This window comes from Ambystoma mexicanum, chromosome 4q, assembly GCF_040938575.1.
Source record: "Ambystoma mexicanum isolate Mex_15411 chromosome 4q, UKY_AmexF1_1, whole genome shotgun sequence".
In the NCBI taxonomy this organism is placed as follows: domain Eukaryota; kingdom Metazoa; phylum Chordata; class Amphibia; order Caudata; family Ambystomatidae; genus Ambystoma; species Ambystoma mexicanum.
Window position 1 is genome coordinate 43,676,604 of NC_090928.1, and position 144,179 is coordinate 43,820,782.

The following is a 144,179-nucleotide window of genomic DNA, read 5'->3' on the forward strand; positions in this document are numbered from 1 at the left end:
TATTTATATTCGCACCGGGATGCTCCAACCGCGCCTCTCTCATCCGGGGTGTCTCAAGCCTCTAGCGGGCTGCAGCTCGATGTCCACCGCATCCCTAGTGGTAGCCGTGTGGTTGCATGCCGGCATGCGGTGGGGGCACGGCAGTCAGTGTTTGTGAAGAAGGTGATGCGCGGCCGTGGGGCTGTTCGGGGGTAAGGTCCCCTAGTCCCACACAGAGTTATGATTGCTCATGTGAGCCGCTGCCTGCAGTTGGCGGACGGGTGTCCGCTCGCATGCCACGCACCTTACCCCATTCCGTATAGCAGGACCTCGATGCTGTCGGGTTCCCAGCCCTCCCAGCAGGCTCTCGACAGAGACCGGAGTGCCCGCGAGTGGCGTTGTTAGCCCGCGATGAAGTGCCAGTTGTCTGTGTGCTACGCCCACATACTGCGTTGCATTGGTGCTTCGGTAGTTGGCTCGCTCTGTCTTCTGCCTCCTGTTGTGTGTGCGAGCAAGTGAAGCACAGTGTATCTTCGGAACCGCACTTCGGATCAGCCTGATTTTCGGGTGTCGGGTCAGGGAAGGCTTCACACACATTCCATCTAATTATCTTGTTAAAAAGGAATGGGTTTCGTGTTATTTAACAATTTACGGCCTTTGACATCTCAGGAGCTCACGCGGCCAGCTGCATTCCGCCACGTGCGCAACAGCACCAATTCCATCATTGTATTCATGATTGCGGTGGCTTTTGCTTGGGAGACACAAAGCGAAAGCCACCACAATCATAAATACAACATAGTTGTATTTATAATTGCTGTGGTTTTCTTTTTAAGTTTCCCGGGCACCCCGAGCCGCAGGAGCCCAGGAAAATTAAAAAGAAAACCACGGAAATCATAAATACAACAACGTTGTAATTATAATTGCTGGTACTTTCGATTTGAGAGCCCGGGAGACTCAAAGCGAAAGCCACCACAATCTTAGATACAATGCGGTTGTATTTATAATTGCTGTGGTTTTGTTTTTAAGTTTCCCGGACTCCCTTGAGCCGGGAAAGCCCGGGAAACCTAAAAAGAAAACCACGGACATCATATATACAACAAAGTTGTATTTATAAATGCCGGTACTTTCGCTTTGAGTCTCCCGGGATCCCTCAGCTCTGGGGAGCCCGGGAGTCTCAAAGCGAAAGCCACTGCAATCATAAATACAACAACGTATTTATAATTGCCTTGATTTTCTATCTAAATAAAAAAAATGAAAAGGCACTTACCAGCAGCAGACAGGATCCAGACTGCTTTCTCTGCTCTCCGGCAATAATGAAGCAAAAGCCAGGTCTAATAAACAAAAGCTACCAGTAGGTGGCTTTTGCTTCATTATTGCCGCAAGGGCAGAGCTTAACTGAAGCACAGGAGGCTCATCCATTTCACAAAATGGATGCCTCCTAATGCTTGAAATGTTTGAGTTTGAGCCTCATTTGCTCAACATTTTACATAGGAACTTTGTTAAAAAATATTTTTTATATATATTTTTGATTAGGGCCCATCTTTTGAGCAATACAATTTTTGAGTGAACTTCTCCTTTAAATACAGCAGCTATGTTACATCAGCTTAGAAAGGAAACTGACAGTGGGGGCTACGGAGCACTGGTCCTCTTCAATCTGTCCATGGCGTTCGATACTGTGGATCATCAAATTATTCTGAGACCCGTGCAAACATGTGAACCTTTTCGGAGCACTAGTCCTCTTGAATCTGTCCATGGCATTCAATACTGTGGATCATCAGATTATTCTGAGAACCCTGCAAGCCTGTGGACTTGTTGATACTGTCCATAAATAGCTGGCTTCCTTCCTACAAGAACGTTCACAGTCACTTCAGCTCGTATGTTTCTCATCAGAGCCTCGAGTATGAACATGCATCATTGCCAGGGATCCTCATTATTGCTAAGTTTGTTTAACCTTAATATTCTAAGACACCTTGAGGTTTTTAGATAAGCCATTTTTTGTTTATTTAAATCACGCCGATGACAACCAAATCCTTTTGAAATTGATTGACAACAGAGAAATGCCATCTCTCAAGTTGAGGAAGTTCCTGGTGTACATGAAGCTGGATGGGTGTTAAGTCATTCAACATTAACCTGCAGAAAACCTACCTTAGATCCATGATGCTCTTCTTTTTGTCCTGTTACATTTCGCACATGCCTTCAGCTCCCTCAATTGTAAGAAATCTTGGTATCTTCATGGATTCTCATCACATACTCAAGCCAGAGGTCACGCAGTTTGTGAAATCATGTTTCTTCCCATTAAGGAATTTAAAACAGATACTGCCTTTCCTATCTTTCCCCCGCAAGGTAACAGCAATTAGTCCATAATGTCATTCATAGCCAAAATGCAACTATCCTTACACACAGTCTAGCTTGTTACCAGCCTAACAGATTGCTCAGACCCAACGCAAGTGACCGCGTCACTGTCACCAAGATTAGAAAAGCCGCAATGTAAAGGCCATAACTTTTGGCCTTTTTTAAAGGCACACAAATTAGCTCTTTGCCGGTCGAATTGTAAGGAGAGCCAGACAGTAGGCACTTTCCCTAGAAACCAAAGATATGGCCTTTTTAAAAAAAGTGACACAAAATGGAGCCACTCCTCCCGCACATGTCCCACTGCTTATCAGCCCCTAGCATGCCATTGTACCTTTTTGATGCTACTGCCATATACAACGCATTGTACATTTCTATAGGCCTTGTTACAAATTTGACAGTTCAGTAAAAAGTGGTGGGAAACTGGCTGTAATTCTATTACAAAACAAAAGAGTTGATGGCTGGAAGGTTAAGAATTAATATTACCCTCTGGTATTGCTCCAGCCTTGACCTATTTCTGCAATCACTCTTTTGCAACTAGAACTTTCCCCTCCCCCTTAAGCATTCTCTTGTGCACCCCCTTCTAAAGAAGCCCTTGACCTATCTTTCCTCTCCGGCTAACTATCGTCCGATCTCCATCACTCTTTTCCTGATCAAACTCTTGGAAAAGCTGGCCATCTCTCAGATTAATCTGCATACTGAATCTGTTGGTTGCCTCCATGACCACCAGTCTGGTTTCAGAGCCACCAGAAGCACAGAAACTGCTCTGCTGAACACCCGTGAAGACTTGTTCTCCAATCTTGACTCTAATCTTACTTCTGTCCTCATTCTCCTCGAGCTATCCTCTGCTTTTGACATGGTCCTTCCCCTCTCCCCCTACTTCTATCCTCTTCCCCCCCACACAACTCCCCATCTCTGCCTCCTCTTGCAATTTTGGCCTCCACTTTGACTCAAACCTCTCCTTCACATCCATATCTCTCTCACTGCCCGGGCCTGTCACTTCCATCTATATATTATCTGCAAAATTCACTCTTCCCTCACCTTCCATGCTACCAAACTCCTTATATCTTCCCTCATCTTTTCTCGCCTCTTCTACTGTTCATCCCTCCTCTTTGGTCTCTCCGTTTCACATCTTGCCCTCCTTAAATCCCTCTACCACTCTGCTATTTGTAGTCTGTTTTCCCTCTCCCCATATGACTCTATCTCCTCTTCCCTCTCCTCACTCGGCTGGCATTCCTTCCACTCCCAACTCAAATTCAACTTCCTCTGTCTCATCGTCAAATCCCTCTATGATCTTGCCCCTCCCTACCTATCCTGCCTCCTCTCATTCTATAACCCCTCCCGTTCCCTCCATTCTGCTGATCATTTCCTACTCATTGTCCCACCCCCTCCTTGTTCCCCTTCACCCTTCCGCTCCTTCCAGCTCCCTCCAGCTCCTTGCCCCACTCCACTGGAATTCTCACCCTATCCACTCCATCTCCTCTTACTCATCCTTCCGCTCCTCCTTAAAAGCCCACTTTTTCCAATCTGGCTCTTGACTCCTCGCTGCTACGCCCTCCCCTGCCTTTCCCCAATCTGTCTACGATATGATCTCGGCAATTGTTCCACTTATTGTTCCTGGTTTATTGAATCATGAGTTGCTTCTTATGTATTACTGTTGTTACATATAAAGCTACAAAATGGTCAACCATGCCATTCTGCTCAATCGTCTCTGTGACAACCTTGGTATTACTGATCAAGCCCTGTCCTGGTTGACCTCCTTTCTCACTGACCGACCCTCTGAAGTCCAACTGGGGTCTTTCCTCTCTTCTATCTAGCTCTCTTCTTGTGGTGTTCCCCAGGGGTCTAAACTCTCTCCCTGGCTCTTCAACCATTACCTGGCACCTCTTGTCCATCTCATCGCTACTTTCTGCTCCAATTTTCAATGTAATGCAGATGACACTCAGTTCTCTTTCAGGCTCCCCTCAGATACCTCTGCTTCTTCTCTCATACCAGACTGTCTGGCCGCAATTCAGGAATGGTGTGCCGCCAATGATCTCTGCCTTAATGCCAGTAAGACTGAGATCCTCCTCTTTGGGATGCCCGCTCCCTCCTTTCCTCTCTCTCTCTCTGGCTGCCCACTCTGGGCCCTCTTCCTGCTCCTTCCTGTGAGGCTAAGAACCTTGGTGTCATCTTTGACTCCACCCTCTCCTTCTCTAATTACATCTTTGACGTCACTAAGAAGTCAAACTATCAGCTGCACCTCCTCAGAGGTATTCTTCCTTTTCTCACTTTCCCACAGAAGCTCACTGTCTCCAGAGCTCTGGTCCTCTCTAGGCTGGACTATTGCAACAGCCTCTTTCTAAATCTTTCTGCCTCAACACTTCGACCTCTACAACCTATCCAGAATAGGACTGCGAGACTTGTCCTTGGCCTCAAGCCCAGGGATTGTATCTCTCCAGCTCTGAAATCTCTTCACTGGCTCCCGATGGCTGCAAGGATCAGCTTCAAGACCTTCTGCATCATCTACAAGGCTTTCTGGGGCCTGTAACCGCTCTACCTCCAACTTTCTCTTGGAAAACATCTTCATTCTTGAGCTCTCCGCTCATCCACCTCCAACTCTCTGAGGATCAGACGATTCTCCAAGCAGAGTGGTGGGGGCAGATCTATCTCCTCAGCTGGTGCCTCCCTTTGGAACAGCCTCCCTGTCTCTCTCAAACTTGAGCAGAACCACCTTCGGTTCCGAAAGCAACTCCAGACCTTCCTTTTCGCTTCCTCTTTCTCTCTTCCTCTCCCCTGCTGATGCACCTGACTTCTCTGCACACTGGTCACCCTCTGAACTCAGGGCCAGGCTCCTGAATGTCCAGTTGCCCTCACACTGCCTCCGGGTTCCCCAGCATTTAAGGGTCTATGGGCCTCATCATGAGTTGGGCAGTATCCTGACTGGGGTACCGTCCAACTTTATTTGTGCTAGCGCCCAGCCGTCTGGCAGTATTACCGCGGATCACGGGTTGGGTATAAAAGGTTACTACCCATTCCCCATTGGACCCAATGGGGAATTTGTGGTGCAATTATCATGTGGTAATACTGCCGGTCGGTAATTGCACAGAAATTGGGTATTTTCCTGGCTGTGAGCTGGGCGTAAACACGCCAAGCTTGAGATTGGGCAGAGTGGTAAATGCGGCGGTAACCCACTTGTGATGATTCCCTGTATCTGTGACCTACAGTCCCTTCTCTCTGCACTTATGAGCCACCCGCTGGCTGCACTTGTCAGTTAACTGCACTTCCGCCTTCCCCTCCCTCCTGGCACTTCTCCCCATACATCTTCTCTGCACTTGCATGATCTGAATGACAGAGGCCTAGTAAGATTGTTGTTTTGTCCTGGCTTTGTTTCCCCCCCTTGTATTTTTGCGCCTAGAAACACTTGTGTATAGGTGCGTTATCAATGCCACATCACATCATATCACATCATTGCTCTGGGCAACCCTCCAGACCATTGTTCTTCGCCTGCCAAGCCATTACAAAAGGGGAAAGACCATACGCAAATCAGGTTTGGTCCCACCCCAAAAGGGCCTTAACTGCTTGGTCACATCCCTTCTGCACGAGACCGCAAGCACCCACAGACATGTTTCGGCTCTAAACCTTCCAGCCATCACCTGTTTGTTTTGCTTTGTAATTCTACCACTTTACCACTTTTTTTCACCCCGAAATCTTAAGTTTTGTGTTAAAGTTGAGGCGATATCTGACTGGAGGTAACTTCTTCAGTTTACCAGCAGAAAGCAGGAGGAATTACAATGGGCATACTCACCACCCAGATAATTCCTCCAAATCCCCCACAGAGTGCCATGGACACCATTATACAGGACTAATACCTCAGTTACCTCACTCATAAAATAGCAGTAAATCAGCCAGACTGAGCAGTAGTAACAGTATCTGAGTTTGGCAGAATTTCAGTGGGAAATGCCATCAAACATAAAGGTTAAAGGACACCTTTGCAACGGTTCTAGTTGTCTCTACGGTATTTGCTGAGCTTTTGGATTTGGTCCTTCAAATAGATGCCGTAAGACCGAGAGGAAGGGAGAAAGGAAGAATCAATCCCATCCACTGCCGCATACTGACAGCCCAACCGTTCCACCTCCCGATTCGGAACCGATGCAGATTGGTGTGGTACGTGGACGCCTATCTACAGCAGAAAGAATAATCTGTGTATGTACTGCGGGTCAACAGAGCATCTATTGAGTACCTGCACAAAGAAACCACCCAGACCGTTCAGAAATGCCAGAGCCCGGCAATAGAAGTGGTCCCGTTGTCAGGTTTGAATTCAGACTCTCTTGTTTCCTTACGCGTTTGCCGGTATTGATACTGGTTTCCCGAGTCTTTGATACCATTAAAGTCCAATCTCCGGCGGAAATAGACTCAGGAGCAACTAATAACTATATGGATGTTCAATATGCCAAGTTATCCGGAATTCCCGTTGTAACCAAGGCAATACTGGAATCTGTCTACGCAATTGATGGCACTTCATTAGTTTCAGGCCTGGTCACTGAACAAACCATACCCAAGCATATGGTCACGGAAGAAGGACATACCGAAGAGGTGGTTTTTGACATTATCACCGCTCCCCAGTTCAAGGTTATATTTGGTCTGGTTTGGTGGTCATTGCATAACCCAGTCATTGACTGGGTTGCTCGACAACTGCAATTCCCTTCAGCCTATTGCAACGAGCACTGTTTTCAGTATCAGGAGGTTGCATGCAGTTCTTCATGTCTGGGATTCGTTGACATGGCTCCATCAGTTTGTTCTGTCTCCAATCAGCACTCTCTGGTGCCTTCCGAGTATTCCTCCTTTGCCGATTGTATTCGACTAGGGCATGGCCGAACAATTGCCACCACATAAGCCCTATGATTGTCCCACTGACCTCCTTCCAGGGTCTTATATCCCATCTGGTACGGTTTATTCCCTAAACAGTCAAGAGTACTAAAGAATTACATCGACAATGCATTACAGTTAGGGTTTATATGTCCATCACGATCACCAGCGGCCTCGCCTTGGTTTTCTGTGCCAAAAAAGGAAAGGGACTTGAGGGCCTGTATTGACTATAGAGCTCTAAATTCAATCACAGTAAAACATCAGTATCCTCTTCCGTTGATCTCTGTGCTTCTAGACCAGTTGGGTTCCTCTGAGAATTCCACCAAGTTAGACCTGCGGGGAGCATATAATCTCGTACGCATCAGAGAAGGCGATAAATTGAAGACTCCTTTCAAGATGCGGTATTGAGTTTTCGAATACTTGGTGATGCCATTCGGGCTATGTAATGCACCTGCGACTTTCCAGTTCTTCATGAACCACATCTTCAGTGACGTTTTGGACAAATATGTAATCATCTATTTGGATGATATTTTGATCTACTCCCCCTCATGCCAGGAACATGTACAACACGTCACTTCAGTGTTGCAGTGCTTGCATGAACATCACTTACATATAAAGGCTGAGAAATGTGTTTTTAACACATCAGAGGTTGAGTTCCTGGGTTATGACATTGCAAACCATGGAGTCCGGATGAACCACTCAAAATTAAAAGACATTCGAAAGTGACCAACGCCGAAGACGACTAAAGCTCTCCAGTCGTTTCTCAGTTTCGCACATTTCTACCGCTGTTTCATCTATTCCTTTTCAGCCATGGTTTCACTGCTCCCTGCTTTCACCAGTTCCAAGGTTCCCTTTGCCTGGAACGCTGCCGCGCAATCAGCTTTTGAATATCTCAAGAAGGCTTTCACTATGGCTCCTATCCTTCAACACCCGGACCCAGAGTTACCTTTTATTGTTGAAGCCGACGCCTCAAACATTGCAGTGGTGGCTATTCTTTCTCAAGAATGTCCTAATACTGGCGAGGTGCATCCGGTGGCTTTTTTCTCATGGAAACTGACGCCATACAAACAGAACGATACTGTCACTGAGAGAGAACTGTTAGCTGTCAAGGACCCTTTCACTGAATGGCGTCATCATCTCTTGGGGACAAAGCATCCAGTCACAGTGTTTTCCGATCACTGCAACCTGCAGGCTTTCAAAACTATGAAATGTTTGACAGCACAACAAGCCCAGTGGCACGCGTTCTTCAATCAGTTTGAATTCCACATGACTTACCGTCCTGCATGTCAAATATCTAAGTCTGTCGTGCTATCACATCTTAATAACGGTACGGCGCTGCTCCATTCTGATCAACTCCGGGTGCTCTCGGATCAGATGTTTTGTAGTTGTACAGCACAACCACCATTAAAGAAGCTCTTACAGAACTGGGTGGCTACGAAGCCAAGAGAGCTGCAAGAAATCAATCTAGATGTCCACAATGGAATTCCGTTTACTCAGGGAATGCCGTACCTTCCAACAGAAAAAACCCGCAATTAAGCACCACAGTGGGGTCATGATTCGTTGATCGCAGCCCATGCTGGCAGAAAGAAGATGCTAGAGTTGCTCCGTCGATGGTGCTGGTGGCCGACCATGCATCGCAATGTGGTGGACTATGTCTCATCATGCTCCATATGTACACAATGTAAGGCTGCGCCAGGTAAACCTATGGGTTTGTTTTTACGGCCACTGCCTGTACACCACAAACCGTGGCACATGGTCTCCATGGATTTCATTATTGAACTACCCATGGATCAGGGTTTCAACACCATTTGGGTTGTTGTGGACTATTTCTCTAAGGTAGCCCTGTGTGTCGCTTGCAACGGTATTCCATCGACTCCTGTGCTTGCTGATCTGTTCATACGGAATGTCTTCCACTTCTTTAGTCTGTCCTCCATCATTCTCTCTGACAGTTTACCTCTCACTTCTGGAAGGCGCTCTGTGCTGTTTTTCACATTGATGGTAGGTTTTCCACTTCATATCATCATCAGACTGATGGCCAGACTGAGAGCACTAACAGTATGTTAGAACAGTATCTCTGTCTTTGCTTACAGTAACAGTGCCAGTCATCATGGTTATCCGTGTTGCCTTCAGCAGAATTTGCTTACAATAACTTTGATTTCGTCCATTGGCACATCACCGTTTTTGCATTATATGGGCAGCATCCCAGGTCTGTTCCTTTTGATCCGGCTTTATCTCTGTCCACTCCTGCTGCCACTGTCTGCACTCGGGATATTGTTTCGGTGCACACAAATGTAGTGGCCAGCTCAAAAAAGGCGCAGGTCCGTGCTAAACGGTTTGCTGATGTACACAGGTCTCCTGCGCCTGTTTATCGTCTGGGCATGCAGGTGTGGTTGTCTACCAGTAACCTAAAAATCCCTGGCAAAAAGTCACTGATTCTGCGCTTTGTTGGCCCATACGCTGTTTCTGGTCTTGTCAATCCGGGGCCCGTTGTGGCTGAAACTTTCGGTCTGGTGGTGAGTTCACCCTGTTTTTCATGTCTTGTTCATTAAGGCCTGTCTTGATTCCACCTGTCTGCCTGTTTGTCCTCTGTCGGTCACAGTGCTAGGTTCCGATGAATACAAGATTAACGCTATTTTGGCCATGCGTTGGCACATGGGTGTTCCATACTACCTGGTCGATTGGAAGGGGCATGGTCCTGAAGATCGCACTTGGGAACCTGTTTCCAACATCCATGCTCCTCTTCTTCTTCATCGCTTCCATGCCTCCAGGGGGGTGTCGGGCCTTTAGAGGATGGTACTGTCATGCCTGTTGATCGGGTCTTTGCTGGTATGCAGCGTTTTGCTGGTTCCTGTAACGATCAAATAGCATTTGCGTTCAGAACAGCTGCTAGGTCGTTTTACACTAAATGGAGGTTGTCGGCACGGTTGCCATGGCGACGTTGTGTGGCTCTGGGACATCAATTGGCTAATGAGAGGTCCACCCCTTCCCGACGTCACGTGACACCAGATGTTGCTTCGCACGCCGGCTATGCCTCCAATCTGCCTCGTTCTATATAAACAAGGCTTGCAGAACAAACAGGTGCTTCTGACTGTTTCTCTGCTACTCAGAAGCTTCGTTCACATTCCCGCTTCCAGCACTTCGGGAATGTTTCCTACGACTCAGATATTCTTACGGACTTGCTTTGGCTCCGCCCATGGCTTTCTTTGCTATTTTGTTACGCTGTTCTCTTCCCGCTCACGCAGCTCCGAATTACAGCGTTTTCCAAGCCTCGCTTCACTAATTGGGGCTCTTCTGACATCAAGCAACTTCCTTTCATAAGTGCTCATTTACCATATGCGCAGGGCGCTAAGGAACGGTTTTCATTGTTTACACTGGCACGTCAGCCTCCCTACCCACACGGAGGTTCTCCCGTTCCTGGCTACTGACATTGCAGCAATGCAGGGCATTAGTTAGCCTTACTGTTCTTTTTCACCTGCACGCTGGCCTCACTTTTCTCTCAGAGGTTATCTTGAACTATTCACATCGCATCTTCATACACCATACTAAGGCTGCATATGTATGAGACCTATTAGATCTTTCACCTCCTACCACATAAACTACAGATTACGAGGATCCACTGTACCAGTCATCTCTACCTCATCCAGGTCTCATTCAATGGACTAAAAAGTGCACCAAACTATGGACGCTTTGCAGATCTATTCATCCAGTCCACCAACCCGGCTCTAGTGCGTCCCTTGTGCCGTACGGGTTATTCCCTCTACTAACATTCCTTCCCATTTTGCATCGTTTTCCCAATCATGTCTACCCTCTGGACAAATACACTGGAAGGCCAACTGACCTATTCTACGGTAAGAGAACACCGGGGGGGATTTCAAGTGCTATAGAGGGGATATGCAGGTGACCTTTTACTCACTTCTATTTCACTTGCATTCTTAGGGGAGTTCAGGAAGTCTTCCTCCAATTGATCCAAGGAAGGTCCTGAACCTCAATTATCCAGGTTAGTATAGAGGTCTCTCAGATAGTACATCTACATTTCTGAAGGCTGGGTACTAAACACTGTTCTCTTGTTACAGCCTGGTGTTTTCCTGCTTTGTGGATTTCCTCACCCTTCCAAGTGATTAATTCATCAAGCATTCAATTGTAAACGGCTAGTGAGGTGCATCACTAGGAAGGTCTCTTCCTCGACTAGTAAAGTACGTGTACCTGAGGACGATACTATCATAATTCGACCCAACTGGTATTCCTTTCATGCTGAGGGTCCATTCCGTGTCTCTGGTGAGTCCCTCCTTGTTTTGATTGTTATTATTCTGCAAGGATTGTGACTGAATTGTAACATGGTGTGCCAGTGTGCTCTGCTCTTCGGAGCAGGCTTTGGTGGATGTGGCACAGACAGGCTGCATATGCCTTAAAGGCAGCCCTTTAAATACATTTGGCTTCGACTTCTTGCTTGTGACTTTGTTTTCCACTGCAGGGCACTGCGGCCAATTGCAGTGTGGGTCTGGTGCCTTCTGGGGTTTGTGGCTGCTGCGTGATGATACTGGTAAAACCACGTCCATCGTGGTATTGACCTGCGGCTACTTTAGGTCGTGCAGGATCAAGGTAGCCAGTGGATCGTGTGCTGGTGTGCTCTAATTTTCGGAGCAGGCTTCTGTGGTTGAGGCACAGACAGGCTGCATAGGCCTTGATGCAGGCCTTTAAATGTGCCAGGCTTTGCTTTTCGTCTGGGGGCTTCGTTCTCCATTTCAGGGCACTGCAGCAAATCACAGTGCGTATCGGTTGCCATCCAGGGTAGGAGGATGCTGGACAATGATGCAGGCTATGCGGCAGCCATCTTGGCATAGAGCTGCTGCTCCTGCAGGTTGTGCAAGGTCAAAGTAGCCAGCGGATGTGTGCTGGCATGCTCTCGTCTTCGGAGCAGGCTTCGGTGAATGAGGAACAGACAGGCTGCATAGGCCTTGAATGCAGGCCTTTTAATGCGTCCGGCTTCGCCTCACGGCTCTGGGCTTCATTCTCCATTTCAGCCCACTGCGGCCAATCGCAGTGCGTATTGGTTGCCTTCCGGGGTGGGAGGCTGCTGGGCAATGATGCGGGCTATGCGGCAGCCATCTTGGCATGGAGCAGGGTCAAGGTAGCCAGTGGATGGTGTACTGGCGTTCTCTGCTCTTCGGAGTAGCCTTCTGTAGATGAGGCATAGACAGGCTCCAGAGACATTGAATGCAGGCTTTTAAATGCTGTTGGTTTCGCGTTCCTCCATAGTAATTAGGCACTTATATAGCCATAGAGGCTTTGTTCTCCATTTCAGGGCACTGCAGACAAATTCCAGTGCATATCAGTGCCCTACGCGGTGGGAGGCTGCTGGGTGATGATGGAGGCAATGCAGTGGCCATCTTGGCATAGAGCTTCTGCTTCAGTAGGTTTTGCAGGGACAAGGCAGTCAGCGGTAGTGTACTGTTGTGCTCTGCTTTTTGGAGCAGGCAACTGTGGATAAAGTACAGAGAGGGTCTACAGGCCTTGAAAGCAGGCCTTTAAATGTGTCCGGTTTCGCCTTCTTGTTCGTGGCTTCGTTTTCAATTTCAGGGCATTGCGGCCAATCGCAGTAAAGATCGGGGGCCTTACACGGTGAAAGGCTGCTGGTCAATGATGCGAGCAATGCAGTGGCCTTTTTGGCATGGTACTGCTGCTCCTCTTGGTTGTACAGGGTCAATGTAGCCAGGGGATAGTGTGCTGGCTTGCTCTACACTTGGGAGCAGGCTTTGGTGAATGAAGCACAGACAGGGTGTATAGATCTTGAATGCAGGCCTTTAAAATCGTCTGGTTTTGACTTCCGCTTGGGCTTCATTCTCCATTTCAGGGCACTGCAGCAAATCGCAGTGCGTATCGGTTGCCTTCCACGTTTGGAGGTTGCTGGGCAATGATGAGGGCTATTCAGCAGCGATCTTGGCATGGAGCTGCTGCTCCTGTAGGTTGTGCATGGTCAAGGTCACCAGCAGATGGTGTGCTCGCATTCTCTCCTCTTCAGACCAGGCTTCAGTGGATGAGGCATTGACAGGCTACATAGGCCTTGAAAACAGGCCTTTACATCAGTCCGCCTTTGCCTTCCAACTCATAGCTTTGTTCTCCATTGCAGGGCACTGCAGCCAATTGCAGTCCGATTGGATGCCTTCCTTGGTGGGTGGTTGCTGGGCGATGATGGGGGCAATACTGCGGCCAATTTGGCATGGAGCTGCTTCTCCTGTAGGTTGTACAGGGTCAAGGTAGCCAGCGGATTGTGTGCTGCTGTGCTCTGCTCTTTAGAGCAGACTTCTGTGGATGAGGCACAGACAAGCTGCATAGGCCTCGAATCGCAGTGCTGTTTGATTGCCTTCCGGGGTGGATGCCGGCTTGGCGATGATGCAGGTAATGCGGCTGCCATCTCGGCATGAAGCTGCTGCTCCTGTAGGTTGTGCAGGGTCAAGGTAGCCAGCGGATGGTGTGCTCGCATGCTCTGCTCTTCGGAGCAGGCTTCTGTGGACGAGGCGCAGACAGGCTACATAGGCCTTGAAAACAGGCCTTTACATCCGTCCGCCTTTGCCTTCCAACTCATAGCTTTGTTCTCCATTGCAGGGCACTGCAGCCAATTGCAGTCTGATTTGATGCCTTCCTTGGTGGGTGGTTGCTGGGCGATGATGGGGGCAATACTGCAGCCAATTTGGCATGGAGCTGCTTCTCCTGTAGGTTGTACAGGGTCAAGGTAGCCAGCAGATTGTGGGCTGCTGTGCTCTGCTCTTTAGAGCAGACTTCTGTGGATGAGGCACAGACAAGCTGCATAGGCCTCGAATCGCAGTGCTGTTCGATTGCCTTCTGGGGTGGATGCCGGCTTGGCGATGATGCAGGTAATGCGGCTGCCATCTCGGCATGAACCTGCTGCTCCTGTAGGTTGTGCAGGGTCAAGGTAGCCAGCGGATGGTGTGCTGGCATGCTCTGCTCTTCGGAGCAGGCTTCTGTGGATGAGGCGTAGACAGGCTGCATAAGCCTTGAATGCAGGCCTTTAAAAGCCACCCGGCTTCGCCTTCCAGCTCAGGGCTTCGTTCTCCATTTCAGGGTACTGCTGCCAATCGCATTGCATATCGGGTGCATTCTGGAGTGTGAGGCTGCTGGGTTGTGGTGCAGGCAAGGCAGCGGCAATCTTGGCAAAGAGCTGCTGCTTCTGTAGGTTGTGAAGGGTCAAGGCAGCCAGCAGATTGTGTGTTTGCATGATCTTTTATTTCGGAGCAGGCTTCTGTTGATAAAGCATAGACAGGCTGCACATGCCTTGAATGTAGGCCTTTAAATCCGCCCGGCTTCGCCTTCCGGTTCGGGGCTTTGTTTTCGATTTCAGAGCATTCCGGCCAATCGCAGTCCAACTTGGCACGGAGCTGCTTCGACTGTAGGTTGTGTAGGGTCAAGGTAGCCAGCAGATCGTGTGCTGGTGTGCTCTGCTCTTCGGAGCAGGCTGCTGCGGATGAGGCACAGACAGGCTGAATAGACCTTGAATGCATGCTTTTGAATGCGTCCGGCTTTGCCTTTCAGCTCAGGACTTCCTTCTCCATTTCAGGGCACTGCGGCCAATCGCAGTGCTGTTCAATTGCCTTCCGGGGTGGATGGCGGCTTGGCGATGATGCGGGTAATGCGGCTGCCATCTTCATTGCCCAGTAGGGGGCAATGCTGCGGCCAACTTGGCATGGAGTTGCTTCTCCTGTAAGTTGTGCAGGGTTAAGGTGGCCAGCGGATCGTGTGCTGGCATGCTCTGCTCTTTGGAGCAGACTTCTGTGGATGAGGCACACAGAAGTTGCATAGGCCTTGAATGCAAGCCTTCAAAAGCGGCTGGCTTCACCTTCCGGCTCTGGGCTTCATTCTCCATTTCAGGGGACTGCGGCCGATTGCAGTGCAGATCAGGTCCCTTCCGGTGTGGGTGAATGCTGGGCAATGATGCAGGCATTGCCGCAGCCATCTTGGCATGGAGCTGCTGCTCCTGTATTCTCTGCAGGGTCAAGGTAGCCAGCAGATGGTGTGCTGGCATGCTCTGTTTTTCAGAGTAGGCTTCTGTGGATGAGGCACAGACAGTCTGCATTGGCCTTGAATGCAGGCCTTTAAATGTGTGCAGCTTCGCCTTCCGACTAGGGGCTACGTTCTCCATTTCAGGCAATTGTAGCCAATCACAGTGCAGATCGGGTGCCTTCTGGGTGGAAAGAAGCTGGGTGATGATGCCGGAAAAACAACGGCCATCTTGGCATGGAGCTGCTGCTCCTGTAGATTTTTCAGGGCCAAGCTAGCCGGCGGATGGTGTGCTGGAATGCTCTACTCTTCAGAGCAGCCTTTTTTGGATGAGGCACAGACAGGCTACACAGGCCTTAAAATGCGGCCGCTTCACTTTACGGCTCAGTGCTTTGTTTTCCATTTTAGAGCATTGCTGCCAATTGCAGTGCAGATTGTGTGGCTACCAGGGTGGAAGGCTGCTGGTTGATGATGCAGGTAAGGCAGCTGCAATCTTCACATGGAGCTCCTGCTCCTGTATATTGTGCAGGGTCAAGGTAGCCAGCAGATGGTGTGCTGGCATGCTATGCTCTTCGGTGAAGGCTTCTGTGGATGAGGCACAGACAAACTGCATAGGCCTTGAATGAAGGCCTTCAAGCCCGGCTGGCTTTTCCTTCCGGAGTTTGGCTTTGTTTTCCATTTCAGGGCACTGCGGCCAATCACAGTGAGGAGCGGGTGATTTCTGGGGTGGAAGGCTGCTAGGCGATGATGCAAACAACGCTGTGGCCATCTTACATGGAGCTGTTGCTCCTGTATGTTCTGCAGGGCCAAGGTAACCAGTGGATGGTGTGCCGGCGTGTTCTGCTCTTCGGAGCAGGCTTCTGTGGATGAGGCACAGACAAACTGCATAGGCATGGAATGCAGGCCTTTAAATGTGTCCGGCTTTGCCTTCCAGCTCATGGCTTCGTTCTACATTGCAGGCCACTGAAGACAATTGCAAATAGGATCGGGTGCCTTCTGAGGTGGGTGGTTGCTGGGCGACGATGCAGTCAATGCGGCTGCCATCTTGGCATGGAGCTGCTGCTCATGTAGTTTGTGCAGGGTCAAGGTAGCCAGCGAATGGTGTTCTGGAGTGCTCTGCTCTTTGGATCAGGCTTCTGTGGATGACGCACATACAAGCTGCATGGGCCTTGAATGAAGGTCTTTAAATATAGCAGGCTTTTCCTTCCGGCTCGGGCTTTGTTCTCCCTTTCAGGGCAATGCGATCAATCGCAGTGCAGATCGGGTGCCTTCTGGGGTGGAAGGCTGCTGGGGGATGATGTGTGCAATGCAGCAGCATCTTGGCATGGAGCTGCTGCTCTTGTAGGTAGTGCAATGTCAAGGTATCCAGCGGATGTTGTGCTGGCATGTTCTGCTCCTCGTAGCTAACATGGATGAGGCACAGACAGGCTGTATGGGCCTTGAATGCACACCTTTAAATGCGACTGGCGTTGCCTTCCAGGTCCAGGCTTCGTTCTCCATTTCAGGGCGGATGCCTTCCTAGGTGGGAGGCTGCTGGGCGATGATGCGGTCAAAGCAGTGGCCATCTGTAGGTTGTGCAGGGTCAAGGTAGCCAGCAGATGCTGTGCTGGAGTGATATGATATGATATGACATGCTGTCAAATGTCCCAGCTACAAGTAAGTGGCCAGCAGGTATGTCAGGAACTAAATCCAATGGGAAACTCCTGGGGCCTCTGAGAACAACCAACTCCTTTCTGTGTCCTGCCTGTGCCCTGTCCTAGAATTCTTGGGCACCTTGTATTTGCACAGCCCAAGGCTTTAGCTCTGCTCCTGTTCCTCTTTTAGGAGAACGACTCAGGACCTTCGCCCTGCACCTACTCCTCTGTCTGCCTCAACAGACTCATCAGAGTAGGACAGTCCCTTTTTCTCAGGACTACATACAAGTCGCACATCAACCTTAGTCGAAGACTGGTCGTCTGTGCTCAGTCCTTCCGAGAACCCTGCCTGGTGATGATTAATTATTGTCCCACTACTAGCACAGGAACCTAAGTGTGCTAGCTATGCCCTGGCAAACATTTTTCCCTCTGCGTCCAGCAATGAAATGGGCCTATAATTCAAGGGGTTATCTCAAGAGTGTTTTTTATAAATTGGGACCACCCTCTGCTCTTCTCCAGGACTCTGGTACCACATTAATGCTCAGGATTACATTAAACAACCTGGTTAGGTATGGGACCCAAACTGCAATCTCATTGCTATAGAAGTCTCTGGGTACCCTATTTGGCCCAGGTGCTTTACCCTGCTTCTGGCACAAAAATGATTTCCCCACCGCCTCACATGTTAACGTAAGTAGAGGGAAATTCGTGGCAGCTCTGCCCATGGTGCGCACCTCACCAGGGCTAGTCATACCAAAAGCGCCCCCCTTCGCCCCATTGAGACTGCTGTAGTGTTCAACCCAAGCTTGCTCTGTGATGCAGGCTTGCAGCATGTTAGGTCCTTTGCCCTTCCCTGCTCCCATTAAGCTCCAAAACCCCTTTGAGTCCCCTTCATCTATGGCCTACAGCAGCTCTCTCCAGATGTCTCGTGCCAATCCCTCTTTTTCCCTTGTCGAAACCCTGTGGTAATCTGCTCTGGCCAACCTTAACCTGTCGCCAGATGCTCGTTGTCTTGCATCATTTATCAATCCGCCCTTAGCCAGCCTGCAATCGTTGTCATACCAGAGGTTTAAAACCCTTGCGGATTTGTGTGCTACTTTAAAAGTTTTAGAAAGGGGCAACCCCACCTTCGCAATCAAGTTCTCGTGTGTTGTCTCTATGGCAACCCCATCTAGGGGGTGAGCTGAGGCAAGTTCATCCAAAAAACAGAACAATATCTTGATAGACCAACGGCAAAGTTACTTCGAGGTCAAGCTTACACCACCTGATATTACGCCTGACATGGTCTAGGTTCTCACCTGTGACGGCCGTGCCCATGCCTCTGGCCTCTCTCTCGTCTACTTTTGCCCAGACAGCCTCACTCACCTCCAAAAGCAAGGGATGACGGTTGCTCTCGACCCTATTATGAATGCAAAAGGAATTTATGTAGCCCCAGGCCTCAATGTTCACCAAGATGTAGTCAATGTTACTATTGGTCAAGTTGTTATCGAATGATGAGACAGCTGGGACATCCCCCAAGAATCGGGCATTACAAGCCCATAGTTTAGCCGACATGAAGGCAATAGCAACCTCTTCTGCAAGCCTATGTTGCCTAGGTGGAAAGCTTGCGTTAAGGGTCCCCAGCCCCCAACAATTATCCTCCTCCAGGGTATCGACCATGCTACGCAGGGGCACATACTGGAGATTGAGGTCCCCTGCCACCAGGGTCTTCACAAGCCCCCGCACTGACAGTCTCCATGCTAGGGTGGTTTCAGCTATCATCCTTACGAGCTCTGCACCTTTTCCTGGAATGATCGTGTTGTACACATTCAGCAACAGGATCTCAGAATTATCCCTAAACTTGATGTGTAACTCCAGAAGATCTGGTGAACTAGTATCTATCTGCTCAACGGATTTAGTCAGGGCAATATTTACCCATATCAACAGGCCCCCACTTGGACGGCCCTTCTCACCCTTGCGTGTCGTAATGGCAAAGGTGGCATAACCTCGAATATTAGGTGGCACCAGAGCCCATGTTTCTTGTAAGCAAATCACCCCAAATTCTTGGACGAAAGAAAGCCTGTCGTTATCAAGCATATGTTTACTGACCCCAGTAATGTTCCATGACGAGACCCGCACCCTGGGCCCTAGCTGGGTTAGACTTACACCGTGGTGGTAATTTAGCATGTCCGCCCCCCGGCTCTGCTGCTGATCCATCTCCTCGTGGGGGCCATACCTTGACTCCCACTAAGCTGGATCAAACTCTTTTTAATCTCCGTTGGGTAATCATGTGCATTCATGGACCCCCCTCACACGCCGCTTACCACCCAAGGATATGCTGCAAGTTCTTACTTGATTGTGAGCTTGCTGACCCAAATTATCCTCTTTGCCCCATCAAACAATGTACCCCCGGGACCCCGATCGCCCTGCCCCCCCTGTTTCCCCCAGCCTTAGGAACCTCCCAGGCAGGCGGGAGCATCTTTATACCAATTTCCAATTTACTTGGAGGCAGCGACGTTTGCTCCATTTCCAGTACCCCCTGAACCAAGAAGGGATCTTTAAGCTGCACTTTTATTGAATCATTCCCATGGGGGCCAATTAGCCTCTTGCAGGAAACAATGTTGCTGCAAATCACAGAAAGACACTCTCTCTTGGCTCTCAACCAATGTCTAACTTTCTTAATGAGACCCTCCTCCCACTCAAATTTACTATCATGGGACTTGGGCACATTCATTAGATAGAAAATATCTATCCTATGTGTACTGTCATATTTAGTCCCCGGGGAAAGATTTTTCTCACTGGCGTTGCAACCAGAGGGCTGCTTCCAGCCCCCCTATTGGAGTCTAACAGGGGACAATTTTTTAACCACACATTCTCTGGGCGACTAATCCCTTGGGTGCCACCTGGCCTAATTGGAAAAACATTTCTACCGCCTGGGGGCCCTGGGGCCGGTGTCGCTGCACCACCCGCTGCCAACATGGGGGCCAGACCCTCAACAATCTTAGCTAACCTACTCAAATAATTTCTTAGATCGTCATTCTCCTTCCGCACTAAGGCTATAATTTCCATAGCACAACTGCAGCCATCACACCTCTCAGCCTTTCCTGTGGAGACTCCAATGCCGTGGAGGGGTGACATCAGTAGTAGACAGGGTACTGAGTATCTTATATTTATTACTGATAGTAATGCCAGGAGCGTAGGTAATGATGTGTTCAGTCACTATCAAAAGTGGTATTACTCCTCATCCTCCCAATCCACTACTATCACCCTCCTTGAGTTTTACTCCTAAAGAATGTAGGTTAACCTCCACTGGTACATTATATATGGCATCCCTTGATTACCCGCTTGTTGATTGGGAATTTGGTAACCTGGGAGTATCTTACCCACATCCAAAAGTGTTGCCAGACTTACCTTACAGGAGCCCAGGCTTTCCTTAGCCTGTACTTTCATCTCAGCAATTCTGAGGTAACGATTAGGAACTATTCTATCTCTATTAATCCTGGGGGCCCCCTCCTTACCAACTACCTCAATGGTGTCATCACCAGCCAACACACTACAATTAGAGGTCATCCTTTTAGCCCAGTGCCCCTCCCAACCACCTACAGGCCCTCCCCTGGTTGGGTCGACATATTTTAAGAACCTGGCTGTCTCCTCAATCATTGCATTGGCTTCCTCAATGTGTTTCACACATTTTGTGGTGTGCTTTCTGGCAGAACCGTTATGTAGGGGACTCAACGCCTTTCTTTATCTGCCAGTGGTATTAATAGGTATAAAATAGTCGCTACAAGTACGTTCCATATTTACTTCTTCCAAATGTCCCTCTATTTATTAACTCCTGCAGACAGCGATCCCTGCCATGGAGTGTAACTTCACCCAAGGCAGAAAAAAGGTTTTTACCTTTCATCTCTCTCAGCGTTGATAAAAATGGAACCTTTTCCATTTTATTATGTATCATCAGGATCTTAACCCAAGCTCTAAGTGCATCATCGCTATCTGAAGAGAGGGAGGGAAACCCAGCACTGATCACCATTGTTTTTCTTCCAAACCATTAAGCCAATTCCTGTTATTTATTTCCACTAGTTCCATGCCATATGCTATACTGGGTAGACTTTAGTTCTATAGAAGTCTATGCGAGTCAGCAGTGTTTGGCTAATAAACTTTTCATTTGAGTCATAAAAACCTTAATTTTTTTAGGAAATATTCTTTTTTTTAAAATCTCTTCATTGAGCTTTTAACAACCAAACAACATAAACAGCCCCTCCTCCTCCTAGTGTCTCCCAAACTACTTCCTGCCCCGGACCAGCCCAATCCTTGACAAGTGTCCAGAAGGTGCCCTCCCCGAGTCCATGCCTACCCATTGTCTATCAGGTCGTGCCACTTAAGTGACCAGTGGTCGTGTTCATTATGTCTCTTCCCCTCATTGGTACACTAATGCGTCCTGTATTCTGGGGAGGATTGCAAGCCATCTAGCAGTATGCTCTATGCAAGTCCTTTGCCCTCTTTCCCCTCTTTCTTCCCCAGATCTGCACTATCCGATGAACTGCGGCTACTGATCGCTGCACGTCGGCCAGCTACTGTGCCAGCACTGGGCCCTTTGGACTTTTTCATGCAATTGCCAGCCTACTTTTGCCAGCAGCAGCAAGAAAGCAACCATCTTTTTCCTCTGATTCCCCTGACTATCCCCAGGTACCACCACCAGTAGGGGGCCTTGAATGAAGGCCTTTAAATCCGGCTGGCTTCGCATTCTGGAGTGTGGCTTCGTTTTCCATTTCAGGGCACTGTGGCCAATCACAATGAGGAGCGGGTGCTTTCTGGGGTGGAAGGCTGCTAGGCGATTATGCAGACGATGCTGTGGCCATCTTGGCATGGAGCTGTTGCTCCTGTATGTTCTGCAGGGCTATGGAAGCCAGCGGATGATGTGCTGGAGTGCTCTGCTCTTTGGAGCAGGCTTCTGTGGATGAGGCACATACAAGCTGCATAGGGCTTGAATGAAGGTCTTTTAATGCAGCAGGCTTTTCCTTCCGGCTCAGAGCTTCGTTCTCTATTTCAGGGCACTGCGGTCAATCGAAGTGCAGATCGGGTGCCTTCTGGGGTGGAAGACTGCTAGGGGATGATGAGGGCAATGCAGCAGCATCTTGGTATGGAGCTGCTGCTCTTGTAGGCAGTGTAGTGTCGAGGTATCCAGCGGATGTTGTGCTGGCGTGTTCTGCTCCATGTAGCAGGTTTCTATGGATGAGGCACACACAGGTTGTATGGGCCTTGAATGCACACCTTTAAATGCGACTGGCTTCGCCTTCCAGCTCCAGGCTTCGTTCTCCATTTCACCCTTCCTGGATGGGAGGCAGCTGGGCGATGATGCGGTCAAAGCAGCGGCAATCTGTAGGTTCTGCAGGCTCGAGGTAGCCAGCAGATGCTGTGCTGGAATGATATGATATGATATGACATGCTGTCAAATGTCCCATCTACAAGTAAGTGGCCAGCAGGTATGTCAGGAACTAAATCTAATGGGATACTCCTGGGGCCTCAGAGAACAACCAACTCCTTTCTGTGTCCTGTCTGTGCCCTGTCCTAGAATTCCTGGGCACCTTGTATTTGCACAGCCCAAGGTTTAGCTCTGCTCCTGTTTCTCTTTTAGGAGCGACTCAGGACCTTCGCCCTGCACCTGCTCCTCTGTCTGCCTCAACAGACTCATCAGAGTAGGACAGTCCCTTTTTCCAGGCAAATCTTCCAGTTCTGGTAAGCCTTTCAGGTCTGAAACGTCCCTTCCCTTTTCTCTTCTATGCCCGTAGGCAACCATGAGATCACTGAATGCTATGCTAAAGCCATGGTCACTTATGTGGCTGCTGAGTCCTCTCTCTCAAGAGTGGGAGTCTCAGGGGGCTTCAGGCCAAGGAGGGCAACTACTGGTAAGTGTTTCCTCCTGTGCTGCTCTCAGCGCTAGCACTCTAATGACTGCCTCAACTATGTCTAGGTCAAGGAGGTCATTTTCCAACAAACACCCTATGGAATGGAGTCCTTGACTACAACACAGTGCAGGGAGGTGTTACCCCTACAATTAAGCTCCAACATTGCCGGGGTACATCAAGCCAGACCATTAAACCCTCTTACCAGTTGGTTTGTTCCTGAGATGTACTGCCCTTCCTTCATCAATTGTCGCCTGACAACTGTGATGCGCGCAGCAGTATCATGGAAAGTGGAAGGCTTTTCCCCATTGATGGACAAACTGCCAAGAAATATCTGAGTATTTGCGGGAACCTGAGCCACCTCAAAGGGTCCAGTACTGTTCCCACTCAGAATGAGGGAATTTCTGGCCAATCCCTGACCTAGTGGAACTTCATCTGCTAAGATGGTCACATTAACTATGGCCCCCTCTTCCAGAAGCCCAGCAGTTACTATTGCCCGCTTAGGTCTCCCCTTACAAGCTGGATATCACTTTCTACGTGTCATCTACCCACACAGAAAACAAACTCATGATGTTGAGGGTGTGGGCGTCTCGGTGATAGAGGGGCCCTCCCTCTTCCTACTGTGGGAGCTAGCCAGCCATAGGACATGGATTTCCCTTCATGTTTTCAGTGGCCTTTCTTTGAAGAAGGTTAGAACCTCTGGCCTTTCCCCCGTTCTGTTTGTTATCATTCCCCTTGTCATCTGACTTGGATGTATTAACCTTAGACTTTTTCTGGACTCCAGTAGTCACATACTTGTCAACAGCCTTTGTAAACTCCCTAGGGTCTTTGATATTCTTGTCCACTAAATGCTGGTGTATCTCCATATCACATTTGTCAAGGCCACTGCAGCCTTTGCAAGCCCCCTAGGGTCTGTGATATTCCTGTCCACTAAATGATGCTGTAACTCCATCTCACATTTTTCAAGGCTACTCTCACATGCAATCAAGATAAACATGCCCTTAAATGTGTCAACTTTGTTACTTGTAACCAATTTGGCCAGATATTTTAGAGATTGATGTGCAAACTCCTTAAAGGTTTGACCTCTTTTCTTTGTTAGCTCTCTAAATCTCCTATGGCACTGCTCGGGTCTTGCAGAACTTCCTGAGGATGGCAGTCTTCATTTTCTTATAAAAGGGCCTCTCTTCAAGAGCCATTCAATAATTACACAGTCCCAGTTGTGGCGCTGCCCGATGACGGGCATGCACGCAATGGCGTGGCGTTGCACGTCGCCGCGTGCAACATAAATAAACGGGGTGTTTCCCGGCCGCGCAGAGCGACCGGGAAGCCCGAGCAGTAAGGACGTGTGTGAGGTGTCGTCCTTGCTAGTTGGGGACTGCGGGACCACATGGGGGCATGGACGAACCCTCAACAGTGGCGACGAGTGGGGGAAACGATGCCCGGACCCGGCGGTGACTATTAAGATAATTTTTCGTGTGTGAGGTGTCGTCCTTGCTAGTTGGGGGCTACGGGACCGCATGGGGGCATGGACGAACCCTCAACACCAGTAATCAGAAGGGCTGCACCCCACAACTCTTCTTGCACATAGTGCATGCGGATGGTGAGCTCCAGTCCCTCAAACCAATCAATGATGCCCTTCCCTATCTCTTAAGTAGGGATTAAGTCCTTCTGGGTGTGGGTTCCACTACAAGTGGTACTTCCTGCCCCCTTTGGTTCTCCATTTCCATTTTGCGCAGCAGCTCAAAATCTATCTATTTTTGTCTCTCATCCCTCTGTTTCTGTTCCTCTAAGGCCATCTTCCTTTCCTATAGAAGGAACTTCCTTTCCTCTAAGTCTCCTCCAGGGTTGCTCCCTAGGACCTAACAGAAGCCTGAGACCTTTCAGCAGCATGGGATCTGACTGAGGCCTGGCACCATTGGGACCTCTGAGAGAATACAATACCTGCTCTCTGGGCGGAATTGTGGGAGGCGTTATCACTGCTGCCCTCCCTGTTCACATCCACACCCACCCCCACCCCACCACCCCCAAGAAATGGGATCTGGCGCTCGAAGCTCAGACCTACAACTGGCCTCTGGGGAATCTTCCAGCCCCCTTGCGTCTTCAAAAGCTTGGAGGCCTTTTAGCAGTTTCTTAACCATATTTCCATGAGAGAAAGAGACCCCCTCTCTTGACACAACTCTGCAGCTTGCTTACTGACAACGACCCTGCAGAGCTCATGTCATGTTCCTTGTGCAATTAAAGAAATGCCTTGTCAGTAAATATAAAATTAAGTGTACACTCTTATTTTGGCTGACTAGGCTGTAGGCACGGACTGTTCCAAATGCCAACCACAGCCACCAGTGTGACAAATTGACTTCTGCCCTGCATCAGTACAAGGATGAGCAGAGGCTAAAGCGCCTACTCAGCCCTAACATTTCTACAAACCAAGAGCCAACACAATCATACATATAAAACAGGCACAGTTATGAGATATACCTCCTTTGCCTTTTGGGGTAAAGTGGGCCATGGGAAGGCTATACTCTCAAGAGGGGTGTGAATATGGTTCAGTAGCAACCCAAACAGCGAAGTCGAACAGTCCAAAATAAAAGAATATCAAATCAAGGTTCATAAAACTATATATATAAAACCCACCTCGGAGGAAATTACACAGAATAAGCAAAGATAGTAGGATGAGGCATTCTGAGTAATGAGTCGGGGTATAAGGTAAATAATAACCACAGTGTTCTTTAAAAGGATATGTTCTTGGGTGCAAAGGGGATAAAAGTGACTTAACCAGTCTCTAGGACCTACAAATGACCATGAGAAGCAGTTAGCAGTCAATAGTACCTGTTTGAGGTTTTTGGTGGTCCAGCAACGCTGAATCAGACTTCTTGGCTCTGTGAGAATGATTCAAAGATCGAGAGAGTGCAAAAAGCAGCAGCCAAGGGTCCTGGTGGCTTGACTGTGTCAAACAGTTCTTGAAAACAGCTCAAGCAGTTCATCAACATAAACACTAGGATCCGGCTGTCTTGGCTTGCAGGGTGCTATGACTCGAACCCATGGGGCTCAGGGACAGGATGAGTCCTTTTCTTGTGCTCCCAAACTTGGCAGAGACTGGTAAACAACTGCAGGGGTCTTTCAACATCCTGGGGCCTGCTGTGGCTGGCAAAGCGGAAGGTCTTGCCCCAACAGCAGGTCACCCCTCAGGTTGCTGTGGGTTCCACTTCAGGGACTCAGGGACAAGATGGGTCCTTGTTCTCTGACTCCCAAACATGGGGAGGCTGCCACACAACTGGAAGGGTCCTTCAACACGGTGAGAACCTGAGTACCACTGTGGCTGGCAGAGAAACAGGTTTTGTTCCAGCAGCAGATTCACCCCCAGTGGTCCCTGGGGTTCGTTAGGGGACAAAGCTTGCCTCTGCATGAGAAAACACCTGCCTTCACCTCACAACTGTGAGCCTTTGGAAAGCACTGATCTCCCAACAGGGTCTATCCAAATCTTCTTCAATGGTTGAAGTCCAAAAGGTCATTCAAAGAAGTGGTGTGAGACCCTTTGCTTTAAAGCTAAAGGTCCACAGGTGATTGGACTAAAGCTAGCCTCCTTTCAGGTCCCTATCTCTGCCCTTGAAACAAGTGGGCATTGCTCTTCTGACATAATACCCAAAGTGCTTTGCGCTAGAGGAAGTGGGCGGGGTGGGAGCAGGAAGAAGAGGTATAGGCAGAGAGAAACGAGATAGTGGAATCCTCTCTCACCTGTACAAAGCTCTTCCTGTCTACACTAATCCTGCCCCTTCCCTTCTCAATAGCATCAAATGCCTCACTGGTATAGAGGCACCCTGGAGTGAGGCTACTCCTTTTGAATGGGTGAGCTCCTTTGTTTGCCTGTGCCCAGGTCAGCTTCCTGTTGAGTGGCTGTCTCTAGGGGAGGGTGTCACCTAGCCTCACAAAGATATCGATTCAGGTTCCTGTCCTGCCAATGCACCTGTCAGGATGGCACCTGTGAGCTCTGAACCTGCTCTGTGCCACCGGTAGAGAAGGTGCTGCAGATAAGGATAATAAAGCAGCCGGGCCCGGGTACATTATGCTTTAGGCTTGGAGCTTATGATTGGGGAATCTGAACAGCAGATTACCCATTCAGAGATGGAATTACCTGCATAATTGTATAAATAAAAGTTTAAATTGTGATTTGGTTTCAAAGTTAACCTCACCAAAAAGTAACTAATTGAATAATTCTTTCATTAAATGCTTTAGAACTTGATAATCAAAACAAATATCATTGAAAAAACCTAATAATAACACAACATACAGAGAGGCCACACTCCTGAACATAAAAACGAATTAATAACTTCCTTAAATTTCCCTTTGATTACTACATTTCCACTATTGGTCCAGTAGTTAAAAATTCCTAGGGCATTGATGTAGCGTTAGCACTCTTACCCAATGTAGAGGGCTATTGTACTAATTGTGGCGGACAACTAAAGTGATCAAGGTGCATTCAAGCTCGAGTTATACAATGTAGAGTGGCAAATTTCCATCAAGGCCGACTGTGGGTTCTTCCCCTAGAAAAGGGGATGTTTTTTTCAGGGAAGAAGCCAAAGCTTACGACAGCCCTGATCCCACTTCTCCAATGGATTGGACTGTTCACTAAGTATAGTGGAAAACTAAAGTGGCCACTCTGCATTCACTAAAACCCTAACAGCTCAGGTAAGCAAATAAATTAACAAGTGCTCATTGAGGCCTAACTGAGTGCTCTTCCCGCAGGAGTAGACATGTTTCCTATAGAAAAGAAACTAAAGCTATCGACAGGAAAAGCTGCCTACCATTCATTAGCCTCAGTCAAAAGCATTACAAATAACTCTATTTCCAGAGTAAATAAATCTCTCAAAGTGAAAAAGCTGTCTCTGTGCTAATGACAGACAATCGAGAATTAGATGTTGTAAACTTTCAGTGCAACTCTTTTTGCATATTCTACAGGTATCAAGTTCATGAGGGATCTTTAACTTGAGTAGGTGCCTATGCTTATTGTTACTGCAATGCTCATCTAGTGTCCACATTGCCCTCCACCTACTGCAACTTGAGTAGGTGCCTATGCTTATTGTTACTGCAATGCTCATCTAGTGTCCACATTGCCCTCCACCTACTGCAACTTGAGTAGGTGCCTATGCTTATTGTTACTGCAATGCTCATCTAGTGTCCACATTGTCCTCCACTTACTGCAACTTGAGTAGGTGCCTATGCTTATTGTTACTGCAATGCTCATCTAGTGTCCACATTGCCCTCCACTTACTGCAACTTGAGTAGGTGCCTATGTTTACTTTCACCACATACTTTAACTGACTGTACAAACTACCTCTCAACTTGCTAAACCTCGTTGCCACCCACTGCCACTACCACCTAGAGCCAAGCCACCCATGATGGCCACACTTAGAGGTGCCACACTAACCATGGCTACACTCCTCCTGCTGCTCCATAATATCTCACCGCAGAACTGTACCAACACAACCCTGCCACTCTACCCAGACTCACTATCTCTAGTGGACTGGATAAACAGATTCGCCCGACCACCTACACCTTCACACCCTGTCCTACACCCCTCAGAAACACAAGACTAGGTTCTCGGCTTCTTCTACCCACTACCACCTTCCTGGATGCAGCCCCACTGACTATGATTAGAAACGCAAGACTTAGCCACCGCACTAATCTTGACGTAAAACTCGCCAGAATGCTCACCAACCAGTCTAAGAACCCTGCGCAGCCTACTGCACACAGTCACCCCTCACCTAGCCATAATCCTATAATACCTCACACTCCTCCACACACAAAAGTCAACGTTCTATCCACCTCCATCAAGGGTGCTCTTATCAATGCACGCTCACTGGTAGCCCACGCCACTGATGTCGCCGACATTATCTCCGCCAACCACCTCGACTTTATCGCTATCACTGAGATGTGGCTCCACCTAACAGCTGGCCCCACATTAGCTCTAGCCATCCCGGATAACTACAACATTATCCGAGCTGACAGAAAAAACGGAATAAGAGGAGGGATATCAATTATTGCTAAATCCATCCTAAACATCAGAGAAGTAACTAACATAACCCTATCCTCAGCCGAACTCCTATCCATCAAACTCCCATTATCTAACACCCACACCATCCACATTATATACGGACCTCCAGGTCCCCTAAAAGTCTCCAAAGAGGTCAAAACACTAGGTGTGTTCCTCGACTCCACCTTGTCACTAAAAAAAAGAAATAAACACCACCATTTCAACCACCACCTACACCAATAAATTGATCAATGCCTGCAGGCCTTTTCTCTCCCCCTCCTGCCTCACCCTATCCAGAGCGTTGGTATTATCTAAATTAGACTACTGTAACATACTCTACCTAGGCACTACCACAAAAAACCTGAACAGGCTCCAGATCCTTCAAAATAATGCATTAAGATGTGCCCTTAACCTTGCGCACAAGGCTCACATATCTACGGATAGCAAAGAAGGCCATTGGCTCCCTATCCGAGACAGAATTAAGCTAAGAACACTTGTCATCACTCATAAGTGCCTGTCACTCACTGCCCCACAACACCTTTCTGACAAATTCTTCTGACACTGCTCCAATAGACCCACCAGAACTCCCTACCTGCACCAACTAAAGGTTCCCAACTACAACCTAAAAACAGCAGGAGGATCCAGCTTCCCATATCTCGCAGCGCAATGATGGAACGCTCTCCCTCTTGCAATTAGATCGGAAGCTTCTTTCTCGCCATTCAGAGCCATGGTGAAATCATGGCTATCAGCCTAATCACCTAGTCTTTCTCCTACATGTACTGCCAGCCGCATCTCTCCACCATGTAGAAATGTTTGCCCTTTCTAAATCCTAAACAGGACCACCCTGTAACTCGGTCCTCACTCTCCACTGTAATTATTTTGTACCATGTATTCTGTACATTCTGTATTCTGTATGTAACTGTTCAGATTCTGGATTAATGTATGTACCCTGCCTTTATTGTTTTATTAATGTGTTCATGTAACGATATGTAACTCTGCTGTACACATGATTATGCGTGCAGCTACCTGAGGGTTCGGACGCGCTTTATAAATAAACAATCTAAACTAAACTAAACTTAAACGGGGACCTATCACTTCTAGAGTATGTAAGGTGTTGAATCTGAATCTTAAGCGCCTCGACTTAAGAGAAGGGTTATGGGGATTTCTGGGTGTATACTATTGGTGATCTTAAAACAGAGAGGCAGTTTACGTATTCTTTATAATGACTCAGCTTGGTTAAACTCTCCCTATTTTCTATATTGTCCCACTCCTTGAATTTCTTTTTTACTGTGTCTGGATTTCTGCCCATGAGTGTGGGTTGTATGTGTACTTCTCCCAAATATCCCTCACTGCTATTTATAAACTCCTGCAAACAGAGATCCCCGCCATGGAGTGTAACTTCACCCTGGACAGAAAAAAGGTTTTACCGTTTATCTCTCTCAGCTTTTATTGAAAATTAAACCTTTTCCATTTTATTATCAGTTCATAAGCTATATTTCGACAAACAAGTCATAATAGCGCACATACCTTCGCTTATCATAGAATACATAAAATGACATGAAACACATAATACAACATATTAAGAAAAAATGAAGGCACAAATGTCAACATTGATTAATATCACAGATCTTGTTGTTTATTCATGTGTATTCTCCAGACCCTATTCAGATATTGGCATGTGGTACGCACTGCCGAAATATCAGCTGCATTTAGGCAAATTGCCATCGCCCCTTACGTGCATCTACCCCCACGCCCCCGAAAGAGTGGTTTTAGAAAACGCCTCCTCAGGGGCAATGTCGCAGGACACAACATAGTCAAAAGCTTCAAACCCTCTGTGCCATTCCTGCATAGGATACAAGTAGGTGAAGCATCGTGTCCCATCTATGCATCATCTCTGCTGCAGGCAGGATCCCAATTGGAAATTTCACATGCAGAGACCTTTCAAGCTTGCTGCTGATACGATCCAAATAAGGCCCAACCCCCGCCCCCCCTCCGTATTCATTGCAAGAGAGCGTGCTTGGGCCCCGAAAGATGTAGCTTTAACCAAAATATCCCACCATGTCATAGCTAATGTAGCGGCTTTAACTCGGGTTTTACAATGTGTAGTAATGGCATGCGGGTCACTCCAATAGCCACCAAGACCCAAATCCATCAAGCTTCTCTTTACATGGACTACCCACTTCAAATACTTACCCCCTTGCTGGGATAACACACCCTGCAGTGCTTCTCTGTATTTAAGTGAATTTTTTGTTGGACCGCAGCTGGACCCAGTGGATAACTGGGAGCAATTGACAAACAGACTCTAGTCCCTGCATGCCCGCCTCGAGATGCACTGGCAGGTTCGGGGAGCGGATAGGCAATCCCAGTAACTTCTTCAAATACTTGTTTTCAGCGACTGCAGGGTGTGTATATTCATCTGCCCCCACAACTCTACTTTGTACATCGCAGCTTGCCGTGCCTAAGCCATACATGCTTTAACAGAAACATGCACTGCCCCATTTCCATGCTCTGCAGTGAACCTAACGAGTGCCCCACTATACCGCGCCAAGGTTAACCTGCCCTTCTCGAGAGGCATTGCCCAGCCCCAGGTTGCCATTACTCTTATTCCTAGATAGTCATATGTGGTGACCTGTTCTATCACCCCTTCGACCAGGCCCAAATTCAGTCCATTTTGCTTCCTCCTGTCATTAGTGTTGAAAATCATGCTTTTGTCTTCATGACATTCAGTGCCAAGCCATTCCTTTTACAAAATGCAGTGAATATGTCCAGCTGTTTGCGGACACCCGTGCGTGGCAAAGATAACAAAACCGCGTCATCAGCAAACAGCAGGGCCAGTATCTTGTCCTCTGCTAATGTCGGTGCATCCGTCTGAACTGCCAATAGTTCATCTATCACACCATTAATAAACAAACAGAAGAGCTTGGGAGCCAAAACACATCCCTGATGGACACCCTTAATTATTCCGATACTATCAGAGGTTCTCCCATCAGTGCGCCATCTAACCACTGCAGTATTACCCGTATATAGGCTCTGTATTGCAGTCAGAAAGGGACCCAGGATACCCTGCTCCCTCAATACCTCCCAGAAACGCTACATAGGCACAGTGTCAAAGGCAGTGCGCAGATCCACAAAGACTGCATACACACTAACTTTTCTCAGGACTGCATACATGTTGCACACCAACCTTAGTCGAAGACTTTGGTCGACTGTGCTCAATTCTTCCGAGAACCCTGCCTGGCGATGATTAATTATTGTCTCACTACAAGCACAGGAACCTAAGTGTGCTAGCAATGCCCTGGCAAACATTTTTCCCCCTGCATCCAGCAATGAAATGGGCCTATAATTCAAGGGGTCATCTCTAGAGCGTTTTTTATAAATTGGGACCGCCCTCTGCTCTTCTCCAGGACTCTGGTACCACATTAACGTTCAAGATTACATTAAACGACCTGGTTAGGTATGGGACCCAAACTGCAATCTCATTGTTATAGAAGTCTATAGGTACCCTATTTGGCCCAGGTGCTTTACCCTGCTTCTGGCACAAAAATGCTTTCCTCACCTCCTCACATGTTAACGTAAGTAGAGGGAAATTCGTGACAGCTCTGCCCATGGTGTGCACCTCACCAGGGCTAGTCATACCAAAAGCGTCCCCCTTCGCCCCATAGAGACTGCTGTAATGTTCAACCCAAGCTTGCTCTGTGATGCAGGTTTGCAGCATGTTAGGTCCTTTGCCCTTCCCCGCTCCCATTAAGCTCCAAAACCCCTTTGAGTCCCCTTCATCTATGGCCTACAGCAGCTCTCTCCAGATGTTCTCGTGCCAATCCCTCTTTTTTCCTTGTCAAAACCCTGTGGCAATCTGCTCTGGCCAACCTTAACCTGTCGCCAGATGCTCGTTGTCTTGCATCATTTATCAATCTGCCCTTAGCCAGCCTGCAATCGTTGTCATACCAGGGGTTTAAAACCCTTGCGGATTTGAGTGCTACTTGAAAAGTTTTAGAAAAGGGCAACCCCACCTTCACAATCTTCTTCAAGATCTCGTGTGTTGTCACTATGGCAACCCCATCTAGGGGGTCAGCTGAGGCAAGTTCATCCAAAAACAGAACAATATCTTGATAGACCATCGGCAAAGTTACTTCGAGGTCAAGCTTACACCACCTGATATTCCGCCTGACATGGTCTAGGTTCTCACCTGTGACGGCTGTGCCCACGCCTCTGGCCTCTCTCTCGTCTACTTTTGCCCAGACAGCCTCACTCACCTCCAAAAGCAAGGGATGACGGTTGCTTTCAACCCCATTATGAATGCAAAGGGAATGTATGTAGCCCCAGGCCTCAATGTTCACCAAAATGTAGTCAATGGTACTATTGGTCAAGTTGTTATCGAATGATGGGACAGCTGGGACATCCCCCAAGAATCGGCCATTACAAGCCCATAGTTTAGCCGACATGAAGGTAATAGCAACCTCTTCTGCAAGCCTATGTTGCCTAGTTGGAAAGCTTGTGGTAAGGGTCCCCAGCCCTGAACAAATATCTGAAATGATTCCTGCCCCTCATGTCCCCAGCCCTCCAAGATGTCAGGTTGGAGCCAGGCCACGATCACCTAAATGGCCCTCAAGGGCCTCTCCATCCCTCCAAAGACCCACTTGGAGTCAGATTTGCCGCTTGTGGCACCAGACTCACTCACTCCCATAGGATAACATTGGAGATTGGACTTGTAGTGGATTGATGGGGACAAGATGGATGCCCCCACATATTTCGGTTCCCAGAACTGCATGTGCAGTCTAGTCTTTTGGGTGTGGTTCAGCCCAGAGATATCTGGGATACCCAGAGACTATTTAAGCCACGCCCAGGCTGAGAAACATGCTTTGTGTTTTCTGCTCCTGCAGAGTGACACTCAACGTGTTTGGATCGGTCTCCAGTAGGCCTGCATCTTTCTTCTGCGCTCAGCTCCTGCAAGAACAAGAACATCATTAGGAACAGCCTTACATTGCGGCGCTTATGCCCATCATTCATCGCTCCTTCTGTTCTGCGGGCATCTTCGCCGGTGTCATTCCCATCCCGGCACGCCGCTTCCTAAGGAAAAGGGAAAAGAACAGAAAAAAGGCATTAGTAAGCATTCAGCAAATCTTCGCTTATTTTTAAAGACTGTATGAGCTTCAAACGCTTACTTGAATCCCAGCCGCTCTGGGGGAACTCTGTCTCCGGAACTTCTCATCCATCTGCAAGAGGGAAAAGACACTCCAGGTTAGCGTGGAAACATCTAGAGGTGCGGCATACTGCGCTTACTCAACGCATTTCTTCTTCATAACTGGCGTCCACGCTGAAAACGTTGCGGCACCTAAAAGAGACAGAAAAAGAACTCTGTTCAATACACATATGAAAGGGTCACATCGCGCATCGCGCTCTCACTCACCTTCAGCGCTACTCATCTCACCAGCATGTCGCCATCCCCGGACGCCGGCCATCATCTAAGGAAGAAAAGGACGAAGTTAGAGAACTGTTCAAAAGACTCATTATACTTACCTGTCGGACTCTTGCCAGTGAAGTAACTAGGCAGCAACAAGCCTGCATCAATCAACGCGGGCCTGCGCTGAAAGCAGGACGGAGAGCACACTTTCCAAGAAAAGAAGGCCCAGTCTCCAGTCGAGTAGACTCCCGGGAAGGGTTTGAGGTCGTAAGAGGTCAGAACCGGCTGAGTAACGTCCCCGTGGATACCAGGTGAGCGTTACAGAAGACAAAGCCTCACATCAAAATCCACCTGGGCGTCATGGAAATGTCAGAAACCGACCAGTTAGCCCACATGTTGGGGCAGCTATGTTCCGAAGTACATGCAGCCAGGCAGAAGACCAATACCCTGAGGAGAGAGCTGATAGTAGCCAAAGAACGCACTGATGATTTAAGCCGGCAACTTCTCCAGTCACAAGCAGGGCATGCACCATTGCCGGGAAGCGTGCCCTCGATGCCAGCACCATCAGCCAATCCCATTCAGATAACCCTTCCTGGGGCAGTTCTCTTGGCCCCGCCCGAACGATTTACGGGGGATCCCAAGAGGTTTGCAACGTTCATGAACCAGTGCCGCCTGCACTTCCTTTGTAGACAAGGGGCCTTTCCGAATGACCAATCACGGGTCACTTTTGTGCTATCCTACCTGAGTGGTAGAGCAGCGGAATGGTCTGTACCCTTTGTGGCCCAAGACGATCCTATGCTGCATGACTTCAGGGGCTTTCAGCAGGAGATGGAAAAGCTCTTCGCCCGTCGTACTCATGGCAGGCATTAGACAACGAACGTCTGTCCCTACGCCAAGGGAATCAAGACCTATTAACATACATAGCCACGTTCAATAGACTCGTAGTTGAAGCAGAATGGCCAGTGGAGAAGAGAACCACGTTATTTCATCAGGTGTTGCGGGGGGAGCTCAAGGATGTTCCCGCACAAGTAGTGAACCCCCCGAAAGACTGCTCAGAATTCATTGACTTTGTTGTTCAACTGGATCATAGGTTGCAGGACCGAAGAGCAGATCGAACCAGACCGGACCCTCGCCCAATGTATGTGCGTTCAAAGGACAATATTGCCCGCACAACGGAAGGTTCAGGAGAACCAATGCAAATCGGGGGGGGGTCAGATCCCCCTTGACTAAAGCGGAAAGGGATAAAAGGAGACAGCAGCAGTTATGTCTGTACTGTGGAAGGTCAGGTCATTTCCTTAAAGAGTGCCCTGTGAAGCCACCAAGGAGGACGGTAGGGGCCACGGACAAGGAAGATACCATCAAGGAATCTGGAAACTCCCCAGCCCGGCAAGTGTAGGGGTCCACTTGTCGAGCCAAGAAAGTGAACTACAGACCTCCCATTTTGCACTATCTGTGGTCTTGATCAATCACCAACAACCATCTTGGATGCACGCAGTAAGAGCGTACATTGACAGTGGAGCCATTGGGAATTACATCGACCAGGATCTTGCAGCAAAGATGGGGCTTCCGTCACGCCCTAAATCAACCACCGACACTGTTACCACCGTCGACGGCACGGAAATAGCTTCTGGTCCAGTATCCCAATGCACTGCAGCTTTAACCCTTCTGTCCAGGATGGACACCAAGAATCTATGGTTTTCGACCTCATTAAGGCACCACAGTTCCGGTTGATTTTGGGAATGCCATGGTTGGTAGCTCACAATCCTCAAATCGATTGGCGAGCAAAAGAATTGGCCTTTTCTGAGACTTGCGCCCACACATGTTATCGCCAAGAGAAACAACCAAAAGACACCAGAACCTCCACGCTTGCGACTGTGGCAATCGGCACCCTACCAAGTGAATACCAGGACTTTCAAGATGTCTTTCAGAAAGAACAGGCTAATACCCTGCCACCGCATAGACCATACGATTGCCAAATCAACCTGATACCCGCTGAAAAATCCCTTGTGGGCGAATTTACGCACTCACGGAACCAGAAAACCAGCACCTGAAGGCCTATCTTGACCAATACCTGGCCAACGGGTTCATCCGTTCTTGAAGTCTCCAGCAGCCAGTTCTTTATTCTTCGTACTGAAAAAGGAGGGGGACTTGAGAACGTACATTGACTATTGTGCACTGAACCAGATTACCGTAAAAAAAACTCTACCCCCTGCCACTGATCCCTGAATTGCTTGATCAAGTCAAAGATACCCAAATCTACACAAAACTGGACCTGAGGGGGGCATATCACCTTGTTCGCGTAAAACAGGGGGACGAATGGAAAACTGGTTTTCGCACCAAATACGGCTTGTACGAATATCAAGTAATGCCCTTTGGCCTTTGCAACGCACCTGCAGCATTTCAATACTTCATGAACGATGTCCTACGGGAATTGATTGATGTCTGTGCTCTAGTGTACATCAACGATATTCTAGTATATTCCGCATCAAAGCAGGACCACGTTAAACACGTCCGATCCGTATTGGAGAAACTCGATCATCACCAGCTCTACGCCAAGCTCGAAAAGTGCTCATTCCACGTCTCCGAGGTGGAATTCCTGGGCTTTATTCTCAGCCAGAATGGAATCCGAATGGATGTACACAAGGTAGATGCTATCCTGAACTGGCAATCCCCAAATTCATTCAAGGGGGTTCAAAGTATGCTGGATTTTGCAAACGTCTACCGCCAGTTCATCCCAGGATTTCCGCAAATCATGCATCCCATCACGTCATTGCTAAGGAAAAGCAACAAAAATTTCCAGTGGACAACAGAAGCCGAGGAAGCTTTCCAGGAACTCAAAGCAAGATTCACATCTGCCCCAATCTTACGCCACCCTCGCCCTGATCTCCCATACCTAGTGGAAACGGACGCCTCAACCATGGCTATGGGAGTCGTCCTCTCACAAAACGACCCCCGAAACGGGCCAGTTATACCCTGTTGCCTTCTGGTCGCGTAAATTCACACCCCCTGAACTCAATTACACTATCACAGACAAAGAACTCCTGGCCATTAAGTCAGCCTTTAAGGCATGGGGCACTACCTCTTGGGCGCCAGACACACAATCATCGTAATAACTGACCACCGGAACCTCCAGTACCTAAAAACGGCAAAGGCCCAATCCTCACGACAACTACGTTGGGCTCTTTTTATTGCTGAATATGACTACGTGATTACATTTCGACCAGGGGTGAAAAACGGGAAGGCCGATGCCCTTTCCCGTATGGGGGTGGAAGAGCAAGGGTATCAGACCCGTGACCCAATAACAATCATCCCGAGTGACAAGCTCCTAGGAATCACAGCAACCATAACACAGAAAGAATTACATGAAGAAATCAAAAACTGATGAGTCCGGAGCAATTACAAGCGTGGAGTGCACAAAGAGAACATTACATGATAATACATCAGTTGCCCTACTTCAGGAATCGTTTATTCTTACCAAACCAAGAACTACGAGAACAAGTCATGTCCGGTTATCATGATTCCTTGATCGAGGGCCACCCCGGAATCGCTAAAACCCTAGCCAAGGTAAAACAAAATTATTGGTGGCCCACGTGGCGTAAAGACATTATCCAATTCATCCTATCTTGTGGAGTGTGTGCTCAAACAAGTCATCCAAGCAAAAACCGGCTGGGCTATTACAACCATTGGAAATCCCACCAGCACCCTGGCACACGTTGTCCCTCGATTTTATTACTGACTTACCACCCAGTCAAGGGTTTAACACTATTCTGGTGGTCGTGGACCTATTTTCAAAAATGGCACATTTCTTTCCTCTTAAGGGGCTCCCAAATGCTTCCTCTCTGGCAAAAGTATTTCTTGAAGGCATTGTACGGCTCCATGGGTTTCCTTCAGTTTTAGTCTCAGACCGAGGTACTCAATTTGTATCTAACTTCTGGAGAAAATGCTGCTTTATGGCCCAGATCGACATCCGGCTATCGACCAGTCACCATCCCCAAACGGATGGTCAAACTGAGAGGACAAATCAGACGCTCGAGCAGTATCTGTGTTGCATGTTACACCATTCTGAAGGAAGTTGGTTCGACCTATATAGCTGAATATGTTTACAATAATTCCCTACACACCAGCACTGGGCAGACACCCTTTTATACCATGTATGGCAGGCACCCACGTACTTCTGAGTTGGACGTTCCTACAACCCTGGAAATGCCAGCAGTGAAAACCTTGCACACAACCATTTCTCAAACCTTTAAAAGGGCAGCTGAACACCTACTTCAAGCTAAAAATCGCCAAAATAAGTTTGCTGATCAACACCGAGCAAAGGCCCCCAACTACCAAGTGGGAGACAAAGTCTGGCTGTCGTCTAAACACATGTCCATTAAAGGAACCCAAACTTTCCGTCCAAGATACCTGGGTCCATTCACAGTCATCTCCGTGATAAATCCTGTGGCGGTCAGACTAGCTTTGCCGTCAAACATGCAGATTCATCCTGTGTTCCACGTGTCTCTCCTTAAACCTGTTCAACCTGGGACCTGGGTAGCAACGCCACCGCAGCCAGGAGCAGTCGCCGGGGAGCCAGAATTCGAAGTCAAGGACATCCTGGATTCAAAGTACGTCAGATCCAAATTATACTACTTAGTAGACTGGAAGGGGTATGGTCCACAAGACAGGACATGGGAGCCTTGTGAGTACATCCATGCACCTCGCTTGCTTAGACGATTTCATCAAAACCATCCAAACAAACCAGGACCAGACAGAAGAGCCACCTTGAGAGGGGCCTTGGGGGGAGTGCTGTCATGATTCCTGCCCCTCATGTCCCCAGCCCTCCAAGATGTCGGGCTGGAGTCAGATCACGATCACCTACATGGCCCTCAAGGGCCTCTCCATCCCTCCAAAGACCCACTTGGAGTCAGACTTGGCGCTTGTGGCACCAGACTCACTCACTCCCATAGGATAACATTGGGGATTGGACTTGTAGTGCATTGATGGGGACAAGATGGATGCCCCCACATATTTCCGTTCCCAGAACTGCATGTGCAGGCTAGTCTTTTGGGTGTGGTTCAACCCAGAGATACCTGGGATACCCAGAGACTATTTAAGCCACGCCCAGGCTGAGAAACATGCTTTGTGTTTTCTGCACCTGCAGCGTGACACTCACCGTGTTCGGATCAGTCTCCAGTAAGCCTGCATCTTTCTTCAGCGCTCAGCTCCTGCAAGAACAAGAACACCGTTAGGAACAGCCTTACCTTGCGGCGCTTCTGCCCATCATTCATCGCTCCTTCTGTTCTGTGGGCATCTTCGGCGGTGTCATTCCCATCCCGGCACACCGCTTCCTAAGGAAAAGGGAAAAGAACAGAAAAAAGGCATTAGTAAGCATTCAGCAAATCTTCGCTTATTTTTAAAGACTGTACAAGCTTCAAACGCTTACCTGACTACCAGCCGCTCTGGGGGAACTCTGTCTCCGGAACTTCTCATCAATCTGCAAGAGGGAAAAGACACTCCAGGTGAGCGTGGAAACATCTAGAGGCGCGGCATACCGCGCTTACTCACCGCATTTCTTCTTCATAACCGGCATCCACGCTGAAAACGTTGCGGCACCTAAAAGACACAGAAAAAGAACTCAGTTCAATACAAATACGAAAGGGTCACATTGCGCATCGCGCTCTCACTCACCTTCAGTGCTACTCATCTCAGCTGCACGTCGCCATCCGGACGCCAGCCATCATCTAAGGAAGGAAAGGAACGAAGTTAGAGAACTGTTCAAAAGACTCATTATACTTACCTGTCGTACTCTTGCCAGTGAAGTAACTAGGCAGCAACGAGCCCGCATCAGTCAACGCCCCCCTGTGCTGAAAGCAGGACGGAGGGCACACTTTCCAAGAAAATAAGGCCCAGTCTCCAGTCTAGTAGACTCCAGGGAAAGGTTTGAGGTTGTAAGAGGTCAGAACAGGCTGAGTGACATCCCTGTGGATACCAGGTGAGCGTTACACTATCCTCCTCCAGGGTATCGACCATGCTACGCAGGGACACATACTGGAGATTGAGGTCCCCCGCCACCAGGGTCTTCACAAGCCCCTGCACTGACAGTCTCCATGCTAGGGTGGTTTCAGCTTTCGTCCTTACGAGCTCTGAACCTTTTCCTGGAATGATTGTGTTGTTCACATTCAGCAACAGGATCTCAGAATTATCCCTAAGCTTGATATGTAACTCCAGAAGATCTGGTGAACCAGTATCTATCTGCTCAACAGATTTAGTCAGGGCAATATTTACCCATATCAACAGGCCCCCACTTGGACAGCCATTCTCACCCTTGCGTGTCGGAATGGCAAAGGTGGCATAACCTTGAATATTAGGTGGCACCAGAGCCCATGTTTCTTTTAAGCAAATCACCCCAAATTCTTGGACGAAAGAAAGCCTGTCGTTATCAAGCGTATGTTTACTGACCCCAGTAATGTTCCTTGACAAGACCCGCACCCTGGGCCCTAGCTGGGTTAGACTTACACCTTGGTGGTAATTTAGCATGTCCGCCCCCGGCTCTGCTGCTGATCGCAATCCAAAGAGGCATAACTCTGTCCCTGCCCACGGTGCCCGATCCATCACCTCCTGGGGGCCATACCTTGACTCCCACTAAACTGGATCAAGCTCTTTTGAATCTCAGTTGGGTAATCATGTGCATTCATGAGCCCCACTCACACGCCGCTTACCACCCAAGGATATGCTGCAAGTTCTTACTTGATTGACCCAAATTATCCTCTTTTGCCCTTTCAAACAATGTACCCCCGGGACCCCGATCACCCCCCCGTGTTTCCCCCAGTGTTAGGAACCTCCCTGGCAGGCAGAAGCATCTTTATTCCAATTTACAATTTACAAGGAGGCAGAGACCTTTGCTCCAATTCCAGTACCCCCCGAACCAAGAGGGGATCTTTAAGCTGCACTTTTATTGAATCACTCCCATGGGGGCCAATTAGCCTCTCGCAGGAAACAATGTTGCTGCGAATCACAGAAAGACACTCTCTCTTGGCTCTCAACCAATGTCTAACTTTGTTAATGAGACCCTCCTCCCACTCAAATTTACTATCATGGGACTTGGGCACATTCATTAGATAGAAAATATCCATCCTATGTGTACTGTCATATTTAGTCCCCGGGGAAAAGATTTTTCTTGCTGGTGTTGCAACCAGTGGGCTGCTTCCGGCCCCCCTATTGAAGTCTAACAGGGGACCATTTTTTAGCCACACATTCTCTGGGCGACTAATCCCTTGGGTGCTACCTGGCCTAATAGGAAAAACATTTCTACCGCCTGGGGGCCCTGGGGCCGGTGCCGCTGCACCACCCGCTGCCAACATGGGGGCTGGGACCTGCAGCACCAGACCCTCAACAATCTTAGATAACCTAATCAAATAATTTCTTAGATCGTCATTCTCCTTCCGGACTAAGGCTGTAATTTCCATAGCACACCTGCAGCCATCACACCACTCAGCCTTTCCTGTGGAGACTCTAATGCCGTAAGGTGCGGAGGGGTGACATCAGTAGTAGACAGGGTACTGAGTATCTTATATTTATTACTGATAGTAACGCTAGGAGCGTAGGTAATGATGTGCTCAGTCACTACCAAAAGTTATATTACTCCTCACCCTCCCAATCCACTACTATCACCCTCCTTGGGTTTTACTCCTAAAGAATGTAGGTTAACCTCCACTGGTACATTATATATGGCATCCCTTGATTACCCGCTTGTTGATTGGGAATTTGGTAACCTGGGAGTATTTTACCCACATCCAAAAGTGTTGCCAGACTTACCTTACAGGAGCCCAGGCTTTCCTTAGCCAGTACTTGCATCTCAGCAATTCTGAGCTTACGATTAGGAACTACTCTATTAATCCTGGGGCCACCTCCTTACCAACTACCTCAATGGTGTCATCACCAGCCAACACACTACAATTAGAGGTAATCTTTTTAGCCCAGGGGCCCTCCCAGCCACCTACAGGCCCTCCCCTGGTTGGGTCGACATATTTTAAGAACCTGGCTATCTCCTCAATCATTGCATTGGCTTCCTCAATTTGTTTCACACATTTTGTGGTGTGCTTTCTGGCAGAACCGTTATGTAGGGGACTCAACGCCTTTCTTTATCTGCCAGTGGGTATTAATAGGTATAAAATAGTCGCTACAAGTACGTTCCATATTTACTTCTTCCAAATGTCCCTCTATTTATTAACTCCTGCAGACAGCGATCCCTGCCATGGAGTGTAACATCACCCAAGGCAGAAAAAAGGTTTTTACCTTTCATCTCTCTCAGCGTTGATTAAAATGGAACCTTTTCCATTTTATTATGTATCATCAGGATCTTAACCCAAGCTCTAAGCGCATCATCGCTATCTGAAGAGAGGGAGGGAAACCCAGCACTGATCGCCAATGTTTTTCTTCCAAACCATTGAGCCAATTCCTGTTATTTATTTCCACTAGTTCCATGCCACATGCTATACTGGGTAGACTTTAGTTCTATAGAAGTCTATGCGAGTCAGCAGTGTTTGGCTAATAAACTTTTCATTTGAGTCATGAAAACCTTCATTTTTTTAGGAAAGTTTTTTTTTATTTTAAATCTCTTTTTGAGCTTTTAACAAACAAACAACATAAACAGCCACTGCCCGCCCTCCTCCTAGCGTCTCCCAAACTACTTCCTGCCCCGGACCAGCCCAATCCTTGACAAGTGTCCAGAAGGTCCCCTCCCCCAGCCCATGCCTGCCCATTGTCTATCAGGTCGTGCCACTTAAGTAACCAGTGGTCGTGTTCATTATGTCTCTTCGCCTCATTGGTACACTAATGCGTCCTGTATTGTAAGGGAGGTAGATCATTTGGGGAGGTTTGCAAGCCATCTAGGAGTATGCTCCATGCAAGTCCTTTGCCCTCTTTCCCCTCTTTCTTCCCCAGATCTTGCACTATTCGATGAACTGCGGCTACCGATAGCTGCACGTCGGACAGCCGCTGTGCCAGCACTGGGCCCTTTTGACTTTTCCATGCAATTGCCAGCCTACGTTTGCCAGCAGCAGCAAGAAAGCAACCATCTTTTTCTACTGATTCCCCTGACTACCCCCAGATACCACCCCCAGAACGGGGCCTTGAATGAAGGCCTTTAAGTCCGGCTGGCTTCGCGTTCCGGAGTGTGGCTTCGTTTTCCATTTCAGGGCACGGCGGCCAATCACAATGAGGAGCGGGTGCTTTCTGGGGTGGAAGGCTGCTAGGCGATTATGCAGACGATGCTGTGGCCATCTTGGCATGGAGCTGTTGCTCCTGTATGTTCTGCAGGGCCATGGAAGCCAGCGGGTGATGTGCTGGAGTGCTCTGCTCTTTGGAGTAGGCTTCTGTGGATGGGGCACATACAAGCTGCATAGGCCTTGAATGAAGGTCTTTAAATGCAGCAGGCTTTTCCTTCCAGCTCAGGGCTTTGTTCTCTATTTCAAGGCACTGCGGTCAATCGCAGTACAGATCGGGTACCTTCTGGGGTGGAAGACTGCTGGGGGATGATGTGGGCAATGCAGCAGAATCTTGGCATGGAGCTGCTGCTCTTGTAGGTAGTGCAGTGTCAAGGTATCCAGCGGATGTTGTGCTGGCGTGTTCTGCTCCTCGTAGCAGGTTTCTATGGATGAGGCACAGACAGGCTGTATGGGCCTTGAATGCACACTTTTAAATGCGACTGGCTTCGCCTTCCAGCTCCAGGCTTCGTTCTCCATTTCAGGGCGGATGACTTCCTGGGTGAGAGGCAGCTGGGCGATGATGCGGTCAAAGCAGCGGCCATCTGTAGGTTGTGCAGGGTCAAGGTAGCCAGCAGATGGTGTGCTGGAGTGATATGATATGATATGACATGCTGTCAAATGTCCCAGCTACAAGTAAGTGGCCAGCAGGTATGTCAGGAACTAAATCCAATGGGAAACTCCTGGGGCCTCGGAAAACAACCAACTCCTTTCTGTGTCTTGTCTGTGCCCTGTCCCAGAATTCTTGGGCACCTTGTATTTGGACAGCCCAAGGCTTCAGCTCTGCTCCTGTTTCTCTTTTAGGAGCGACTCAGGACCTTTGCCCTGCACCTGCTGCTCTGTCTGCCTCAACATACTCATCAGAGTAGGACAGTCCTTTTTTCCTGGTCGACCTGATCCGGGACTCCAGCTGAAGGCATATCTTCCAGTTCTGGTAAGCCTTTCAGGTCTGAAAGGTCCCTTCCCTTTTCTCTTCTATGCCCGTAGGCAACCATGAGATCACTGAATGCTATGCTAAATGCATGGTCACTTACGTGGCTGCTGAGTCCTCTCTCGCAAGAGTGGGAACTTCAGGGGACTTCAGGCCAGGGAGGACAGCTACTGGTGTTTCCTCTTGTGCTGCTCTCAGGGCTAGCGCTCTAGTGACTGTCTCAACTATGTCAAGGTCAAGGAGGTAATTTTCCAACAAACCTATGGAATGGAGTCCTTGACTACAACACAGTGCAGGGAGGTGTTACCCCTACAATTAAGCTCCAACATTGCCGGGCTACATCAAGTCAGACCATTAAACCCTTTTACCAGTTGGTTTGTTCCTGAGATGTACTGCCCTTCCTTCATCAATTGTCGCCTGACAACTGTGATGCGCACAGCAGTATCATGGAAAGTGGGAGGCTTTTCCCCATTGATGGATAAACTGCCCAGAAATATCTGAGTATTTGCGGAAACTTGAGCCACCTCAAAGGGCCCAGTACTGTTCCAACTCAGAATGAAGGAATGTCTGGCCAATCCCTGACCTAGTGGAACTTCATCTGCTAAACTGCTCACATTAACTATGGCCTCCTCTTCCAGAAGCTCAGCAGTTACTATTGCCCGCTTAGGTCTCCCCTCACAAGCTGCATCTCACTTTCTACGTGTCATCTACCCACACGGAAAACAAACTCATGGTGTTGAGGGTGTGGGCGTCTTGGTGATAGAGGGGCCCTCCCTCTTCCTTTCTGTGGGAGCTAGCCAGCATTAGGACTTGGATTTCCCTTCATGTTTTCGGTGGCCTTTCTTTGAAGAAGGTCAGAACCTCTGGCCTTTCCCCCGTTCTGTTTGTTATCATTCCCCTTGTCATCTGACTTGGATGTATTAACCTGAGACTTTTTCTGGACTCCAGTAGTCAAATACTTGTCAACAGCCTTTGTAAACTCCCTAGGGTCTTTGATATTATTGTCCGCTAAATGCTGGTGTAACTCCATCTTGCATTTTTCAAGGCTACTCTCACATGCAATCAAGATAAACATGCCCTTAAATGTGTCAACTTTGTTACCTGTAACCCATCTGGCCAGATATTTTAGAGATTGATGTGCGAACTCCTTAAAGGTTTGAACTCCTTTCTTTGTTATCTCTCTAAATCTCCTATGGTACTGCTCAGGGTCTTGCAGAACTTCCTGAGGATAGCAGTCTTCATTTTCTTATAAATGGGCCTCTCTTCAGGAGCCATTCAATAATTACACAGTCCCAGTAATAAGCACCCCACAACTCTTCTTGCATATAGTGCATGCGGATGGTGAGCTCCAGTCCCTCAAACCAATCAATGATGCTCTTCCCTATCTCTTAAGTAGGGATTAAATCCTTCTGGGTGTGGGTTCCACTACAAGAGGTACTTCCTGCCCCCTTTGGTTCTCAATTTCCATTTTGCGCAGCAGCTCAAAATCTATCTATTTTTGTCTCTCATCCCTCTGTTTCTGTTCCTCTACGGCCATCTTCCTTTCCTATAGAAGGAACTTCCTTCCCTCTAAGTCTCCTCCAGGGTTGCTCACTAGGACCTAACAGAAGCGTGGGACCTTTCAGAAGCATGGGATCTGACAGAGGCCTGGCACCATTGGGACCTCTGAGAGAATACAATACCTGCTCTCTGGCGGAATTGTGGGAGGCGTCATCACTGTTGCCCTCCCTGTTCACATCCACACCCACCCCCACCACCCCCAAGAAATTGGATCTGACACTCGAAGCTCAGACCTACAACTGGCCTCTGGGGAATCTTCCAGCCCCCTTGCCTCCTCAAAAGCTTGGAGGCTTTTTAGCAGTTTCTTAACCATATTTCCATGAGAGAGAGACCCCCTCTCTTGACACAACTCTTTCCTTGTGCAATTAAAAAATGCCTTGTCGGTAAATATACAATTAAATGTACACTCTTATTTTGGCTGACTAGGCTGTAGGCACGGACTGTTCCAAATGCCAACCACAGCCACCAGTGTGACAAATTGACTTCTGCCCTGCATTAGTACAAGGATGAGCAGAGGCTAAAGCGCCTACTCAGCCCGAACATTTCTACAAACCAAGAGCCAACACAATCATACATATAAAACAGGCACAGTTAAGAGATATAACTCCTTTGCCTTTTGTGGTAAAGTGGGCCATGGGAAGGCTATACTCTAAAGAAGGGTGTGAATGTGGTTCAGTAGCAACCCAAACAGCGAAGTTGAACAGTCCAAAATAAAATAATGTTAAATCAAGGTTCATAAAACTATATATATATACTTTAATTCATCAACCCATGTTCAATAAGAACTATCTGGAAAAACACTATATAAAAGCCACCTCAGAGGAAATTACACAGAATAAGCAAAGATGGCAAGATGAGGCACTCTGAGTAATGAGTCGGGGTATAAGGTAACTAATAACCACAGCATTCTTTAAAAGGATATGTTCTTGGGTGCAAAGGGGATACAAGTGACTTAACCAGTCTCTAGGACCTACAAGTGACCATGGGAAGCAGTTAGCAGTCAATAGTACCTGTTTGAGGTTTTTGGTGGTCCGGCAACGCTGAATCAGACTTCTAGGTTCTGTGAGACCGATTCAAAGATCGGGAGAGTGCAAAAAGCAGCAGCTAAGGGTCCTGGTGGCTTGACTGTGTTGAACAGTTCTTGAAAACTGCTCAAGCAGTTCATCAACATAAACACTAGGATCCCGGCTGTCTTGGCTTGCAGGGTGCTATGACTCAAACCCCTGGGGCTCAGGGACAGGATGAGTCTTTTTCTTGTGCTCCCAAACATGGCAGAGGCTGGTAAACTACTGCAGGGGTCTTCCAACATCCTGGGTCTTGCTGTGGGTAGCAGAGTGGAAGGTCTTGCCACAGCAGCAGGTCACCCCTCAGGCTGCTCTGGGTTCCACTTCAGGGACTCAGGGACAAGATGGGTCCTTGTTCTCGGACTCCCAAACAATGGGGAGGCTGCCACACAACTGGAAGGGTCCTTCAACACGGTGAGGACCTGAGTACCACTGTGGCTGGCAGAGAAACAGGTCTTGTTCCAGCAGAAGATTCACCCCCAGTGGTCCCTGGGGTTCGTTAGGGGACAAAGCTTGCCTCTGGATCAGAAAACACCTGCCTTCACCTCACAACTGTGGGCCTTTTGAAAGCACTGCTCTCCCAACAGGGTCTATCCAAATTCTCTTCAATGGTTGAAGTACAAAAGGTCATTCAAAGAAGTGATGTGAGACACTTTGCTTTAAAGCTAAAGGTCCACAGGTGATTGGACTAAAGCTAGCCTCCTTTGAGGTCCCTGTAACGCTCACCTGGTATCCACGGGGACGTCACTCAGCCTATTCTGACCTCTTACGACCTCAAACCCTTCCCTGGAGTCTACTCGACTGGAGACTGGGCCTGAAACACAGGATTGGTAAAGTTTAACTCCCTATTTTCTCTGTGTGCTTTAACACCTTTCTTCCCCGGGGTCCAACCCTTCCCTTTGATCCACAGCTCACCTTGTTTTCTTGGAAAGTGTGCTCACCGTCCTGCTTTCAGCGCAGGGGCGCGTTGATTGATGCAGGCTCGTTGCTGCCTAGTTACTTCACTGGCAAGAGTCCGACAGGTAAGTATAATGAGTCTTTTGAACAGTTCTCCAACTTCATTCCTTTCCTTGCTTAGATGATGACCAGCGTCCGGGGATGGCGAAGTGCTGCTGAGATGAGTTGCGCTGAAGGTGAGTGAGAGCGCGATGCGCGATGCAACCCTTTTGTATTTGTATTGAACTGAGTTCTTTTTCTGTGTCTTTTAGGTGCCGCAACGTTTTCAGCGTGGATGCCGGTTATGAAGAAGAAATGCGGTGAGTAAGCGCGGTATGCAGCGCCTTTAGATGCTTCCACGCTAACCTGGAGTGTCTTTTCCCTCTTGCAGATGGATGAGAAGTTCCGGAGCCAGAGTTCCCCCAGACCGGCTGGGATTCAGGTAAGCGTTTGAAGCTCGTACAGTCCTTAAAAATAAGCGAAGATTTGCTGAATGCTTACTAATGCCTTTTTTCTGTTCTTTTCCCTTTTCCTTAGGAAGCGGCGTGCTGGGATCGGAATGACACCGTCGAAGATGCCCGCAGAATAGAAGAAGCGATGAATGATGGGTAGAAGCGCCGCAAGGTAAGGCTTTTCCTAACGGTGTTTTGTTCTTGCAGGAGCTGAGCGCAGAAGAAAGATGCAGGCCTACTGGAGACTGATCCGAACATGGTGAGTGTCACGCTGTAGGTGCAGAAAACACAAAGCATGTTTCTCAGCCTGGGCGTGGCTTAAATAGTCTATGGGTATCCCAGGTGTCTCTGGCCTGAACCACACCCAAAAGACTAGACTGCACATTCAGTTCTGGGAACCGAAATATGTGGGGGCATCTATCTTGTCCCCATCAATGCACTACAAGTCTGATCCCCAATGTTATCCTATGGGAGTGAGTGAGTCTGGTGCCACAAGCGCCAAGTCTGACTCCAAGTGGGTCTTTGGAGGGATGAGATGCCCTTGAGGGCCATGTAGGTGATCCTGGCCTGGCTCCAGCCCGACATCTTGGGGGGCTGGAGACATGAGGGGCAGGAATCATGACAGCACTCCCCCCAAGGCCCTTCTCAAGGTGGCTCTTCTGTCTGGTCCTTGTTTGTTTGGATGGTTTTGATGAAATCGTCTAAGAAAGCGAGGTGCATGGATGTACTCACAAGGCTCCCATGTCCTGTCTTGTGGACCATACTCGTTCCAGTCTACTAAGTAGTACAATTTGGATCTGACGTACTTTGAATCCAGGATGTCCTTGACTTCGAATTCTGGCTCCCCGGCGACTACTACTGGCTGCGGTGGCGTTGCTACCCGGGTCCCAGGTTGAACAGGTTTAAGGAGAGGCACGTGGAACACAGGATGAATCTGCATGTTTGACGGCAAAGCTAGTCTGACCACCACAGGATTTATCACGGAGGTGACGGTGAATGGACCCAGGTTTCTTGGACGCAAAGTTCGGGTTCCTTTAATGGACACTTGTTTAGACGCCAGCCAGACTTTGCCTCCCACTTGGTAGTTGGGGGCCTTAGCTCGGTGTTGATCAGCAAACTTCTTTTGGCGATTCTTAGCTTGAAGTAGGTGTTCAGCTGCCCTTTTAAAGGTTTGAGAAATGGTTGTGTGCAAGGTTTTGCCTGCTGGCATTTCCAGGGTTGTAGGAACGTCCAACTCAGAAGTACGTGGGTGCCTGCCATACATGGTATAAAAGGGTGTCTTCCCAGTGCTGGTGTGTAAGGAATTATTATAAGCATATTCAGCTATCCATAATAGGTCAAACCAGCTTCCTTCAGCTTGGTGTAACATACAATGCAGATACTGCTCGAGAGTCTGATTTGTCCTCTCAATTTCACCATCCGTTTGGGGATGGTGACTGGTGGATAGCCGGATGTCGATCTGGGCCATAGAGCAGTACTTTCTCCAGAAGTTAGATAAGAATTGAGTACCTCGGTCTGAGACTAAAACTGAAGGAAACCCATGGAGCCGTACGATGCCTTCAAGAAATACCTTTGCCAGAGTAGAAGCATTTGGGAGCCCCTTAAGAGGAAAGAAATGTGCCATTTTTGAAAATAGGTCCACGACCACCAGAATAGTGTTAAACCCTTGACTGGGTGGTAAGTCAGTAATAAAATCGAGGGACAACGTGTGCCAGGGTGCTGGTGGGATTTCCAATGGTTGTAATAGCCCAGCCGGTTTTTGCTTGGATGACTTGTTTGAGCACACACTCCACAAGATAGGATGAATTGGATAATGTCTTCACGCCACGTGGGCCACCAATAATTTCGTTTTACCTTGGCTAGGGTTTTAGCGATTCCGCGGTGGCCCTCGATCAAGGAATCATGATAACCAGACATGACTTGTTCTCGTAGTTCTTGGTTTGGTAGGAATAAACAATTCCTGAAGTAGGGCAACTGATCTTTTATCATGTAATGTTCTCCTTGTGCACTCCACTCTTGTAATTGCTCCGGACTCATCAGGTTTTGGATTTCTTCATGTAATTCTTTGTGAGTTATGGTTGCTGTGATTCCTCGGAGCTTGTCACTCGGGATGATTGCTATTGGGTCAGGGGTTTGATACCCTTGCTCTTGCACCCCCATACGGGAAAGGGCATCGGCATTCCCGTTTTTCACCCCTGGTCGAAATGTAATCACGTAGTCATATTCAGCAAAAAAAAGAGCCCAAAGTAGTTGTCGTGAGGATTGGGCCTTTGCCGTTTTAGGTACTGGAGGTTCTGGTGGTCAGTTATTACGGTGATTGTGTGTCTGGCGCCAAAGAAGTAGTGCTGCCATGCCTTAAAGGCTGACTTAATGGCTAGGAGTTATTTGTCTGTGATAGCGAAAATGAGTTCACGGGGTGTGTATTTACGCGACCAGAAGGCAACAGGGTGTGACTGGCCCGTTTCGGGGTCCTTTTGTGAGAGGACGGCTCCCATAGCCATGCTTGAGGCGTCTGTTTCCACCAGGTATGGGAGATCAGGGCGAGGGTAGCGTAAGATTGGGGCAGATGTGAATCTTGCTTTGAGTTCCTGGAAAGCTTCCTCAGCTTCTGTTGTCCACTGGAACTTTGTGTTGCTTTTCCTTAGCAATGAGGTGATGGGATGCACGATTTGCGAAAATCCTGGGATGATCCAGCGGTAGAAGTTTGCAAAACCCAGCATACTTTGAACCCCCTTGAATGAATTTGGGGATGGCCAGTTCAGGATAGCATCTACCTTGTGTACATCCATTCGGATTCCATTCGGGCTGAGAATAAAGGCCAGGAATTCCACCTCGGAGACGTGGAATGGGAACTTTTCGAGCTTGGCGTAGAGCTGGTGTTGACAGAGTTTCTCCAATACGGATCGGAAGTTTTTAACGTGGTCCTGCTTTGATGCGGAATATACTAGAATATCGTCGATGTACACAAGAGCACAGACATCAATCAATTCCTGTAGGACATTGTTCATGAAGTATTGAAATGCTGCAGGCACGTTGCAAAGGCCAAAGGGCATTACTTGATATTCGTACAAGCCGTATTTGGTGCGAAAAGCGGTTTTCCATTTGTCCCCCTATTTTACACGAACAAGGTGATATGCCCCCCTCAGGTCTAGTTTTGTGTAGATTTGGGCATCTTTCACTTGATCAAGCAATTCAGGGATCAGTGGCAGGGGGTAGCGTTTTTTTACGGTAATCTGGTTCAGTGCATGATAGTTGATGCACGTTCTCAAGTCCCCCTCCTTTTTCAGTATGAAGAATACAGGACTGGCTGCTGGAGACTTCGAGGGACGGATGAACCCGTTGGCCAGGTATTGGTCAAGATAGGCCTTCAGGTGCTGGTTTTCTGGTTCCGTGAGTGTGTAAATTCACCCACAAGGTATCAGGTCGATTTGGCAATTGTATGGTCTATGCGGTGGCAGGGTATTAGCCTGTTCTTTCTGAAAGACATCTTGAAAGTCCAGGTATTGGTATTCACTTGGTAGGGTGCCGATTGCCACAGTCGCAAGCGTGGAGGTTCTGGTGACTATTGGTTGTTTCTCTTGGCGATAACATGTGTGGGCGCAAGTCTCGGGAAAGGCCAATTCTTTTGCTCGCCAATCGATTTGAGGATTGTGAGCTACCAACCATGGCATTCCCAAAATCAACCGGAACTGTGGTGCCTTAATGAGGTCGAAAACGATAGATTCTTGGTGTGCATCCTGGCACAGAAGGGTTAAAGCTGCAGTGCATTGGGATATTGGACCAGAATCTATTTCCGTGCCGTCGATAAGTGGTAACAGTGTCGGTGGTTGATTTAGGGCGTAACGGAAGCCCCATCTTTGCCGCAAGATCCTGATCGATGTAATTCCCAACGGATCAACTGTCAATGTACGCTCTTACTGCGTGCATGTCATGATCTCTGCTTCCAAAAGGCCAGGACTTACCCAACTCCCTTGGAAGCAGACCCATAACCCAGGTTCCGAGTGCCAGCAAGTCCCAATTGGGACCTTTTGGACCCTGTCCTGGCGCCAGTGGCGCCAGGCTCATAAATATGCCCAGTCCCAGCGCTGCAAGCGCCGGGCTCATAATGCTTGGGCGGATTTACCTGCAGCAGACCATGCTGCTTACTTACCTGCCAGTTGAACCCCTGATCCTCTTCTGTTTGGGACTACTTTTCCTGTTGGGTGGGGCAGGAGCCACTCCCTAGGTTCAGAACACTGGAACTCTTCTGGAAAGCAGGAACTCTTTTCTTACCTAGGCGTGGCTGTGGAAGGAGACACCTAAGCACTACAGGAGGCTATTTAAACCACACCCGATGGATGAATCTTGCTTTGCTTTATTCTGCATCCTCTGCAGCAGAACGCTCATCGTGTCTTCTGCATCTGATCCTGGGCCTAAAGGAAAAAGGCTTACCATCCTGAATCCAGTCTTCAGCAACATCTATAAAGACAAGAAAGAACAGGTTAGCACTACGGTCTTCAGTGACAGCGCATCTCTTACCTGGTCCATCGGCTGTCATCAACGCCTCGCGCAGCATTCCTGCATCTGAAAGACAAAGGCTTACCTACTCTTCACGCGCTCCGGAGGTCATCGCACTGCATTCCGGCATCTGAAAGACAAAAGCTTACCAACTCTTCGCACGGTCCGGAGGCCTTCGGCGCTGCATCCCGCATCTGTAAGACAAAAGAAGGTGCGTTTAAAGACATTGGGTAACGTTAAATACGCACGTGCCATTACTCCATCCACGCCGAACTCAGTGGGCATTCCGGCATCCTTCAGCAGCTCCGAACTGGTACCTGCAAAATAAAAGGACAGTTAGTGCGCATCGTGAAGCAAGCAACAAGCGCTTACTTACGCGCTTCCAGGCGCTTCTATTCCGCATACGGGTCCATCCTCAACTCACTTCAGCCAGTCAACCGCCATCGCCGGAACCCTGCAAAATAAGAGACAGCATTACAAAAGACTTTTAAAGACATTTGAAATACTCGGAACTCACCGTTGGTGAAGTAAACGACGGACAGCAGTCCTCTGAAGTCAAGAGGCCTGCGCTACCTATCCAGTGAAGAAACTGGTTACAGCACCCTGCCCCGAGGCAGATGGAGAGCTCGGCGTTCACTTACCTAAGGTGAGAGCGTTAACCTTTGGGGTTCTACAGGAGAGGAGAAAAGGAAAGAGATAGGGACACCCCAATAACCCCAGTTCATTAATCCCATATTTTCTATCTGCAGACATCTTACTCTTCGAGTCAGGCATACAGTGCACAGAGGTCCAGCCCAAAGAGACAACCGGGTGCTACACATCACTTTTGAAGATACGGTAGTCGCCCAGTCAAGACCGGCGCCTCTGCGAGAATCAGGTGAGCGTTACAGTGCATCCGAGATGGTTGTTGGTGATTGATCAAGACCACAGATAGTGCAAAATGGGAGGTCTGAAGTTCACTTTCTTCGCTTGACAAGTGGACCCCTACACTTGCCGGGCTGGGGAGTTTTCCGATTCCTTGATGGTATCTTCCTTGTCCGTGGACCCTACCATCCTCCTCGATGGCTTCACAGGGCACTCTTTAAGGAAATGACCTGACCGTCCACAGTACAGACATAACTGCTGCTGTCTCCTTTTATCCCTTTCCGCTTTAGTTAAGGGGGATCTGACCCCCCCGATTTGCATTAGTTCTCCTGAACCTTCCGTTGTGCGGGCAATATTGTCCTTTGAACGCACATACATAGGGCGAAGGTCCGGTCTGGTTCGATCTGCTCTTCGGTCCTGCAACCTATGATCCAGTTGAACAACAAGGTCAATGAATTCTGAGCAGTCTTTCGGGGGGTTCACTACTTGTGCGAGAACATCCTTGAGCTCCCCCCGCAGCTCCTGATGAAATAACGTGGTTCTCTTCTCCACTGGCCATTCTGCTTCAACTACGAGTCTATTGAACATGCCTATGTATGTTACTAGGTCTTGATTCCCTTGGCGTAGGGACAGAAGTTCGTTGTCTAATGCCTGCCCATGAGTACGACGGGCGAACGCTTTTCCATCTCCTGCTGAAAGCCCCTGAAGTCATGCAGCAAAGGATCATCTTGGGCCACAAAGGGTACAGACCAGTCCGCGGCGCTACCACTCAGGTAGGATAGCACAAAAGCGACCCGTGATTGGTCATTCGGAAAGGCCCCTGGTCTACAAAGGAAGTGCAGGCGGCACTGGTTCATGAATGTTGCAAACCTCTTGGGATCGCCTGTAAATTGTTCGGGCGGGGCCAAGGGAACTGCCCCAGGAAGGGTTATCTGAACGGGATTGGCTGTTGGTGCTGGCATCGAGGGCACGCTTCCCGGCAATGGTGCATGCCCTGCTTGTGACTGGAGAAGTTGCCGGCTTAAATCATCAGTGCGTTCTTTGGCAACTATGAGCTCTCTCCTCAGGGTGTTGGTCTCCTGCCTGGCTGCATGTACTTCGGAACGTAGCTGCCCCAACGTGTGGGCTAACTGGTCGGTTTCTGACGTTTCCATGACGCCCATGTGGATTTTGATGTGAGGCTTTGTGTTCTTTAATGCTCACCTGGTATCCACGGGGACGTCACTCAGCCTGTTCTGACCTCTTACGACCTCGAACCCTTCCCTGGAGTCTACTCGACTGGAGACTGGGCCTGAAACACAGGATTGGTAGAGTTTAACTCCCTATTGTCTCTGTGTGCTTGAACCCCTTCTTCCCCGGGATCCAACCCTTCCCTTTGATCCACAGCTCACCTTGTTTTCTCGGAAAGTGTGCTCTCCATCCTGCTTTCAGCACAGGGGCGCGTTGATTGATGTGGGCTTGTTGCTGCCTAGTTACTTCACTGGCAAGAGTCCGACAGGTAAGTATAATGAGTCTCCTTTCCTTCCTTAGATGATGGCCGGCGTCCGGGAATGGCGAAGTGCTGCTGAGATGAGTAGCGCTGCTGGTGAGTGAGAGCGCGATGCGCGATGCGACCATTTCGTATTTGTATTGAACTGAGTTCTTTTTCTGTGTCTTTTAGGTGCCGCAACGTTTTCAGCGTGGATGCCGGTTATGAAGAAGAAATGCGGTGAGTAAGCGCGGTATGCGGCGCCTCTAGATGTTTCCATGCTAACCTGGCATGTCTTTTCCCTCTTGCAGATGGAAGAGACGTTCCGGAGACAGAGTTCCCCCAGAGCGGCTGGGATTCAGGTAAGCGTTTGAAGCTCGTACAGTCTTTAAAAATAAGCGAAGATTTGCTGAATGCTTAACAATGCATTTTTTCTGTTCTTTTCCCTTTTCCTTAGGAAGCGACGTGCCCGGATCGGAATGACACAGCCGAAGATGCCCGCAGAATAGAAGAAGCGATGAATGATGGGCAGAAGCGCTGCAAGGTAAGGCTGTTCCTAACAGTGTTCTTGTTCTTGCAGGAGCTGAGCGCAGAAGAAAGATGCAGGCCTTCTGGAGACCGATCCGAACACGGTCAGAAAACACAAAGCATGTTTCTCAGCCTGGGCGTGGCTTAAATAGTCTCTGGGTATCCCAGGTGTCTCTGGGCTGAACCACACCCAAAAGACTAGACTGCACATGTAGTTCTGGGAACCGAAATATGTGGGGGCATTCATCTTGTCCCCATCAATGCACTACAAGTCAAATCCCCAATGTTATCCTATGGGAGTGAGTGAGTCTGGTGCCACAAGCGCCAAATCTGACTCCAAGTGGGTCTTTGGAGGGATGGAGAGGCCCTTGAGGGCCATGTAGGTGATCGTGGCCTGGCTCCAGCCCGACATCTTGGAGGGCTGGGGACATGAGGGGCTGGAATCATGACAGCTCTCCCCCCCCAAGGCCCCTCTCAAGGTGGCTCTTCTGTCTGGTCCTGGTTTGTTTGGATGGTTTTGATGAAATCGTCTAAGAAAGCGAGGTGCATGGATGTACTCAAAAGGCTCCCATGTCCTGTCTTGTGGACCATACCCCTTCCAGTCTACTAAGTAGTACAATTTGGATCTGACATACTTTGAATCCAGGATGTCCTTGACTTCGAATTCTGGCTCCCCGGCGACTACTACTGGCTTCGGTGGCGTTGCTACCCGGGTCCCAGGTTGAACAGGTTTAAGGAGAGACATGTGGAACACAGGATGAATCTGCATGTTTGACGGCAAAGCTAGTCTGACCACCAAAGGATTTATCACAGAGGTGACGGTGAATGGACCCAGGTTTCTTGGACGGAAAGTTCGGGCTCCTTTAATGGACACGTGTTTAGACGCCAGCCAGACTTTGTCTCCCACTTGGTAGTTGGGGGGCCTTTGCTCGGTGTTGATCAGCAAACTTCTTTTGGCGATTCTTAGCTTGAAGTGGGTGTTCAGCTGCCCTTTTAAAGGTTTGAGAAATGGTTGTGTGCAAGGTTTTGACTGCTGGCATTTCCAGGGTTGTAGGAACGTCCAACTCAGAAGTACGTGGGTGCCTGCCATACATGGTATAAAAGGGTGTCTCCCCAGTGCTGGTGTGTAAGGAATTATTATAAGCATATTCAGCTATCCATAATAAGTCGAACCAGCTTCCTTCAGCTTGGTGTAACATGCAATGCAGATACTGCTCGAGAGTCTGATTTGTCCTCTCAATTTGACCATCCGTTTGGGGATGGTGACTGGTGGATAGCCGGATGTCGATCTGGGCCATAGAGCAGCACTTTCTGCAGAGGTTACATACGAATTGAGTACCTCGGTCTGAGACTAAAACTAAAGGAAACCATGGAGCCGTACGATGCCTTCAAGAAATACCTTTGCCAGAGTGGAGGCATTTGGGAGCCCCTTCAGAGGAATGAAATGTGCCATTTTTGAAAATAGGTCCACAACCACAAGAATAGTGTTAAACCCTAGACTGGGTGGTAAGTCAATAATAAAATCGAGGGACAACGTGTGCCAGGGTGCTGGTGGGATTTCCAATGGTTGTAATAGCCCAGCCGGTTTCTACTTGGATTACTTGTTTTGAGCACACCCTCCACAAGATAGGATGAATTGGATAATGTCTTTACACCACGTGGGCCATCAATAATTTGTTTTACCTTGGCTAGGGTTTTAGTGATTCCGGGGTGGCCCTCGATCAAGGAATCATGATAACCAGACATGACTTGTTCTTGTAGTTCTTGGTTTGGTAAGAATAAACGATTCCTGAAGTAGGACAACTGATCTTTTATCATGTAATGTTCTCCTTGTGCACTCCACTCTTGTAATTGCTCCAGACTTATCAGGTTTTGGATTTCTTCATGTAATTCTTTCTGAGTTATGGTTGCTGTGATTCCTAGGAGCTTGTCACTCGGGATGATTGCTATTGGGTCAGGGGTTTGATACCCTTGCTCTTGCACCCCCATACGGGAAAGGGCATCGGCCTTCCCGTTTTTCACCCCTGGTCAAAATGTAATCACGTAGTCATATTCAGCAAAAAAAAAGAACCCTAAGTAGTTGTCGTGAGGATTGGGTCTTTGCCGTTTTTAGGTACTGGAGGTTCCGGTGGTCAGTTATTACGGTGATTGTGTGTCTGCCGCCCAAGAGGTAGTGCCGCCATGCCTTAAAGGCTGACTTAATGGCTAGGAGTTCTTTGTCTGTGATAGTGTAATTGAGTTCAGGGGGTGTGAATTTACGCGACCAGAAGGCAACAGGGTGCGCCTAACCCGTTTCTGGGTCCTTTTGTGAGAGGACGGCTCCCAGAGCCATGCTTGAGTCGTCCGTTTCCACCAGGTATGGGAGATCAGGGCGAGGGTAGCGTAAGATTGGGGCAGATGTGAATCTTGCTTTGAGTTCCTGGAAAGCTTCCTCAGCTTCTGTTGTCCACTGGAACTTTTTGTTGCTTTTCCTTAGCAATGACGTGATGGGATGCACGATTTGCGAAAATTCTGGGATGAACCGGCGGTAGAAGTTTGCAAAACCCAGCATACTTTGAACCCCCTTGAATGAATTTGGGGATGGCCAGTTCAGGATAGCATCTACCTTGTGTACATCCATTCGATTTCCATTCGGGCTGAGAATAAAGGCCAGGAATTCCACCTCGGAGACGTGGAATGAGCACTTTTCAAGCTTGGCGTAGAGCTGGTGTTGACAGAGTTTCTCCAATACGGATCCGGCGTGTTTAACGTGGTCCTGCTTTGATGCGGAATATACTAGAATATCATAGATGTACACTAGAGCACAGACATCAATCAATTCCCGTAGGACATCGTTCATGAAGTATTGAAATGCTGCAGGCGCGTTGTAAAGGCCAAAGGGCATTACTTGATATTCGTACAAGCCGTATTTGGTGCGAAAAGCGGTTTTCCATTTGTCCCCCTGTTTTACGCAAACAAGGTGATATGCCCCCCTCAGGTCTAGTTTTGTGTAGATTTGGGCATCTTTCACTTGATCAAGCAATTCAGGGATCAGTGGCAGGGGGTAGCGGTTTTTTACGGTAATCTGGTTCAGTGCGTGATAGTCGATGCACGTTCTCAAGTACCCCTCCTTTTTCGGTATGAAGAATAGAGGACTGGCTGCTGGAGACTTCGAGGGACGGATGAACCCGTTGGCCAGGTATTGGTCAAGATAGGCCTTCAGGTGCTGGTTTTCTGGTTCCGTGAGTGTGTAAATTCGCCCACAAGGGATTTGTGCGCCGGCTATCAGGTCGATTTGGCAATCGTATGGTCTATGCGGTGGCAGGGTATTAGCCTGTTCTTTCTGAAAGACATCTTGAAAGTCCTGGTATTCACTTGGTAGGGTGCCGATTGCCACAGTCGCAAGCGTGGAGGTTCTGGTGTCTATTGGTTGTTTCTCTTGGCGATAACATGTGTGGGCGCAAGTCTCGGGAAAGGCCAATTCTTTTGCTCGCCAATCGATTCGAGGATTGTGAGCTACCAACCATGGCATTCCCAAAATTAACCGGAACTGTGGTGCCTTAATGAGGTTGAAAACGATAGATTCTTGGTGTCCATCCCGGCACAGAAGGGTTAAAGATGCAGTGCATCGGGATATTGGACCAGAATCTATTTCTGTGTCGTCGACAGCTGTAACATTGTTGGTGGTTGATTTAGGGCGTAACGTAAGCCCCATCTTTGCTGCAAGATCCTGATTAATGTAATTCCCAACAGCTCCACTGTCAATGTACGCTCTTACTGCGTGCATCCGAGATGGTTGTTGGTGATTGATCAAGACCACAGATAGTGCAAAATGGGAGGTCTGTAGTTCACTTTCTTCGCTCGACAAGTGGACCCCTACACTTGCTGGGCTGGGGAGTTTTCCAATTCCTTGATGGTATCTTCCTTGTCCGTGGACCCTACCGTCCTCCTCGGTGGCTTCACAGGGCACTCTTTAAGGAAATGACCTGACCGTCCACAGTACAGACATAACTGCTGCTGTCTCCTTTTATCCCTTTCCGCTTCAGTCAAGGGGGATCTGACCCCCCTGATTTGCATTAGTTCTCCTGAACCTTCCGTTGTGCGGGCAATATTGTCCTTTGAATGCACATACATAGGGCGAGGGTCTGGTCTGGTTCGATCTGCTATTCGGTCCTGCATCTATGATCCAGTTGAACAACAAGGTCAATGAATTCTGAGCAGTCTTTTCGGGGGTTCACTACTTGTGCGAGAAAATCCTTGAGCTCCCCCCGCAGCTCCCGATGAAATAACGTGGTTCTCTTCTCCACTGGCCATTCTGCTTCAAATACGAGTCTATTGAACATGGCTATATATGTTAATAGGTCTTGATTTCCTTGGCGTAGGGACAGAAGTTCGTTGTCTAATGCCTGCCCAGGAGTACGACGGGCGAACAGCTTTTCCATCTCCTGCTGAAAGCCCCTGAAGTCATGCAGCAAAGGATCGTCTTGGGCCACAAAGGGTATAGACCAGTCCGCGGCGCTACCACTCAGGTAGGATAGCACAAAAGCGACCCGTGATTGGAGTTTCGGAACGGCCCCTGGTCTACAAAGGAAGTGCAGGCGGCACTGGTTCATGAATGTTGCAAACCTCTTGGGATCCCCTGTAAATTGTTCGGGCGGGGCCAAGGTAACTGCCCCAGGAAGGGTTATCTGACGGGATTGGCTGATGGTGCTGGCATTGAGGGCACGCTTCCCGGCAATGGTGCATGCCCTGCTTGAGACTGGAGAAGTTGCCGGCTTAAATCATCAGTGCGTTCTTTGGCTACTATCAGCTCTCTCCTCAGGGTGTTGGTCTCCTGCCTGGCTGCACGTACTTCGGAACGTAGCTGCCCCAACATGTGGGCTAACTGGTCGGTTTCTGACGTTTCCATGACGCCCAGGTGGATTTTGATGGATTGGTAGAGTTTAACTCCCTATAGTCTCTGTGTGCTTGAAGCCCTTCTTCCCCGGGGTCCAACCCTTCCCTTTGATCCACAGCTCACCTTGTTTTCTTGGAAAGTGTGCTCTCCATACTGCTTTCAGCACAGGGGCGCGTTGATTGATGTGGGCTCGTTGCTGCCTAGTTACGTCACTGGCAAGAGTCCGACAGGTAAGTATAATGAGTCTTTTGAACAGTTCTCCAACTTCGTTCCTTTCCTTCCTTAGATGATGGCCGGCGTCTGGGGATGGCGACGTGCTGCTGAGATGAGTAGCGCTGAAGGTGAGTGAGAGCGCGATGCGCGATGCGACCATTTCGTATTTGTATTGAACTAAGTTCTTTTTCTGTGTCTTTTAGGTGCCGCGACATTTTCAGCGTGGATTCTGGTTATGAAGAAGAAATGCGGTGAGTAAGCGCGGTATGCGGCGCCTCTAGATGTTTCCACGCTAACCTAGGGTGTCTTTTCCTTCTTGCAGATGGAAGAGAAGTTCCAGAGACAGAGTTCCCCCAGACCGGCAGGGATTCAGGTAAGCGTTTGAAGCTCGTACAGTCTTTAAAAATAAGCGAAGATTTGCTGAATGCTTACTAATGCCTTTTTTCTGTTCTTTTCCCTTTTCCTTAGGAAGCGACGTGCCCGGATGGGAATGACACAGCTGAAGATGCCCGCAGAATAGAAGAAGCAATGAATGATGGGCAGAAGTGCTGCAAGGTAAGGCTGTTCCTAACAGTGTTCTTGTTCTTGTAGGAGCTGAGCGCAGAAGAAAGATGCAGGCCTACTGGAGACTGATCCGAACATGGTGAGTGTCACACTGCAGGTGCAGAAAACACAAAGCATGTTTCTCAGCCTGGGCGTGGCTTAAATAGTCTCTGGGTATCCCAGGTGTCTCTGGCCTGAACCACACCCAAAAGACTAGACTGCACATGCAGTTCTGGGAACCGAAATATGTGGGGGCATCCATCTTGTCCCCATCAATGCACTACAAGTCCAATCCCCAATGTTATCCTATGGGAGTGAGTGAGTCTGGTGCCACAAGCGCCAAATCTGACTCCAAGTGGGTCTTTGGAGGGATGGAGAGGCCCTTGAGGGCCATGTAGGTGATTGTGGCCTGGCTCCAGCCCGACATCTTGGAGGGCTGGGGACATGAGGGGCTGGAATCATGACAGCCCCAATATCTGCCCTTGAAACAAGTGGGCATTGCTCTTCTGACATAACACCCAAAGTGCTTTGCGCTAGAGGAAGTGGGCGGGGGGGAGCAGGAAGAAGAGGTATAGGCAGAGAGAAACGAGATAGTGGAATCCTCTCTCACCTGTACAGAGCTCTTCCTGTCTACACTAATGCCGCTGCTTCCCTTCTCAATAGTATCAAATACCTCACTGGTATAGAGGCACCCTGGAGTGAGGCTACTCCTTTTGAATGGGTGAGCTCCTTTGTTTGCCTGTGCCCAGGTCAGCTTCCTGTTGAGTGGCTGTCTCTAGGGGAGTGTGTCACCTAGCCTCACAAAGATATCAAAGAGGATGCATGCCAATTCAGGTTCCTGTCCTGCCAATGCAGCTGTCATTAGGGCACCTGTGAGCTCTGAACCTGCTCTGTGCCACTGGTAGAGAAGGTGCTGCAGATAAGGATAATAAAGCAGCAGGGCCCGGGTACGTTATGCTTTAGGCTTGGAGCTTATGATTGGGGAATCTGAACTATCAGATTACCCGTTCAGAGATGGAATTACCTGCATAATTGTATAAATAAAAGTTTAAATTGTGATTTGGTTTCAAAGTTAATCTGACAAAAAAGTAACTAATTGAATATTTAATACATTAAATGCTTTAGAATTTGATAATCAAAACAAATATCATCAAAAAAACCTAATAATAACACAACATACAGGGAAGCCACACTCATGAACATAAAAATGAATCAATAACTTCCTTAAATTTCCCTTCTATTACTAAATTTCCACTATTGGTCCAGTAGTTAAAAATTCCTAGGGCATTGATGTACCGTTAGCACTTTTACCCAATGTAGAGGGCTATTGTACTAATTGTGGCGGAGAACTAAAGTGATCAAGGTGAATTCAAGCTCGAGTTATACAATGTAGAGTGGCAAATTTCCATCAGGGCCAACTGTGGGTTCTTCCCCTAGAAAAGGGGATGTTTGTTTCAGGGAAGAAGCCAAAGCTTACGACAGCCCTGATCCCACTTCTCCAATGGATTGGACTGTTCACTAAGTATAGTGGAAAACTAAAGTGGCCACTCTGCATTCAACTAAAGTTTCTGGGGGGTCATATAGACTCTGTGCACAAAGTTGAACTTAATCAATTTAAAGCACGCATTCCTGGATACCTTAGTGATTTGCGTGCATATTTTCTCCCAGTCGGATTCCTCAAAAGTCATCTCCATGTTCGGTTACCATTTGTCTTTGATTTTGAGCTCTGAGGAGGGGCTGCTGTCCTGCAACGCTGTATACAGCCTAGATATTGTGTGCCTGTCATTACCAATTGGGAGGGTGGCATGTAGAATGTGGATAGTCGGAGGCTCCTCGGGTATTGCGCCCCATGTACTTGCGAGCGCGCTGGCTAGCCTGGCATAGTTTAGAAACGGCCACTTGGGCATCTGAAACTTCCCTGCCCAAGCATCGAATGGCAGTAATGTCCCCTCCTCGAAGAGATCGCCAAGCACCTGGCATCCTTCTTGTGTACTTTTGGCATCTCCTGTTTCCTGTATTATCCCTGCTACCCTGTCAACAGCCCTCAAGGGCATCTCAGGGGTATAGCCTTCTCCCAACCATAGCCAAATGCATGCTCTTTTCCATGCCTACCTCACCACCTTGCTCAGGCAGGATCCCGTAAGAATGTCATTGTATTTTCCCTTGTTCCCTCCGTTGCCTTGAAGCGCTTTGAAACACATTGTGTATAGGCGCTATATAAATAAACTATCACATCATGTCATATCCTTCAGGTTCCTTTGTTTTCTGCCATAGCAGCTCCATCCCTGTATGGTGCCTCTTTGGTTCCCCCATCAGCTGCCGGTCCAGCCTCCCCTCTCCTGCTTCCCATCTAGTAGAATTTTGCAGTTGGGATGCCAAGAAATATAGCTCAAAGTCTGGGAGGGCCAGCCCCCATTTCCGAAGTTTTCTGCATAATGTGGTCAGTGACAGCTTGTGCCATTTTCCGCCACACAATAGGTTCGCCATTTTATTGTCTAATAGCTTGAAGAATGGAACCCTGGCCATGTAAGGGATATTGTGAACAAAATAAGTTCCCAATTAGGGAACTCCCGTCCCCTGCACACTGTCTGGGGCTCTATAGCCAAATTTTTAAAGGTTGAGTAATACAATTTTCTTTATATTTGCTAAGAAGAATATTTAGACATTCAATTCATGAAATAGGTTTAGATGTAGCATAGTCTGGTCATTAGATAAAGTAATGATGATGACATTTTTGTTTTGTGAACAAACACAATTTATAACTTGATTGTTTGATTGGTACAGGATTTATTATTTCAAAACAAGTTGCCCAACGCGTTTCGAGAATTAGTTCTCTTCTTCAGGCGCTGTATTATGCAATTCAAATTTTCAATCTAGTAGAAAAACAAATTAGATAATATTATCAATTAGACAAGGATAGTAAACTCAAAGTCACTAAACATTTTTTTGCTGCTTATCACATAGGATTTTCATTTCTCTTATAAAACATATAGGTTTTGACCAACAAAGTCATCAAAATTGGAAGAAAAAGAACCATCAGATTACAGAGTCATACAATCTTTTTTTTTTTAAAATGTGTTTATTTATAGCAAGGCAGTATAGGTTACAAACAGTATCGGGTGGCAGTATAGCATTGCAAAGAAAAGATTCTGGCTTTGTGTCCCTTTCCCCCATCATTCCGGTTTTCCCGGGCCAGAGATTCAGTCTATCACCCCCGCCTGGTGTGTACTCTCCAGGTCCCCCAGGGCCCAACGGGCGTTGATTGGCTTGAATGTCATTGCAGGAAATCGCTGATCATAGTCCAGCACTGGAGCCCATACATTCTGGAAGCGGTGCAGAGTCCCCGCTCTCGCAGCGGTGACCTTTTCCGCTATTAAAATGTCCCACAATTTTCCCCACCAGTGGGCCAGGCAAGGGCCGTCTTGCGACTTCCAGAAACGGGCCAGAACTGTCTTGCCCGCCAAGAGGCATTGTGTGAGGAGCTTAGCCCTGTTGCCGGAGCGGGGGTAGATTCCGGGGACCGGGATCCCCAGTAGGACTGTCTCAGGGTCCAGTGGGAGGGCGGAGCCGGTGACTTGCTCGATGACTGAGAGACACCTGGTCCAGAATTGCTGGATCTTGGGGCATGTCCACCACATGTGGAAGTAAGAGCCTGGTTGACTGCAGCCTCTCCAGCAGGCGGGGTCCATTTGCGGATTCATGTGGTGGAGTCTGAGAGGGGGGTAATACCAGCGCAAGGTAAGTTTATATGCACATTCTTTGTTGGTGACGCAGGTGGAGGAGGAGTGGGTGCGGGACCATATGTCTACCCAGGTTTGGTCATCGAACGGATGGCCTAGGTCCGCCTCCCACTGAGCCATAGATCGAGTTTTTGCCGCCAGAAAGTCCCCCGAGAAGCATCTATATATGGCTGAAGTTCTTCCTCTAGCCGGCAGATCCGCGAGGGTTAGCTCCAGTGGAGTCGGGGGGCGGGTTGCCGCCTGGAGGGTCTGGGGGTGTGAACACCAGTGGCGGAGCTGGCAGTATGTGAACCTGTCCCTCTCTTGAAGCCGAAAAGTTTCCTTGCACTGTTCGAAGGTCCGGGGTCCGTTTTCGGAGTACATCTGCCCCAGGGTTTCAAGGCCCCCGTCTATCCAATTCTGGAAGTTGCGGGGGAGAGATCCCGGGGAGAAGTCGGGATTGTGAAAGATCGGTGAAAGGGGGCCTCGGCCCCTCGGGATTCCCTTCTGCTTTAGAGCCCAGTCCCAGGAGCTTAGGGTCTGCTTTGTTGTCAGTAGGATGTCCTTCCAGCGCGCCCTGAGAGGGGGTTGGATGTGAGGGAGGAACCGGAGGGGGAGCGGGAGCTGGGCTTGCTCCAGTTCCACCCATCTGGGGCGGGCTGTGCTCGACTGCCAGGCGTGTAGGTGTGACAGTTGCGCCGCTGCCCTATAGGCCTGCAGGTCCGGGACCCCCAGGCCTCCCAGCCTGGCGTTACCAATCAGGGTCTTGTGGGGGATCCTGGCCTTTTTGCCTTTCCATATGAATTTCGATATCTTCCTCTGTAGGTCGTGGAGGGTCTGGGTCGGGAAGGGCACCGATAGGGATGAGCAGGCATAGAGAAACCTAGGGAGCAAGTTCATTTTGACAGCTGTGATCCGGCCCATTAGTGAGATCTCCTGCGTGGTCCAACGCTTCAGGTCTCCCTCCAGCTCCTTGATCAGTTTGGGAAAGTTCGCTTGATAGGTCTCCTTTGGGTTTGCTGGGATGAAAACTCCTAGATAGGGGATCGAGTGGTCCCGCCATTCAATCGGGCACAGACCCGTTAACGCCTCCTTTTCCTCTGGGCGGAGGCCGAGTCCTAGGGCCACTGATTTGGCGAAGTTGACAGTAAAGCCGGTGACCTCCCCCAATTCCTTTATTTCGGCCAGGGCGTGTTTCGCTGAGGTACTGGCTTCCGTGTGTGTCAATAGTACATCGTCCGCGTAAAGAGCGATTTTGTGGTGGGACGGGCCCACCTGAAGTCCCTTAATGGATTCATTCCGCCTGATCTTCTGGGCGAAGGGCTCCATTGTGAGGGCGAAGAGTAGGGGTGACAGCGGGCAGCCCTGCCTTGTCCCACAAGACAGAGGTATCGGGGCTGAGTGGGCGCCATTGATCCTGAGGATAGTTTTAGGCTGCTTGTAGTTCGCCAGGATCATGGCTCGGGCTGTGGGGCCGAACCCAAATGCTTCCAGGGTGCATTCCAAGTAGGACCAATCGACTCTGTCAAAAGCTTTGGTTGCGTCCAGGGCCATTAAGGCAAGGCCCTGGGAGTCGCGGTGGGCGATGTTCACTAGGTTCAGGGTCCGCCGAATGTTGTCCCCTGCTGCTCGGTGAAGGATGAAGCCTGTTTGGTCAGGGTGGATTATTTCCGGGAGGATAAGTGCCAGGCGGTTAGCCAAAATCTTCGAGTACAAGTTGGCGTCGATGTTCAATAAAGCGATGGGTCTGTATGACGCCGGATCTCTCGGGTCTTTCCCCGGCTTAGGAAGGAGGACCGTCACCGACTCTTGCATTGTGGGGGTTACAGATCCCGAGACCTGGAAGGAGTTGAAAAGGGCCACCATGTGGGGGATAAGCTGGAGCTTAAATATCTTATAGAACCTCGGGGAGAATCCATCTGGGCCCGGGGCCCGCGATTTGAGGGCCTTGATGGCTCCGTCAACTTCTTCATCTGTTATTGGGGCTTCCAACTGCTCTCGTGTGGAGTCCGGGAGACGCGTTAGGGCTGCGTTCCGCAGGTATGCCTCCTGCTTCGACCGATCTCGGGGGGTGCTGTCATGACCTGGGTTAAGTGGTCCGAGGCTAGTTGTAGTTTCGTCTGTTCGGAGTGATGTATCACCCCCTGTGGGTCCCGGAGCCCTATGATCGTGTTGGTCCGTCTTGTTTTAGCCAGCTTGGCCACCAGCAATTTGTTGGCCTTGTTACTTTTAGCATAGTAGAATTGTTTGGTCTTCGCCAAAAGTTGCGCAGTGTGTTCTGCATAGTCGGCCTCCAGTTTCTTCCTGGCCGAGCGAAGCGCTCTCTGTATTTTAGGAGACCAGCCCCTCTTTTTCTGGGCTTCCTCAGCTGCTCGCAAGTCCTCTTCCAGGGATAGCCGGACTTGTTTCCGGTTTCGATGGTAAGCTACGCCTTGAGCTATCAAGGATCCCCTAACTACAGCTTTCATTGTATCCCAGTTATTGGCTAGGGAGGTGTCTGCGGCTGGGTTCTCCTCAAAGAAGTTCTTGATGGTGGTGGTTATATTGTCTCTGATTGACATATCATTGAGGATTGGGTCATAGAGCGCCCATCTGCGTGCCGCCTTGGCGTGGGTGTTCTGAATGCTTAGTTCCATTATTATCGGAGCATGGTCCGATAAAATTCGCTGGCCTATCGACACCTCATTAGCGAGGGCGAGTGTTTGGGGGGAAGATAGAAGGAGGTCGATTCTGGAATAAGTTCTGTGAACGCCTGAGAAGAAAGAGTAGTCTTTCTCGGTGGGGTGAAGCACCCGCCATGTGTCCACCACCTCCAGGGTTCTGAAGAGCCGCAGCAGACTGAGGGCCTGACCGAACTCGCCAAGGGCAGGGGGGTTGGATTTGTCCTTAGTGGGGTCTGGAACCCCATTGAAGTCCCCTCCGATTATTGTCTGACCTTCCGCAAAACTTAAGAGGGAGGAGCCCAGGGAATCATAGAAAGTTGCCTGTCCCGAGTTGGGTGCATATGCCGATACCAAGGTATAGAGGTCCCCCAGCAGGAGGCACTTGATGGCCACGAAGCGGCCCTCCGGGCACATCATGGAGTCCAAAATCTGGGGGCGCAGGTCCTTCCGAAACAAAATTGCTGTGCCCCCCCTTTTGGAGTTCCCTGAGGCGGAGAACTGGCGTGGATACATGCTAGAACGGAGCCGGCCAAAGTCTGCCGGGAGGAGATGAGTCTCTTGAAGGAACACCACACCGGCCTCCTCATCTTGTAGCTTCTGGAGAATCGATTTGCGCTTGGGGGGAGAGTTGAGTCCGTTAACATTCCAGGAAAGGCATCTCAGCGTCTGGTGTTCCGGGATCGGGGAGCCAGAGATCCCTTGCTTGGGGTATGGAGGGGGGACTCCAGGTTGTCCATTAGCTGCCATCGTGAAGAGGGTGTAGAAGTGATCTGTACCGCACTTGCAATTTTAACAGGGGCCCCCAACGGGAGGCCAACTTTTTAACTAGAGGGGTGGGAAACATTGTGGGTGTAACCCCACCCCAGGCCAACAGGGCCAATTGTGACTGGCAAAGTAACATTTGCATCCAAGGACTCTAAAATGAAACGGACCTTGGAGGGGGGCATAGGCCGTGAAGGAAGCCCGCCGCGCCGGGCGAACGTAGGACTGTGTTGGGCCGGAGTTAATGTTTCTGAATTTAGCTGAAAGAGCGTTGGGCGTCCGGGACGCCGGAGGAGCGGAGGACATCTATGGCCGCTCGGGTTATCTTCTCCTGTTTCGGGAGGCCTTGGACCATGGAGGACGCCCGGGTTGGGGAGGGAGGGCCGACGTAGGGCTCCCCGAGGCTTCCAAGTCTGGGGCGATAGTTCCCTCCGGGGCGGAGGATGTCTGCATGATTTTAGCGGCATCATCCAAATGGGATATTCTCCGGAGGGAGCCATTATAAGAAAATTGCAGCGCTGTGGGGAAGAGCCATCTGTATTTGACTTTCCGCTCTTGGAGGAAGAGGGTTAAAGGTCGGAGAGCCCTTCTCTTCTGAAGGGTTGAGAGGGAGAGGTCCTGATAAATTTGAAGAGGGTGACCTTGAAAGGAGAGATCATCTCCGGACCGACTGATAGCAGAGATAGCTTCTTTTGTGGAGAAATAGTGAACTCTTGTTATGACATCCGGGGGCTAGTCGGAATCTACTCCCCGACGCGGACGCAGTCTGTGAGTCCGATCCAGCAGCAGTTGGGATTTATCTAGTTGTGGGAGGAGGATTTGGAAGAGGTCTCCTATGTAGCCTGCAAGATTTTGGTCGGGGACTGAGGACGGAACTCCCCGGATTCGGAGGTTATTCCGACGAGCTCTGTTTTCCAGGTCCTCTTGTTTGTATTCGAGGATCTCGCACCTGTCTTGGAGGGCTCTCACTGTTTGCTGAATATCTCCCATGGCAGCTGTTTGGTCTTGGGAGCGGTCCTCGATCTCACTCAGTCTTTGCTCCACCTCGGTCACCCTGTGGTCCGTTTGTTCCAATTTGGAGGTGAGTTCCGACATGCAGGACCGAAACTCGGCTTTAATGTCTGCCATAAACGCCAGTAGATCACCTCTGGTAGCTGGGGTGTCACCCCCTTCCTGGGAGATCATTGGGGTGGGAGTAACTGAGTCCGTTTTTTTTCCCCTGTCGGGAGCGGTGAGCATGGTAGCAATGTCCACGTTTTTAATAGCTTTCGACTGTCTCGACATGTTGGCGAATCGTGGGTGGGGAGATGGATTGGAAGGCCCACCCTGTGGATGAGCGTCAAGGCTTCTGACTGAGGAAAGGGAATGCTGATTCCAAGCTAGGCCGGTGCACAGTGGCTTGAGATAAAGGGGTGAGCTCTCCAAATCTTGGTGGTAGGCAAATGTGTGGGGCGTAGGTCCCAGTGGGCAGGTGGACTGATGTGCGCCCACTTAAGGACTAGACCAGAGAGAGCAGAGCGGGTGATGCAATGGGCCGGGGCGCCCCAGGAGACACGCCGTCGGGTCGCTTCTGAGGCCAAAGGGGGCCAGGGGGCCAGGGGTAGCCCGGGATGGAAATGCGGGCAGCGCTGATCAGGCTCTTCTCCGAGCTCGTAGCTGTGGGTCACTCACCGTGGCCCGGCCTGGGCCGCTCCTCCTCCCTGGACCCAGGCTTGGATTCCCTGGTGGGGATGGTAGTGGGAGGGGACCTCCAGGTCACGGGCCTGAGCGGCGGCCCCAGATGATGATATGGGCCGGGGCGCCCCAGGAGTGCGGCGTATGGTGTCCGGAGCTCCGAGTCCTGGGCAGCGAGGGGCGGAGGCAGGAGCCCGCCGGAGGGCAAAGGAGGGGGGGGTAGTGATGGCGCGGCCCCCACCCCAGGCGCCGCGGCAGGTCCGGAGGGCTTCTCCCGTGTGGCCCGGGTCCTCACCCCCAGCAGCCCTCACCTGATGGGCACCATCCGCGCCGTCCCTCGTCAGGCGGTCGCGTGCAGGTCCAGATCGGCAGTGCGGGAAGCGGGGGCCCCCCGCGGGCGGCGCAGCGGCGCCAGGGTTGCCCCGGGGAGACCACCGAAGGAGAAGTCCGGGGGTCTGGTGTCGCTCCGCCCGGGCGCTCAAAGAGCTGAGCCGCGTCTGGATGCGGCCTCAGGAAGCCCTCCCCGCCCTCCCGGGCCGAGAGACGAGCACGGCCGCCATCTTGGGAAGTCGTCGCTAAGGAAGGCCCGGGGGGCCGGAGCGGATATCTTCGTCCCCGTCGGGCGCCACGGGCCCAGCTTCAGCCTGCATGGGCCCCAGGTCCTCCGACGTCCTTGGGATCAGCTGGGCTCCGGTACCGAGGTGTGAAGCCGCATTAGGGGCCCAGAAGCGGCGGGCTTCGCACGGCGGGCCTCAGGGGAGCAGCCACATCGCTGGCGCTCCAAGCCACGCCCCCCCAGAGTCATACAATCTTACAGTAGGGTCAATAAATGTAAATGCATCACTGAAGTAGAGTGAATGACAAAAACAACACAAGGTTCTTCATCAGTGGTGAACAGATTCAAGGTAAGTCTGATTATTTGTTATCCAGGCCAAATGCCTTAAAAACACCTTTTTGCAGAGTCACTCTTAGTAGTCTAACTCCCTACGTGTAAATCTTCCCAATAAGGGTACAATGAAGTGTAAGGGATATTCACAAAGAAATAAAGCAGTCTGGGGAGCATCAACATCTTGCAGATCGCTATCTTGTCCTTTAGGGACAGAGGCAGTCTGTTCCAGAACGCAATCCTGTCATCTATCCCTGTGAGTGCCCTCCCGACATTATATTGCAAGGTGTCTGCCGTGATGTGGTGTATTTGGATCGCTAAGTACTGGAAGGATTTGTTCTCCCAACACAAGACAACCTCCGGAATATCCTGCAACACCGGACCCCTCAGTGAGCCTAGAAGGAATACCAGCGACTTCTCCACATTTCACCTGAAATCCTGTGAATACCTGCATGTGTTGTAGTACCTCCATAATGTAAGGAATATGGTCCCTGGGGCTATGTACATTGAACTCGACATCATCAGCATATAAGGAGATGATATGTTGTTGGCCTCCACCCTGATCCCTGCATCCCAAGATTGTATCCAGAAGATCCTTGTCATAGGCTCTAGTGCTAGTTCAAACAAAATGGGTAACAGCGAGCAGCCCTGCCACGTTCCCCTCCCCAGTTGTCAGCTGTGTGAGGTCACTTTGCCCATTTTTACCAGTGCCAGAGGTTCCCGATACAACAGCCGGATCCACTTTAACATATTTGGCCCAAGCCCGTTTCTCCCCAAGACTCAGAAAAAACGCTCTCAGTTGACAGCCTTGACCGCACCCAAAGAGACCATTGCCAATTCCTCTCCCGACCCTTGGTCCTTTTCTATAATGTATTGGAGCCTCCTAAGGTTTATCGTTGTGCTCCTAGCCCATACAAATCCGCATTGATCTCGATGGATCAGATGGGAGACCTCCTTGAAGAGCCCGGTCGCCAGCACCTTGCCCAGTATTTTGGTGTCTATGTTGATCAGGGAAATGGGCGAATACGACCCGCTGTTGCACGGGTCCTTACCAGGCTTAAGTAGCACTGCAATGATCGCTTCATGCATGGTTGCTGTGAGTCTCCCCTCCTGATAGGCCTTTCAATAGAGTTGTCTGAGTCAGGGGACTAGTAGGTCCACATATGTCTTATAAAATGTGTCCAGGGAGGCCATCGCCCCCAGGCGTCTTCCCATTCCCCAGCGATTCTGTTGCACCTCTAATCTCTTCTTCTGTTAGGGGGTCCTCCAGTTTAAACACTGCTTCCTCGCTCAATCTAGAGACGGAGGCCTGGTCCAACACCTCCTCCATGTCCAGGGCAAGTGCCGGTTGCCTGCTCTGTTACTACTGTTCGTAGAATCTTTTGAAAACTGCCTTAATGTCCTCCTGCTTAGTAGCCAGGACCCCATTCCCAGCCTCCACCAGTGTGATCAAACTCTGTGGTTTGTCCCGCCTGAGGAGCAAGGCCAGGATCCGCCCTGCCTTGTCCCCCACCCCATGGATCGACATCAGGTGGTAAACATAATCATGTTTGCCCAGGCGCTCTAGCGCCTGCTGTCTGTGCACCCTTCCCCAGAGGAATTCCGCCCCACATGACGCCCCCTTCCCCATATCTCCCTGAAGAGACCTGATTCGGGCCTCCAAACCTTTATGGGTAGCCAGCAGTGTCGAGCAGACCCCATGGGTGGCGGTTATGCATTTGCCCCTCATTGTCACCTTAAACTCCTCCCATACAACCCCATAGTCGCTGACCGAGCCTTCATTGATCTAAAAGTAATCCCCTATGGCTCGCTGAAGCACTTCTGCATACCCCACATCAGCTAGTGCCTCGGCTCGCAGACACCAGGTGGGAAATGCCCCTGTCCTCCTTGCCCAAACCACTGTGACCCTTAGGAGGGCATGGCCCAATATCGTTCTCCCCATGTATTCAACTTCCCAAAACTGTGCATACTGCTCCTTCCCTACGAAGAAATAATCTGCCCGAGAGTATGTGCCATGCAGATGACAATAGTAGGAGTAACCCCTCTTGTCACCCCTCTTCTCGCGCCAGTGGTCAACCATGTCTAGGTCTGACAACATGCATCCCAGGGATTTGGAGGCCAATGGCTTAGTGCATTCTTTGGGGTCTGACCTATGCAACTGAGGTCTGAGTAAACAGTTAAGGTCTCCCCCACTGCCATACCTGCTCCCTGTGTCTGTGTCCTCTATCATACCTACTGCTCTGGGGAAGTAGGTGTCATTATCGGTGTTAGGAGCGTATGAGTTCGTCAGACACATTTCTTGCACGTCTAGCAGACCCAGTAAAATGAGAGTCCTGCCCTCCTCATCCCACTGGGCATTAGTTACTTGAAAGGGAACTCCTACCGCTATCTAGGTCAACATTCTTCTACAGGTCTTGTTCCAGCAGAAGATTCACCCCCAGTGGTCCCTGGGGTTCGTTAGGGGACAAAGCTTGTCTCTGCATCAGAAAACACCTGCCTTCACCTCACAACTGTGGGCCTTTTGAAAGCACTGCTCTCCCAACAGGGTCTATCCAAATCCTCTTCAATGGTTGAGGTACAAAAGATCATTCAAAGAAGTGGTGTGAGACACTTTGCTTTAAAGCTAAAGGTCCACAGGTGGTTGGACTAAAGCTAGCCTCCTTTGAGGTCCCTGTAACACTCACCTGGTATCCACGGGGACGTCACTCACCCTGTTCTCACCTCTTACGACCTCAAACCCTTCCCTGGAGTCTACCCGACTGGAGACTGGGCCTGAAACACAGGATTGGTAAAGTTTAACTCCCTATTTTCTCTGTGTGCTTTAACCCCTTCTTCCCCGGGGTCCAACCCTTCCCTTTGATCCACAGCTCACCTTGTTTTCTTGGAAAGTGTGCTCTCCATCCTGCTTTCAGCGCAGGGGCGCGTTGATTGATGCGGGCTCGTTGCTGCCTAGTTACTTCACTGGCAAGAGTCCGACAGGTAAGTATAATGAGTCTTTTGAACAGTTCTCCAACTTCATTCCTTTCCTTCCTTAGATGATGGGCGGCGTCCGGGGATGGCGACGTGCTGCTGAGATGAGTAGCGCTGAAGGTGAGTGAGAGCGCGATGCGCGGTGCAACCCTTTTGTATTTGTATTGAACTGAGTTCTTTTTCTGTGTCTTTTAGGTGCCGCAAAGTTTTCAGCGTGGATGCCGGTTATGAAGAAGAAATGTGGTGAGTAAGCGCGGTATGTGGCGCCTCTAGATGTTTCCACGCTAACCTCGAGTGTCTTTTCCCTCTTGCAGATGGATGAGAAGGTCCGGAGACAGAGTTCCCCCAGACCGGCTGGGATTCAGGTAAGCGTTTGAAGCTCGTACAGTCTTTAAAAATAAGCAAAGATTTGCTGAATGCTTACTAATGCCTTTTTTCTGTTCTTTCCCCTTTTTCTTAGGAAGCGGCGTGCCGGGATGGGAATGACACTGCCGAAGATGCCCGCAGAATAGAAGAAGCGATGAATGATGGGTAGAAGCGCTGCAAGGTAAGGCTGTTCCTAACGGTGTTCTTGTTCTTGCAGGAGCTGAGCGCAGAAGAAAGATGCAGGCCTACTGGAGACTGATCCGAACATGGTGAGTGTCACGCTGCAAGTGCAGAAAACACAAAGCATGTTTCTCAGCCTGGGCGTGGCTTAAAAAGTCTCTGGGTATCCCAGGTGTCTCTGGCCTGAACCACACCCAAAAGACTAGACTGCACATGCAGTTCTGGGAACAGAAATATGTGGGGGCATCCATCTTGTCCCCATCAATGCATTACAAGTCCAATCCCCAATGTTATCCTATGGGAGTGAGTGAGTCTGGTGCCACAAGCGCCAAGTCTGACTCCAAGTGGGTCTTTGGAGGGATGGAGAGGCCCTTGAGGGCCATGTAGGTGATTGTGGCCTGGCTCCAGCCCGAAATCTTGGAGGGATGGGGACATGAGGGGCAGGAATCATGACAGCCCCAATATCTGCCCTTGAAAAAAGTGGGCATTGCTCTTCTGACATAACACCCAAAGTGCTTTGCGCTAGAGGAAGTGGACGGGGGGGAGCAGGAAGACGAGATATAGGCAGAGAGAAACGAGATAGTGGAATCCTCTCTCACCTGTACAGAGCTCTTTCTGTCTACACTAATGCCGCTGCTTCCCTTCTCAATAGTATCAAATACCTCATTGGTATAGAGGCACCCTGGAGTGAGGCTACTCCTTTTGAATGGGTGAGTCCTTTGTTTGCCTGTGCCCAGGTCAGCTTCCTGTTGAGTGGCTGTCTCTAGGGGAGGGTGTCACCTAGCCTCACAAAGATATCAAAGAGGATGCATGCCAATTCAGGTTCCTGTCCTGCCAATGCAGCTGTCAGGAGGGCACCTGTGAGCTCTGAACCTGCTCTGTGCCACTGGTAGAGAAGGTGCTGCAGATAAGGATAATAAAGCAGCAGGGCCCGGGTACGTTATGCTTTAGGCTTGGAGCTTATGATTGGGGAATCTGAACAATCAGATTACCCGTTCAGAGATGGAATTACCTGCATAATTGTATAAATAAAAGTTTAAATTGTGATTTGGTTTCAAAGTTAATCTGACAAAAAAGTAACTAATTGAATATTTAATACATTAAATGCTTTAGAATTTGATACTCAAAACAAATATCATCAAAAAAACCTAATAATAACACAACATACAGGGAAGCCACACTCATGAACATAAAAATGAATCAATAACTTCCTTAAATTTCCCTTCTATTACTAAATTTCCATTATTGGTCCAGTAGTTAAAAATTCCTAGGGCATTGATGTACCGTTAGCACTTTTACCCAATGTAGAGGGCTATTGTACTAATTGTGGCGGAGAACTAAAGTGATCAAGGTGAATTCAAGCTCGAGTTATACAATGTAGAGTGGCAAATTTCCATCAGGGCCAACTGTGGGTTCTTCCCCTAGAAAAGGGGATGTTTGTTTCAGGGAAGAAGCCAAAGCTTACGACAGCCCTGATCCCACTTCTCCAATGGATTTGACTGTTCACTAAGTATAGTGAAAAACTAAAGTGGCCACTCTGCATTCAACTAAAGTTTCTGGGGGGTCATATAGACTCTGTGCACAAAGTTGAACTTAATCAATTTAAAGCACGCATTCCTGGATACCTTAGTGATTTGCGTGCATATTTTCTCCCAGTCGGATTCCTCAAAAGTCATCTCCATGTTCGGTTACCATTTGTCTTTGATTTTGAGCTCTGAGGAGGGGCTGCTGTCCTGCAACGCTGTATACAGCCTAGATATTGTGTGCCTGTCATTACCAATTGGGAGGGTGGCATGTAGAATGTGGATAGTCGGAGGATCCTCGGGTATTGCGCCCCATGTACTTGCGAGCGCGCTGGCTAGCCTGGCATAGTTTAGAAACGGCCACTTGGGCATCTGAAACTTCCCTGCCCAAGCATCGAATGGCAGTAATGTCCCCTCCTCGAAGAGGTCGCCAAGCACCTGGCATCCTTCTTGTGTACATTTGGCATCTCCTGTTTCCTGTATTATCCCTGCTACCCTGTCAACAGCCCTCAAGGGCATCTCAGGGGTATAGCCTTCTCCCAACCGTAGCCAAATGCATGCTCTTTTCCATGCCTACCTCACCACCTTGCTCAGGCAGGATCCCGTAAGAATGTCATTGTATTTTCCCTTGTTCCCTCTGTTGCCTTGAAGCGCTTTGAAACACATTGTGTATAGGCGCTATATAAATAAACTATCATATCATGTCATATCCTTCAGGTTCCTTTGTTTTCTGCCATAGCAGCTCCATCCCTGTATGGTGCCTCTTTGGTTCCCCCATCAGCTGCCGGTCCAGCCTCCCCTCTCCTGCTTCCCATCTAGTAGAATTTTGCAGTTGGGATGCCAAGAAATATAGCTCAAAGTCTGGGAGGGCCAGCCCCCATTTCCGAAGTTTTCTGCATAATGTGGTCAGTGACAGCTTGTGCCATTTTCCACCACACAATAGGTTCGCCATTTTATTGTCTAATAGCTTGAAGAATGGAACCCTGGCCATGTAAGGGATATTGTGAACAAAATAGGTTCCCAATTAGGGAACTCCCGTCCCCTGCACACTGTCTGGGGCTCTATAGCCAAATTATTAAAGGTTGAGTAATACAATTTTCTTTATATTTGCTAAGAACAATATTTAGACATTCAATTCATGAAATAGGTTTAGACGTAGCATAGTCTGGTCATTAGATAAAGTAATGATGATGACATTTTTGTTTTGTGAACAAACACAATTTATAACTTGATTGTTTGATTGGTACAGGATTTATTATTTCAAAACAAGTTGCCCAACGCGTTTCGAGAATTAGTTCTCTTCTTCAGGCGCTGTATTATGCAATTCAAATTTTCAATCTAGTAGAAAAACAAATTAGATAATATTATCAATTAGACAAGGATAGTAAACTCAAAGTCACTAAACATTTTTTTGCTGCTTATCACATAGGATTTTCATTTCTCTTATAAAACATATAGGTTTTGACCAACAAAGTCATCAAAAGTGGAATAAAAAGAACCATCAGATTACAGAGTCATACAATCTTACAGTAGGGTCAATAAATGTAAATGCATCACTGAAGTAGAGTGAATGACAAAAACAACACAAGATTCTTCATCAGTGGTGAACAGATTCAAGGTAAGTCTGATTATTTGTTATCCAGGCCAAATGCCTTAAAAACACCTTTTTGCAGAGTCACTCTTTGTAGTCTAACTCCCTACGTGTAAATCTTCCCAATAAGGGTACAATGAAGTGTAAGGGATATTCACAAAGAAATAAAGCAGTCTGGGGAGCATCAACATCTTGCAGATCGCTATCTTGTCCTTTAGGGACAGAGGCAGTCTGTTCCAGAACGCAATCCTGTCATCTATCCCTGTGAGTGCCCTCCCGACATTATATTGCAAGGTGTCTGCCGTGATGTGGTGTATTTGGATCGCTAAGTACTGGAAGGATTTGTTCTCCCAACACAAGACAACCTCCGGAAGATCCTGCAACACCTGACCCCTCAGTGAGCCTAGAAGGAATACCAGCGACTTCTCCACATTTCACCTGAAATCCTGTGAATACCTGCATGTGTTGTAGTACCTCCATAATGTAAGGAATATGGTCCCTGGGGCTATGTACATTGAACTCGAGATCATCAGCATATAAGGAGATGATATGTTGTTGGCCTCCACCCTGATCCCTGCATCCCAAGATTGTATCCAGAAGATCCTTGTCATAGGCTCTAGTGCTAGTTCAAACAAAATGGGTGACAGCGGGCAGCCCTGCCACGTTCCCCTCCCCAGTTGTCAGCTGTGTGAGGTCACTTTGCCCATTTTTACCAGTGCCAGAGGTTCCCGATACAACAGCCGGATCCACTTTAACATATTTGGCCCAAGCCCGTTTCTCCCCAAGACTCAGAAAAAACGCTCTCAGTTGACAGCCTTGACCGCATCCAAAGAGACCATTGCCAATTCCTCTGCAAACCCTTGGTCCTTTTCTATAATGTATTGGAGCCTCCTAAGGTTTATCGTTGTGCTCCTAGCCCATACAAATCCGCATTGATCTCGATGGATCAGATGAGAGACCTCCTTGAGGAGCCCGGTCGCCAGCACCTTGCCCAGTATTTTGGTGTCTATGTTGATCAGGGAAATGGACCAATATGACCCGCTGTTGCACGGGTCCTTACCAGACTTAAGTAGCACTGCAATGATAGCTTCACGCATGGTTGCTGTGAGTCTCCCCTCCTGATAGGCCTTACAATAGAGTTGTCTGAGTTAGAGGACTAGTAGATCTACATATGTCTTATAAAATGTGTCCAGGGAGGCCATCGCCCCCAGGCATCTTCCCATTCCCCAGCGATTCTATTGCACCTCTAATCTCTTCTTCTGTTAGGGGGTCCTCCAGTTTAAACTCTGCTTCCTCGCTCAATCTAGAGACGGGGGCCTGGTCCAACACCTCCTCCATGTCCAGGGCACGTGCCGGTTGCCTGCTATGTTACAACTGTTCGTAGAATCTTTTGAAAACTGCCTTAATTTCCTCCTGCGTAGTGGCCAGGACCACATTCCCGGCCTCCACCAGTGTGATCAAACTCTGTGGTTGTTCCCGCCTGTGGAGCAAGGACAGGATCCGCCCTGCCTTGTCCCCCACCCCATGGATCGACATCAGGTGGTAAACATAATCATGTTTGCCCAGGCGCTCTAGCGCCTGCTGTCTGTGCACCCTTCCCCAGAGGAGCTCCGCCCCACATGACGCCCCCTTCCCCATATCTCCCTGAAGAGACCTGATTCGGGCCTCCAAACCTTTACGGGTAGCCATCAGTGTCGAGCAGACCCCATGGGTGGCGGTTATGCATTTGCCCCTCACTGTCACCTTAAACTCCTTACATACAACCCCATAGTCATTGACCGAGCCTTCATTGATCTAAAAGTAATCCCCTATGGCTCGCTGAAGCACCTCTGCATACCCCACATCAGTTAGTGCCTCGGCACGCAGACACCAGGTGGCAAATGCCCCTGTCCTCCTTGCCCAAACCAATGTGACCCTTAGGAGGGCATGGCCCGATATCGTTCTCTCCATGTATTTAACTTCCCAAAACTGTGCATACTGCTCCTTCCCTACGAAGAAATAATCTGCCCGAGAGTATGTGCCATGCAGATGACAATAGTAGGAGTAACCCCTCTTGTCACCCCTCTTCTCGCGCCAGTGGTCAACCATGTCTAGGTCTGACAACATGCATCCCAGGGATTTGGAGGCCAATGGCATATTGCATTCTTTGGGGTCTGACCTATGCAACTGAGGTCTGAGAACACAGTTAAGGTCTCTCCCACCCCCAAACCTGCTCCCTGTGTCTGTGTCCTCTATCATACCTACTGCTCTGGGGAAGTAGGTGTCATTATCGGTCGAGCGTATGAGTTCGTCAGACACATTTCTCGCACATCTAGCAGACCCAGTAAAATGAGAGTCCTGCCCTCCTCATCCCACTGGGCATTAGTTACTTGAAAGGGAACTCCTACCGCTATCTAAGTCAACATTCCTCTAAAGTACGAGGAGTAGGTCGTGCCATGCTCTACGCCCCCCAAACTTGCCTTCACCTTCTCGAGATCTCCCCTATTGAGGTGTGCTTCTCTGAGGGCTGCGATTTGCACCCCCACCTCTTCAGAAGCCCCATTACCTCCCTACGCTTGGTTGGCCTCCCCAGTCCCCTCACATTCCAAGCGATAATAGTCAGTGCTCCCATGATTTTGGTTGTGAATCCCCCTCCTGCGCTCTCTCAGCTCGTGCTGCTGCCCTGTGTGCCATGTGGCTTCAAGTCTGGGCTGGACCCCCTAGAGCCCCCCTATTTCCCCATAGCCACCCCCCTCCCCACATGACCAAGATCAGAACCATCAACAAAAAAAACAGATAACTTGTAAACCTTCCTAGAATACCTGCAATACAGGTACTCCACATAGGTCCGCCTCCACATCAAGGGGGAGCCGAACTCCGCACTTGTGATCGGGGCGTGCGGGCCGTACCATCTCGCAACACCGGACAGGTCGCTAGTGGGCCTCTGGGTTGATATAGTCATATCAACTAGCTTCCAAGTGCCCCCCGCCCAAGTCCACTTTGTAGCGCCTCCATAGTCTTCTTAGCTGTAATTCCATAGGATCAAGAGTCTGGATGGATTCCGCCACCTGCGGGGCAGAGCCGCTCAATGGTCCGGCCGGGTCCTCTGCAAGTTGCTTAGCTGCCCCGTCCACCGGAGGGATACATCCTCTGCCACTGTGACTCTACTCTCTGCCACACAATTGGCCGGGTTGTGCCTCTCTCCTCTCTCCAGTGGTCACGTGCTTGCTTGCCTGCCAGGGCACCTGCCTTCCTGGGCACAAGCTTGTAGTCCAGCTGCCTTCAGCCTCCCACGCCTCTTCCGGGGTATTGCAGAATCAATGACGGTCCCATTTAATAACTTTCAGTCTTGCGGGATACAGCAGCATGTAGCGAATTTCATTTTCTCTGAGGACTCACTTTATCACCTCGAAGCTCTGCCGCTGTTGCTGGACCCATCACGTGTCGTCCGGAAATACCATTATTGATGTATTGGAGAATCTGATTATGCCCCCAGTCTTGGCCAACTGTAGGAGGACATTGTGATCCCGATAATTGAATATCCTGGCTACAACCAATATATGTCTGGCTCCTGGTGCTGATTTTTGTGCGGGGACCCTGTGAGCTTGCTCTACCATGAACCACTTTGATAGGCCCTTTTTTCACCTAAATGTTCCGGCAGACACCTTTCCAGAAATATCTCCATGGAGTCACCTTCTGCGTTTTCGGGGAAGTTCACTATCAGCATATTATTCCTTATTGAGCGGCCTTCAGTGTCTTACGCCCGTGCGTCCAGGACCATGGGTGTCTGCAGTAGAGCGGCCACTTGCTTCTTGAGGGTCTGTACCTGTGTCTCTGTTGCTGTGATCCTCAACTCAGTTACCTTTTGCCTCTCCGTTGACTTTTGCATGTCTGCCCTAATGAGGTTCAGCTCCTCCCCTATGGTTCCGATCTTGAATTCCAGGGCCGTCCTAGAGCTCTGTACCACCTGCAGGACTTTAGCAATTCTCTCCTCTAAATTAGGTGTCTGCGCATTGTGCTGCTGGGCAGAAGTCGAGTCTCCCGGCGGCTGCGGCTGTGGGATCGTAGCTGTATATTTGTCCATCTTGGGTTGCCTGCTTTTTCCTTCCATCATGGCCTGTCCCCCTGCCTGACCGACTTGAAGCAAGCCAGTCTTGTGTTCAGGCCACTGTCACTCTGCCTGGACAGTCCCCCTCACAGCCCAACCAGTAGGAGGGAGGGGGCAACCGTCTGATGCCTGACAGGAGCTGGTTACGACAGCTCGAGAGGAATCTTTTGCCTTGGAGTTTCAGTAGTCTCTTGTTCTTCGGGGTCAGCTGTGTTTGCAGGCACCTGTATGATGAGACCCTCCTACCCTGGTCCACCCACTGGTTCACTACTACCAGCCCAGGATGGGCCGTGCCAAGCCCTCAGGGGCATTATTGCATTCAGTTGTTTGAATACGCCACAAGGGTTTTCTTGTTCTTCTCACTGTGGGGTCATCATCCTCGCTGCCCCACACCCCACCATGCACAGGGCCTCAATGTTGGCCCCCTTCATCTGACAAGTCCCAGGGTTGTATTGTGAATAGAATGGAGGATGGGCCGCACTCCCGCTCCCAGCTTCCTACCTTGTGATCCCCAGTCCATGTGGGCCACTGCAACACCTGGGTGTTGGTTAGATGCTGATGACTCTGTCCAGCAGCTCTGCAGCTCTTCACTGTTGTGAGTGCTGCGCTGTAAATGGTAGAAGACAGTGCTGCCGGGCACCGCTGGCAGCCCGTTTGTGGAGCCGCACCACTGGACACTGGAGCGGGTCAGCTGGATGGACGGGGGCCCTGCTCCCATCCCCTGGGTAACTGCGGGATGCTTGTTCCTAAGCAGCCAGGTCAGTGCTCTTCTATGCTTCCCCGTGGGAGTCGCCGCACAGTTGCAGGGTTCCCCGTTCCCTAGCCTGCAAGGGAACCCTGCCTCCTCCTCTTCTTGGGCACTTGGCGTCTCAGCTTTCACCACCCTCGAGGCCGCCTTACTGGGTAATCCTCCCTGGCACAAAGGGATCACTATGCTGTACCAGCCTTGCTGGGTGCCCGCCAATACAAGCAGACGCTGGTCTCAAAAGGCCCACAGCTCTGCTGTATGGTCATCGCTTGTGCCGCCGTCTCTGCAACTGGGCAGCTACGGGGTGTCTGCGTGAGTCAGGACAGCACTGTTCACCGTCTAGAGCCAGGGTGCCCTGCACCTGACCCGACTCCAGCAGTGATACTGTCAACGCTGTGCGGTGGCCATCTTGGGACTCCAGCGGCATTCTGCTTGCCTTTTCAGTTTCTGCAGGGTTCTATGGAAAATCCCTCTTTCTGCCAGAGATTCGATGCAGCACCCGATGCGGCACTCTTTGCCCTGCTCGGAGCTGGCTTTTGAACCGACGGATGCCTTTGCAACCAGGATAAATTGTAGGATGAAGGGGCAGCGGCAGAAGCTTTGCTGATCCTGCTCTACATCAGTCACCCGCCAGCCACACCCCTGTGGAAAGTTTCTCTTTAATAAAACCCATCTGCTTGTTTGAGATTACCAGCCCCAGATATCTGAGTTGGATTACCTCCTCGATTTTATAGTTATTTACATACTACTTGACATTTTTAAACTTCAAATCCCTCTTAAAAGGGATAATCGTTGATTTTCTAGGTTAGTTAGTTAGTTAGTTAATTATGCACTCCATAGAACCCAGAGGCTTAAGGGCGCAACAAACACAACAATTCACAACTGACCCAGCAAGCAAGAATCCTACATGGGAGAAAAAAGAAAAAAGCGGAGGCCAAATCTTCTTATTTAAATAACATCTTAATATTCTTCCTGAAAATTGCCACAGAATTAATATCTCTGAGGTCCGGAGGAATGGCATTCCATATCTTAGGTGCCGCCATAAAGAAGGCACTTTTCATAACCTGAGTGAGATTGCACATTGAACTTTTTAGCTGGTTGTTGTTATTAGATCTCAATGCCCTAACATTAGATTTAGGAGTCAGAGCCTCTGCTAGGTATGAATGGTCAGTGCCCTTGACACATCTGTGTGTTATGACAAGCAGCCTAAACTGAATCCTTGCTTCAATCGGTAACCATTGCAGGTTACGTCTGGCCTCTGATATAGGATCTCTCTTCTTAAGACCAACAATAATCCTAACCATACTGTTCTGCTAGGTTTGGAGCCGTGCAGGGGAGTTGCTAGGTCTGGAAAAGACCCAGGGCTAAGCTGATGTCGGAACTGTTGGGACTGGGGGCTAGCTAGCCTTTTGGCTGTAGCTCCTGAGATTCTATCCGGGGCTACAACCAAAAGATCAGGGGCTATAGTCCCCTTAGCCCCCCTAGCAATGCCCCTGGAGCTGTGCAATATCAGCCTTAGCAGTTCCTACCAGAAGGCTACTACTGCAGTCAATGTTCGACCCTACTAAGGTCCTAGCCACCGTTTCACCATTAACTTGCGAGATATAGGGACGCACTAATATATTGGGCTAACAGTTTAATGCAATATGATGTTGAGGAAACTAGGCTATTTACTTGAGCCCTTATATCCAGATTTTGATCTAGAACAATGCCCAATGTCTTCACCTTCTTCTTGGTTGTAATATTACATTACAGCCAGCCACTCTGAACTAACTATACCCTTGGTCCAGCTTCTTGATTTTAGTATTCGTGCCTATCACCATCAACTCAGTCTTTTCTTTATTGAGCACAAAGCCATTTTCCGTCATCTAGTTTTGAAAGATGTCATATACCCTGTTGGTGTTTTTTTCATCCACCTCATGAAGTCCTGACAATGGCATGGCACACTGAGTGTCATAAGCATAGTTCATAAAACCTATGTTATAAAAACAGAACTGTAAAAATATTGTATAGCAAGGGAGATAGGCAGACCTGACTGGCAGCAAGATAGAGAACAGCCAGACTGGCACAAGGAAAGCAAGGAAGAAGACGCAGGCAGCCGGAGACAAGGGGGAGAGTCAGGAGCTGCAGAACCGCAAGGAGAAGAAGGACGCTGAGCGCTGCAGTTGGAAAGGAGCTCTGCTGAGCTACCCGAAGAGACCATAGCCCGCATGAGGATTCCCGAAGGAAGGGAATGGGTCGGACCAGTAGCCGAGGCATTGATGAAGCTGGTGAAGCTGAAAACCCACACAAACCCATCCCAAAGAGCACAAGAGGATACCATAGCATTGAGGGAGGCAGAGAAGCTGAAAATCCACCCAACCATATCCCGAAGAGCAAAAAGGGATACTAATAATACTGTGTTTGATACAAACTTTATAAACAGCGCAAACACATTGAGAGAAGCCCAAGAGGATATAAAAAGCATTGACTTTAACACTAACTTTGTAAGCAACGCCTATAGATCCCGGAAAGCCCAAGGGGATATAAAAGGCAGTGTGTTCAATATGACCTTTGTAAACTATGGCAATACATCCGGAGAGCACAGGGGGATGAAAGCCGCACATTACAGATTGCTGGGAACTTTGTTAAACAGCTAAATGTATCCCAAAGATCACAGAGGGATACCAGAGTGTATGCAAGTGGATCACAATAACAGGAGGATACCTGTGTGGGACACGACCTGGCAGGAGAGTACAAGGTCTACTCAAGTGGACATTAATTGATGGAGGGGAAAAGAAAACATCCCACAGAAGCAGAAGAACAGTGCCTGGGACCCAAATGGAAGTGGGCAAAGCCCAGTAGCAGGATATACAAAGCAGAGAAGTCATCAGAAGCAAAGATAGTCACACGAAGAAAAGACATTGAGAAAGCAAGCATCTTGTTGAATGCAAAGGCTGGGAAGCAAATCTGGCAGGGTAATGAACCAGACTTGACAGACCATTAAGGAAGTAGACGGTCAGGTCTGGCAGGTTAGCGAACCAGGCCTGATAGAAAGCTGGAAGGAGACATTTATGTGCAACGGAAGCCTTGTGGCCTTGCAAATACTCTGACCAGGGGAAGGGAGTAATTTCTCCTGGTATTGCACAGAGATCTTTGTTTTGGAACTTTGAACTTTTGCTTTAGTTAAACATGAAACTTTATATTGGCCTTTTTTAGGAGAACCGAAACCTGGAGAAGGGTGCCACTCTCACAGGTGAGATTCCCACGTAAAGTTGGGCATTGTCCAGAGGAAGGGAGTCATTCCTATGGACCAGGAAGTTTGAGAAATACATGGGGAAGGGCGCCATCCCTGAGGAGTTATGAACATTGTGAAAACCGTCCAGAGGAAAGGAGTCATTCCTCTGGGCCAAGAAGATCATTCTTTTTTTCCTTACTTGATTGAGAGTGTAAGGGACAGAAATAGGATCAGACATAGGACAGTGGACATTTTGCTTTACTGACATCCTGGCCCAGGGCCCGTGCTGCGAATCTGGACGGGGTGCCTGGTGCCCGTGTGATCGAGGCGGCCGTGTGGAGGAGAACAGTGGTGGCCGCGAAGATAGAGGCTGCAGCATCGGCCGTGTGGAGAAGGAGCCGCGGTTGCCGAACACAGGAGTGGGCCAGGCCTAGGTGAGCCTGGGCCTGCAGCAGAGTTGGTGAGATACAGATGGTCCTCGCGCACCAGATCACCATGCGATACTGCTGCGTGAGGGAGCCGGGCGCAGTGGACAGCTGGTGCATGCATGCAGTGACCGGGCCGCGGCAGTGATAAAGAAAAGCATTTTGCTCGCAGCAGGAAAAAAGAGTGGGTGTTCCCCATGAAGTTCGGGCTGCGGCAGTGAGGACACAATAGCCGTTGGAGCCGCGGCATGAAGAAGGTGGGCGGGACCCACGAAAACTGGGCCTGCAGTGACTGAAAACGGTGACAGTGAAACTGGTGGTGGTCCTGGGAGGAAGGGGCGTGCCCCCATCGAGACCCGGGCCTCCCCAATAGAGAGAATAAAACTTTTCAGGCTGCAACAAAAGAACGCCAGTCCTGCAACGGCCCGTAACAAGGACAGCCATGAAAAGGGGGCATGGTCTACTATCACCTGGGCCTGAGAGCCTGAGAGGAGGGGACAGCACTGCCAGATCCCTCCCTGGGGACTCCATCATCACGGAAGGACCATCAAGTAGGAAGTGCCTCCGGGAATCATGTGTGGCTCCCCGTCTTTCACTGAGGAACCTGGATGGGTAGCGGCTCCATAAGGAGTGCTTGTGCGCCCTCAGTGCCTTCCAGATTGGCTAGTCAAGCCAGGGGCCCATCAACAGAGAGCGCAAACTGTGGCACGCCCAGTAACCATCATGGGGGATGAGGAGAATGAAGTGGTGTGTCAACAAGGTGGTCAGCTGGCGCCACTGTATCCCTTCGACGTGGTGGGTGCACCTGCCAGTCTAGGACCCCGGTGGATGTCATGGGTAGAAAACCTGGAACTGTATTTTGAGACATTGGAAATTAAGGACAGTGCGAAATGTGCAATCCTCCGAGACTCAGCCGGCCCGGCAGTCCAGAGGCTGTTTAAGACCTTGCGACCCAGAGACCAGTCATATGGCACAGCCATTGCAGCACTGAACGAGTACTTCAGGCCCATGGTCAACTGGGACTATGAACGGTACAGGATGAGGTGTGTGAGAGAAGAGGAAGGGGAGAGCCTCGATGCGTTTCATGGAAAGCTGTGTGGCATTGTGTTGTACTGCGCTCTGGGTAACTTTGAGGAGGACAAGATCAGGGCACAGATCATCTATGGCTGTAGCTCATCTAAGCTGCGGAAACAAGTCCTCAGGGACCCAGCGCTAACCCTTGTTCGAATTCTAGAACTCGGTCACACCCAAGAGTTGGCGGAGGTGCGTGCTCGGCCATAGACCTCTCCAGGCAACAGCTCAAGCTGGAATCCCCCATGCAATGGGTCAATTTGGAGGGGGCCGTCAGCAAGTGGCAAGGAGGTAGGCCAACAAGAAGAGGGGATTGGTCACGGAGAGACCCAGGTGCCACCATATGCCATCAGTGTGGGTGGGACCTCCCGCATGCGCAGGAGTGCCTGGCCAAAGGATACATCTGTGGGAGGTGCGGAAAGGTGGATCACTTTGCACAGGTGTGCGCAGCCCCAATGCCGGCCAGCATGGTGGGGCCATCGGCAGGAAGTGTGTCAAAGGAGGGCGCAGGGAGGAAGCCCCCTGGAATGGCAGCGGTCCAGGTGGCCGAAGAGCAAAGGAGGGTACTGGATGACTATGCCGAGGAAGAAGATGAGGCAAATGAGTTCTTCTTGTCCTGCAGCACCGCAGGCAGCCAGTTTGGTCCAGGCATTTTCTGATCCCCAGCGCCCGCCAACGGGTCCCGTGTGGACTGGAATGCACTAGTTGTTTGCAGTGTGTTCGTCAGCGTGCTATGCGGACTGGATTACACCACAGTAGTAGGCCCATCTTCAGGGTCGTAGTCTTATGTGTGCTGTGTTGTGAGGGATGTGGTGTGTGGCCCGTTTAACTGTGGGCCCGTTGCCCCTTTAAGAAAGAGCGTCATGACTCTGCTCAATAAAAGGGGCTCTGCTGGCACGTGAGAGGCAGTGCAGAAGAGCCCCAGGAAGTGTCAACTCGTGTCTGCGTCTTTTATTGTCCTTGGTGCTGCCGTGCGATCACGGCCTACTCCTGCAGCCTGGCCTGCGTGCCCCCAGAGCCTGGGCTGCCATATCCTGGGTACCCCTGGCTGTGGAAAACTGTCTGGTGATCCGGACATTGCCGTTCATCCGCTGAGTACCCGCAGCATTGTTGGTGCATCGTGTGCTCCCGACATGTGGTAGAAAATGCACAAAGTTTTCTTCAGTTGTTGAGGGACATGATTTTTCGCATTTATAGGGAGTGCTATCAAGCGTTTAAGAAGACAAGACTAATGCCATCTGTTTTTTGGTGCTCGTGTTTTTGTGCACTGCACAAAAAACGGAAAATGTTAAAATAAATGCCTACTATTGAAACATACTTACCAAACCTACTGATTTAGGGAGTAGGCTACTGCTTTTTAAGCAGTCCTACCGCCCACAGATTTGGGTGACAGATGCTACTTCTTTTTACTGGGGCAGGTAATTTATGTGACTCTAAGGCAGGCTGCTTGAGACCGGCCCAGACAAAGCATGCAACACATTTGTTTGTCTGTGCGGCGGGCGCGGGTAAGTGATTACTTTCGAGTGATGGGCTCAGACCAATCCAGTGACCTGACAGCTACATAACTTTACCCTGCACTCTGGCCAGGACAGGCCTTGGGTAAACCGCCATTGAAGGAAAGTGGCAGAAAGTACCACCATCACACAGCACCTGCATATAAGAATGAGGAGGGTATCAATCTCCATGTTGTTCAGTTATTCAACTTGCACTGCATGAATAATTATGTATTGCCCAGGCTGCTGCTACAGAGCAGTGGCAAATGTTGCCTACCATCTCTGTGTGACTACCTTCTGTGTAAATGAATGTGGTGTTAAATTAACATTCACAATTATACACTTTAAACATGTCAGCATCTTTCCATGTTGTGCTGTTTGATGGCTTTTGTATTTTAGAATACTCCAGTGGTGCCAACAATGTATGTTTTGTTTTTTCCTGTGATGTAATTGTTATGAGAAGCATTATTTTTGAAACTTGAAAAATACTACATCTTTTTAGGCACAGAATGCTGTCAAGTATGCTGGAATATTACGAATTGCCCAACGTATGCATTCAGGACCAGCTGCGGTTTTTTAAAGCAAATAAAATAAATAAAATTGAAATGACATGCCAGTCAAGATGATTTATTCTGAGCTTCAGCCCAGTGAAGAGCTTCTTCACTTGCGTATTGTGTTCTTCGACTTCTCGCGAGTGCACAGAAGGACGTCGTGCGTATTCCTCGTTCGGCCTGGGGAGCTGAGCAGCCTTTCCCTTTCTGGTGTACGCAACGATGTCTGCAGCCGGCAGTAGGAAAAGAAAGGGCGACGTGGACAGAGAGGCCATGGAGACCCAGCCGCCAACTCCCGAATGTTTGGGTTTTGTCCCTTTAGCCACACCCACCCCTGTAAGTGAAGTCTGTTCTTCCACTGGCACTAGTCGTGTGCGCCACCGGGGTTCGACCTCAACTTGGAGGCATCCGCCTTTCTGTCGGCCACCCTCAAATAGAAGAATACCGCAGTGCAGCCAACTTGAGGAAAGTGTTGATCCTCAAAAAATAGCCTCTCTGATGTGCAAGCAGTGGAAACTGCACAGTGTAACTCCATTGTACAGATTCTCCCACAGGCTTCTCAATGATTACTCACGAGATCTGGCAGTGTTCATTGCAGCAGAGAAGCAAAAAGGCACAGCTGGGGATACGAAAGTAGAACTTGATGTTGAAGTGAGTGTAACCACACTTTTGGGGTTCAAAGGCCGCGAACGTGACCCAGGAGCAATCCTAATTGAGCTTTCGCCCAAATCACAATGTGGCGCTTCAACCTCAGAAGCCAAGAAGGTTTTATGGTCCGGCTGGTTCTGCTGTACATTTGGAGAACCTGCGTTACTGGACTCCTTACCAGAGATGTTCACCTGCCTGCCTTTGTTTTTGGCGAATGGCAACACGGCTTTCACTGCAGTAGTTGGGAGCTGGTTCCAAAAGACCTTTGGCTGCTGCATTAGTGACTGTGCCATCAGCTCACGTGACCTCTCGTGGATGGCTGCCATGTGGACTGGCTATGACGTACAGGGGGGCCAACAGATGTCCACGGAACTCAACTTTTCTGTACCGATCCAGCCCCATAGCCTTGATATATCCTATGCCATCCATCCAGAGGACGCCCGAGCCTTGTGGAATGATATTCACAAGAACGCAGATGAGGTCACTGAGAAAGAGGTGGAGTTGTTCTTGAAATGTCTGTATTCTCACTTCTTCCGTCACTTCAAGATCCATCTGTCTGCCACGAAGCTGGTGCAAGTCTCCACGTCTGTGGCGTCAGCTGACTGTGATGGCAAAGTTAAGTTCCGGTGCAGCGACCATCTTACCCAGGTGTTGGCATTACTGACCGAGCTGGCCATAAATCAAATACAGTTTTAGGCTGCGCCACAATGGCCCTTTCTGCGCAGTACTGGAGTGAAGATCAGAACAGTTCTTCACACTTGTTTGGCCCATTGGTTCAGTCTTTGGTGTGAATTGTGTGCTTTTTACTTGTTTGTCACGAGAGTCAATTATGTTTACAAGCTGCTCCCAAATGTCACCCAGTTCAGAGTTTCCAGTTTCAGCTTGTTGCTGATTTGCTTTCTGAGCGCTGATTGACTTGGTGGTTGTCAAATGTGCTCTATTGAAGATTTCAATCTTAAATCGAAGGGCCTGCACTAGATATCTGTGATCCGAGGGTGTACAGTATTTTCACTCATTTTCCCTACAAGATTCCGATCTGTTCAGCATGGCGCTTGGATTGTTCTAGATTTCTTTGTTTAGTCACTCAGCTTGTGCATCGGATTTGGAGCGTTTGACTTATTGTTTCCTGTGCAGGTTTTTCAGAGATGTACGGTTCTGGTTAAATATACTATTCTTATGTTCAATTCTAAATGCAGGCCGTGTGAATTTTACCAGGCGCGATTGTATATCTTGCACCCACCTTCAAAATGCTGATACAATTCTGAAGTACTTAAAGCAAATAAACGTTTCAAAAGTTATGTTTGTGAGCGTTTGTGTTTCTTTTATTCGAGGGGCATGTTTGTGTTTTTATGTAATGGGCTGTAGCTTGGGAAAGCATAATAGTTTGTCTAAAAGTGGCTACTTGCAGTTTACAGATGTACAAGTACAAGCACTTTAGTCTGTAAAGTGCAACTGGCCACTTTTATTGAACTATTAAAAGATTTACCAAGCAACAGACCATTACATGAAAACAAGAAAGAAGCAAACAAATGCAACCTATTGCAATAGGCCTTAAATAGAGATATTGAATGAGGCCTTAAAACTGCAAGCTATCCATGAAATGAATAGCAAAGAACACTATTTTGTAATATCCAATAACTTTTTCCTATACTGCACGCATTTGGAAAGGGCAAAAGTAATAAGTCTGTGAGCTTTTGCAACTGAAGGTCATTCCTCGAGTATCCTACCCCCATTGAACTAAAACATGGTAATAACCACTTCCCTCAGGGTGGCCTTATGTGGACGACTAGAAGGAAGTGTACAACACCTTCCCTCACAGTAACAGTACACACACTTATCAGTTTTGCATGGCTTCCAGCTTTGAGTGAAAGTGGTCGGGTGGCTTTATGTAGACGACTAGAAGGACGTGTACAACACCTTCCCTCACAGTAACAGTACAAACACATCAGTTTTGCATGGCTTCCAGCTTTGAGTGAAAGTGGTCGGGTGGCTTTATGTAGACGACTAGAAGGAAGTGTACAATACGTTCCCTCACAGTAACAGTATGCACACTTATCAGTTTTGCATGGCTTCCAGCTTTGAGTGAAAGTGGTCGGGTGGCTTCATGTAGACGAATAGAAGGAAATGTACAATACGTACCCTCACAGTAACAGTACACACACTTATCAGTTTTGCATGACTTTCAGCTTTGAGTGAAAGTGGTCGGGTGGCTTTATGTAGACGACTAGAAGGACGTGTACAACACCTTCCCTCACAGTAACAGTACGCACACTTATCAGTTTTGCATGACTTTCAGCTTTGAGTGAAAGTGGTTGGGTGGCTTTATGTAGTCGACTAGAAGGAAGTGTACAATACGTTCCCTCACAGTAACAGTATGCACACTTATCAGTTTTGCATGGCTTCCAGCTTTGAGTGAAAGTGGTCGGGTGGCTTCATGTAGACGAATAGAAGGAAATGTACAATACGTACCCTCACAGTAACAGTACACACACTTATCAGTTTTGCATGACTTTCAGCTTTGAGTGAAAGTGGTCGGGTGGCTTTATGTAGACGACTAGAAGGAAGTGTACAATACGTTCCCTCACAGTAACAGTATGCACACTTATCAGTTTTGCATGACTTTCAGCTTTGAGTGAAAGTGGCTATAGGACGAGCACCCTCAGGAAATTTTACATAAAGGGCTTCAATCACAAAGCGTTTTCAATGGGATTTTCCCATTGAAAACGCTTTTGTAAATCAGGCCCAAAGAGACCTTCGAAAAGGGTTCTCAATATCATCCGAAATATTCCTCCAGGCCCTGGCAGCTTATGTTCTAAAAATATTCCAGGGCCACCTGGGTTTCAGAAAAAACAGCCCCAGCACCCGCTGAGGCACGCTTAGAGATTAGGCATTGCCACCTTTTCTGTCTTCATTGCAGCTCATGGGAGGTCATAGTTGCCAACATGACCCATTGCAATCTGTAGGTGCTTATGCAGTTCTGGTTTTTTCTTTGCATTCTGGTACTTGTAGTCCGAGTTTTATAATGGGAAAAGTGGAACTACACATCCCAGAATGCAAAGAAAAAGACAGGACTGGATAAGAACCTACAGATTGGAATGGGTCACGTTGGTAAGTATGTGGGAGATTTCTTTCTCCAGTGGGTTGGGACTTGCTAAGAGGCAGTGGTGCTTAAAGGTAGAATCACACTAAGAGCTTTACAATCCTGCTTTGGCATCACTCTATTTTGCTGTACTATCAATAGTCACATTTGTTCCCACACCAACCCATCCAAATGTACATGTCTTTAGAGACGTTGACATGAAGTGGGTGACATTTTTTGGGACTCCAGATTGACCGGATTGTAGTAGTGGGAAGTTCACTCAAACATGTTATTGTCCCGAAAGATGGGCAATAATCAAAAATATATATAAAACATATTTTTAAAGAAAGTTCCCATGCAAAATTTTGAGCAAATGAGGTTCAAAGTGTTTACATGGGGCATCTGTTTTGTGATTTGAAGCAGCCTCCTCTGTGCATGTTAAGCTCTGCTCTGGCGACAATAATCAAGCAGCAAAAGCCCCCTACTGTGAGCTTTTGCTTACTGCAGCCAGAGAGCAGAGCTTAACATGTAGATAAAAGAAAGTCGCAGCAATTATGAATACTCTGCCTGAGCCCAGCGAATAATTCATAATTGCCTGGACTTTACTAAAAGAAAAGGCGCAACAATTATAAATACAACGTTGTATTTTATTAATTATTTTTTTAATATCTTTATTTTAACATGCACAGGTACAAGGTAATAACAGTCATAGCATTTGCATACATGTGGTATAACATTCTAACAGTGGCAGGTTACGTTACGCAATATTAGGTTGAGTCTCGCTGTCTACTTCCTCCGCTTCAACCGCTAGGTACTGTTTGCATCTTCCCCAGATGTTCCTAGGGCGGGAGGTGGGTTGTAGCAGTTCAATATATAGTTCCTCGTTATCATTGGCCCACACCATATCCCTTTCCCAGTCAGCCTTAGTGGGAGGGTTACTGCTTTTCCACCTCATGAGAATGACTTGTTTCGCCAGTAGCAGGCTAAGGTTCAACAGCTTACGCCATGTGTGATTCATTTTCCCAGTGCCGCCCAGCAAGCACAATGCCAGTGACCATTCAATGGGATGGCCCGCCATTTTATCTACTGTGTCACATATTTGTGCCCAATATTTGTCCCAAGTGTGGACACGACCAGAACATGTGGACGGTGTCTGCTTCCGCGCTTCGGCATCTGGGGCATTTACCATCAGCAGTAGGGTATATGCGTCTTAGTTCCGCTAGGGTGTAGTGTATCCTGTGTATGATTTTGTAGTGTATCAGTTTATAGCGTGTGTTACATGATATGTGCTTCGTCAGACCACATATCAGCGACCACTGCTTATCGGTGATATTACACTCTAGATCCGCCTCCCATTTCTCTCTAGCTGTGTGAATTGTTGGTTGCCGGGTCGAAAGTATAAGCTTGTACAACGTGGAAGCAGTTGTTTTATTTGTCCCCCCCGTGAACATGTAGCCAATGCCAATGTGTATCTGTGGTTCTGCTGGGAACGCCGCCACACCCAGGAGATAGCCAACCTCATGCGTAAATACTGCATTCTCTGTTGCAGTGAGCTGCCCACTACGCTCTGAATTGATACCCATGTTATACATTTCTTGTCGGGGAAAAGATCTCCAAGTTGGTGAATACCCTTAGTACCCCAGAGAGTGGCTATCTCTGAATCTAGTGTAGGCGGGATATAATGGGCCCCCCAAATAGGCATGTTCGGGTTGTACAGTGCTTCTGGCCCCAGTATTTCGTCAATTTTGGCCCAGCCCGATCATGTCACCTGTGTAGGATTTTTTGTGTTCTAACGTTTGGGACGTGTGAAAACTGTGCTATGCAGGAGGTCAGTAGACTCGCGCGTCATCGCTTCTCTGGCAGGGTGTTACGGACTAAGGTAGGCAGCCACCCATTGTGAGGCATAGTGTGCTTGCACTGCTAGATAGTAAATCTCAAAGTCGGGGGCCGCCAGTCCCCCTTGGGGATACTGGTCTGTGAGTGTCCTCCAGCACACCCTGGGGTGTCCATTCCATGTCAATGAAGTGCATGCGCCCTTCATTTTTGTGAAGAAAGCCCTGTCCGGCCCGACCGGTACCATGCTAAATAAATAGAACAATTTTGGAAGAATTATCATTTTAACTAGCCTAGGGCAAGTTTGCCCATCATTGATATAGAGAGGGATCTCAACTGTTCCATTTTAACGCAGAGACCGTCCACAAGCATTTCGTAGTTCATTGCTCGGGACAGCTGCGCCGTTCTGGCCACATGCAACCCGAGGTATTTAATGTGAACCGAGCTCCAGAGAAGCCTGTGGAGCTCCTGTGGTCTGACAGTTGTGTCAGTCAGGGGAAACATTTCGGACTTAGCTGAGTTTAGCTTCAGACCAGGTTGCGGTCCGGGTCCCTTACGTATAGCAATATATCATCCGCGTATATCGTGATGATCTCAGCCCTTGCCACTATCTGAAGCCCAAACTTGCTGTATCTGGATCTCAGTAGGTCCGCCAAGGGTTCTATTACTAATGCGAACAATAAGGGTGATAGCAGGCAGCCCTGGCGGGTTCCCCCCCGTAGTTCCAGTACCGCCGTTGGGTCGCCGTTGACATTTATTCTAGCGTAGGGTGGAGTATTTATGAAATTCTTCCCGAACCCATAATTGTGCATTACCCTAAACAGAAACGGCCAATAGACTCTGTCGAAGGCTTTTTGTATGTCCAATGATATTGCTGCCCCTTGCTTCTCCTTAGGGATTGATGTCAGTATATCATGGCATCGTCGGATATTTGCCACCGTGGATCTGACTAGTATGAAGCCGGCCTGGTCCGGGTGGACCATGTATGGCATTAGTGGTGTCAAAGGCATTGCAAGTATCTTGGCGAAGATCTTAGCGTCCGCATTTATCAGCGAGAGCGGTCTATATGAACCGCACTCTTCCGGGGGTTTCCTGGACTTGAGTAGTAGGGTGATGATGGCCTCCCTGTTGGTTTCCGGCAGCAGACCCTTCTCCAGAGCCTCTGACCAGAGTGCATGTAGCCTAGGGACGAGAAGTTTGGAGAATTCCTTGTAGAATTCAGCACCTAGGCCATCTGAGCCCGGGGCCTTGCTTGTGGGCAGTGCCTCAATTGCATCGGCTATCTCGGCGTGTGTTATTGGGTTTTCCAGAGCCTCCCTAGCTGCACTTGATATAAGTGTAGTGGGTATTGTAGCGAGGTACTGGTCTATGTCCGCTTCCGTGGCCGAACTCTGAGTACAATTGCCCATAAAATTTGTAAAACGTTTCTTCTATTTCAGCTTTTTTCGTTACGACCACGCCATCGGGCCGGGTAATACAGCGAATGCACGACTGCCCGCGCTCGCCCCTCACCATCCTGGCCAAGAGGCGGCCGGTTCGTTCTTGCTCTCCATATCGCCTAGCTGCAGCTGGCCTATCAAAGTATCAGAACTTGCGTTCTGCCGCCACCCTGTGTTCCTCTATCTGGGTCTTAATATTTAACTTTAATTCGGGGGACGGCTGTGCTGTGTACTGTTCTTGTGCCGTGGCTATATCTCCGTCACGCCGTTTTAGTTCACTTTGTATATCTTTCAACACTCCAAATTCTGTGGACATCGCATTGCCTTGTACACATACCTTAAAGGCTTGCCAGAGTACTGCGTGGGTCGACACTGTTCCCTTGTTATTTTCAAAGAATTCCTCTATATTTGTTGTCAGAGAGGTTTTATATACATGATCAGTGATAGCTGAGGATTTAAATCACCACGGTGGTCTGTGTGGTTTCACCTCTGGGATTGCCAGTGTTATTTGAATGGGGGAGTGGTCGGAAAATGTTCTGGGATGTATCTGTGTCTCGGTTACCCAGTTCAGTACTCTGTGGGAGAGTAGCCATACATCTATTCTGGAGTGCATGTCGTGCACCGTGGAGTAAAATGTGTAGGCCCGCTTAGTGCCGTTTAGGGAGCGCCATGCGTCCCTCAGGCCTAGATCTGCCATGTGTGTGAGTATCATACGAGCAGCGCCGGTGAGCGCCCTGGGATGGTCCGAGGTGCGGTCCAGTTGGGTGTCTAGGACGGTGATAATGTCTCCTCCACAAATCAAATGGGCCGTGGGGAATCTGGCTAGTTTCTGGAATAGTTTATTATATTTATTTTATATATTTAAGAGCAGTACTTCCTCATTGCGGAGGTTCCCATGCACCAAGACATACCGGCCTTCTGGGTCGCTCTCCGTGATGTGGTGTGTGAAAGGTAGGGATCTGTGTATCATAGCACTCCACAAGCTCTGGTTGAATATGATGTGTAGTGTCACTGACTCCCCCAGTTGGGGGCCAGCCTTTCCGCCTGGTGGCCCAACAGGTGGGTTTCCCGGAGGAAGACTAACTGTGGTCTCAACCTGCTAATGTACGCCATAATCCTCCTCCTCTTCATAGGTGCCCCCAGTCTCTGCACTTTCCAGCTTAACAATGTAATGTCGTTCATATCTTTTTTAGCCATTTACATATATACCGCACCATAAATGTGTACCATGATCATACTGAGATGTATTTTTGCATTCTCTGTTAGTGCGTACATGTGCTTTTCTAACATTAACACCCACATCTGCTATCCATTCCCCTCCCCACCCGCATATTTCCCCGAACTCAACTATGTTTGCCCCGTGACCTCCCCCCCTACCCATACTAATTGGTTGCGCTCGCAACTGGGGCTCCTGCCGAGGTGGCAAAGGCCTGGTAGCTTCTTCTTGTTTCCGTTACATCTACAAATTATCAGTTACTCATCCACATAATGAACAGTAGCTGATGCCCTGGCTTGTATGAAATAGTCTCTCTATGACTTAACCTGCAGTCCAGGGTGCAGCTTTCAAAGTTCTAGCGATCGTTGCCTTCCTCTTTCTGGTGTCCCCTCATAATAGAGGATCTCACAATGATTCAGCCAGTGTGGCCTCGGACCTGCATGGGGAACGTTCATTCGGTATCAGGGTTTTTTGCTTCCACAAAACTTGTTGCTTCCTCAGGGAATGTGAAGAAATAGGTTTGTTGTTGTGCTGAATTCTAAGCCTGGCTGGGTACAACATAGCGTACGGGATTTGTCGTTCATGCAAGAATTTCTTGACGTTCGTGAATGTGCATCTCTCCTGTTGGACTGCAAGCGTGTAGTCGGGGAAAATTCTGATGACGCTTGCTTCCCGTCTCATCTCCTGCTTATCCCTCGCGGCTCTCAGCACCAGGTCTCTGTCCCTGTAGTTCATCATGCGTGCTATGATGGGTCTAGGGTAGGCCGCAGGCTTGGGTCTACGTGCCAGTTTTCTATGTGCTCTCTCCACTACGAACAGGGGTGACCATCCCAGGTCTCCCAGCAGTTCCCTTAGCAATGCTTCAACTGCCTGCTCCATTGGACCTTTAAGGGCCTCTTCCAGGACGCCTTCAATGCAGATGTTATTTCGCTGTGATCTCGCCTTTAAGTCCTCGCACTTAAACTTCACCGTTCCCAGATCTTTGGCCATTGTCGTCACGGTGTTGCCTAGCACCTCTAGCGCATCTTCAGTGGTGCTTATACGTGTCTCGGCTTCAGTGATGCGTCCTGTTGCCTTTTCCAGTTGATTCTTAATAGTGCTACATTCACTGTGATCCCGTCTAACTTGTTGTTGAGGGCCGTGAAGCCTTGTTGCATTGCCTTGAATACCGCTTGTCAGTCCATAGCTGTTGCAGAAATGGATGCCGTGGACTGGGGTGACTGCTCCGTGGCCATCTCCGCTTCTGCCCCTGTTCGCACTATTGTTGTGAACGTTTCAATCGATCCCTTGCTTTTTTGTGAGCCTGCACCCTTGGGCATTGTTCTCAGGACAGCAGGGTGCGCACGTGGCTGCCAAGCTGAATGGGGAAGGGGGAAGAAACTTATGGCCCGCGCCGTTGCAAAGACGTTACTGGTCTTGTCGTGGTTCCCGCCAGGCGAGTATTCTGTTGACTGCCAGCGCCCATGCAAACACACAGTGATATTCTTCATAAAGACGCCCCACGTTTCTGGTGTTGGGTGTGTAGAGGCATGCTGCGCCAATACTGGGCACTTCACCGTGCTCCTTGTTTCACTGCGGGTAGAGAACCGGGTGTCCCCCTTTGCGGGCTGTTCTAAACATGTAACTAAAACCTTGGTCTCAGATCGTAGTACTATGTTGCACCTCAGCAGTCCTTGCAGTGTGTACACTAGCGGATATCTGTGTTTCTAGTGTCCCGGGTCCGGGGGGCTATCCAGGTGGAACACAGCATCCTAGCGTATTGTTCCTCTCGGCATCAGGCCAAACTATCAAAAGGCAGCACTCTGTGTGATTATATAGTCCGCTTGTGTGGTTCCCGCAAGGCGGGCATCAGCAGGTCAATGGCCGCTTTCCTGGTATGTTCCCTCGTTCAAATATGGGCGGCATGCGTGTGTCGCCAGGAGTAGGGGAGTGCGCCTTCCCACCTCTCGTTCATTCCGCAGTTCCCTGTGTCGTCTGGCGTATTTTTGAGGGGCATGCAGTACAGGGCCTGTCCGAACACATTGCTTAACATGTGCCTTTCGCTTCGGGAGCATCTCGTATCAATGTAGCTGCGGTTGAGTGCGTCCTCTCACTGGGGTAATCAGGGAGCAAGTCCCCTACTTCAACAATTGTTATTCTGGCTGAGTTATTTATATTCGCACCGGGACGCTCCAACCGCGCCTCTCTCGTCTGGGGTGTCTCAAGCCTCTAGCGGGCTGCAGCTCGATGTCCGCCACATCCCTAGTCGTAGCTGTGTGGTTGCATGCCGGCATGCGGTGGGGGCTCGGCAGTCGGTGTTTGTGAGGAAGGTGATGCGCGGCCGTGGGGCTGTTCTGGGGTAAGTTCCCCTAGTCCCACGCAGAGTTATGATTGCTCATGTGAGCCACTGCCTGCAGTTGGCGGCCGGGTGTCCGCTCGCATGCCGCTCACCTTACCCCATTCCGTATAGCAGGACCTCGATGCTGTCGGGTTCCCAGCCCTCCCAGCAGGCTCTTGACGGAGACCGGAGTGCCCGCGAGTGGTGTTGTTAGCCCGCAATGAAGTGCCAGTTGTCCGCGTGCTACGCCCACATACTGCGTTGCATTGGTGCTTTGGTAGTTGGCTTGCGCCGTCTGCTGCCTCCTGTTGTGTGTGCGAGCAAGTAAAGCACAGTGTAGCTTCGGAACCGCACTTCGGATGAGCCTGATTTTAGGGTGTCAGGTCAGGGAAGGCTTCACACACATTGCATCTAATTATCTTGTTAAAAAGGAAGGGGTTTTGTGTTATTTAACAATTTACGGCCTTTGACATCTCAGGAGCTCACGCGGCCAGCTGCATTCCGCCACGTGTGCAACAGCACCAATCCCAACATTGTATTTATGAATGCGGTAGCTTTCGCTCGGGAGACACAAAGCGAAAGCCACCACAATCATAAATACAACAGAGTTGTATTTATAATTGCTGTGGTTTTGTTTGTAAGTTTCCCGGACTCCCTTGAGCCGGGGGAGCCCGGGAAACCTAAAAGGAAAACCACGGACATCATAGATACAACAAAGTTGTATTTATAAATGCCGGTACATTCGCTTTGAGTGTCCCTGGCTCCCTCAGTTCTGGGGAGCCCGGGAGACCCAAAGCGAAAGCCACTGCAATCATAAATAGAACGACGTATTTATAATTGCCGTGATTTTCTATCTAAATAAAAAAAATGAAAAGGCACTTACCAGCAGCAGACAGGATGCAGACTGCATTCTCTGCTTTCCGGCAATAATGAAGCAAAAGCCAGGTCTAATAAACAAAAGCTACCAGTAGGTGGCTTTTGCTTCATTATTGCCGCAAGGGCAGAGCTTAACTGAAGCACAGGAAGCTCATCCATTTCACAAAATGGATGCCTCCTAATGCTTGAAATGTTTGAGTTTGAGCCTCATTTGCTCAACATTTTATATAGGAACTTTGTTAAAAAATATTTTTTATGTATATTTTTGATTAGGGCCCATTTTTTGAGCAATACAATTTTTGAGTGAACTTCTCCTTTAAATACAGCAGCTATGTTACATCAGCTTAGAAAGGAAACTGACAGTGGGGGCTACGGAGCACTGGTCCTCTTCAATCTGTCCATGGCGTTCGATACTGTGGATCATCAAATTATTCTGAGACCCGTGCAAACATGTGAACTTTTTCGGAGCACTAGTCCTCTTGAATCTGTCCATGGCATTCAATACTGTGGATCATCAGATTATTCTGAGAACCCTGCAAGCCTGTGGACCTGTTGATACTGTCCATAAATAGCTGGCTTCCTTCCTACAAGAACGTTCACAGTCACTTTAGCTCGTATGTTTCTCATCAGAGCCTCGGGTATGAACATGCATCATTGCCAGGGATCCTCATTATTGCTAGATTTGTTTAACCTTAATATTCTAAGACACCTTGAGGTTTTTAGATAAGCCATTTTTTATTTATTTAAATCACGCCGATGACAACCAAATCCTTTTGAAATTGATTGACAACAGAGAAATGCCGTCTCTCAAGTTGAGGAAATTCCTGATGTACATAAAGCTGGATGGGTGTTAAGTCATTCAAAATTAACCTGCAGAAAACCTACCTTAGATCCATGATGCTCTTCTTTTTGTCCTGTTACATTTCGCACATGCCTTCAGCTCCCTCAATTGTAAGAAATCTTGGTATCTTCATGGATTCTCATCTCACACTCAAGCCAGAGGTCACGCAATTTGTGAAATCATGTTTCTTCCCGTTAAGGATTTTAAAACAGATACTGCCTTTCTTATCTTTCCCCCGCAAGGTAACAGCAATTAGTCCATAATGTCATTCATAACCAAAATGCAACTATCCTTACACACAGTCTAGCTTGTTACCAGCCTAACAGATTGCTCAGACCCAACGCAAGTGACCGCGTCACTGTCCCTAAGATTAGAAAAGCCACAATGTAAAGGCCATAACTTTTGGCCTTTTTAGAGGCACACAAATTAGCTCTTTGCCGGTCGAATTGTAAGGAGAGCCAGACAGTAGGCACTTTCCCTAGAAACCAAAGATATGGCCTTTTTAAAAAAGAAAAAAGTGACACAAAATGGAGCTACTCCTCCCGCACATGTCCCACTGCATATCAGCCCCTAGAGTACCATTGTACCTTTTTGATGCTACTGCCATATGCAACGCATTGTACATTTCTATAGGCCTTGTTACGAGTTTGACAGTTCAGTAAAAAGTGGTGGGAAACTGGCTGTAATTCTATTACAGAACAAAAGAGTTGATGACTGGAAGGTTTAGAATTAATATTACCCTCTGGTATTGCTCAGCCTTGACCTATTTCTGCAATCTCTCTTTTGCAACTAGAACTTTCCCCTCCCCCTTGTGCACCCCCTTTTAAAGAAGCCATTGACCGATCTTTCCTCTCCGGCTAACTATCGTCCGATCGCCATCACTCTTTTCCTGATCAAACTCTTGGAAACCTGGCCATCTCTTAGCTTAATCTGCATACTGAATCTGTTGGTTGCCTCCATGACCACCAGTCTGGTTTCAGAGCCACCAGAAGCACAGAAACTGCTCTGCCGAACACCCGTGAAGACTTGTTCTCCAATCTTGACTCTAATCTCACTTCTGCCCTCATTCTCCTTGAGCTATCCTCTGCTTTTGACATGGTCCTTCCCCTCTCCCTCTCCTTCTATCATCTTCCCCCCACACAACTCCCCATCTCTGCCTCCTCTCGCAATTTTGGCCTCCACTTTGACTCAAACCTCTCCTTCACATACCATATCTCTCTCACTGCCCGGGCCCGTCTCTTTCATCTCTATAATATCTACAAAATTCGCTCTTCCCTCATCTTCCATGCTACCAAACTCCTTATATGTTCCCTCTTCTTTTCTCGCCTCTTCTACTGTTCATCCCTCCTCTTTGGTCTCCCCGTTTCACATCTTGCTCTCCTTAAATCCCTCTACCACTCTGCTATTCGTAGTCTGTTTTCCCTCTCCCCATATGACTCTATCTCCTCTTCCCTCTCCTCACTCGGCTGGCTTTCCTTCCACTCCCAACTCAAATTCAACTTCCTCTGTCTCGTCTTCAAATCCCTCTATGATCTTGCCCCTCCCTACCTATCCTGCCTCCTCTCATTCTATACCCCCTCCCGTCCCCTCCATTCTGCTGATAATTTCCTACTCACTGTCCCACCCCCTCCTTGTTCCCCTTCACGCTTCTGCTCCTTCCAGCTCCTTCCAGCTCCTTGCCCCACTCCAGTGGAATTCTCACCCTATCCGCTCCATCTCCTCTTACTCATCCTTCCGCTCCTCCTTAAAAGCCCACTTTTTCCAATCTGGCTCTTGACTCCTCGCTGCTACGCCCTCCCATGCCTTTCCCCACTCTGTCTACTATATGATCTCAGCAAATTGTTCCACTTATTGTTCCTAGTTTATTGAATCATGAATTGCTTCTTATGTATTACTGTTGTTACATGTAAAGCGCTTTGGCGTAAAGCATTATATAAAATGTAATAAATACAAAATGGTCAACCATACCATCCTGCTCAATCGTCTCTTTGACAACCTTGGTATTACTGATCAAGCCCTGCCCTGGTTGACCTCCTTTCTCACCGACCGACCCTCTGAAGTCCAACTGGGGTCTTTCCTCTCTTCTATCTCGCTCTCTCCTTGTGGTGTTCCCCAGGGGTCTAAACTCTCTCCCTGGCTCTTCAACCATTACCTGGCACCTCTTGCCCACTGCATCGCTACTTTCTGCACCAATTTTCTGTGTAATGCAGATGACACTCAGCTCTCTTTCAGGCTCCCCTCAGACACCTCTGCTTCTTCTCTCATACCAGACTGTCTGGCCGCAATTCAGGAATGGTGTGCCACCAATGATCTCTGCCTTAATGCCAGTAAGACTGAGATCCTCCTCTTTGGGATACCCGCTCCCTCCTTTCCTCTCTCTCTCTCTGGCTGCCCACTGTGGGCCCTCTTCCTGCTCCTTCCTTTGAGGCTAAGAACCTTGGTCCACCCTCTCCTTCTCTACTTACAACTTTGACGTCACTAAGAAGTCAAACTATCAGCTGCACCTCCTCAGAGGTGTTCTTCCTTTTCTCACTTTCCCACAGAAGCTCACTGTCTCCAGATCTCTGGTCCTCTCTAGGCTGGACTATTGCAACAGCCTCTTTCTAAATCTTCCTGCCTCAACTCTTCGACCTCTACAACTTATCCAGAATAGGACTGCGAGACTTGTCCTTGGCCTCAAGCCCAGGGATTGTATCTCTCCAGCTCTGAAATCTCTTCACTGGCTCCCGGTGGCTGCAAGGATCAGCTTCAAGACCTTCTGCATCATCCACAAGGCTTTCTGGGGCCTGGAACCGCTCTACCTCCAACTTTCTCTTCGAAAATATCTTCATTCTTGAGCTCTCCGCTCATCCACCTCCAACTCTCTGAGGGTCAGACGCTTCTCCAAGCAGAGTGTTGGGGGCAGATCTATCTCCTCAGCTGGTGCCTCCCTTTGGAACAGGATCCCTGCCTCTCTTAAACTTGAGCAGAACCACCTTCGGTTCCGAAAGCAACTCCAGACCTTCCTTTTCGCTTCCTCTTTCTCTCTTCCTTTCCCTTGCTGATGCACCTGACTGCTCTGCACACTGGTCACCTGGTCACCCTCTGAACTTAGGCCCATGCTCCTGAATGTCCAGTTGCCCTCACACTGCCTCCGGGTTCCCCAGCATTTAAGGGTCTTTGGGCCTCATCATGAGTTGGGCAGTATTCTGACTGGGGTACCGTCCAACTTTTTTTGTGTTAGCGCCCACCCGTCCGGCAGTATTACCCCCGGATCACGGGTTGGGTGTTAAAGGTTACTACCCATTCCCAATTGGACCCAATGGGGCATTTGTGATGCAATTATCGTGTGGTAATACTGCTGGCGGTAATTGCGCAGAAATTGGGTATTTTCCTGGTGTGTTTAAGCCCAGCTATCAACTGGACATAAACACGCCAGGCTTGAGATTGGGCAGAGTGGTAAATGCGGCGGTAACCCACTTGTGATGATGCCCTGTATCTGTGACCTAAAGTCCCTTCTCTGCACTTATGAGCCACCCGCTGGCTGCACTTGTCAGTTAACTGCATTTCCGCCTTCCCCTCCCTCCTGGCACTTCTCCCCATACCTTTTCTCTGCACTTGCATGATCTGAATGACACAAGGCCTAGTAAGATCGTTGTTTTGTCCTGGCTTTGTTTCCCCCCTTTGTCTTTTTGCGCCTAGAAACACTTGTGTATAGGTGCATTATCAATGCCACATCACATCATATCACATCATTGCTCTGGGCAACCCTCCAGACCATCGTTCTTCGCCTGCCAAGCCATTACAAAAGGGGAAAGACCATACGCAAATCAGGTTTGGTCCCACCCCAAAAGGGCCAAACTGCTTGGTCACATCCCTTCTGCACGAGACAGCAAGCACCCACAGACATGTTTCGGCTCTAAACCTTCCAGCCATCACCTGTTTGTTTTGCTTTGTAATTCTACCACTTTACCACCACCTTTTTTCACCCCCAAATGTTAAGTTTTGTGTTAAAGTTGAGGCGATATCTGACTGGAGGTAACTTCTTCAGTTTACCAGCAAAAAGCAGGAGGAATTACAATGGGCATACTCACCACCCAGATAATTCCTCCAAATCCCCCACAGAGTGCCATGGACACCATTATACGGGACTAATACCTCAGTTACCTCACTCATAAAATAGCAGTAAATCAGCCAGACTGAGCAGTAGTAACAGTATCTGAGTTTGGCAGAATTTCAGTGGGAAATGCCATCAAACATAAAGGTTAAAGGACACCTTTGCAACAGTTCTAGTTGTCTCTACGGTATTTGCTGAGCTTTTGGATTTGGTCCTTCAAATAGACGCCCGTAAATCCGAGAGGAAGGGAGAAAGGAAGAATCAATCCCATCCACTCCTGCATACTGACAGCCCAACCGTTACACCTCCCGATTCGGAACCGATGCAGATTGGGGTGGTACGTGGACGCCTATCTACAGCAGAAAGAATAATCTGTGTACTGCGGGATTGAGTACCTGCACAAAGAAACCACCCAGATGGTTGGGAAATGCCAGAGCCCGGCAATAGAAGGGGTCCCGTTGTCGGGTTTGAATTCAGACTCTCTTGTTTCCTCAATGCATTTGCCGGTATTGATACTGGTTTCCCTGGTCTTTGATACCATTAAAGTCCAATCTCCGGCGGAAATAGACTTAGGAGCAACTAATAACTATATGGATGTTCAATGTGCCAAGTTATCCGGAATTCCCGTTGTAACCAAGGCAATACTGGAATCTGTCAACGCAGTTGATGGCACTGCATTAGTTTCAGGCCTGGTCACTGAACAAACCATACCTAAGCATATGGTCATGGAAGAAGGACATACTGAAGAGGTGGTTTTTGACATTATCACCGCTCCCCAGTTCAAGGTTATATTTGGTCTGGTTTGGTGGTCATTGCATAACCCAGTCATTGACTGGGTTGCTCGACAACTGCAATTCCCTTCAGCCTATTGCAACGAGCACTGTTTTCAGTATCAGGAGGTTGCATGTAGTTCTTCATGTCTGGCATTCGTTGACATGGCTCCATCAGTTTGTTCTGTCTCCAATCAGCACTCTCTGGTGCCTTCCGAGTATGCCTCCTTTGCCGATTGTATTCGACAAGGGCATGGCCGAACAATTGCTGCCACATAAGCCCTAAGATTGTCCCACTGAGCTCCTTCCAGGGTCTAATATCCCATCTGGTACGGTTTATTCCCTAAACAGTCAAGAGTACATGGTACTAAAGAATTACATCGACAATGCATTAAAGTTGGGGTTTATATGTCCATCAAGATCACCAGCGGCCTCGCCTTCGTTTTCTGTGCCAAAAAAGGAAAGGGACTTGAGACCCTGTATTGACTACAGAGCTCTTAATTGAATCACAGTAAAACATCAGTATCCTCTTCCGTTGATCTCTGTGCTTCTAGACCAGTTGGGTTCCTATGAGAATTCCACCAAGTTAGACCTGTGGGGAGCATATAATCTCGTACGCATCAGAGAAGGCGATAAATTGAAGAATGCTTTCAAGATGCAGTATGGACTTTTCGAATACTTGGTGATGCCATTTGGGCTATGTAATGCACCTGCGACTTTCCAGTTCTTCATGAACGACATCTTCAGTGACGTTTTGGACCAATATGTAATCATCTTTTTGGATGATATTTTGATCTTCTCCCTCTCATGCCAGGAACATGTACAACACGTCACTTCAGTGTTGCAGCGCTTGCATGAACATCACTTATACGTAAAGGCTGAGAAATGTGTTTTTAACACATCAGATGTTGAGTTCTTGCGTTATGACATTACAAACCATGGAGTCCGGATGAACCACTCAAAAGTAAAAGACATTCTAAAGTGACCAACGCCGAAGACAACTAAAGCTCTCCAGCCGTTTCTCAGTTTCGCACATTTCTGCCGCTGTTTCATCTGTTCCTTTTCAGCCTTGGTTACACCACTCACTGCTTTCACCAGTTCCAAGGTTCCCTTTGCCTGGAACGCTGCCGCGCAATCAGCTTTTGAATATCTCAAGAATGCTTTCACTATGACTCCTATCCTTCAACACCCGGACCCAGAGTTACCTTTTATTGTTGAAGCCGACGCCTCAAACATTGCAGTGGTGGCTATTCTTTCTCAAGAATGTCCTAATATCGGCGAGGTGCATCCGGTGGCTTTCCACATCACTTACCATCCTGCACGTCAAATATCTAAGGCTGTCGTGCTTTCACATCTTAATAACGGTACGGCGCTGCTCCATTTTGATCAACTCCGGGTGCTCTCGGATCAGGTGTTTTGTAGTTGTACAGCACAACCACCATTAAAGAAGCTCTTACAGAACTGGGTGGCTACGAAGCCAAGAGAGCTGCAAGAACTCAATCTAGATGTCCATAACGGAATTCCGTTTATTCAGGGAATGCCGTACCTTCCAACAGAAGAAACCCACAATCAAGCACCACAGTGGAGTCATGATTCCTTGATCGCAGCCCATGCTGGCAAGAAAAAGATGCTAGAGTTGCTCCGTCGATGGTGCTGGTGTCCGACCATGCATCGCAATGTGGTGGACTATGTCTCATCATGCTCCATATGTACACAATGTAAGGCTGCGCCAGGTAAACCTATGGGTTTGTTTTTATGGCCACTGCCTGTGCACCAGAAACCGTGGCACATGGTGTCCATGGATTTCATTATTGAATTACCCATGGACCAGGGTTTCAACACCATTTGGGTTGTTGTGGACTATTTCTCTAAGGTAGCCCTGTGTGTCGCGTATTCCATTGCCTCCTGTGCTTGCTGATCTGTTCATACGGAATGTCTTCCACTTCTTTAGTCTGTCCTCCATCATCATCTCTGACAGTTCACCTCTCACTTCTGGAAGGCGCTCTGTGCTGTTTTTCACATTGATTGTAAGTTTTTTCACTTCATATCATCATCAGATTGATGGCCAGACTGAGAGCACTACCAGTATGTTGGAACAGTATCTCTGTCTTTGCTTACAGTACCAGTCGTCATGGTTATCCGTGTTGCCTTCAGCAGAATTTGCTTACAATAACTCCTTGCATTCGTCCATTGGCACATCACCGTTTTTGCATTATATGGGCAGCATCCCAGGTCTGTACCTTTTGATCTGACTTTATCTCTGTCCACTACTGCTGCCACTGCCTGTGCTCGGGATATCATTTCTGTGCACACAAATGTAGTGGCCAGCTCAAAAAAAGGCGCAGGTCCATGCTAAACGGTTTGCTGATGTACACAGGTCTCCTGCGCCTGTTTATCGTGTGGGCATGCAGGTGTGGTTGTCTACCAGGAACCTAAAAATCCCTGGCAAAAAGTCTCTGATTCTGCGCTTTGTTGGCCCATACGCTGTTTCTGGTCTTGTCAATCCGGGGCCCATTGCGGCTGAAACTTCCGGTCTGGTGGTGAGTTCACCCTGTTTTTCATGTCTTGCTCATTAAGCCCTGTCTTGATTCCACCTGTCTGCCTGTTTGTCCTCTGTCGGTCACAGTGCATGGTTTAGATGAATACAAGATTAACGCTATTTTGGCCATGCATTGGCGCATGGGTGTTCCATACTACCTGGTCGATTGGAAGGGGTATGGTCCGGAAGGTTGCACTTGGGAACCTGTTTCCAACATCCATGCTCCTCTTCTTCTTCATCGCTTCCATGCCTCCAGGGGGGTGTCGGCCTTTGGAGGATGGTACTGTCATGCATGTTGATCGGGTCTTCGCTGGTATGCAGAGTTTTGCTGGTTCCTGTAACGATCAAATAGCATTTGCGTTCAGAACAGCTGCTAGGTCGTTTTACACTAAATGGAGGTTGTCGGCATGGTTGCCGTGGTGACGTTGTCTGGCTCTGGGACATCAATTGGCTAATGAGAGGTCCACCCCTTCCCGACGTCACGTGACACCAGATGTTGCTTCGCACGCCGACTCTGCCTCCAATCTGCCTCGTTCTATATAAACAAGGTTCGCAGAACAAACAGGTGCTTCTGATTGTTTCTCTGCTACTCAGAAGCTTCGTTCACATTCCCGCTTCCAGCGCTTCGGGAATGTTTACTACGACTCAGATGTTCTTACGGACTTGCTTTGGCTCCGCCCACGGCTTCCTTTGCTACTTTGTTACGCTGTTCTCTTCCCGCTCACGCAGCTCGGAATTACAGCGTTTTCCTAGCCTCGCTTCACTAATTGGGGCTCTTCTGACATCAAGCAACTTCCTTTCGTAAGTGCTCATTTACCATATGCGCAGGGCGCTAAGGAACGGTTTTCATTGTTTACACTGGCACGTCAGCCTCCCTACCCATACGGAGGTTCTCCCGTTCCTGGCTACTGACATTGCAGCAATGCAGGGCATTAGTTAGCCTTACTGTTCTTTTTCACCTGCACGCTAGCCTCACTTTTCTCTCAGAGGTTATCTTGAACTATTCACATCGCATCTTCATACACCATACTAAGGCTGCATATGTATGAGACCTATTAGATCTTTCACCTCCTACCGCATAAACTACAGATTACGAGGATCCACTGTACCAGTCATCTCTACCTCATCCAGGTCTCATTCAATGGAGTAAAAAGTGCACCAAACTATGGACGCTTTGCAGATCTATTCATCCAGTCCACCAACCCGGCTCTAGTGCGTCCCTTGTGCCGTACGGGTTATTACCTCTACTAACATTCCTTCCCATTTTGCATCGTTTTCCCAATCATGTCTACTCTCTGGACAAATACACTGGAAGGCCAACTGACCTCTTCTACGGTAAGAGAACACCGGGGGGATTTCAAGTGCTATAGAGGGGATATGCAGGTGACCTTTTACTCACTTCTATGTCACTTGCATTCTTAGGGGAGTTCAGGAAGTGTTCCTCCAATTGATCCAAGGAAGGTCCAGAACCTCAATTATCCAGGTTAGTATAGAGGTCTCTCAGATAGTACATCTACATTTCTGAAGGCTGGGTACTAAGCACTGTTCTCTTGTTACAGCCTGGTGTTTTCCTGCTTTGTGGATTTCCTCACCCTTCCAAGTGATTAATTCATCAAGCATTCAATTGTAAACGGCTAGTGAGGTGCATCACTAGGAAGGTCTCTTCCTCGACTAGTAAAGTACGTGTACCTGAGGACGATACTATCATAATTCGACCCAACTGTTATTCCTTTCATACTGAGGGTCCATTCCGTGTCTCTGGTGAGTCCCTCCTTGTTTTGATTGTTATTATTCTGCAAGGATTGTGACTGAATTGTAACATGGTGTGCCAGTGTGCTCTGCTCTTCGGAGCAGGCTTCGGTGGATGTGGCACAGACAGGCTGCATATGGCTTAAAGGCAGCCCTTTAAATACATTTGCTTCGCCTTCTTGCTTGTGGCTTCGTTTTCCACTGCAGGGAACTGCGTCCAATGGCAGTGTGGGTCTGGTGCCTTCTAGGGTTTGTGGCTGCTGCGTGATGATACTGGTAAAACCACTGGTGAAGGTCCATCGTGGTAATGACCTGCGGCTACTTTAGGTTGTGCAGGATCAAGGTAGCCAGTGGATCGTGTGCTGGTGTGCTCTAATTTTCGGAGCAGGCTTCTGTGGTTGAGGCACAGACAGGCCGCATAGGCCTTGCATGCAGGCCTTTAAATGCGCCAGGCTTTGCTTTTCGTCTGGGGGCTTCGTTCTCCATTTCAGGGCACTGCAGCAAATCACAGTGCGGATCGGTTGCCATTCAGGGTAGGAGGATGCTGGACAATGATGCAGGCTATGTGGCAGCCATCTTGGCATAGAGCTGCTGCTCCTGCAGGTTGTGCAAGGTCAAAGTAGCCAGCGGATGTGTGCTGGCATTCTCTCGTCTTCGGAGCAGGCTTCGGTGAATGAGGAACAGACAGGCTGAATAGGCCTTGAATGCAGGCCTTTTAATGCGTCCGGCTTCGCCTTCCGGCTATGGGCTTCATTCTCCATTTCAGCCCACTGCGGCCAATCGCAGTGCGTATTGGTTGCCTTCCGTGGTGGGAGGCTGCTGAGCAATGATGCGGGCTATGGGCAGCCATCTTGGCATGGAGCTGCTGCTCCTGAAGGTTTTGCAGGGTCAAGGTAGCCAGTGGATGGTGTACTGGCGTTCTCTGCTCTTCGGAGCAGCCTTCTGTAGATGAGGCATAGACAGGCTGCAGAGACATTGAATGCAGGCTTTTAAATGCTGTTGGTTTCGCGTTCCTCCATAGGGGCTTTGTTCTCCATTTCAGGGCACTGCAGACAAATTCCAGTGCATATCAGTGCCCTATGCGGTGGGAGGCTGCTGGGTGATGATGGAGGCAATGCAGTGGCCATCTTGGCATAGAGCTTCTGCTTCAGTAGGTTTTGCAGGGACAAGGCAGTCAGCGGTAGTGTACTGTTTGCTCTGCTTTTTGGAGCAGGCAACTGTGGATAAAGTACAGACAGGCTCTACAGGCCTTGAAAGCAGGCCTTTAAATGTGTCCGTTTTCGCCTTCTTGTTCGAGGCTTCGTTTTCAATTTCAGGGCATTGCGGCCAATCGCAGTAAAGATCGGGGGCCTTACAGGGTGAAAGGCTGCTGGTCAAAGATGCGAGCAATGCAGTGGCCTTTTTGGCATGGTACTGCTGCTCCTCTTGGTTGTACAGGGTCCATGTAGCCAGGGGATAGTGTGCTGGCTTGCTCTCCGCCTGGGAGCAGGCTTTGGTGAATGAAGCACAGACAGGGTGTATAGATCTTGAATGCAGGCCTTTAAAATCGTCTGGTTTTGACTTCCGCTTGGGCTTCATTCTCCATTTTAGGGCACTGCAGCAAATCACAGTGCGTATCGGTTGCCTTCCACGGTTGGAGGTTGCTGGGCAATGATGAGGGCTATGCAGCAGCGATCTTGGCATGGAGCTGCTGCTCCTGTAGGTTGTGCATGGTCAAGGTAGCCAGCAGATGGTGTGCTCGCATTCTCTCCTCTTCAGACCCGGCTTCAGTGGATGAGGCACTGACAGGCTACATAGGCCTTGAAAACAGGCCTTTACATCCGTCCGCCTTTGCCTTCCAACTCATAGCTTTCTTCTCCATTGCAGGGCACTGCAGCCAATTGCAGTCCGATTGGATGCCTTCCTTGGTGGGTGGTTGCTGGGATATGATGGGGGCAATACTGCGGCCAATTTGGCATGGAGCTGCTTCTGCTGTAGGTTGTACAGGGTCAAGGTAGCCAGCGGATTGTGTGCCGCTGTGCTCTGCTCTTTAGAGCAGACTTCTGTGGATGAGGCACAGACAAGCTGCATAGGCCTCGAATCGCAGTGCTGTTCGATTGCCTTCCGGGGTGGATGCCGGCTTGGCGATGATGCAGGTAATGCGGCTGCCATCTCGGCATGAAGCTGCTGCTCCTGTAGGTTGTGCAGGGTCAAGGTAGCCAGCGGATGGTGTGCTCGCATGCTCTGCTCTTCGGTGCAGGCTTCTGTGGATGAGGCGCAGACAGGCTACATAGGCCTTGAAAACAGGCCTTTACATCCGTCCGCCTTTGCCTTCCAACTCATAGCTTTGTTCTCCATTGCAGGGCACTGCAGCCAATTGCAGTCCGATTTGATGCCTTGCTTGGTGGGTGGTTGCTGGGCGATGATGGGGGCAATACTGCGGCCAATTTGGCATGGAGCTGCTTCTCCTGTAGGTTGTACAGGGTCAAGGTAGCCAGCGGATTGTGTGCTGCTGTGCTCTGCTCTTTAGAGCAGACTTCTGTGGATGAGGCACAGACAAGCTGCATAGGCCTCGAATCGCAGTGCTGTTCGATTGCCTTCCGGGGTGGATGCCGGCTTGGCGATGATGCAGGTAAAGCGGCTGCCATCTCGGCATGAAGCTGCTGCTCCTGTAGGTTGTGCAGGGTCAAGGTAGCCAGCGGATGGTGTGCTCGCATGCTCTGCTCTTCGGAGCAGGCTTCTGTGGATGAGGCGTAGACATGCTGCATAAGACTTGAATGCAGGCCTTTAAAAGCCACCCGGTTTCGCCTTCCGGCTCAGGGCTTCGTTCTCCATTTCAGGGTACTGCTGCCAATCGCATTGCATATCGGGTGCATTCTGGGGTGTGAGGCTGCTGGATTGTGGTGCAGGCAAGGCAGCAGCAATCTTGGCAAAGAGCTGCTGCTTCTGTAGGTTGTGAAGGGTCAAGGCAGCCAGCAGATTGTGTGTTTGCATGATCTTTTTTTTCGGAGCAGGCTTCTGTTGATAAAGCATAGACAGGCTGCACATGCCTTGAATGTAGGCCTTTAAATCCGCCGGGCTTCACCTTCCGGTTCGGGGCTTTGTTTTCAATTTCAGAGAATTCCGGCCAATCGCAGTGCAGATCGGTTGCCTCACGGGGTGAAAGACTACTGGCCAATAATACGGTGGCCATTTTGAAATGGTGCTGCTGCTCCTGTAGGTTGTGCAGGGCCAAGGTAGCCAGCGGATGGTGTGCTGGCATGCTCTCCCCTTCGGAGCAAGCTTCGGTGAATGAGGCACAGACAGCATTTAGAGGCCTTGAATGCAGGCCTTTGAAAGAGTCTGGTTTTGTCTTCCGCTCGGGCTTCATTCTTCTTTTCAGGGCACTGCAGCCAATCACAGTACGTATCGGTTGACTTCCAGGATGTGAGGCTGCTAGGCATGATGCGGGCTATGCAGCGGCGATCTTGGCATTGAGCTGCTGCTCCGGTAGGCTGTGCAGGGTCAAGGTAGCCCGCGGATGGTGTGCTGGAGTGCTCCTCTTCGGAGCAGGCTTCGGTGAATGAGGCAGAGACAGGCTGTATAGGCCTTCAAAGCCGGCCTTTGAAAGTGTCTGGCTTCACCTTCTGCTCTGGCCTTCGTTCTTCATTTCAGGGCACTTTAGCCAATCGCAATGCGGATCTGGTGCCTTCCGAGGTGGGTGGCAGCTGGGCGATGATGAAGGTAATGCCGCGGCCAACTTGGCACGGAGCTGCTTCGACTGTAGGTTGTGCAGGGTCAAGGTAGCCAGCAGATCGTGTGCTGGTGTGCTCTGCTCTTCGGAGCAGACTTCTGTGGATGAGGCACAGACAGGCTGCATAGGCCTTGAATGCAGGCCTTTAAAAGCCACACGGCTTTGCCTTCCGGCTCAGGGCTTCGTTCTCCATTTCATGTTAATGTGGCCAATCGCAGTACAAATCGGTTGCCTTCCAGGTTGGGCGACTGCTGGGCAATGGTGCGGGCTATGCAGCTGCCATCTTGGCATGGAGTTGCTGCTCCTCTAGGTTGTGCAGGGTTATGGTAGCCAGCGGATGCTGTACTACCGTGCTCTGCTCTACGGAGCAGACTTCGATGGATGAGGCACATACAGGCTGCATAGTCCTTGAATGCAGTCCTTTAAATGCTTCCAACTTCGCATTCCAGCTCATGACTTCGTTCTTCCTTTCAGGGTACTGCAGCCATTCACAGTGCAGACCGGGTGCCTTGTGGGGTGGAAGGCTGCTATGTGATAATGTTGGCACTGCAGCGTCCATCTTGGCATGGAACTGCTGCTCCTGTAGGTACTGCAGGGTCAAGGTAGCCAGCAGACAGTGTGCTAGTGTGCTCTGCTGCTCAGAGCAGGCTTCTGTGGCACAGACACGCTGCATAGGCCTTGAATGCAGGTCTTTAAATGCGTGTGGCTTCGCCTTCAGGCTCATGACTTCATTCTCCATTACAGGGAACTGCAGCCAATAGCAGTGCAGATAAGGCGCCTTCCGGAGTCGGTGGCTGCGGGCGATGTGCGTGCAATGCAGCTGCCATCTTGACATGGAGCAGCTTCTCCTGTTGGTTGTGCAGGGTCAAGGTAACCAGCAGATCATGTGCTAGTGTGCTGTGCTCTTCAGAGTAGGCTTCTGTGGATTAGGCACAGGCAGGCTGCATAGGCCTTGAATACAGGCCTATAAATGTGGCTGGCTTTGCCTTCCGGCTCCAGGCTTTGTTCCCCATTTCAGGGCATTAGGACCAATCACAGGGGCGATCGGGTGCCTTCTGGGGTGGAAGCTGCTTGGCAATGATGCAGGCAATGTGTAGGCCATCTTGGCATGGAGATACGGCTCCTGTAGGTTGTGCAGGGTCAAGGTAGCCAGCGGATCATGTGCTGGCATGCTCTGCTCTTCGGAGCAGGCTTCTGCGGATGAGGCACAGACAGGCTGAATAGACCTTGAATGCATGCCTTTGAATGCGTCCGGCTTTGCCTTCCAGCTCAGGACTTCCTTCTCCATTTCAGGGCACTGCGGCCAATCGCAGTGCTGTTCAATTGCCTTCCGGGGTGGATGGCGGCTTGGCGATGATGTGGGTAATGCGGCTGCCATATTCACATGGAGCTTCTTCTCCTTTACATTGTGCAGGGTCAAGGCACCCACTGGATGGTGTGCTGGTGTGCTCTGCTCTTCAGAGCAGGCTTCGGAGGATGAGGCACAGACAGGCTGCATAGGCCTTGGAGGAAGGCCTTTGAATGTCACAGGCTTCGCCTTATGGCTGAAGGCTTTGTTCTCCATTTCAGGGCACTGCAGCCAATCGCAATAAGGATCGGGTGCCTTCTGGGGTGGGAGGCTGCTGGGCTATGATGCGGGCAAAGCAGTGGTCATCTCGGCATGAAGCTGCTGCTCCTGTAGGTTGTGCAGGGTTAAGGTAGCCAGTGGATGGTGTGCTGGAATGCTCTGCTTTTCACAGCAGGCTTCTGTGGATGAGGCACAGACAGCCTGCATAGGCCTTGAATGCAGGCCTTTAAAGGCGGCCGGCTTTGCCTCCAGGCTCGGTGCTTCGATCTCCATTTCAGGGTACTGCTGCCAATCTTAGTGCATATCGGGTGCATTCCAGGGTGGGAGGCTGCTGGGCTGTGGTGCCGGCAAGGCAGCAGCCATCTTGGCAAAGAGCTGCTGCTTCTGTAGGTTGTGAAGGGTCAAGGCAGATAGCAGATGGTGTGCTTCCATGCTCTGCTTTTTGGAGCAGGCTTCTGTGGATAAAGAACAGACAGGCTGCACAAGTCTTGAATGCAGGCCTTTTAATGCTCCCAGCTTCGCCTTCCGGCTCGGGGCTTTGTTTTCCATTTCAGGGCATTGCAACAAAACACAGTGCAGATTGGGTGCCTTACGGGGTGAAAGGCTGCTGGGCGATGATGCGGGCAATGCAGCGGCCAACTGGGCATGGAGCTGCTGCTCCTCTAGGCCATGCAGGGTCAAGGTAGCCAGCGGATGGTGTGCTGGCGTGCTATCCTCTTCAGAGCAGGCTTCAGTGGATGAGTCATTGACAGGCTGCATAGGCCTTGAATGCAGTCCTTTAAATGTGTCCGGCTTTGCCTTCCAGCTCATGGCTTCGTCCCCCATTGCAGGGCATTGAAGCCAATTGCAGTGCGCATCGGGTGCCTTCTGAGGTGGGTGGCTGCTGGGCGATGATGTGGGTAATGCCGCGGCCAACTTGGCATGGAGCTGCTGCTCCCCTAGGCCGTGCAAGGTCAGGTATCCAGCGGATGGTGTACTGTTGTGCTCTGCTCTTCGAAGCAGACGTCTGTGTATGAGGCACAGACAGGCTGCATAGGCCTTGAATGCAGGCCTTTAAACACGCCCGGCTTCGCCTTCCGTTTCGGGTCTTTGATTTCCATTTCAGGGCATTCCGGCCAATCACAGTGCAGATTGGTTGCCTTACGTTGGCGAAAGGCTACTGGGCGATGATGCGGGCAATGCGATGGCCATTTTGAAATGGTGCTGCTGCTCCTGTATGTTGTGCAGGGCCAAGGTAGCCAGTGGATGGTGTGCTGGCGTGCTGTCTTCTTTCGGAGCAAGCTTCGGTGAATGAGGCACAGACAGCATGTAGAGGCATTGAATGCAGGCCTTTGAAAGCGTCTGGCTTTTTCCTTCCGCTCAGGGCTTCGTTCTGGTTTTCAGGGCACTGCAGCCAATCGCAGTGCATATCGGTTGCCTTCCAGGATGTGAGGCTGCTGGGCATGATGCGGCCTATGAAGTGGTCATCTTGGAATGGCGCTGCTGCTCCGGTAGGTTGTGCAGAGTCAAGGTAGCCCGCGGATGGTGTGCTGGTGTGCTCTCCTCTACGGAGCAGGCTTTAGTGAATGAGGCAAAGACAGGCTGTATAGGCCTAGAATGCAGGTCTTTGAAAGTGTCTGGCTGCATCTTCAGCTCAGGGCTTCGTTCTCCATTTCAGTGCACTGCAGCCAATCGCATTGGGTGTCAGTTGCCTTCCACGGTTGGAGGCTGCTGGGCAATGATGAGGGTTATGCAGCGGCGATCTTGGCATGATGCTGCAGCTCCGGTAGGTTGTGCTTGGTCAATATAGCCCATGCATGGTGCGCTGGCATGCTCTCCTCTTCAGAGCAGGCTTCAGTGAATAAGGCAAAGACAGGCTGTATAGGCCTTGAATGCAGGCCTTTGAAAGTGTCAGGATTCACCTTACGCTCAGGGCTTCGTTCTCCATTTCAGTGCACTGCAGCCAATCACAGTGGGTGTTGTTTACCTTCCAGGGTGGGAGGCTGCTAGGCAATAATGAGGGATATGCGGCGGCCATCTTGGCATGGAGATGCTGCTCCTGTAGGTTGTGCATGGTCAAGGTAGCCAGCGGATGGGTGTGCTGGTGTGCTTTCCTCTTCAGACCAGACTTCGGGGATTGAGGCACTGACATGCTGCATAGGCCTTGAACACAGGCCTTTAAATGCGTCTGGCTTTACCTTCCAACTCATGGCTTTGTTATCAATTGCAAGGCACTGCAGCCAATCGCAGTCCGATCTGGTGCCTTCCAAGGTTGGTGGCTGCTGGGCGATGATGGGGGCAATGCTGCGGCCAACTTGGCATGGAGTTGCTTCTCCTGTAAGTTGTGCAGGGTCAAGGTAGCCAGCGGATCGTGTGCTGGCATGCTCTGCTCTTTGGAGCAGACTTCTGTGGATGAGGCACACAGAAGTTGCATAGGCCTTGAATGCAAGCCTTCAAAAGCGGCTGGCTTCACCTTCCGGCTCTGGGCTTCATTCTCCATTTCAGGGGACTGCGGCCGATTGCAGTGCAGATCAGGTCCCTTCCGGTGTGGGTGACTGCTGGGCGATGATGCAGGCATTGCTGCAGCCATCTTGGCATGGAGCTGCTGCTCCTGTATTCTCTGCAGGGTCAAGGTAGCCAGCAGATGGTGTGCTGGCATGCTCTGCTTTTCGGAGTAGGCTTCTGTGGATGAGGCACAGACAGTCTGCATTGGCCTTGAATGCAGGCCTTTAAATGTGTGCAGCTTCGCCTTCCGACTAGGGGCTACGTTCTCCATTTCAGGCAATTGTAGCCAATCACAGTGCAGATCGGGTGCCTTCGGGGTGGAAAGAAGCTGGGTGATCATGCCGGAAAAACAACGGCCATCTTGGCATGGAGCTGCTGCTCCTGTAGATTTTGCAGGGCCAAGCTAGCCGGCGGATGGTGTGCTGGAATGCTCTACTCTTCAGAGCAGCCTTTTTTGGATGAGGCACAGACAGGCTACACAGGCCTTAAAATGCGGCCCGCTTCACTTTACGGCTTAGTGCTTTGTTTTCCATTTTAGAGCATTGCGGCCAATTGCAGTGCAGATTGTGTGGTTACCAGGGTGGAAGGCTGCTGGTTGATGATGCAGGTAAGGCAGCTGCAATCTTCACATGGAGCTCCTGCTCCTGTATATTGTGCAGGGTCAAGTTAGCCAGCAGATGGTGTGCTGGCATGCTATGCTCTTCGGTGAAGGCTTATGTGGATGAGGCACAGACAAACTGCATAGGCCTTGAATGAAGGCCTTCAAGCCCGGCTGGCTTTGCCTTCCAGAGTTTGGCTTTGTTTTCCATTTCAGGGCACTGTGGCCAATCACAGTGAGGAGCGGGTGATTTCTGGGGTGGAAGGCTGCTAGGCGATGATGCAAACAACGCTGTGGCCATCTTACATGGAGCTGTTGCTCCTGTATGTTCTGCAGGGCCAAGGTAACCAGTGGATGGTGTGCCGGCGTGTTCTGCTCTTCGAAGCAGGCTTCTGTGGATGAGGCACAGACAAACTGCATAGGCCTTGAATGCAGGCCTTTAAATGTGTCCGGCTTCGCCTTCCAGCTCATGGCTTCGTTCTACATTGCAGGCCACTGAAGACAATTGCAAATCGGATCGGGTGCCTTCTGAGGTGGGTGGTTGCTGGGCGACGATGCAGTCAATGAGGCTGCCATCTTGGCATGGAGCTGCTGCTAATGTAGTTTGTGCAGGGTCAAGGTAGCCAGCGAATGGTGTTCTGGAGTGCTCTGCTCTTTGGATCAGGCTTCTGTGGATGACGCACATACAAGCTGCATAGGCCTTGAATGAAGGTCTTTAAATACAGCAGGCTTTTCCTTCCGGCTCGGGCTTTGTTCTCCCTTTCAGGGCAATGCGATCAATCGCAGTGCAGATCGGGTGCCTTTTGGGGTGGAAGGCTGCTGGGGGATGATGTGTGCAATGCAGCAGCATCTTGGCATGGAGCTGCTGCTCTTGTAGGTAGTGCAGTGTCAAGGTATCCAGCGGATGTTGTGCTGGCGTGTTCTGCTCCTCGTAGCTAACATGGATGAGGCACAGACATGCTGTATGGGCCTTGAATGCACACCTTTAAATGCGACTGGCGTTGCCTTCCAGGTCCAGGCTTCGTTCTCCATTTCAGGGCGGATGCCTTCCTGGGTGGGAGGCTGCTGGGCGATGATGTGGTCAAAGCAGTGGCCATCTGTAGGTTGTGCAGGGTCAAGGTAGCCAGCAGATGCTGTGCTGGAGTGATATGATATGATATGACATGCTGTCAAATGTCCCAGCTACAAATAAGTGGCCAGCAGGTATGTCAGGAACTAAATCCAATGGGAAACTCCTGGGGCCTCTGAGAACAACCAACTCCTTTCTGTGTCCTGTCTGTGCCCTGTCCTAGAATACTTGGGCACCTTGTATTTGCACAGCCCAAGGCTTTAGCTCTGCTCCTGTTCCTCTTTTAGGAGAACGACTTAGGACCTTCGCCCTGCACCTGCTCCTCTGTCTGCCTCAACAGACTCATCAGAGTAGGACAGTCCCTTTTTCTCAGGACTACATACAAGTCGCACATCAACCTTAGTCGAAGACTGGTCGACTGTGCTCAGTCCTTCCGAGAACCCTGCCAGGTGATGATTAATTCTTGTCCCACTACTAGCACAGGAACCTAAGTGTGCTAACAATGCCCTGGCAAACATTTTTCCCCCTGCGTCCAGCAATGAAATGGGCCTATAATTCAAGGGGTCATCTCGAGAGTGTTTTTTATAAATTGGGACTACCCTCTGCTCTTCTCCAGGACTCTGGTACCACATTAATGCTCAGGATTACATTAAACAACCTGGTTAGGTATGGGACCCAAACTGCAATCTCATTGCTATAGAAGTCTCTGGGTACCCTATTTGGCCCAGGTGCTTTACCCTGCTTCTGGCACAAAAATGCTTTCCCCACCGCCTCACATGTTAACGTAAGTAGAGGGAAATTCGTGACAGCTCTGCCCATGGTGCGCACCTCACCAGGGCTAGTCATACCAAAAGCGTCCCCCTTCGCCCCATAGAGACTGCTGTAGTGTTCAACCCAAGCTTTCTCTGTGATGCAGGCTTGCAGCATGTTAGGTCCTTTGCCCTTCCCTGCTCCCATTAAGCTCCAAAACCCCTTTGAGTCCCCTTCATCTCTGGCCTACAGCAGCTCTCTCCAGATGTTCTCGTGCCAATCCCTCTTTTTCCCTTGTCAAAACCCTGTGGTAATCTGCTCTGGCCAACCTTAACCTGTCGCCAGATGCTCGTTGTCTTGCATCATTGATCAATCGGCCCTTAGCCAGCCTGCAATCGCTGTCATACCAGGGGTTTAAAACCCTTGCGGATTTGTGTGCTACTTTAAAAGTTTTAGAAAGGGGCAACCCCACCTTCGCAATCAAGTTCTCGTGTGTTGTCTCTATGGCAACCCCATCTAGGGGGTGAGCTGAGGCATGTTCATCCAAAAACAGAACAATATCTTGATAGACCAACAGCAAAGTTACTTCGAGGTCAAGCTTACAACACCTGATATTACGCCTGACATGGTCTAGGTTCTCACCTGTGACGGCCGTGCCCATGCCTCTGGCCTCTCTCTCGTCTACTTTTGCCCAGACAGCCTCACTCACCTCCAAAAGCAAGGGATGACGGTTGCTCTCGACCCTATTATGAATGCAAAAGGAATTTATGTAGCCCCAGGCCTCAATGTTCACCAAGATGTAGTCAATGTTACTATTGGTCAAATTGTTATCGAATGATGAGACAGCTGGGACATCCCCCAAGAATCGGGCATTACAAGCCCATAGTTTAGCCGACATGAAGGCAATAGCAACCTCTTCTGCAAGCCTATGTTGCCTATTTGGAAAGCTTGCGTTAAGGGTCCCCAGCCCCCAACAATTATCCTCCTCCAGGGTATCGACCATGCTACGCAGGGGCACATACTGGAGATTGAGGTCCCCTGCCACCAGGGTCTTCACAAGCCCCCGCACTGACAGTCTCCATGCTAGGGTGGTTTCAGCTATCGTCCTTACGAGCTCTGCACCTTTTCCTGGAATGATCGTGTTGTACACATTCAGCAACAGGATCTCAGAACTATCCCTAAACTTGATATGTAACTCCAGAAGATCTGGTGAACTAGTATCTATCTGCTCAACGGATTTAGTCAGGGCAATATTTACCCATATCAACAGGCCCCCACTTGGACGGCCCTTCTCACCCTTGCGTGTCGGAATGGCAAAGGTGGCATAACCTCGAATATTAGGTGGCACTAGAGCCCATGTTTCTTGTAAGCAAATCACCTCAAATTCTTGGATGAAAGAAAGCCTGTCGTTATCAAGCATATGTTTACTGACCCCAGTAATGTTCCATGACAAGACCCGCACCCTGGGCCCTAGGTGGGTTAGACTTACACCGTGGTGGTAATTTAGCATGTCCCCCCCCCGGCTCTGCTGCTGATCCATCTCCTCCTGGGGGCCATACCCTGACTCCCACTAAGCTGGATCAAACTCTTTTTAATCTCCGTTGGATAATCATGTGCATTCATGGACCCCCCTCACACGCTGCTTACCACCCAAGGATATGCTGCAAGTTCTTACTTGATTGTGAGCTTGCTGACCCAAATTATCCTCTTTGCCCCATCAAACAATGTACCCCCGGGACCCCGATCCCCCTGCCCCCCCTGTTTCCCCCAGCCTTAGGAACCTCCCAGGCAGGCGGGAGCATCTTTATACCAATTTCCAATTTACTTGGAGGCAGCGACGTTTGCTCCATTTCCAGTACCCCCTGAACCAAGAAGTGATCTTTAAGCTGCACTTTTATTGAATCACTCCCATGGGGGCCAATTAGCCTCTCGCAGGAAACAATGTTGCTGCGAATCACAGAAAGACACTCTCTCTTGGCTCTCAACCAATGTCTAACTTTGTTAATGAGACCCTCCTCCCACTCACATTTACTATCATGGGACTTGGGCACATTCATTAGATAGAAAATATCTATCCTATGTGTACTGTCATATTTAGTCCCCGGGGGAAAGATTTTTCTCACTGGCGTAGCAACCAGAGGGCTGCTTCCAGCCCCCCTATTGGAGTCTAACAGGGGACCATTTTTTAGCCACACATTCTCTGGGCGACTAATCCCTTGGGTGCCACCTGGCCTAATAGGAAAAACATTTCTAGCGCCTGGGGGCCCTGGGGCCGGTGTCGCTGCACCACCCGCTGCCAACATGGGGGCTGGGACCTGCAGCACCAGACCCTCAACAATCTTAGCTAACCTACTCAAATAATTTCTTAGATCGTCATTCTCCTTCCGCACTAAGGCTATAATTTCCATAGCACAACTGCAGCCATCACACCACTCAGCCTTTCCTGTGGAGACTCCAATGCCGTAAGGTGTGGAGGGGTGACATCAGTAGTAGACAGGGTACTGAGTATCTTATATTTATTACTGATAGTAATGCCAGGAGCGTAGGTAATGATGTGTTCAGTCACTATCAAAAGTGGTATTACTCCTCATCCTCCCAATCCACTACTATCAACCTCCTTGAGTTTTACTCCTAAAGAATGTAGGTTAACCTCCACTGGTACATTATATATGGCATCCCTTGATTACCCGCTTGTTGATTGGGAATTTGGTAACCTGGGAGTATTTTACCCACATCCAAAAGTGTTGCCAGATTTACCTTACAGGAGCCCAGGCTTTCCTTAGCCTGTACTTGCATCTCAGCAATTCTGAGCTAACGATTAGGAACTATTCTATCTCTATTAATCCTGGGGGCCCCCTCCTTACCAACTACCTCAATGGTGTCATCACCAGCCAACACACTACAATTAGAGGTCATCCTTTTAGCCCAGGGCCCCTCCGAACCACCTACAGGCCCTCTCCTGGTTGGGTCGACATATTTTAAGAACCTGGGTATCTCCTCAATCATTGCATTGGCTTCCTCAATGTGTTTCACACATTTTGTGGTGTGCTTTCTGGTAGAACCGTTATGTACGGGACTCAACGCCTTTCTTTATCTGCCAGTGGGTATTAATAGGTATAAAATAGTCGCTACAAGTACGTTCCATATTTACTTCTTCCAAATGTCCCTCTATTTATTAACTCCTGCAGACAGCGATCCCTGCCATGGAGTGTAACTTCACCCAAGGCAGAAAAAAGGTTTTTACCTTTCATCTCTCTCAGCGTTGATAAAAATTGAACCTTTTCCATTTCATTATGTATCATCAGGATCTTAACCCAAGCTCTAAGTGCATCATCGCTATCTGAAGAGAGGGAGGGAAACCCATCACTGATCACCATTGTTTTTCTTCCAAACCATTAAGACAATTCCTGTTATTTATTTCCACTAGTTCCATGCCATATGCTATACTGGGTAGACTTTAGTTCTATAGAAGTCTATGCGAGTCAGCAGTGTTTGGCTAATAAACTTTTCATTTGAGTCATAAAAACCTTATTTTTTTTAGGATATTTTCTTTTTTTTAAATCTCTTCATTGAGCTTTTAACAACCAAACAACATAAACAGCCCCTCCTCCTCCTAGTGTCTCCCAAACTACTTCCTGCCCCGGACCAGCCCAATCCTTGACAAGTGTCCAGAAGGTCCCCTCCCCCAGTCCATGCCTACCCATTGTCTATCAGACGTGCCACTTGAGTGACCAGTGGTCGTGTTCATTATGTCTCTTCCCCTCATTGGTACACTAATGCGTCCTGTATTCTGGGGAGGTTTGCAAACCATCTAGCAGTATGCTCTATGCAAGTCCTTTGCCCTCTTTCCCCTCTTTCTTCCCCAGATCTGCACTATCCGATGAACTGCGGCTACTGATCGCTGCACGTTGGCCAGCCACTGTGCCAGCACTGGGCCCTTTGGACTTTTTCATGCAATTGCCAGCCTACGTTTGCCAGCAGCAGCAAGAAAGCAACCATCTTTTTCCTCTGATTCCCCTGACTATCCCCAGGTACCACCCCCAGTAGGGGGCCTTGAATGAAGGCCTTTAAGTCCGGCTGGCTTCGCCTTCCGGAGTGTGGCTTCGTTTTCCATTTCAGGGCACTGTGGCCAATCACAATGAGGAGCGGGTGCTTTCTGGGGTGGAGGGCTGCTAGGCGATTATGCAGACGATGCTGTGGCCATCTTGGCATGGAGCTGTTGCTCCTGTATGTTCTGCAGGGCTATGGAAGCCAGCGGATGATGTGCTGGAGTGCTCTGCTCTTTGGAGCAGGCTTCTGTGGATGAGGCACATACAAGCTGCATAGGGCTTGAATGAAGGTCTTTAAATGCAGCAGGCTTTTCCTTCCGGCTCAGAGCTTCGTTCTCTATTTCAGGGCACTGCGGTCAATCGAAGTGCAGATCGGGTGCCTTCTGGGTTGGAAGACTGCTGGGGGATGATGAAGGCAATGCAGCAGCATCTTGGTATGGAGCTGCTGCTCTTGTAGGCAATGCAGTGTCGAGGTATCCAGCGGATGCTGTGCTGGCGTGTTCTGCTCCATGTAGCAGGTTTCTATGGATGAGGCACACACAGGCTGTATGGGCCTTGAATGCACACCTTTAAATGCGGCTGGCTTCGCCTTCCAGCTCCAGGCTTCGTTCTCCATTTCACCCTTCCTGGGTGGGAGGCAGCTGGGCGATGATGCGGTCAAAGCAGCGGCCATCTGTAGGTTGTGCAGGGTCGAGGTAGCCAGCAGATGGTGTGCTGGAGTGATATGATATGATATGACATGCTGTCAAATGTCCCATCTACAAGTAAGTGGCCAGCAGGTATGTCAGGAACTAAATCTAATGGGAAACTCCTGGGGCCTCAGAGAACAACCAACTCCTTTCTGTGTCCTGTCTGTGCCCTGTCCTAGAATTCTTGGGCACCTTGTATTTGGACAGCCCAAGGCTTTAGCTCTGCTCCTGTTTCTCTTTTAGGAGCGACTCAGGACCTTCGCCCTGCACCTGCTCCTCTGTCTGCCTCAACAGACTCATCAGAGTAGGACAGTCCCTTTTTCCAGGCAAATCTTCCAGTTCTAGTAAGCCTTTCAGGTCTGAAACGTCCCTTCCCTTTTCTCTTCTATGCCCGTAGGCAACCATGAGATCACTGAATGCTATGCTAAAGCCATGGTCACTTATGTGGCTGCTGAGTCCTCTCTCACAAGAGTGGGAGTCTCAGGGGGCTTCAGGCCAAGGAGGGCAACTACTGGTAAGTGTTTCCTCCTGTGCTGCTCTCAGCGCTAGCACTCTAGTGACTGCCTCAACTATGTCTAGGTCAAGGAGGTCATTTTCCAACAAACACCCTATGGAATGGAGTCCTTGACTACAACACAGTGCAGGGAGGTGTTACCCCTACAATTAAGCTCCAACATTGCCGGGGTACATCAAGCCAGACCATTAAACCCTCTTACCAGTTGGTTTGTTCCTGAGATGTACTGCCCTTCCTTCATCAATTGTCGCCTGACAACTGTGATGCGCGCAGCAGTATCATGGAAAGTGGAAGGCTTTTCCCCATTGATGGACAAACTGCCCAGAAATATCTGAGTATTTGCGGGAACCTGAGCCACCTCAAAGGGTCCAGTACTGTTCCCACTCAGAATGAGGGAATTTCTGGCCAATCCCTCACCTAGTGGAACTTCATCTGCTAAGATGGTCACATTAACTATGGCCCCCTCTTCCAGAAGACCACCAGTTACTATTGCCCGCTTAGGTCTCCCCTTACAAGCTGGATATCACTTTCTACGTGTCATCTACCCACACAGAAAACAAACTCATGATGTTGAGGGTGTGGGCGTCTCGGTGATAGAGGGGCCCTCCCTCTTCCTACTGTGGGAGCTAGCCAGCCATAGGACATGGATTTCCCTTCATGTTTTCAGTGGCCTTTCTTTGAAGAAGGTTAGAACCTCTGGCCTTTCCCCCGTTCTGTTTGATATCATTCCCCTTGTCATCTGACTTGGATGTATTAACCTTAGACTTTTTCTGGACTCCAGTAGTCACATACTTGTCAACAGCCTTTGTAAACTCCCTAGGGTCTTTGATATTCTTGTCCACTAAATGCTGGTGTATCTCCATATCACATTTGTCAAGGCCACTGCAGCCTTTGCAAGCCCCCTCGGGTCTGTGATATTCCTGTCCACTAAATGATGCTGTAACTCCATCTCGCATTTTTCAAGGTTACTGTCACATGCAATCAAGATAAACATGCCCTTAAATGTGTCAACTTTGTTACTTGTAACCCATCTGGCCAGATATTTTAGAGATTGATGTGCAAACTCCTTAAAGGTTTGACCTCTTTTCTTTGTTAGCTCTCTAAATCTCCCATGGCACTGCTCGGGTCTTGCAGAACTTCCTGAGGATGGCAGTCTTCATTTTCTTATAAAAGGGCCTCTCTTCAAGAGCCATTCAATAATTACACCGTCCCAGTTGTGGCGCTGCCCGATGACGGGCACGCACGCGGCGGCGTGGCATTGCACGTCGCCGCGTGCAACATAAACAAACGGGGTGTTTCCCGGCCGCGCAGAGCGACCGGGAAGCCCGAGCAGTAAGGACGTGTGTGAGGTGTCGTCCTTGCTAGTTGGGGGCTACGGGACCGCATGGGGGCATGGACGAACCCTCAACGGTGGCGACGAGTGGGGTAAACGATGCCCGGACCCGGCGGTGACTATTAAGATAATTTTTCGTGTGTGAGGTGTTGTCCTTGCTAGTTGGGGGCTACGGGACCGCATGGGGGCATGGACGAACCCTCAACACCAGTAATCAGAAGGGCTGCACCCCACAACTCTTCTTGCACATAGTGCATGCGGATGGTGAGCTCCAGTCCCTCAAACCAATCAATGATGCCCTTCCCTATCTCTTAAGTAGGGATTAAGTCCTTCTGTGTGTGGGTTCCACTACAAGAGGTACTTCCTGCCCCCTTTAGTTCTCAATTTCCATTTTGCGCAGCAGCTCAAAATCTATCTATTTTTGTCTCTCATCCCTCTGTTTCTGTTCCTCTAAGGCCATCTTCCTTTCCTATAGAAGGAACTTCCTTTCCTCTAAGTCTCGTCCAGGGTTGCTCCCTAGGACCTAACAGAAGCCTGAGACCTTTCAGCAGCATGGGATCTGACTGAGGCCTGGCACAATTGGGACCTCTGAGAGAATACAATACCTGCTCTCTGCCGTTATCACTGCTGCCCTCCCTGTTCACATCCACACCCACCCCCACCCCACCACCCCCAAGAAATGGGATCTGGCGCTCGAAGCTCAGACCTACAACTGGCCTCTGGGGAATCTTCCAGCCCCCTTGCCTCTTCAAAAGCTTGAAGGCCTTTTAGCAGTTTCTTAACCATATTTCCATGAGAGAGAGAGACCCCCTCTCTTGACACAACTCTGCAGCTTGCTTACTGACAACGACCCAGCAGAGCTCATGTCATGTTCCTTGTGCAATTAAAGAAATGCCTTGTCAGTAAATATAAAATTAAGTGTACACTCTTATTTTGGCTGACTAGGCTGTAGGCACGGACTGTTCCAAATGCCAACCACAGCCACCAGTGTGACAAATTGACTTCTGCCCTGCATCAGTACAAGGATGAGCAGAGGCTAAAGCGCCTACTCAGCCCTAACATTTCTACATACCAAGAGCCAACACAATCATACATATAAAACAGGCACAGTAATGAGATATACCTCCTTTGCCTTTTGGGGTAAAGTGGGCCATGGGAAGGCTATACTCTCAAGAGGGGTGTGAATATGGTTCAGTAGCAACCCAAACAGCGAAGTCGAACAGTCCAAAATAAAAGAATATCAAATCAAGGTTCATAAAACTATATATATATATATATATATATACATATATATATATATATATATATATACTCTAATTCATCACACCATGTTCAATAATAACTATCTAGAAAAACACTATATAAAACCCACCTTGGAGGAAATTACACAGAATAAGCAAAGATAGCAAGATGAGGCACTCTGAGTAATGAGTAGGGGTATAAGGTAAATAATAACCACAGTGTTCTTTAAAAGGATATGTTCTTGGGTGCAAAGGGGATAAAAGTGACTTAACCAGTCTCTAGGACCTACAAATGACCATGAGAAGCAGTTAGCAGTCAATAGTACCTGTTTGAGGTTTTTGGTGGTCCGGCAACGCTGAATCAGACTTCTTGGCTCTGTGAGAATGATTCAAAGATCGAGAGAGTGCAAAAAGCAGCAGCCAAGGGTCCTGGTGGCTTGACTGTGTCAAACAGTTCTTGAAAACACCTCAAGCAGTTCAACAACATAAACACTAGGATCCGGCTGTCTTGGCTTGCAGGGTGCTATGACTCGAACCCATGGGGCTCAGGGACAGGATGAGTCCTTTTCTTGTGCTCCCAAACTTGGCAGAGACTGGTAAACAACTGCAGGGGTCTTTCAACATCCTGGGGCCTGCTGTGGCTGGCAAAGTGGAAGGTCTTGCCCCAGCAGCAGGTCACCCCTCAGGTTGCTGTGGGTTCCACTTCAGGGACTCAGGGACAAGATGGGTCTTTGTTCTCTGACTCCCAAACATGGGGAGGCTGCCACACAACTGGAAGGGTCCTTCAACACGGTGAGAACCTGAGTACCACTGTGGCTGGAAGAGAAACAGGTTTTGTTCCAGCAGCAGATTCACCCCCAGTGGTCCCTGGGGTTCGTTAGGGGACAAAGCTTGCCTCTGCATCAGAAAACACCTGCCTTCACCTCACAACTGTGGGCCTTTGGAAAGCACTGATCTCCCAACAGGGTCTATCCAAATCTTCTTCAATGGTTGAAGTCCAAAAGGTCATTCAAAGAAGTGGTGTGAGACCCTTTGCTTTAAAGCTAAAGGTCCACAGGTGATTGGACTAAAGCTAGCCTCCTTTCAGGTCCCTATCTATGCCCTTGAAACAAGTGGGCATTGCTCTTCTGACATAATACCCAAAGTGCTTTGCGCTAGAGGAAGTGGGCGGGGTGGGAGCAGGAAGAAGAGGTATAGGCAGAGAGAAACGAGATAGTGGAATCCTCTCTCACCTGTACAGAGCTCTTCCTGTCTACACTAATCCTGCCCCTTCCCTTCTCAATAGCATCAAATGCCTCACTGGTATAGAGGCACCCTGGAGTGAGGCTACTCCTTTTGAATTGGTGAGCTCCTTTGTTTGCCTGTGCCCAGGTCAGCTTCCTGTTGAGTGGCTGTCTCTAGGGGAGGGTGTCACCTAGCCTCACAAAGATATCGATTCAGGTTCCTGTCCTGCCAATGCACCTGTCAGGAGGGCACCTGTGAGCTCTGAACCTGCTCTGTGCCACCGGTAGAGAAGATGCTGCAGATAAGGATAATAAAGCAGCAGGGCACGGGTACATTATGCTTTAGGCTTGGAGCTTATGATTGGGGAATCTGAACAGCAGATTACCCATTCAGAGATGGAATTACCTGCATAATTGTATAAATAAAAGTTTAAATTGTGATTTGGTTTCAAAGTTAACCTCACAAAAAAGTAACTAATTGCATAATTCATTCATTAAATGCTTTAGAACTTGATATTCAAAACAAATATCATTGAAAAAACCTAATAATAACACAACATACAGAGAAGCCATACTCCTGAACATAAAAATGAATCAATAACTTCCTTAAATTTCCCTTTGATTACTACATTTCCACTATTGGTCCAGTAGTTAAAAATTCCTAGGGCATTGATGTAGCGTTAGCACTCTTACCCAATGTAGAGGGCTATTGTACTAATTGTGGCAGACAACTAAAGTGATCAAGGTGCATTCAAGCTCGAGTTATACAATGTAGAGTGGCAAATTTCCATCAGGGCCGACTGTGGGTTCTTCCCCTAGAAAAGGGGATGTTTTTTTCAGGGAAGAAGCCAAAGCTTACGACAGCCCTGATCCCACTTCTCCAATGGACTGGACTGTTCACTAAGTATAGTGGAAAACTAAAGTGGCCACTCTGCATTCAACTAAAACCCTACCAGCTCAGGTAAGCAAATACATTAACAAGTGCTCATTGAGGCCTAACTGAGTGCTCTTCCCGCAGGAGTAGACATGTTTCCTACAGAAAAGAAACTAAAGCTATCGACAGGAAAAGCTGCCTACCATTCATTAGCCTCAGTCAAAAGCATTACAAATAGCTCTATTTCCAGAGTAAATAAATCTCTCAAAGTGAAAAAGCTGTCTCTGTGCTAATGACAGACAATCAAGAATTAGATGTTGTAAACTTTCAGTGCAACTCTTTTTGCATATTCTACAGGTATCAAGTTCATGAGGGATCTTTAACTTGAGTAGGTGCCTATGCTTATTGTTACTGCAATGCTCATCTAGTGTCCACATTGCCCTCCACTTACTGCAACTTGAGTAGGTGCCTATGCTTATTGTTACTGCAATGCTCATCTAGTGTCCACATTGCCCTCCACTTACTGCAACTTGAGTAGGTGCCTATGCTTATTGTTACTGCAATGCTCATCTAGTGTCCACATTGCCCTCCACTTACTGCAACTTGAGTAGGTGCCTATGCTTATTGTTACTGCAATGCTCATCTAGTGTCCACATTGCCCTCCACTTACTGTAACTTGAGTAGGTGCCTATGTTTACTTTCACCACATACTTTAACCGACTGTACAAACTACCTCTCAACTTGCTAAACCTCGTTGCCACCCACTGCCACTACCACCTAGAGCCAAGCCACCCATGATGGCCACACTTAGAGGTGCCACACTAACCATGGCTACACTCCTCCCGCTGCTCCATAATATCTCACTGCAGAACTGTACCAACACAACCCTGCCACTCTACCCAGACTCACTATCTCTAGTGGACTGGATAAACAGATTCGCCCGACCACCTACACCTTCACACCCTGTCCTACACCCCTCAGAAACACAAGACTAGGTTCTCGCCTTCTTCTACCCACTACCACCTTCCTGGATGCAGCCCCACTGACTATGATTAGAAACGCAAAACTTAGCCACCGCACTAATCTTGATGTAAAACTCGCCAGAATGCTCACCAACCAGTCTAAGAACCCTGCGCAGCCTACTGCACACAGTCACCCCTCACCTAGCCATAATCCTATAATACTTCACACTCCTCCACACACAAAAGTCAACGTTCTATCCACCTCCATCAAGGGTGCTCTTATCAATGCACGCTCACTGGTAGCCCACGCCACTGATGTCGCCGACATTATCTCCGCCAACCACCTCGACTTTATCGCTATCACTGAGATGTGGCTCCACCTAACAGCTGGCCCCACATTAGCTCTAGCCATCCCGGATAACTACAACATTATCCGAGCTGACAGAAAAAACGGAATAAGAGGAGGGATATCAATTATTGCTAAATCCATCCTAAACATCCGAGAAGTAACTAACATAACCCTATCCTCAGCCGAACTCCTATCCATCAAACTCCCATTATCTAACACCCACACCATCCACATTATATACAGACCTCCAGGTCCCCTCTCCATCTTTGAAGAGGATATCTCTCTCTTACTCACTACAAACATGAAACCCAAGTCACAAATCATCATCATGGGTGATTTCAACTTTGGACTCAATGATCCCAATGACAATCACGCCACCTCTCTTAATGACACCATTACTCATTTAGGCCTCCCCCAACACATTAATAAACCTACACACATAAAAGGAAGATCCTTGGACTGGCTTGCAGATGCCAACTGCAACCTTTCACTGACTGATATCATTCCCTCTGCTTGGAATGACCATCACCTTATCACCTTCTCTCTACCCAGATCCATACCCATAACCACACTACCCACTAGGATACCACAAATAATCTCCAAAACCAACAGCAACATTACCATAGAGAACCTTAGACCTCTCCTCTTGCCTATCAATAAAGTTAACCTTCCTACTCAGAATGACAATCCATCAGCCCTTGTAGACTTATACAACAACACTCTGGAACTAGCTCTCAACCAGATAGCTTCTCTTAAACAATGAAAAGCCAAACCCATTGCCCACTCCAACAAATGGTTCTCAGCAGAACTAAAGGCTCTCCGTAACATCAAAAGAACTGCAGAAACTAGTTGGAGAAAAGCCCCATCTCTCTCCACTAAAGATAAATTCGTCTCAGCAGCCTCCCCCTACAAATCTGCCATCCTAAACGCTAAAAAAGAGATCTATAACACGAGAATACACAACGCCAAATCTGGTACTAAAGAAATATTCTCTATATTAAGGGAACTCGAATCACCACTGCCACCTACAGAGGACTGCACTAAAGACAAGGCCTGGTGTAATAATATCCAGCTGTCAAAACCACTTCCCAATATTTCTTTACCCAGAGTCTCCTCACCTTGATCTTCACTAAGACTGGTGGCTTTCTGTCTTCTCCTCCATTCTTTCTGGGTCTTCTCCTCTTCCGTGTCCTTCTTAAGGAGTCCTTTACCCTTCTTGCGTTCGAAGAGATAGGGACGGTCTCCTCCGGAGGCCACCTTGACCGTTATTAGACTAAACCGTCAGGTGAACCCTGGGGAGTCCGCCCCTCCCACTACAGGGAAAAAGCCAGTAAGGCAGAAAAAACCCTGTGAGGCTGCCGGCGGGGATGGATTGGGTAACTTCCAGAAGTACTAATAGTCTTGAGAATAATGTCCAGTTGATAACTCCAAATATCACCGGAAACAGGACTTGGCAGGAACGAAGGTGCCTTGGATGAGGCGCTGGAGTGAAGAGCCACGAAGGAAGACTAAACAGGCTTCCGAAGTATCCAACAGCGGCTCCGAAGACTGCTGATAGGGTAAGTTGGGATGGAGGGAGAGAATGTGAGAGTGGCCCAGAGTCCGTGGGAGAGCGAGAATGCGAGAGAGTAAGAATGAGAGAGAAGTGACTATGAGAGTGCGCGAATGCGAGGCAAGCGAATGCGAGAGAGAAAGCATGAAAGGGTAAGTGACTATGTGAGTGCGCGAATGCGAGGCAAGCGAATGCGAGAGAGAAAGAATGAAAGGGTAAGTGACTATGTGAGTGCGCGAATGCGAGGTAGAGTGAATGCGAGAGAGTCTGAACGAAAGAGCAAGTGTCTATGAGAGCGCGCGAATGCGCGGTCGAATGAATGCGAGAGTACGCGAAAGAAAAAAAACTAGGGGAGAAAGAGAAGGATGGAAAGACCGAAAGAAAAGGGGGAAGGCAAGAGAGAACGGCCGTCGCCAGGCGAGAGGGCGGCGGGCCGGTGAGAGTACCCAGGTAAACTAAAGAGGAGCTCGGGAGGTCAAAGCTTTCGTCGGCACAAATCCGAAAGTAGCATAGCGAGTTGCAACGCAACTCGCAGGGGGGGCGTGGCTTCCTTAAATGCAGCGGCAACCAGAAAGACTAGACCGCTCACCGAACGACCAGATGGACCTAATAACGCCTCCATCTTGCCCATAACTTCCACGGTCTCAGCGGTGTGACACCAGCTTGCCCTCGCCAACAAAATTGCCCTCCTTCAAGCAAAGATAGAAGCTAAAAAAGCTACCCTTGCCACCAAAGATAACCCTAACAGTAAAATAGACCATACCACCCCTAATTGCCCCTCCTTCCACTTCTCACCAGTCACAGAGGAGGAAGTAGTCAAGATAATCGCCAGCCTCAAACCATCCAATTGCAAAGGTGACATATGTCCCGCCTCCGTCATCAAAGATGGAGCTAATGAGCTAGCCCCTCTCATCACCTCATTGATCAACTCTTCCTTCAAAAACTCAGTGGTCCCTAACAACCTCAAAGAAGCGTGGGTCCTCCCCCTGCTCAAAAAACCTAACCTAGACCCCAACATCCCCACGAATTACAGACCCATCACCACAGTCCCATTTCTCCTCACAATTTTGGACAGGTTAGCCTACCTCCAAATACAACAACATTTGGAAGAGCTTGTGACAATCCGGCTTTAGACCAAGGCATGGGACCGAAACTGCCCTCTTGGATCTAAAAATCCAAATGGATGATGCCAAAGACAAGGGCAAATTGGCCATTTTGCTTTTGTTGGATTTCTCCGCTGCCTTCGATCTGGTTGGCCACCAGATCCTCACAGAACACCTCTCATCGGCTGCTGCATTCTCACAGAATGCCACCAATTGGATCCAGTCATTTCTGTCTGACAGGTCGACTAGGGTCTTTGCCCTTCCGCGGCTGCGGACCCCATCCCAATCCAATGTGGATTTCCTCAAGGCTCCTACATTTCTCCCACACTTTACAACATCTTCACTAAGCTCCTCGTTGACTGTCTTGACGATCTGGGTGTCAGCTACACTAATTACGTGGATGACACTCAGGTCCTCATCACTCTCACTGGCTGCTATGAAGAAGATGTTGCAAAGCTTAATGAAATCTATCTAGAAATCCAAGCCTAGATGGCCACAATCAGTCTTTGCCTCAATGACGATAAGACAGAACTGCTTATCGTAGGCTCCTAGGCTCGCCTCAATAAATTGGACCACATGTACCAATCTTTCACCATTGCTGGCAACATCATAAAAGTCTCCAAAGAGGTCAAAACACTAGGTGTGTTCCTCGACTCCACCTTGTCACTAAAAAAAAGAAATAAACACCACCATTTCAACCACCACCTACACCAATAAATTGATCAATGCCTGCAGGCCTTTTCTCTCCCCCTCCAGCTGCCTCACCCTATCCAGAGCATTGGTATTTTCTAAATTAGACTACTGTAACATACTCTACCTAGGCACTACCACAAAAAACCTGAACAGGCTCCAGATCCTTCAAAATAATGCATTAAGATGTGCCCTTAACCTTGCGCACAAGGCTCACATATCTACGGATAGCAAAGAAGGCCATTGGCTCCCTATCCGAGACAGAATTAAGCTAAGAACACTTGTCATCACTCATAAGTGCCTGTCACTCACTGCCCCACACTACCTTTCAGACAAATTCTTCAGACACTGCTCCAATAGACCCACCAGAACTCCCTACCTGCACCAACTAAAGGTTCCCAACTACAACCTAAAAACAGCAGGAGGATCCAGCTTCCCATTTCTCGCAGCGCAATGATGGAACGCTCTGCCTCTTGCAATTAGATCGGAAGCTTCTTTCTCGCCATTCAGAGCCCTGGTGAAATCATGGCTATCAGCCTAAACACCTAGTCTTTCTCCTACATGTACTGCCAGCCGCATCTCTCCACCATGTAGAAATGTTTGCCCTTTCTAAATCCTAAACAGGACCACCCTGTAACTCGGTCCTCACTCTCCACTGTAATTATTTTGTACCGTGTATTCTGTACATTCTGTATTCTGTATGTAACTGTTCAGATTCTGGATTAATGTATGTACCCTGCCTTTATTGTTTTATTAATGTGTTCGTGTAACGATATGTAACTCTGCTGTACACATGATTATGCGCCCAGCTCCCTGACGGTTCGGACGCGCTTTATAAATAAACAAACTAAACTAAACTAAACTAAACGTAAACGGGGACCTATCACTTCTAGAGTATGTAAGGTGTTGAATCTGAATCTTAAGCACCTAGACTTAAGAGAAGGGTTATGGGGATTTCTGGGTGTATACTATTGGTGATCTTAAAACAAAGAGGCAGTTTACGTATTCTTTACAATGACTCAGCTTGGTTAAACTCTCCCTATTTTCTATATTGTCCCACACCTTGAATTTCTTTTTTACTGTGTCTGGATTTCTGCCCATGAGTGTGGGTTGTATGTGTACTTCTCCCAAATATCCCTCACTGCTATTTATAAACTCCTGCAAACAGAGATCCCCGCCATGGAGTGTAACTTCACCCTGGACAGAAAAAAGGTTTTACCGTTTATCTCTCACAGCTTTAATTGAAAATTAAACCTTTTCCATTTTATTATCAGTTCATAAGCTATATTTCGACAAACAAGTCATAATAGCGCACATACCTTCGCTTATCATAGAATACATAAAATGACATGAAACACATAATACAACATATTAAGAAAAAATGAAGGCACAAATGTCAACATTGATTAATATCACAGATCTTGTTGTTTATTCATGTGTATTCTCCAGACCCTATTCAGATATTGGCTTGTGGCACGCACTGCCGAAATATCGGCTGCATTTAGGCAAATTGCCATCGCCACTTCCGTGCATCTACACCCACACCCCCGAAAGAGTGGTTTTAGAAAACGCCTCCTCAGGGGCAATGTCGCAGGACACAACATAGTCAAAAGCTTCAAACCCTCTGTGCCATTCCTGCATAGGACACAAGTAGGTGAAGCATCGTGTCCCATCTATGCATCATCTCTGCTGCAGGCAGGATCCAAATTGGAAATTTCACATGCAGAGACCTTTCAAGCTTGCTGCTGATACGATCCAAATAAGGCCCAACCCCCCCCCCCCCTCCGTATTCATTGCAAGAGAGCGTGCTTGGGCCCCAAAAGATGTAGCTTTAACCAAAATATCCCACCATGTCATAGCTAATGTAGCGGCTTTAACTCTGGTTTTACAATGTGTAGTAATGGCATGCGGGTCACTCCAATAGCCACCAAGACCCAAATCCATCAAGCTTCTCTTTACATGGACTACCCACTTCAAATACTTACCCCCTTGCTGGGATAACACACCCTGCAGTGCTTCTCTGTATTTAAGTTAATTTTTTGTTGGACCGCAGCTGGACCAAGTGGATAACTGGGAGCAATTGACAAACAGACTCTATTCCCTGCATGCCCGCCTCGAGATGCACTGGCAGGTTCGGGGAGCCGATAGGCAATCCCAGTAACGTCTTCAAATACTTGTTTTCAGCGACTGCAGGGTGTGTATATTCATCTGCCCCCACAACTCTACTTTGTACATCGCAGCTTGCCGTGCCTAAGCCATACATGCTTTAACAGAAACATGCACTGCCCCATTTCCATGCTCTGCAGTGAACCTAACGAGTGCCCCACTATACCGCGCCAAGGTTAACCTGGCCTTCTCGAGCCGCATTGCCCAGCCCCAGGTTGCCATTACTCTTATTCTTAGATAGTCATATGTGGTGACCTGTTCGATCACCCCTTCGACCAGGCCCAAATTCAGTCCATTTTGCTTCCTCCTGTCATTAGTGTTGAAAATCATGCTTTTGTCTTCATGACATTCAGTGCCAAGCCATTCCTTTTACAAAATGCAGTGAATATGTCCAGCTGTTTGCGGACACCCGTGCGTGGCAAAGATAACAAAACCGTGTCATCAGCAAACAGCAGGGCCAGTATCTTGTCCTCTGCTAATGTTGGTGCATCCGTCTGAACTGCCAATAGTTCATCTATCAGACAATTAATAAACAAACAGAAGAGCTTGGGAGCCAAAACACATCCCTGATGGGACACCCTTAATTATTCCCATACTATCAGAGGTTCTCCCATCAGTGCGCCATCTAACCACTGCAGTATTACCCGTATATAGGCTCTGTATTGCAGTCAGAAAGGGACCCAGGATACCCTGCTCCCTCAATACTTCCCAGAAACGCTACATAGGCACAGTGTTAAAGGCAGTGCGCAGATCCACAAAGACTGCATACACACTAACTTTTCTCAGGACTGCATACATGTCGCACAACAACCTTAGTCGAAGACTTTGGTCGACTGTGCTCAATCCTTCCGAGAACCCCGCCTGGCGATGATTAATTATTGTCTCACTACAAGCACAGGAACCTAAGTGTGCTAGCAATGCCCTGGCAAACATTTTCCCCCCTGCATCCAGCAATGAAATGGGCCTATAATTCAAGGGGTCATCTCTAGAGCGTTTTTGATAAATTGGGACCCCCCTCTGCTCTTCTCCAGGACTCTGGTACCACATTAATGCTCAGGATTACATTAAACGACCTGGTTAGGTATGGGACCCAAACTGCAATCTCACTGTTATAGAAGTCTATGGGTACCCTATTTGGCCCAGGTGCTTTACCCTGCTTCTGGCACAAAAATGCTTTCCTCACCTCCTCACATGTTAACGTAAGTAGAGGGAAATTCGTGACAGCTCTGCCCATGGTGTGCACCTCACCAGGGCTAGTCATACCAAAAGCATCCCCCTTCGCCCCATAGAGACTGCTGTAATGTTCAACCCAAGCTTGCTCTGTGATGCAGGTTTGCAGCATGTTAGGTCCTTTGCCCTTCCCCGCTCCCATTAAGCTCCAAAACCCCTTTGAGTCCCCTTCATCTATGGCCTACAGCAGCTCTCTCCAGATGTTCTCGTGCCAATCCCTCTTTTTTCCTTGTCAAAACCCTGTGGTAATCTGCTCTGGCCAACCTTAACCTGTCGCCAGATGCTCGTTGTCTTGCATCATTTATCAATCTGCCCTTAGCCAGCCTGCAATCGTTGTCATACCATGGGTTTAAAACCCTTGCGGATTTGGGTGCTACTTGAAAAGTTTTAGAAAGGGGCAACCCCACCTTCACAATCTTCTTCAAGATCTCGTGTGCTGTCACTATGGCAACCCCATCTAGGGGGTCAGCTGAGGCAAGTTCATCCAAAAACAGAACAATATCTTGATAGACCATTGGCAAAGTTACTTCGAGGTCAAGCTTACACCACCTGATATTACGCCTGACATGGTCTAGGTTCTCACCTGTGACGGCTGTGCCCACGCCTCTGGCCTCTCTCTCGTCTACTTTTGCCCAGGCAGCCTCACTCACCTCCAAAAGCAAGGGATGACGGTTGCTTTCGACCCCATTATGAATGCAAAAGGAATGTATGTAGCCCCAGGCCTCAATGTTCACCAAAATGTAGTCAATGGTACTATTGGTCAAGTTGTTACCGAATGATGGAACAGCTGGGACATCCCCCAAGAATCGGCCATTACAAGCCCATAGTTTAGCCGACATGAAGGCAATAGCAACCTCTTCTGCAAGCCTATGTTGCCTAGTTGGAAAGCTTGTGGTAGGGGTCCCCAGCCCTGAACAAATATCTGAAATGATTCCTGCCCCTCATGTCCCCAGCCCTCCAAGATGTCAGGTTGGAGACAGGCCACGATCACCAAAATGGCCCTCAAGGGCCTCTCCATCCCTCCAAAGACCCACTTGGAGTCAGACTTGCCGCTTGTGGCACCAGACTCACTCACTCCCATAGGATAACATTGGAGATTGGACTTGTAGTGGATTGATGGGAACAAGATGGATGCCCCCACATATTTCGGTTCCCAGAACTGCATGTGCAGTCTAGTCTTTTGGGTGTGGTTCAGCCCAGAGATATCTGGGATACCCAGAGACTATTTAAGCCACGCCCAGGCTGAGAAACATGCTTTGTGTTTTCTGCTCCTGCAGAGTGACACTCAACGTGTTTGGATCGGTCTCCAGTAGGCCTGCATCTTTCTTCTGCGCTCAGCTCCTGCAAGAACAAGAACACCGTTAGGAACAGCCTTACATTGCGGCGCTTATGCCCATCATTCATCGCTCCTTCTGTTCTGCGGGCATCTTCGCCGGTGTCATTCCTATCCCGGCACGCCGCTTCCTAAGGAAAAGGGAAAAGAACAGAAAAAAGGCATTAGTAACCATTCAGCAAATCTTTGCTTATTTTTAAAGACTGTACGAGCTTCAAACGCTTACTTGAATCCCAGCCGCTCTGGGGGAACTCTGTCTCCGGAACTTCTCATCCATCTGCAAGAGGGAAAAGACAATCCAGGTTAGCGTGGAAACATCTAGAGGTGCGGCATACTGTGCTTACTCACCGCATTTCTTCTTCATAACCGGCGTCCACGCTGAAAACGTTGCGGCACCTAAAAGACACAGAAAAAGAACTCCGTTCAATACACATATGAAAGGGTCACATCGCGCATCGCGCTCTCACCTTCAGCGCTACTCATCTCAGCAGCACGTCGCCATCCCCGGACACCGGCCATCATCTAAGGAAGAAAAGGAACAAAGTTAGAGAACTGTTCAAAAGACTCATTATACTTACCTGTCGGACTCTTGCCAGTGAAGTAACTAGGCAGCAACGAGCCTGCATCAATCAACGCGCCCCTGCGCTGAAAGCAGGACGGAGAGCACACTTTCCAAGAAAACAAGGCCCAGTCTCCAGTCGAGTAGACTCCAGGGAAGGGTTTGAGGTCGTAAGAGGTCAGAACCGGCTGAGTGACGTCCCCGTGGATACCAGGTGAGCGTTACAGAACACAAAGCCTCACATCAAAATCCACCTGGGCGTCATGGAAATGTCAGAAACCGACCAGTTAGCCCACATGTTGGGGCAGCTATGTTCCGAAGTACATGCAGCCAGGCAGAAGACCAATACCCTGAGGAGAGAGCTGATAGTAGCCAAAGAACGCACTGATGATTTAAGCCGGCAACTTCTCCAGTCAAAAGCAGGGCATGCACCATTGCCGGGAAGCGTGCCCTTGATGCCAGCACCATCAGCCAATCCGATTCAGATAACCCTTCCTGGGGCAGTTCTCTTGGACCCGCCCGAACAATTTACGGGGGATCCCAAGAGGTTTGCAACGTTCATGAACCAGTGCCGCCTGCACTTCCTTTGTAGACCAGGGGCCTTTCCGAATGACCAATCACGGGTCACTTTTGTGCTATCCTACCTGAGTGGTAGTGCAGCGGAATGGTCTGTACCCTTTGTGGCCCAAGACGATCCTATGCTGCATGACTTCAGGGGCTTTCAGCAGGAGATGGAAAAAAGCTCTTCGCCCGTCGTACTCATGGGCAGGCATTAGACAACGAACTTCTGTCCCTACGCCAAGGGAATCAAGACCTATTAACATACATAGCCACGTTCAATAGACTCGTAGTTGAAGCAGAATGGCCAGTGGAGAAGAGAACCACGTTATTTCATCAGGTGTTGCGGGGGGAGCTCAAGGATGTTCCCGCACAAGTAGTGAACCCCCCAAAAGACTGCTCAGAATTCATTGACCTTGTTGTTCAACTGGATCATAGGTTGCAGGACCGAAGAGCAGATCGAACCAGACCAGACCCTCGCCCTATGTATGTGCGTTCAAAGGACAATATTGCCCGCACAACGGAAGGTTCAGGAGAACCAATGCAAATCGGGGTCAGATCCCCCTTGACTAAAGCGGAAAGGGATAAAAGGAGACAGCAGCAGTTATGTCTGTACTGTGGAAGGTCAGGTCATTTCCTTAAAGAGTGCCCTGTGAAGCCACCAAGGAGGACGTTAGGGGCCACGGACAAGGAAGATACCATCAAGGAATCTGAAAACTCCCCAGCCCGGCAAGTGTAGGGGTCCACTTGTCGAGCCAAGAAAGTGAACTACAGACCTCCCATTTTGCACTATCTGTGGTCTTGATCAATCACCAACAACCATCTTGGATGCACGCAGTAAGAGCGTACATTGACAGTGGAGCCATTGGGAATTACATCGACCAGGATCTTGCAGCAAAGATAGGGCTTCCGTCACGCCCTAAATCAACCACCGACACTGTTACCGCCGTCGACGGCACGGAAATAGCTTCTGGTCCAGTATCCCAATGCACTGCAGCTTTAACCCTTCTGTCCAGGATGGACACCAAGAATCTATGGTTTTCGACCTCATTAAGGCACCACAGTTCCGGTTGATTTTGGGAATGCCATGGTTGGTAGCTCACAATCCTCAAATCGATTGGCGAGCAAAAGAATTGGCCTTTTCTGAGACTTGCGCCCACACATGTTATCGCCAAGAGAAACAACCAAAAGACACCAGAACCTCCACGCTTGCGACTGTGGCAATCGGCACCCTACCAAGTGAATACCAGGACTTTCAAGATGTCTTTCAGAAAGAACAGGCTAATACCCTGCCACGGCATAGACCATACGATTGCCAAATCAACCTGATACCCGCTGAAAAATCCCTTGTGGGCGAATTTACGCACTCACGGAACCAGAAAGCCAGCACCTGAAGGCCTATCTTGACCAATACCTGGCCAACGGGTTCATCCGTTCTTGAAGTCTCCAGCAGCCAGTTCTTTATTCTTCGTACTGAAAAAGGAGGGGGACTTGAGAACGTGCATTGACTATGGTGCACTGAACCAGATTACCGTAAAAAAACTCTACCCCCTGCCACTGATCCCTGAATTGCTTGATCAAGTCAAAGATACCCAAATCTACACAAAACTGGACCTGAGGGGGGCATATCACCTTGTTCGCGTAAAACAGGGGGACGAATGGAAAACCGGTTTTCGCACCAAATACGGCTTGTACGAATATCAAGTAATGTCCTTTGGCCTTTGCAACGCACCTGCAGCATTTCAATACTTCATGAACAATGTCCTACGGGAATTGATTGATGTCTGTGCTCTAGTGTACATCAACGATATTCTAGTATATTCCGCATCAAAGCAGGACCACGTTAAACACGTCCGATCCGTATTGGAGAAACTCGATCAACACCAGCTCTACGCCAAGCTCGAAAAGTGCTCATTCCACGTCTCTGAGGTGGAATTCCTGGCCTTTATTCTCAGCCCGAATGGAATCCGAATGGATGTACACAAGGTAGATGCTATCCTGAACTGGCCATCCCCAAATTCATTCAAGGGGGTTCAAAGTATGCTGGATTTTGCAAACGTCTACCGCCGGTTCATCCCAGGATTTCCGCAAATCATGCATCCCATCACGTCATTGCTAAGGAAAAGCAACAAAAATTTCCAGTGGACAACAGAAGCCGAGGAAGCTTTCCAGGAACTCAAAGCAAGATCCGTATTGGAGAAACTCGATCAACACCAGCTCTACGCCAAGCTCGAAAAGTGCTCATTCCACGTCTCCGAGGTGGAATTCCTGGCCTTTATTCTCAGCCCGAATGGAATCCGAATGTATGTACACAAGGTAGATGCTATCCTGAACTGGCCATCCCCAAATTCATTCAAGGGGGTTCAAAGTATGCTGGATTTTGCAAACGTCTACCGCCGGTTCATCCCAGGATTTCCGCAAATCATGCATCCCATCACGTCATTGCTAAGGAAAAGCAACAAAAATTTCCAGTGGACAACAGAAGCCGAGGAAGCTTTCCAGGAACTCAAAGCAAGATTCACATCTGCCCCAATCTTACGCCACCCTCGCCTTATCTCCCATACCTAGTGGAAACGGATGCCTCAAGCATGGCTATGGGAGCCGTCCTCTCACAAAAGGACCCCCGAAACGGGCCAGTTATACCCTGTTGCCTTCTGGTCGCGTAAATTCACACCCCCTGAACTCAATTACACTATCACAGACAAAGAACTCCTGGCCATTAAGTCAGCCTTTAAGGCACGGGGCACTACCTCTTGGGCGCCAGACACACAATCATTGTAATAACTGACCACCGGAACCTCCAGTACCTAAAAACGGCAAAGGCCCAATCCTCACGACAACTACGTTGGGCTCTTTTTATTGCTGAATATGACTACGTGATTACATTTCGACCAGGGGTGAAAAACGGGAAGGCCGATGCCCTTTCCCGTATGGGGG

At 49.0% G+C, this 144,179-nt stretch overlaps 1 protein-coding gene across 1 annotated transcript; it reads left to right on the forward strand.

Annotated features, from left to right (window-relative positions):
* Nucleotides 1-47,135: 47,135 nt before the first annotated feature.
* Nucleotides 47,136-90,578, forward strand: LOC138467186 (centromere protein L-like). Its single transcript, XM_069607246.1, has 6 exons — nucleotides 47,136-47,345; nucleotides 48,259-48,309; nucleotides 55,606-55,692; nucleotides 85,676-85,725; nucleotides 86,295-86,317; nucleotides 89,659-90,578. The coding sequence occupies exons 1-6, from the start codon at nucleotides 47,136-47,138 to the stop codon at nucleotides 90,576-90,578; spliced, it is 1,341 nt and encodes a 446-aa protein (XP_069463347.1).
* The last annotated feature ends 53,601 nt before the right edge of the window (nucleotides 90,579-144,179 follow it).

Coding starts and splice junctions, on each gene's coding strand:
- LOC138467186 (XM_069607246.1), top strand. CDS start 47,136: ATGGCAGAGGCTGGTAAACTACTGCAGGGGTCTTCCAACATCCTGGGT. Junction 85,726..86,294: donor CTCACAGGTGAGATTCCCAC/GTAAAGTTGGGC, acceptor TGCTCGCAGCAG/GAAAAAAGAGTGGGTGTTCC. Junction 86,318..89,658: donor AAAAGAGTGGGTGTTCCCCA/TGAAGTTCGGGC, acceptor CTTTCTGTCGGC/CACCCTCAAATAGAAGAATA.